This window comes from Anabrus simplex, chromosome 1 (assembly GCF_040414725.1).
Source record: "Anabrus simplex isolate iqAnaSimp1 chromosome 1, ASM4041472v1, whole genome shotgun sequence".
In the NCBI taxonomy this organism is placed as follows: Eukaryota; Metazoa; Arthropoda; class Insecta; order Orthoptera; family Tettigoniidae; genus Anabrus; species Anabrus simplex.
This window is the reverse complement of record NC_090265.1, coordinates 151,937,468-152,081,646: the sequence shown is the minus strand read 5'-3', so window position 1 is coordinate 152,081,646 and position 144,179 is coordinate 151,937,468. Positions and strand designations below refer to the sequence as shown.

Genomic DNA, 144,179 nt, shown 5'->3' with positions numbered 1-144,179 from the left:
TGATTGATTACGAAATATCTTGTACATTTAGACTTACTGATATGAATTTAATTTAGTTTGAGATTATTTAATTTCGCTTTAAACTATTTTCTCGAGGCGGCCAAGATTGCCTGAGAGGTAACTGATCCTTTCAAAAGGATAATAGAAGTACGTTATAATTGTAAGCATTTACGCGTTGCGCTATACTGTAGATATGATACACACGATTCCAGTTGTCACTGGGATTGTCGCCTGTCAGCCTAGGGACTCCGAAGTCTGTGGACTCAACACGTATCTCGGTGATTTTGGACAATTTCTATTTTACGCTTTCTCAACCTTCATGCCGATGGAGGATGAACTCGGACTTGAACGGCATCCAGTGTGCCACAGTTGATCTCAGAGACCCCCAAAAATATGGATTCGACTTTAATATCGGTCGTTTTCAATTATTTTTTGTATGTCACCCCTTTCCCTTGGTACACATTATGTTTTCCACATCATATTTATACCAAGTTTGGTTGAGAGCTATGCTGGAACATACACACATACATCCATATTCTCGGTCGTTTTGGACATTTTATTTTTCACTCCCTTCTTACCCCCTATGCCGCCGGAGGCTGAACTTGGACTTATACGACATCCGGTGTGTCGCCTATGTATTTCAACGACATCGAAAACTATGGATTCTACAATAATATTTTTCGTATATTTATAGGGGCTGCCTGGCCGAGGCGGTAAAGGCGTGCTCGTTTCGCCCGCAAGGACGTGGGTTCGAATCCACTCCAGGAAGCCGTAAAATTTAAGAAACGACATTTCCACTTTTGGAGGGGCATATGGCCCTGAGGTTCACTCAGCCTACACCAAAAATGAGTACCAGGTTAAATCCTGGGGGCAAAGGCGGCCGGGCGAAGAGCTAACCACTCTACCCCATCACGTGCCGAGGTTAACAATGGTGGAAGCCTTTACCTTCCACTCCTCCAAGGGCCTTCATGGCCTGTACGGAGGTGACTTTGCTTTGCTATTATATTTAAGTTACATCCCATTTCCACGCCTGCCCCTAGGGATTCTAGTGGTCTCTTTCACCCAAAGTATCTTTTTTCCGGATAGTAAGTCACATGTGTGCCAAGTATGATTGATAGCTATGCTGGAACATACATCCATAGACTAATCTCGGTCGTTTCGAACATTTCCTTTTATATCTCTTTTCGCCCCTTCTCACCCTCATGCCGATTGGGATGAATTTGGACTTAAACGACATCCGGAATATCAGTATTCATTTCACCGATACAGAAAATTATGGGTTCAACACCAACATCGGCCGTTTTTTAAATACGAGGGTTGGGGCAAAAGTCATAGAAACTATTTTTTCTTGACGATACCAGTCCGGTTGGATAATGTGACATATACAGACGAAAGGACAAGGTGTTAACTACATGTGTGGACAATGAATAACACTGAAATATCGTAACACATTAATTGATTACGGTAGTATACAGGGCAACATGTCCTTCCCTGTGCAAAAGAATGACAACACAGTACACATAAAGTTGACATGACAAACCTCGGCCTAAAGACCCTCAAAGTAGTCCCGTGCTACTGACACCACACGCTGCCAACGATGTGGGAGGCGCTGAATACCATCTGCCTCATCATTTGCCGCACCATGTGTGAATCGGGTCACCTATTGGTGCACAGTATTAGCAATGTCCTCTCTTGTTGCTAACCGCCTACCACGTAGTGGTTCCTTAATCTTTCGAATGAGATCAAAGTCACAGAGCGAAATGTCGGCAGAGTACGGTGGGTGCTCCAGTTCTTCCCATCCCCAACGTCGCAGTAGCTGCCCTACACACTCTGCTTTATGTGGTTTTGCACTGTCGTGCAGGATTATTGCACTGTCCACAAGATCCGGACGTTTCTCCCGAACGCCACGTCGTACCTGTCGCACCAGGAAGTTCCTGTAGTACTGTGCGGTTACTGTTCTACCATGTGGAACAAAGTGGCAAACAATGACACCCCTGACGTCATTCGCGACGATCACCATCAATGACTGGGGAAGGATTCTGACGGACCTTCTGCTTCCTTGGTGATCCAGCATGTCGCCACTCCGTGGACTGACGTTTCAGTTCAGGTTCGTATGTCCTGGCCCAAAATTCATCGATGGCGATTATTCGTGACAAGAATTGATCGCCGTCCTGTTGCCAGCGTGCAAGGTGGTCGGAGCATATTGCATAGCGCACCCACCTTTGAACATCCGTCAGTGCATGCGGTACCCACCGCGGTGCGATTTTGCTCAGTTGCAGCTCATTACGCAATATCCTGTGGACGGTGCGTTTCTCGATGCCACTTGCCCTCTCTAACTCCAGTAGCGTCTATCGTCTGTCTTCATCCAGGAGCTGCTCGATTACGGCACCGGCACCCGTCCGCACAGTGACAGGTCGTCCCGAACGTTGCTCATCACTGGTTGACACGCGTCCTTGCTGAAACTTTCCTACCCACCGTGCTACTGTACGGTATGGTAGGGCATTATTTCCAAGGACTTCCACTAATTCACTGTGACATTCCATCGCATTTCTCCCTCGGGGAACGGCTATTTTGATGTAAGCGCGCTGCTCAACACGGGTTACTTCCATCTTGCACGACACTCACCAACTGACTGACTTCACAGCCCTCGCTGTGCTACTACCAGCTATGTTGTTCTGCATACACAATATGCCTGCAGAACTTCCACACGACACATATACGTTTGTGATCCGTTCACATATCTACAAGAAGAAAAAATAGTTGCCATGACTTTTGCCCCAATCCTCGTATTTCACACATTCTCTTAGGGGTTCTAGGGATGTCTTGCCCCCACAGTATTTTTTTAAGATAGTAAATCTATATTTGTACCAAGTTTGGTTGAATATGCTGGAACATACAAACATGCGTACATAATCTCCGTCATTTTGGACATTTTCAATTTATTCTCCATTTTCACCCCGATGTCGATTGGGGCTGAACTTGGACTTAAACGACACCCGCAGTGTCTCTGTTCATCTCGGCGACACTGTAAACTATGTATTCGAGGCTATTTTCGATTATTTTTATATCTCATCCCTTCTCACCCGCCCCCTAGAGGTGCCTTAGGCTTCGATCACATTGGAGGCACGCCTGTACAAGTAATTTGGTGGCGCGCTCGTGCGCTAGCGTGCACATATAAACAAAATCTGCAGGAAAGTGACAGAAACAGGTGGTGACATGTCCATCGCCGCTCACACTGCCCGCCACAAGCAAGTGCACGCTTGCGCAAGCTTGATCCGACTCCACTTCGAAACAAAAATATTTGTTTTGTAGTTGCAAGCGTGCGTAATCTCAGTTGATTTCTGACCATCGAGGCTTCTCTTCAGGTGATACACACTTTCGGAAATTAGATTGCCTCTTTATTCTAGGTGTGATTTTGTCCAGTATATAGTAGAAAATGTCTGGTATCATTCTGTACTATTCAAAATACTTATCAGGCTGTCTAAGCAAATCGTTGAATATTCGTGCATACTCTCCATCTTCCTTTCTGTCCAAAAATACTCGTTCACCCACTCTTCCCTGATTTCCTGCTCATCCTAAAACAAAAACTTTAAAACACCATTTTCCAAAACAATGTCCTCATCGTCTGACATCTCCATTTCGACTGACCTGTTTATAATAATTAACTTGCACCAAATACTGTATTTGCTTGCACCTGCTTGCATTTAGTGTGAGCACATTGCTGTTCACGCCAGCTTGCGCACGCGGTCGCCACCAAATTACTTGCACAAGCGTGCCTCCAATGTGATCGAAGCCTAATTGGAGGCACGCTTGTGCAAGTAATTTGATGGCGCGCGCGTGCGCAAGCGTGCATATATAGACAAAATCTGCAGGAGAGCGACAGAAACAACTGGTGACTTGCCCATCGCCGCTCACACTGCCCGCCACAAGCAAGTGCACGCTTGCATAAGCTTGATCCGACTCCACTTCGAAACAAAAATATTTGTTTTGTAGTTGCAAGCGTGCGTAATCTCAGTTGATTTCTGACCATCGAGGCTTCTCTTCAGGTGATACACACTTTCGGAAATTAGATTGCCTCTTTATTCTAGGTGTGATTTTGTCCAGTATATAGTAGAAAATGTCTGGTATCATTCTGTACTATTCAAAATACTTATCAGGCTGTCTAAGCAAATCGTTGAATATTCGTGCATACTCTCCATCTTCCTTTCTGTCCAAAAATACTCGTTCACCCACTCTTCCCTGATTTCCTGCTCATCCTAAAACAAAAACTTTAAAACACCATTTTCCAAAACAATGTCCTCATCGTCTGACATCTCCATTTCGACTGACCTGTTTATAATAATTAACTTGCACCAAATACTGTATTTGCTTGCACCTGCTTGCATTTAGTGTGAGCACATTGCTGTTCACGCCAGCTTGCGCACGCGGTCGCCACCAAATTACTTGCACAAGCGTGCCTCCAATGTGATCGAAGCCTAATTGGAGGCACGCTTGTGCAAGTAATTTGATGGCGCGCGCGTGCGCAAGCGTGCATATATAGACAAAATCTGCAGGAGAGCGACAGAAACAACTGGTGACTTGCCCATCGCCGCTCACACTGCCCGCTACAAGCAAGTGCACGCTTGCATAAGCTTGATCCGACTCCACTTCGAAACAAAAATATTTGTTTTGTAGTTGCAAGCGTGCGTGATCTCAGTTGATTTCTGACCATCTGAGGCAGTGGCAGTGTAGTGTTGTGGAGCTCCTGATTTGTATGTTTACGAGTATATGATGGATACGGAAACGCTTATCGATGCCGTGAGAAGAAGACCGATTTGGGACGCATAGTTCAAACTTCACAGCAATAGGGACCATATCAAGAAACTTTAGGACGATATTGCAAATGAACTCAACGTTGGATGTACTGTAAGTGCAATATATCTACTGTAGCTAACTAGTAGTTCTGTGAACAGTAAGACCTCACTCACAATTTTTTTTTACAAGTTGCTTTACGTCGCACCGACACAGACAGGTCTTATGGCGACGATGGAAAAGGAAAGGTCTAGGAGTGAGAAGGATGCAGCCGTGCCCTTAATTAAGGTACAGCCCCAGCATTTGCCTGGTGTGAAAATGGGAAACCACGGAAAACCATCTTCAGGGCTGCCGACAGTGGGGTTCGAACCTACTATCTCCCGAATACTGGATACTGGCTGCACTTAAGCGACTGCAGCTATCGAGCTCGGTGTGAAAAGTTAAAAGAAATATTGCAGTACCATGTTTGGCCTCACAGTACAAATTCTATCAACCGCAAGGAATAAATACCAAACGCATATATTCATTACGTAAAATAGTGTAAACCGACAATTTGTTGCCAACAAGTAAAAGGTGGTGAAAAACTGAAGAGCACATGTACAATCAATGATAAATTTTATTTTCAATACGATTAAGTCTTACCATGCTAACGGCATGAGCAGGTCATTTTTCTTACGTAAATTCGCTAATAAAGCCTAAACCACAAATTGATAAACAATAGAAAAGGAAGTTATAAATAAATTAAAGCTTTATACATTACTATTATGTAATTATCAAATATGTCTCTTCACACCGTTTTCTAAAAAAATCAGTTTGAATATTTTAAAAATAGCACAAAAATTCGTCGACACTTTATTCTTTGTCTATTTTTCACATTGGAAGTAGTGCTTGAATGCGTCTCGGATCTCGATTGCTTTTTGTGGTTGCTCTGTTGTACCTATGTTGATCTACCGGTGATAGATATTTATGTTTCCTACCTCCAGGATGGTCTGTTAGATATTTGTTCACTTCTTCACTACATTCTTTGTCTACGACAATGTTGTGTAGTCGGCGCACACATTTTATAATCATATCCACTTTGTCCGGCGCACACTGTATTTCAGTTTTGAGTACTCGCCATTTAGCTACTGTAATACCGAAGGCGCATTCAATAACTCTATGTACAGGTGAAAATTTGTAGTTCAACAATGTTTGGTGTTCAGTAGCAGTTTGGCGATTGTATGGTTTTAAAAGATAATCTTTCAAAGGGTAACCTTGATCTCCAAGAAGAACATGTGGAATACGGGTTGTTTGTGCATTGTCTAAAAATGGAAGTGGTTTATCTTCCGGAATGATTGTACCTTCTTCTAACTGTTTGTACAAAGGCGTCGATTGGAAGACCCTGCCATCACTTTGACGGCCATAACCACCAACATCATTACAAATGAACCTGCATTTAGCATCAGCAACTCCTTGTAGAATAATTGAGAAAAATGCCTTATAATATTGTAAAACTGTGAACCAGAATGTGCTGGACATTTTAGGCGTACATGTTTGCCATCAATACAGCCCAAGCAGGTAGGAAACTTCCAGATTCTCATAAACTCTGCTGCCACTGATTCTAGAGATTCTTTGGTCGGCTCAGGCATGTGAACTTGATAACAACATTCCCAAATAGCTTCACAAACTTCGTACACAATCCCTCTAATTGTATTGTTAGCCAATTTGAAGGAAAATGCTAGTGATCGAAATGCAACCCCTGTTGATAGGAGCCTGAAAAACACACAAAAATATATACAGTATACATGTGAAATTACCTACCTTCATCACACTTACTTTGAATAGAGAATTACCTTAGTAACGTATTTCATTTCATCTTAATTACTGTTCTGTGCAGGTTGTGACGCCAAGAAGAAATGGAGGGCCTTCCGTGAAAATTACAACCAAACAAAAAAAAAAGCAAACAAACAAACAAAATGACGAAGCGCAACTGGCCAGGTTGCAAAAAGCAAAAATGTGACACGACATTCTGAAAATGAAGATACCACCAACGATGACCTTCAAGATACAACCAGTGCGTATGAAAATAGTGAAACGGAGATGATAGTTATTGAAACTAATTTGGAACCTTGATACCCATAACAACAGCCGAAAATCCTACACATGCAGGTTGTGGAAACACAAATAAAAAACAACCTACGCCAACCAAAAGGACTTCTGAAACCCCACAACGTCCTAAAGATTTCAAACAAATGTTACAAGAAATGGTTATGTTAGAAGAAAAAAAAGGTTGAAGAGTATCTTAAACGAAGGTCATCTCCACAGGCGACTACACAAAGTCAAAAGTTCAAGATGCTGACTACCACTTTTTGATGAGCCTTTTGCCCTCTTTGAGAGCTATACCAGATTACAGGAAACTTGCTCTAAGGCGGAAGATTGGGGACTTGTTTCTACAAGAAGAGGGGTAAAACACTGTGGTTGAGATTAACTATAGTCCTCAACCATCAACTATTACAGGCTCTTATGAAAGCGTGGTGTCACCTGGTGGGCAATCAGATGTAAACAGTATTGGAGGTCATACGAATGCAGGACCATACGAAGATGCAGAGCTCACTCAGTTGGTCGCAGGATACCGGGCAAGTGTTTAAAATAAATTATAAAAATAACTAAATTAAATTAAAATTATTGGTGACTATCAACGCTACTTAATTGTATAACATTAAAATTCAAAACATTACGTTCTTACATTTTCTTACGCCGAGATCGATAGCTGCAGTCGCTTAAGTGCAGCCAGTATCCAGTAATCGGGAGATAGTGGGTTCGAACCCCACTGTCGGCACCCTGAAGATGGTTTTCCGTTGTTTCCCATTTTCACACCAGTCAAATGCTGGGGCTGTACCTAAGGCCACGGGCGCTTCCTGCCCACTCCGAGCCCTTTAGTCTCCCATCGTCGCCATAGGACCTCTCTGGATCAATGCGACGTAAAATCAATTTTTAAAAAATTACACGCATTGACTGAAGTTTAGAGAAGTCAGTAAACAGTAACACTGGCTACTCTGAAGTACGCTCATTCCTGAGTCCAAGTGGAATGTAAAATCCTATCCTATCATTTGCTAGACATAAAATATATTGTACCGGGAACTCTTCCAGCCCTGTACATTGTTTTATTGTTGCCGAAACATATGAAAAAGGGACGGCAATAATATCTGTTCGTGCGTCCGACATCTTGTGCTAGCGCAAGGCGAAGCTCCTTGTAGCGAGCTGGACACGTCACGAGCAACGAGTCTGCAGGTGACGTCAATATCACATGTTACATGCCTCTCCATCGAAGGTGCTAGAAAGAAAAGGCCTAACTTTTCAGCCGCTTAAGTTTCGGACATGAGACATGTATCATCATGTAGCTCATGTTCCAAATGCAAACATATATTAATTTCAGTAAATTCCGTCAAGGCATTCTAAAGATATAAGCCAATTTCATCTCTGTGACGTAGCAAGCAGCCTTGAGCCGTACTGAATATAAGCAGAGAGCCAGGCCACAGCAATTCAGTTCACGTCGAGTTCGCACCAAGTTCGCACGAATTTCACATCGAGTTCGCGTCAAGTCTACATTCTTTCATAGCTGGCTAGTATATCACGCTGCGCGCGTCGAACCAAGTATTCCTGCGACCGGACCTCGCACTACTTAAAAAGTTTCGATGGCTAGTATATACTTAGTCTCTGCAATACCAGTGAGTAACCTGTACATCGTGGGACTTGTAATTCGTCTGATATTCAGACTTAGAAAATGAACGTGTGTAATTTCAAAGTCTTAAAGTATTCAGCAACAGTTGTACTTGACACTTAGTAAATATCTTAGTTGACGTGTGAATAACCGTAACCAACTTGGGGTTACATAAATACTTCGCATGGTAATGATCTTGGACTATTTGAACTTTGAATTTCACGAGTGTAGGTTATAACACTTTGATTGTCTTGGGAGCCTAGAACACTGTCATTAGTGTAGAAGAACTGTTCGCGCGTCATCATAACAGGCTGTGCTATTTAAAATTAATGCATGTGGACTAACTGTGTACCCAGTGCTATCGTGAAGTATAGGACTTATACTTGAATAATTGAGGTATTACAAGAGAGAGTCGCTTATTTATTTTGCTGTGAAGTTGAGCAATTACAAACTGTGTTCCAAATGTAAGTTAATTTAACCCTACGAATAGTGAGCAGTAAGTGGTTAGATGAACTGTGCCGTGAACGATATTTCTCATGATCGTGATAGACGATAATAGACTCGCTCCGACGTATTTCTCAGCGAAGTGAATGGTGATAAATTGTGAAACAGTCACCAGTGATAACCGTGCAAAATCAAATAGTGCACGTTTTCGACGTAGAACGACGGAGATCGTAGAACGGCGGAGATCGACGGAGATTTGGTACTACGCGGGAATGGTTCCAGGGGCATGGTACCATGGAGCAGCTTGGGGCCTGCTGACAGCCGAATCCCAGATTGCTGTTCGCAGAGTGGTTTTCCACTGTTCGAGAAGGCGTATATCAGGTGATGTCAGTGCTTTTCCATTAAATTCTGACTTTAAGCAGGACCTTTATGAACTAAGTCATTACGGACAAAGAACATTAAAGAGTTTACTTAATTAATATTCTACTTGAACAGTATTAACGTTTTCCAAGCCAAGAAAGCCTTTCAACAACAAAGTACTCCCGTATACTTCCATTTATTAGAACTTTGAGATATCAATTAAGTGCACTATTCGTGGTGAAAGTATAACATAAACTCCAAATTTGCCATATTTTTCATAACGTGTGTTCACAACTTTAAAAGACTAGATTTGATTTCAAGTTTAACGTGTTCTCGAGAAGAAATTTGCTTTACTCAATTCATGTAGGAAGTGTAAATATGAAATCGCAAATACCCCTAGAGAGAGAGACTTTAGGATTTCAAACATTTATTTACAACATTCTTGATTTATGACATGAAGAATATGATGAACATATCAAATTGGGAAATATTATTCAGTTAAATTTCATTTGAATTAATTTCGATGTTCTGTTGTTAAAAAAGGGAGAATGAGGATTTATTTTCAATTAAATTTTCATTATTTGGCGACACAATAGGAGGACATTCCAAAGAATGAAATAAAGGAATGAAAGACGTAATATCTCTTATTTCGCCTTGCCATCCTCTCTCTGTACCATCTCCTAAGAACTCAGTACCCCTTAGAAAGAACTCATGCCATTAACAGTCAACTTTTCCTGGTACAATATCTTCATAGTTCTCTTTTTATCACTTAGATCGGGAGTTATCAAAATTATTTCCACATCTTTTCCAACGTTAACAAGCGAACAAATCCGTGGCATACACATCTTATTAAGGACAATCACCTAATGGTATTGAAGTGAAGTGATGACACACTCAGCCGTATAGGTTGGCTATCTTGCCTGAATCCGCTCATATAAGGTAGTTCTTCAGTTGTATCAAGGGTATAAGTAATCGAACCCTTGGCCTCCAGGTAAGATGCATACACACTACGGAGGTGGCTTTACCAAACTTGGCTCCAGTTAATTTCATCTAATTGGCGAGAAGTCATTTTTTTAAATTGTCGTCTTGTTGACGGTGAGGATGTAACAAACATTTCATCTGGAGGAAGACAATGGAAAAATGAAAATTCATGCCATGAAATCTGAAGTTAAGTGTCGTTTGTGATTTCGATGTTTATTGTATTGGATTGCCTGTAATTTTGTTCACATCTTCAGCAAAATTCAGATACACCTGTGAATACAGATGAGACGGTGACAAAGTTTATAGTACAAAATTCATGCTCGTAATAAGGGCATGGATTGAAGATTACGGTGCAGTAAGTTCTTAAAAGACCATTTCCATTATAATCAAGAATGACTTTCTTCGTTACGAAGTTTTCCATTCCATTTTTAATTTTCTGGTTTTCTCTTGTGTCATAGATACTTTAGTTATTTCAAGCTCCATTTTAGGCAGTGGGTACTGCTTTTTGATTGGCATTTGTTATGCTGAAGTGATGGGGAGATGTACCTTATCAACTGTGGTGAAAGAAGTCATCTACAGGAAGGTAACTCCAAAATCAGATAGTTGGGTCCTCCACCAACAAGAACTTATCATGTTGTCAGCCACTGGGTAGAGAAGGAAAGTTTTGCGGGTCTAGCACTCTCCCCCACACCACGTAAAACTAAGACTGTTAAAGAGAGCCTATATTCGAGCCTCGGATGATGCTGATCCATCTACTGATACATCTATATATGAAAATTACGAAAGGATTTGGTTTTTGCGAGTTGGAACATGGAATGGAACAACTCCATATCGACCAAGAACTACCAAAGTTATAGTATGTTAAGAAGGAGATCGTTGTTTTTCAGTGTCAACTCCTTTAATATTTAAGTTTTATAGTCTGTCGAAGCACTATATATAACAATTAAAACACTATAACATACCTGTAAAATACCACATCAATAAATTAAATATGTTCGTTCTTTTACAGGTATATTATAGTGTTCTAATTGCTATTGTAGTCCTTATTCACAGAGGGGGTGACAAGAGCGACTTGAATAACCACAGACTGGTAAGTTTGACGTCAATCGTATGCAAACAAATGGAGCAATTAATAGTTGATTATTTGGGGTTAAAATGGGACTCTTCTGAAATGGTATTTAAGGGGAAGTATGGTTTCAGGGAAGGCTTCTCCTGAGAAAGTCAGCTCTGTTCCGTATGTCAAGATATATCGGAGAAACTCGACAGTGGGTCAAGGATTGACGCAATAGTAATTGATTTTGCTAAGGTATTCGATCTTGTGCCACATGACATCCTCCTTAACAAGTTAGCGCGTACGGGCATTGACATCAGAGTTGTGAATTGGATACGAGAACTCCTCAATGGAAGAACTCGGAGGGTGCGCGTGGGTGAAACGCTATCTTTTCCAATAAGTGTTACGTCTGGTGTGGCTCAGGGTAGCGTTATTGAGCCAATTCTTTTCATAATTGTCATGAATGATATTCCTGATTCGCCTCTTTGCAGATGATTGCGTCATATACCGGGAGATAAAGACAGAGGAGGGTGAACTATTGCTTCAGCAGGATCTACATACGATAGAAGAATGGGCGCGTGAAAATTGAATGAAAATATACAGCGGAAAAATCCAGGAACTGTGTTTCACTAAAACGAAAATGACAGGAAAGAGGGATTACGAAATTGGAGGCGAAAGTGTTGTTGAAGTTGATAGTTGCAAGTACTTAAGTGTTACTATTAGAAAAGACATAAACTGGTCCAGAGCAAGTAGTAAATATTGTTAAGAAATCCTGGAGACGTTAAATTTTATTTTGCGGAATCTCAAGAAAGCTAATTAAGGTGCCAAAATTAAAGCTTATAAATGCTTGGTAAAACCGATTCTCGAATATGGATCTTCGTGCTGGGATCCGTCAGAGTTGGTTTTATAAATTCCCTAGAAAAAGTTCAAAGAAGAGCGATGCGTTTCGTAACCGGGAATAGGAAGAATTCCATTAATTGGGAAAGTCTTGAATCTAGGAGAACTAGAGCTCGCCTGTGTGGTCTTTATAAGAGCTATACGGGAAGGGCTGTCTGCAGTAGTATTAGGAATACGTCGGAAACTCCCTCATACTTATCAAGAAATGATCATAAGCATACAATTAGGAGCAGAAACCAGCATACGGACGTGGGCAAGATTTTCTTCGTAAACAGGATCATACGGGAATAGAATAAATTACTTGGAGCAGTCTTTGATAGATTCCTGGCGTCTGTGTGGGAAATAAGGTGACGTTATATTCATTGAATTACTTCTCTGTGAGATATGTCATTTGAGGATTCACGGAGTTTACGCTGGCATTTCTGATGTGGAAGTTTATGTTCTTACTAGCGCTGCTGACTCGTGGTTGTGTTCATCGTGCGAATTAATAAAACTGTCCTATCTGCGATAAATTCGGTAAAGGTACGAAAGGTCTTCGTATTTTTGTTTCTCTCTTCTTGCCATCTTTAACTCTCTTTAAATATCCCACTATAATACGTTCAATTCATGGTTTGCATTTACAAGACGAAATAATTTGCACATCCCTACTTTCTGATATATTCTACAGTTTCATAGTAATAATGTCTATGGGCCTAATAAATTATCATCATTGACAAATATAATCTGTAACTATATTATCGAGGTTATACATCCTGTACTATGGCTGCAAATGACACCTATAAGAGTACCACTGATAACAAAACTCAATGTCAATTTTGCGGGCAAATGTATAAAGGCCTTAAGATACATATAAGTAAATCACACCCAGAGCAATACAGAGCCTGCTTGTTGAATCCATCTATGACTACACCTAGCCAGTCTAAAATTCCACCTTCAGATCCAATTCCTATTTCTAGTAAAAATGGTCAGTCAACGAAGTTGGAAATAACCTCTGATCAAAGAGAGCAAAAAAATAAACCTTGCCACGACGAACTGAGTAAATGGCTAGATATTTTTCAGCATGAACTGAGTGATGCTGAATTCAATGAACAAGTCACTAATTTTGTAAACTTCCTTGCCACAGCTACAGACCTACTGCCAGGTCCAAAGAGTCCAGTTACTAGATATATTGAAGCTCGTAAACGTGGCACTTACAAAAATAACAACCGACAGTATAAAACCTCCAGTAACCCACGGAGATCCTCTAAGAATGATCGTGAACGTCGGAAGGCTAAATTCAAGTATGAAGTGACTCAATATGAATATCTTTACCAAAGGAGGAAAGCAATTAGAAAAATTTTAAGTGGCAAAAGAACTAAAAATTTGAAACTAGAGAAAGATGTTGTTGAAGGATATTTTAGGAACATATTTGAAACTCCTAATGATTGCATGAGAGACTCCTATATCGATTATACTAATGAAACCTTAGATGATACAATTTTAATATCTCAAGAGTTAGTTTTCTCTATTATCAAGAGCATAGCAATTGACACTAGCCCAGGTCCGGATAAGGTTTTATTGAAATCTGTTTATGATCCACTTGCTGCTAATATTTTAGCCCATATCATCAGAAGAATATTTGAAAGTGGGTTCATTCCTGAGGTTCTTAAGGCAGCGAGAACTGTTCTTATACATAAAGGCGGTGAAGAGAATGATCTGTCCAAATGGAGACCGATTAGTATTTGCTCCATTATTCGGCGCATATTAAGTAAGATCCTTGATAAAATTGTAAGGGAATACATCCCTTTGAACCAGTTCCAAAGAGGTTTTGTCATGATCCCTGGCTCTTTCATTAACGTGAATATTGTTGATGGCATTTTACGAACAGCTGTAATGAAAAAGATTTCAGGCTGCGTAGTATTCCTCGACATCAGCAAAGCGTTCGATAGTATTGGACACAATCACTTAAAGGCGACAATAGAGAACTCTGTACTACCCAGATCAATTAAGAAGTTACTAGTCAACCTTCTCACAGAAAACACAACACAAGTTCAAACTGCTCGTGGTCATACAGATAAGATAAACATCAAATGTGGAGTGATGCAAGGAAATCCCATTTCACCTTTCTTATTTAACTGGGATATAAACCACATCCTTGATGAACTCACAGACATCAAAGTATCAGAAATGTATGGTTTTCAATTGAGTCCTAACACTGTACCTTTAACATCCCTATGCTTTGCCGACGATCTGGTGATCATAGCTAAAGATCAAGCAGCAGCTTCAATCCTAGTCACTTCTGTCATAAATCTGCTTCAAGAAATAGGTTTGCATATAAATGCAGACAAATCAAATGCCATTATTATAGAAAATGGTAAGCTTCATTCTGACGATATCGTGACGGTCTCTGGAAACATTACAAGTATAAATGATAGTGAAGAAATAAAATATTTAGGGGCAACTTTCAGACAGACTTTAGTCTTCAATGAACATCAGGTACTTGAAAAATTGAAAGCTAACTTAGATCAGATTACCAGGACTCACTTACTCCAACCGCATCAAAAATTGACTGTAATAAATCAGTTTATTGGCCCTACACTGATATACCCCTTCCAGACTGTTTCGGTTGAGAAAATTCCCAAATCAAGTCTGTTAAAAGCCGACAACATGATCAGAAGCGCACTTAAAGAAATTCTACAACTTCCGAGTGACACACCGACAAGTATGATATATTCGAGCCACAAATGTAAAGGGTTAGCACTAATGCGCGCTACTTGGGAAGCGTACCTTCAACAGCTGAACATCAATCTTAAGCTAGAAGCTGTGAATGATTCGCACGTAAATGCTGTTCGAAATTTCACAGCAATAAAAACTCGCTGCCTATCTGAACTTCAACTCAATGAAGAGACATCAACGAAATCTGTTAGACAACTGCGCGATATACTTAGAACACGCGAATTTGAAGCTTGATGTGCATATCCACAAAAAGGAAGAGGTGTTGAGTTATTTGCTCAAGTTCCTGCTGCTAATTCTTGGGTTACCAGAAGAGATGGTTTAACTTGTTCGGAATGGAAGGAGATGTTGAAGATGACAGCGATGGTTGCACCAGTACGTACTCTGCCGGGACGTTCTACCAGCACAGGCCACTGCAGACACTGCAGTGAGTATGAAACCTTACCACATGTGCTGGGGAGTTGCCCTCAAGGAGAACTGCTTAGGATCAAACGCCATAACATCATCAGAAACCTGATTGCTAATGCTCTTCGTCTCAAAAATCTAGAAGTGTACGAAGAAGTCCACTGCCTCGCCGAAGGAGGCAGCACTCGCAGGATTGATATTATAGCGATTGATAGACGGAGGAACGAAGCAGAAATTATTGATCCTACGGTACGCTATGAATCTTCAGCCTCTCAGCCGACTGACGTAGACAATGAGAAAAAGGATATCTATAATCCAACCATCCCTTTCTTTCTTGAGTCGTATAACCTTAAAAAAATTACGGTGACTGGACTTTTCTTTGGCGCGAGGGGAACAATTCCCAAATCTTTCGTCACATGGCGACAAAAATATAAACTAGCGAGAAGCCTACAAGATGAGATAGTCGTCTCACTCATCAAGTACTCCGTTTCGATTCTTCGTCACCATTTATATGGAGTTCATGCCATTTAACATGGTTAATTGTAACCTATCATTTTTTTAAACATTAATCTTTTTATCTTCCCTCAAAATTGTTATTGTGTATTATTCTGTGTCTTATGGCAAATCTAGGGTGTCCTGGATCAGTCTAAATAAATAAATAATTTGTAAATTACGGACAATGAATTTGTGATTTTCTGCTTGGTTTAGATTTGGAACTAGTAGTTTTTCTTGTATTCTCTTTCCAGGTAATTGGTTTTTGTACTTATGTTGTTGTAGTAGTAGTTGTTGTTGTTAGATATTGCCCAGCCAGCGAATTGTTGCCGGTGGCGGAAATCGGAACTAATGCGCTACGCCCAGCCACACGCCTGCGATAGAAGTGCAGTTGTCGCCAGCGAAACTTCATCGCATGTCGTGTGAGTGAATGGTTCGTGCTGGGTCGTGCATTGTGCGTTGTAGATTAGTGAACCCGTGTACGTAAGTACGTACGTAAGTGAAAACAGTTAATAGACATAATAATAGTAGACTACATAGTACATAGTACGAATAATAATAATAATAATAATAATAATAATAATAATAATAATAATAATAATAATGGAAACGTCGAAACAGGAAAAGGGAGAAATAGACTCATTCCGCGGAGAAGAAAACGATATGCAATGTCGTGCAGTTTTGTAAGCAAGAGAAAAAAGAGAAAAAAGTAATTATACCTCTTCAAAAAGCAATTTTAAGGGCGGCACATATGGTTGGTAAATCCGAAAAAAACCTTAAGAAAGATTTTGAAAGGCATTGAAAAGGCGGAGCAACCCGGCGAAAAGGTTACAGCACCACGAAAAAAACGGTCTGAAAGAAAAATGATTTCTATTGACGACTTTGATAAATGTCGTATTCGTAGAAAATTCCTAGAGTATTATGAACAAAAGAAATAAATTCCTACACTGCAGAAACTGCTTGTATTTGCGAAACATGAAATACAGTTTAATGGAGGAAAGGAAACTTTCAGGAAAACTGTAAAGGAAATGGGGTTTTATTTCCGGAAGTGTAAAAATAAACGAACTATCCTCGAGGAAAGGTCAGACATTGTTGCTAGACGTGCGGACTACTTACGAGCTATAAGAAATAACGCGAAGGGTACAAATAAACCAGTAGTGTACACGGATGAAACGTGGATTCATACACACTACACTGTAAAAATATGTTGGCAACATGAAGACGTCGCAGGGGTTATGACGAATCACAGTCCAGGACAACGAGCTATTGTCGTCCATGCGGGAGGGAGCAGATTTAATTTATGACTCAAAATCCAAATCACAAGATTACCATAACGAAATGAATAGCTGCAATAATTATCAGAAATGGGTAGAAGATAAACTTATTCCAAATATTCCACCCGAGAGCATAGTTGTTATCGATAACGCGCCCTATCATACTGCGCAAGTCAATAAAGCCCCCACTAATACATCTCGTAAGGCTGAAATGTTAGACTGGCTTACTCAGCATAACATATATTGTGATCCCACTTGGAGACGAGATGAACTTTTGAAACTTATAACACGTAATAAGCCAAAACCGGCATATAGAGTGGATACAATGTTAGAACAAAAGGGGTTTACTGTCTTAAGGCTCCCTCCATACCATTGTGACCTTAATCCGATTGAATTTATTTGGAATTTGTTAAAACAAAAGATTGCTGCTAAAATGTCTCTGCTATTAGCTTTAAAACCCTAAAGGAACTGACCAACACTTCTTTACGTGAGATCACTCAACAGGACTGGGCAAAAGCTTGCGGAAAAGTACGAACAGTTGAGGAAAGTTATTGGTACAGGGATGGGTTAATGGAGGAAACCATAGAAAATATCATCATAAATGTTGGCCTTGACAGTGACGATAGTGATGATGAAAATGCAAGTGAAAATGAGTGTCGTGACAACACTGAACAAAGTGATATGGATACTGATATTTGCAAGTGAACCTGGTACGGACAATAGTGAGAATAGTGAGACCGACACAGCTGATGAAGAACCTGGTATCTATCCTTTGTGTGCAGGACCATCATCGTCTAGTACAATGTAACTTCAACCAGGTTAGTGGTACTGTTCTCATTGTATGACTGTACATGCGTTACCCCTCTTGCCTCTCTCCCGTCTGCGGCAGCCATACCGTGGCGAGCTGACGTAATGTATACACAACAGCAGCGCTCCATGTCTAGCGGTAACAATTCCCTGGTGGAGTAGTAATTACCAATGTTTTTAAGTTTACTTTATTATCACTTGCAATGTTAAGCTGGTAAGTTCAACCTATAGTATTGTAAGCTGTGGTGTTAAGCACTGGGAAATACTTAAGTTTTATGTGAATTTGTATATGATGATGATGGATTTAGAATTTTAAACTTAAACTAATAGTATTTCTTGTAATATTTTCTATACAGGGATTCGCTTGTTGTACTGTTGTTGTTGTTGTTCTTGTAGGGTAATTATGTTTTTAACTTTACTTTTTAGCTAGTAGTAAGCTCAACCTATGGTATTGTAAGCCGTAGTACTAAGCACTGGAAATACTTAAGATGTGTATTAAATTTTATACGATGATGCTGGATTTAGAATCTTAAACTAGTAGTAATTCTTGTAATATTTTTTCCATGGAATTTCCTTTTGTACTCGTGTTGTAGTTGTTGGGTAGCTAAGTTTTTAACTTTACTTTATTATCAATTGTAGTCTTAAGCTAGTAGTAAGTTCAACCTATAGTATTGTAAGTCATAATGTTAAGCACTGGAAATACTTAAGTTGTGTTTGAATTTGTATTTGATGATGCTGAATTTAGAAAAACTAGTAGTATTTATTGTAATATTTTCTTTCTATGGAATTGCTTGTTGTTCTCTTGTTGTCTGTTTGTTGTTGTCATTGTTGGGTAATTATGTTTACATTACTTTATTATTACACAACTGTAAGTGACCATTGCCACCGGGTTATTTCCCATTTGCGGTGTATTTGTTAATTTAAAAAAAATATTTCGTGCCTTAACAGATTGAAAAATCTGGAAGTTATATGAAACCAGATGCTATAATCGCTTTACAAGAAATGACATAGAATGGGGAAGGAATAATATGTGAGAACAAATCTATGATATTTTTGGAGGCTGTGCTGAAAATTACAAGCATGAAAGTGAATGACGACTTATATAATCAATGTTCGGCTAGTAACCCAATTGAAGAACTTCAGTACAGTCATCAAGAAGATATTATGTCTTATCTCATGGATAAGAACAAAATAGGCTCCTTAATTGCTTTAAATGAGATACAATTTATAATATGCTCCATTTGTTGAAACCACGTTCCTCATGTTGTAAACAGATGAAGTGTGCCCACATTGACATCGATTACGTTATTCAACCAATAAAGTAACTTATATGTCTTACTTCAACTAATATAATGATTAAATGACCTATTTTATTCTTAACCGTTTGGCGTTAGCTAATATAGAAAGCGAACATCAGCATTTAGCGTGAACTCTTATCTTAACCCTTCCGCCAACCACTCATTACTTTTAATACCTCCCGTGTATGTCAGTCTAATCAGTTTCAAGAATATTTCTCAGTCTCCCGAACTTTCCCGAGGAACTTATTTCTAGATTTCATGTTGTGAGATAATCGAGAACAAGCGATATATTTGTAATTCTGGAGACAATCAGCAAATTCTTGACACTTTCGGTAGATCTCCATCTCGCTTGGTCAGCTAGAAACTACCAGATCCTCTAAGTTAGGTTTCAGACCAGGGCACAACACTACCACTAATATTATACGGGTTACAGAGGGCATATATAAGGCAATGGACTGAAGACAGACAATTGTTCTTCTAATCCTGGACTTAAGTAAAGCATTTGATAATGCGAACATTGACATTTTATTGTCCAAATTACTATATAAACACTTCAATTTTCAGAGAGTGCCGTATCGTGGATATATTTTTAGCTTCATGACCAATGCCAGTGAATTTTTCTCATGGTCAAAGTACATCGTCATGGCGTACTCTGAAGAGTTGTATACCATAGGGCTGTGTGTTGTGTCCCTTTCTATTCTCTCAGCATGTCAAAGATATATCTCTGGTCGGTAGATGCAGAGTGGGTCTCGGCCCATAAGCGGCCACGGCTGGTCCTTGGTCCAACAGCTCTGCACTCCGACCAGCCAACCGAACAAAGGAGGGGTGGCCACGGCTCTACCGTGGCTCTACGCCTCTGCATTCGGGAGACGGGACAGGGCTGGACCTTGTGGCTGGCCCCAACCGTTGGCTGTCCTGAGAATGGTTTTCCGTGTTTTCCATTCTCCTGCACTAAGGCGAATGCCGGGACAGTTCCTAGTATAGGACACGACCACCAACTCCCTCCTCTTCTCCGAACATCTCCTTCACTGAACAAATCTCCCGGCCTGAGAGACGGCGTCGCCGTCTAAGAGCCCCACCTCCCGCCTCCCCCTTCAGGGGAGGAGTGAAAACATTTTAGTAGCAGCAGTAGATATATCTCACGGTTTGCAGTATTGCAAATATCATCTGTATGCTGATGGCTTACAATTGTATATACATTTGGGCCCGGGTGATCTTCCCTAAGCCGGGCTGAGTGGCTCAGACGGTTAAGGCGCTGGCCTTCTAACCCCCAACTTGGCAGGTTCGATCCTGGCTCAGTCCGGTGGTATTTGAAGGTGCTCAAATACGACTTCCTCGTGTCGGTAGATTTACTCCTGCGGGACTAAATTCCGGCACCTCGGCGTCTCCGAAGACCGTAAAAGTAGTTAGTGGGACGTAAAGCAAATAGCATTAATTAATTAATTAATTAATTAATCTTCCCTAAACCTAGATCTCCTCTTCATACAGTCAGGGTCTTCATCGTTCAAACGTAAAATTAACTCTACCCAATCTCAAGCAATATTTCTTGGGTATCTCAAGGCCCTATCAAAATTGACTAGTGTATATTTCTGCCGTTATCAATTGTGGCTGTAGAACATTTACGTCCACAGTGAAATTTCTTGCATTACCCTGGATGCAAATCTGTCTTGGTCTGCTCATGTTTCAAACACTATGAAGCGAGTATTTTTCTTCTCTTCATTCTCTAATCAGGATAAAATACATGTTACTGGAAAAAATAATTGAACGATGATCAAAGCATTCTTTTGCCTCATTTTGATTACTATTACATTGTGTATCGGGATGATACTATGATAAACCTACAAAACCGGCTGCATCGAGAACAGAACGCATGTGTACGATAGGCTATATATGCAATCTAAGATACTTCAACAATGTATCGACATTTACTTACCTATCTTGGCCACGTCTAAGCGTGCGGTGTACTTATCACACCCTAAGCAAGAATTTTTCATGAAAGACAACATTCGTCACAACCCACCTAAGGAATTAATTTAATTACGGCTCCTCACAACTTGACAGAAATACCCGAGCGTGCAAGACATCCTTTCTTACATTGCCGATCCCCGAAACTACCACGCTCACCAACTCCTTTACAATTTTCAAATCTCGTGAATAGAACAAAATACATTATCAGGACTGTCCAGAGATTTTAAAGTAGCTGTTTGAGAATTCTTGTATAAATAGACTACTAATTACTACTAATTTCTCTTTGATATCCTCCCAGTATAACTCCCTGACTCTTGTTAAATTCATATATAATTATGATTCAAAAATGCTTGTTTATTTTCTTTATACTTTTAGTTTAGTTAATAATAAATAATTTAGTTATTAGTTACTTAATTACTACTTATTTAATTGATTCCAAATTTATGGGCTGCCATTATGATAAGTTTTAAACATAAATTTGTCTATAAAAAGGAGAAAAAATTGATATTTGACATTCACATTAAGATTGGTCCACAGCCAACTTAGATTGATAGGGAATGTATAAATGATTTCGAGAATTTGAAGGGAGCATTTCAGAGCCAATAAGGCAACCTACTAACCCAACTGTTTTTTTTTCAGACCGAAACTTGAGCAAAAGTCGGAGAACAGTTTTGAAATGGTGTTTCTGCATTCCACCAGATGCCCTGTAACCGTAACATTGTTGAGATCGTAGAAGTTCTTAAAACATTTTGGTGTTGGCTCGTAGATATCATTCTTCTCTCGATCTATTGCCGTCGGTTGATTCTCGTCAGATTCAAACCATACTGGGGTTCAATAATAAATCCTGATCTAATTTTCCTATCGATCGCTATATCAATTCTGCGTGTACTTTTGATTTCCTGCAGCGTAGTGGGTATCCAGGACTGATACTATCGTGCTGCTATTTAGGTGATGTCTTATATTCTGTAGGAGTTTACCCTTTTGGTAGGTGCCAAAGACATTTGCTAACATTTCAGACTCATTACAGTGTCTACAACGGGTGCCGTTCTGACTCCTGAGCTCCCTATATAGAGCTCTCACAGGCGCTACATTACACGCAATTTAATGGTATAATGACACTGGAAACTACTCAGGCCTTGACCAGATTCGAGCCGTCTGTTAGCCGATGAACATTCTTTGTATATGATTGTATATTTGCCATTTCTTTCCTGGCACCATTTGTTATATTTCTGTGTTTGCAACATACCTCTCGTAACTTTGGGATTGGTGACCGGATGAAGATAACAGCTGTGATGTTAGAGTCGTTCACTTTTTTAAAATTCCGCGCCCAACACGAGCACGTGGTTAGGACCTGGCAGCATGGCAGCAGTGAGGTTAGCCATGCGCACTTATTCAAAATCCACACCAAACAAGTGCACATGATTAGGACCTCTCAAGATGACAGCAATGTGTTAGGATCGTTCAAAATTCCGCGCCAAAACAAGTGCACGAGGTTAGGACCTGACAAGATGGCAGCAGTGAGGTTAGCCACGTTCACTTGTTCAAACAAAGTAAGGTTAGGATCTGTCTATGACAGCAGTGAGGTTAGACGCGCCCACGTGTTCAAAAAAGTGAGGTTAGGGTCTGTCAAGAGCATGTGGCCGTGACTTCATGGGGTCAATGACCTTAGCAGGGGTCAATGACCTCGTGGGAAAATGCTGATTCAGCTCCCATTGTTTTAGAACCCACCCAACTCTACTACTCGCATATCGATCACTTCTTTTCCTGTATTAGGTGGTTATGAAAGGCTCCATCCTGTTGAAACCAGATAGTTAAAAGTTTTCCAAGTGGTACATCCTCCAGCAGAAGTGGAAGGTCATGGCGTAGAAAGTGCAGGTAGCACGCGCGTGTTAAATGGCCCTCAGTGAAATACGGTCCAATAAGGCGATCACCCAAGATTCCACACCATACGTTCACCATGCATTCATTTGCACTTGTTACGCTGCCTGTCTCACCCATTGGGGTTTGTCAGCACTCCAACAGTGCATATTGTTGCTGTTGATGTTAGTATTATTGCGAAATTGCGATTCGCCTGAGAACAGGATTTTCGACAGAAATGCTGCATCACTTTCCAGATTTCCCAACAGCAACTGATAGAAATTCATTCGAGCTTCGAATATTCCGGTCGTGGTGTTCTTAGTTAGGTGTAGATAGTAGGGATGATATTTATGCGTTTGCAATACTGCTTCTACTACTACTACTACTACTACGTACTAAAGTATTTGTAGTACGGAACTGCGGCCAGTCTTTGTAGTTGGATGTCACCTCTCCGGATACCTTTTCTGAAACAGATGTAGTACCTGAAACAAATTATTTCAACGTATTCGTCCATCGAATGCATGACGAATGACTGAAGCAACTTAATTCCGGCCGGATAGCAATGCAGTATGCACAGCGCACATAGACAGTAAAAATGGCGTGTGGCCTCCGAAGAGGGCTGGTGTAGGTCTTCCGAGTTGACGTCATATAGGCGACCTGCGCGTTTGTAAGGATGGGGCCCTACCTAGGATGAAATCTAATGTTGAAAACGGCACGCAAACCCAGCCCCGGGCCATTGGAATAAACCAATGAAGATTAAAATCCCCGACCCGGTCGGGAATCTAACCCGTGACCCTTTGGTCCATAGGCCAGCAAGATAAGAGTTTAGTCATGGAGTCGGACACAATGACAGTAATAGTGTCCTTTTTACTGCTTGCGTGTGGCACACGCTGGCTTGTGTTTAAGCGATGAAGTTTCATATCGAAAAAACCCTGAAAATTGCTGAGCAGCCGAATCGTCATTGAATCGCTTATTACTCATGTGCTTCTTGAACGGTCCGGAGAGAAGAGAAAATCACTGAGTGCCAAGTCGGGGCATGCTTTCATGACGCGGCTTCAGTGACAGGACACAGATTTCTTCCATGCTTGCATAGATGTCTTGGTGTACCTTTGGAACAAGTGGTTGGACAAGAATAGTGACTACGTTGAATACTAATGCTTATCAGTACCCTATTTCAGTGTATCCTTATATCTACTTGTAGAGTCAAGCTGATCCGTGCGAGTTCTTGTTGCCTTAATTTGTTGAAACAACTTCGTTTTATGAACTGTTCGTAAAGCCTGTAGAAGTTCAAAACACTACTGGATCCTTCTACATAGAGACCTGCTGAAATGAAAGATTGTCATTTACACGGGTGGTGGTTCCTATCCCAGACAATCACGATTTGATTCGCATCAAATCAATCTTCTTCTTCTTCTTCTTCTGCTGCTGCTGCTGCAGGTTTTCCAACATCTGTGGGGTCGCGGGTGCGAACTGTGTCGCACACGTCGATTTGGACCTGTTTTATGGCCGGATGCTCTTCCTGACGCCAACCCTATATGGAGGGATGTAATCACTATTGCGTGTTTCTGTGGTGGTTACTGGTGTAGTATGTTGTCTGAATATGAAGAGGAAAGTTTTGGAACAAACACAAACACCCAGTCCCCAGGTCAGAAGAATTAATCAGACGTGATTAAAATCGCCGACCCATCCGGGAATCGAACCGGGGACCCTCTGAACCGAAGGCCTCGACGCTGACCATTCAGCCAATGAGTGGGACATTTCTCATTAAATCAATGTGGATGGCATTTTCAAAATAAATGGTCACTTGGTTCACATTTCCCTTGAAATTGTAGTACCACGTCTCGTAGTCGTGACAGCGCTTAACTTTTATCAAGTGGCACAATTGCATTGAGTTTATCAGCTTGATAAGTTCTTCCGAGTGGCATTGGTCGTGTAATTGTACAGTAAGTGTTTGTTAAGATTGCGTTCGAGAGGAATCATGCGCTGTAGTGGTGGGCCATCCAATTCGTGTTACTCGTTACAATTCATTCCATTCCATTCCATTCCATTCCATTCCATTCCATTCCATTCCATTCCATTCCATTCACGTTACTGATTCGATACATGATTCGACACACGGTATCCACAGGTTACAGTAACAACAATAACATTCAATGCAGAGCGCTGTCTTCTGGTTTTCATTCAGTTCATAAAAGTGCTTCCTTAACCAAATCGTCTACCTAGCCTACAGATTAGTCTTCTACTCAGCTCTCCATATAAATCCGCTCTCGCCCACAACATTAATAAATCCATTCTGGAGGAAAAAATCAACGAACGTTTGAGCTTTATTGCGGGTTTCTACAAACGCATAACTTTGTGCCTAAGAAACTTAGAGTAACCATTGTAGAGCAATCATATCGGGCTCGGGTTCAGAGATATTTTGAACGATGCCCAACATGAGGAGTCAAAATTGATATTTAGATGATCAAATTACCGTTAATTTAAAAGAAAATTACGACTCAAATTTTGGGCTGTTTCCTTGCCATCTTGTAATTTAGGTATTCGGAATATTTTGTTATACTGATATAAGGCGTCAAATACTCTACCTTTAGACAACTTAGCCACCTTGGTTTGTATTTTGGTTTTGGAGTTATAAATTAGGGAGAATAAGGTCGATTCCATCTTTCCTTAATGAACTTTAGAAGTTAACCTACCCGCATGACAAATCTGCCACATTAGTAAAAAGGGCACAGCCAATTATAACTCCTGTCATTTACGCAAAAATATTGTACAGAACAGCACTATTGGTTAAGGTTTCCTTTGAGTTCCTTAAAAGAATATTATAATCTAACCAATTTTTGCCTATAAATTCACTCCCCAGAAATAGCAAACCAAGTAACGTATCATAACAAAGGCCCACCTAATGTCATATTTCCTTACATGCACTACATTTTTAACCAAACGATACCTCAATCGTTCGGATTGGATCTTTAGTTCTGAAGTTGTAAGCCCGAGTTACGGAGCGTACCAAATGTAATTTAAATTTTCTTTGTACCTCTAACGATTTGCCAAAGAAGTGTGATTTTGACGTGAAAGTCTCAATTTATAAGCTTTCTCGAGTCAAAAGCACACTTTTCTGGCAAATCGTTAGAGTTACGAAGAAAACGTATATGGGCATTTGTATATAAGTTTTGTTCTAAATCCTGTATGTATTCTCAAAAGGTTAAAGCTAAAGACTGATTGGAGAGGAAACCTGAGGGCCACAGTCAAAAGGATAGACATCTACGAATGCATGAGTGGATACAGGTCCAAGTGGGAGAAGATTACCTGGTAACTGAGTTGGTTCACAATGATGGTGGTGATTTTCATGATGACGATAGGAGAGTGGTTTAAAAACAGGAGGATCATGTTACATTAGAGTTGAATTCATGATTTTGTACTCCACTGTGCTTTCTTTGACTAGGAAGAATGTAAATATAGTAAGTTTTTTATTTTTTTCCTTCTTGGCGATTGTCTAGTGCAGATTTGGGCTCATTTTCAAACCAGCTAATCGAGCAGGTTCTGCCTATTGAGGGCTCCAGTGATGGCAACCTTGTGTAATGCCAGCCACTCCAGTCAGGAGAACACAGTTTGGTTCTATTCGTGAACAAATGTGTTAATATGAAGTTAGGCAATGTACAATGGGTAATATATCATTCAACATCTTTCTTATTTGTATAAGTGAAATTTAGATTGATCCATGTAAATTATGTTGATGCACTAAATATGCCCTTCTAATTTCTCTGTTGCAACGGGAATTATGACGAAAAAACAAAAACAGGTCAGTATCGGATTTTAAAAAAACATTCTTTACGTCGCTCCGACACAGATGGATCTTATGGCGACGATTGGATAGCAAAGGGCTGGGAGTGGGAAGAAACCGACCGTGGCCTTAATTTTCAGCCCCAGCATTTGCCTGGTATGAAAATGGAAAACCACGGAAAACCATTTAAGGGCTACCGACTGTGGGGTTCGAACCTACTATTACACGAATCCAAGGTGACAGCTACAGTACTTGACGAAAACTGAGCAGCCACATTCCCGGTCAGGGTCTTAAAAACTCTAGGTTAGTATTCATGGTTGTTTACCTCATTCATCAATAATAACCTCCAGCAGAATTTGCCCATTGTTAATATATGTATGTGCGTCTGGTTTTAAGTATATTGTATAAATGTGATGTTAAAAATGACTAGTTCTGGATTCTGTCAGAAAAAAAAAAAAAAAAAAAAACTTGTCAGATATTGTAACATAGTGACAATATACAAGGGATGTACACCGACTGACAGAGCAAATGCAACACCAAGAAGGAGTGGTCAGAACTTTATGCCAATTGCAGGGTAGACTGACGTCACTGAGGTATGCTCATGATGTGAAATGCGCCGCTGTGCTGCGCACGTAGCGAACGATAAATGGGACACGGCGTTGGCGAGTGGCCCACTTCGTACCGTGATTTCTCAGCCGACAGTCATTGTAGAACGTGTTGTCGTGTGCCACAGGACACGTGTATAGCTAAGAATGCCAGGCCGCCGTCAACGGAGGCATTTCCAGCAGACAGACGACTTTACGAGGGGTATGGTGATCGGGCTGAGAAGGACAGGTTGGTCGCTTCGTCAAATCGCAGCCGATACCCATAGGGATGTGTCCACGGTGCAGCGCCTGTGGCGAAGATGGTTGGCGCAGGGACATGTGGCACGTGCGAGGGGTCCAGGCGCAGCCCGAGTGACGTCAGCACGCGAGGATCGGCGCATCCGCCGCCAAGCGGTGGCAGCCCCGCACGCCACGTCAACCGCCATTCTTCAGCATGTGCAAGACACCCTGGCTGTTCCAATATCGACCAGAACAATTTCCCGTCGATTGGTTGAAGGAGGCCTGCACTCCCGGCGTCCGCTCAGAAGACTACCATTGACTCCACAGCATAGACGTGCCGGGCTAGAGCGACTTGGATGAGGGAATGGCGGAACGTCGTGTTCTCCGATGAGTCACGCTTCTGTTCTGTCAGTGATAGTCACCGCAGACGAGTGTGGCGTCGGCGTGGAGAAAGGTCAAATCCGGCAGTAACTGTGGAGCGCCCTACTGCTAGACAACGCTGCATCATGGTTTGGGGCGCTATTGCGTATGATTCCACGTCACCTCTAGTGCGTATTCAAGGCACGTTAAATGCCCACCGCTACGTGCAGCATGTGCTGCGGCCGGTGGCACTCCCGTACCTTCAGGGGCTGCCCAATGCTCTGTTTCAGCAGGATAATGCCCGCCCACACACTGCTCGCATCTCCCAACAGGCTCTACGAGGTGTACAGATGCTTCCGTGGCCAGCGTACTCTCCGGATCTCTCACCAATCTAACACGTGTGGGATCTCATTGGACGCCGTTTGCAAACTCTGCCCCAGCCTCGTACGGACGACCAACTGTGGCAAATGGTTGACAGAGAATGGAGAACCATCCCTCAGGACACCATCCGCACTCTTATTGACTCTGTACCTCGAAGTGTTTCTGCGTGCATCGCCGCTCGCGGTGGTCCTACATCCTACTGAGTCGATGCCGTGCGCATTGTGTAACCTGCATATCGGTTTGAAATAAACATCAATTATTCGTCCGTGCCGTCTCTGTTTTTTCCCCAACTTTCATCCCTTTCGAACCACTCCTTCTTGGTGTTGCATTTGCTCTGTCAGTCAGTGTATATGGTGGTTGGTGTTCCATCCTACTTTGCGTGCTATATATACTGAGTTTAAAGTTTTGGTGAACTTACCTCTTCATCTCTACTGTGCATATGTTTTCGCGTTTAACCTTCCACTCCCTCCCGCTGATATTCGTCTGGTCGCCATGTCTGATGCTTATCTGTTTCCTGCGCTGACGTTATACGTCACCTGCTCTGCTGTTTGTCACAAGACATTCTCTAGAATGAGCTCTCCGACTATATATTCTCGCCACCCTGCCTATTTCGGCTGGTGGAATCGAAAATTGGAATAGCACAAGACTTCGTCGAGGCATGAGATTTTCTCTGCCCATCACTTCGTTGCTGCTACCCTAAGGTGAGAGATATGGAGACCTTCTTATTCAAATTTTATTGTTAACCTTTCTTTTCTACGGGCATCTTAGCGGTAGTTGGGGGAGTGATCTACGCTTTGTAGACAATCAAGACACTTATGCTAAGAACTTACCTTTATTCGTGTCAAATTGCAACCATACAACTGGATGGCCGTCTACCATAATTTCTATCTGACGTAGCCTACACTTCGCGTTGTGTTCTTTGGTATCCTATTTCTTCCATCCTGACCCTTATTACCATAGGTTGTACTAGCTTTGTATCTCGTATAAGATTTCCCGTCATATTTCACATTTTTATACGTACTTGTATTATTAAAGGAACCTGTGATCCTAAGCATGTAGTATGATCCCTTGGAACTACTTTCCTATTAATGTTTTACATTTTATGGCACACTCATGTTATTATGGAACTTGTCATAACCATCATACATTCTAAGTATGCGCTATGGCCCCTTTGATCAACTTTTTCTCACGTCTTATTTCAACGAATTTTCTTATAACCTATTTCTTCTAAAAATGTACTTGGAGTTGTTGATAATGTTCTTCCTCTATATCACATGTTTATTCATCAGTGCATTTATTTAGCACATGTTTACACTTAGGGTTGCTGTTAGGTTTATTTATTGTACTTGGAAAATCTAGTATTCATCAACAAGTTTTAAATATATTAACTTACTTCAAGTTGGTACCCTTGTTACTTATCAGCCATGTTTTGAGAATTCATGTATATCGTAAATTTACTGATTTCTATTTGTACATTCCATTCTCGTTGTAAAGTTTTTCAATTTGTAGTCTATTCCTCTTAAATTGTTTATGAACTGAGTTAATATATATTTGTACATCCCATTTTCTCAATATTGCCAAACATTAATTAATCTGCATCTCTACTGTATAGATTTTTCTGTTCATAAAAAAATTATAGTCCTGCCGAATTGTTTTTGCTAGAGTATATATTATCTTTTCGCTGGTTCGAAAATAAAATAAAATAAATATACATGTTATTTGAAACCCTATTATCTTGTTTCGGCCTTATGCTTATCGGTCCTGTCGGCCTATTTTTCCGAGCCCCCAGATGTCCCGTTCGAACTACCAACTATGAAAGCCTGTCAGAGATACGCCAAGATATAGTTTTATTATTATGGCACATTTTTCTGTGAGTAGAGTAGAAATAACTCGTAAATGTCGATCTATTGGTTTGGCGAAAAGTTAACTTTCCTCTACATCAACTATTTTGAAAGTGTAATTGCTAGTATTATCTGAATGGTTTATTTAATAAACATATGCAAATATACTGGGCCATACCAACTAACTTCCTGTATTATTAACTAACGCAGTAGACAAATAGAATAATAAAATATGTACAAAGTCGCACATTGTGATGTTAATCGCTAAAGTTTGATAACGTTTGTCAGACCCCCTTGTTGCGTCAATATACGAGTTAGAAGGTCAACTGACAACTTACTATCTTGAAAATCCTATATTTCTAATTTATGCGGTCGAGTCTGGAGTATTGCTGTGATTAATTTCTAAAATTTTAGGTGCCGGAAGGCATACCCATTCATCTTGTCCCCTTTCATTTGTTTTAATTTTTAGTTAGCAAACTGACAAACACAATTTATATTTTGTTTCAAAATACTGTATTTTGTTTCCACTTTCCTATGACAGGCCACCTGCTATACTTTTAATGTGTTTCAGACTTACAGCTCCTTTCTTTCATTTGAGTTAAACTGGGTGTGAAAATGATTTGTGTGTTCAGAAGAAAACTGAAATGGATGTTTCTTTAATATTTGTTTACACACCTCTACTTTTCTTAAAACACCAATTAAAATTGCGTACCCTCACAGGATTGAAAAATACGATCATATACACCAAGTTTGTCTTTCTACTGCTTTATTGATCCTCTAAAGAGCTATGTGGCGATGATAAGCAGAACCATTCCTGTCATTGTAACCGCTAAAATCAACTTCAACACCTTGTTCCTTTTCGGTTGAGTTTTTACTCGGTACGGTTTGATTTATTAAGAATTTGTCCATTTTAGCATTTAACATTACGTCACCATGAGAACTGAACATTTAAACACAACCACAACGATAATCATTACAAGAAAAATAACGAAATTCACCATTTTTAATTTCTAAAAAAAATACATTGTCTGAGGATGAATTCCTGAATATGAAAAATATGTTAATTTAATACAGGAGACAACCATACAGTCAAATACATTTCACTTCATAATTATAGCGATTTCTTGCAAATAAGGGGCTTCTTATTCGAGACAGAACATGATCGGTTCACCCGGAACGACTTGTGTTCTATTCCTTGTCAGAAAGTCCAAAAACATTAAAGATGAGATATCTACTTCTGAAGAGGTACATGGTCCTGAGCTTCACTCAGCCTATGCCAAACTTGAGTAGTAGGTTAATTTCTGGGTGTAAAGGTGGCCGGACTTAGAGATAATCATTCTCGTCTATTAAATGTCAAGATTACGAATGGTGGATGTCTTCATTTTCCACTCCTCCAAGTACAGCACTTTCATGATCTGTACAGAGATGGTTTTGCCTTTGTCTTACTAATGAGTGATGACCAGTGAACAGTAATGTTTGACGCGCAGTCTGCTTAAATGATGTCAAATTAAAATGCCTATAAATGATGGCAGGGAGCATGCGGCTTTTTATTATTACCGCCAATGTTTGACTTCGCAAGATTCAAATTAATTACTGCCACCAAGCTATCACGATACCGCAGAATTACGGTACCTTATTTTGTACAAAGATTCGCTTTTAATATGTTTGAGATAGTTAAAAACCGTATATATTTAAAACACTAGGCTGATTTTTGTAGTTGCTATTTTCACAGAACGGCTGAACCGATTGACATCGTAAAGCATTCTGTTGATTTGCAGAGCGTTTTTAAAAGTATAAAAATGTATTTCCGTATATATTTAAATTATTAAAGAAAATTTAGCATTCTGATTCGCTAAGGTGCTCGCCATCACTTCAAGGGTGCCTGAACCGTAAAGGGCCCCCATAGACGGTCCGTCTTACTGTCCGTCTTGCCTGCGCAGTTCTAAGATGAGAGGTAAGACGGAACACGGAAGAGGACACAGACGCTCCGTTTTGCTGTCATACTTGCTATCAGTTTTCGCTAGTCGTGCACGGATAACATGTTAGAGGAACTTCTAATTTACACCGCTCTAGCATTAGCTTTGAGATCAAAAGCTAAAAAGAAAACGTCTTGATCAAAATGGGCAAAAGCTTGGTTACTTAAACGAGATACACTGTCGCATATAAATTTAATGAAAGATTTAACTCTTGAACCAGGTGACTGGTACAATTACTTGAGGATGGACAGTGAAAAGTATTTACACCTTCTTCACTTGGTAGCGCCCCATATCAGAAAGAGTGACAGTGCAATGAGACGGGCAATAACACCGCATGAAAGACTCAACGTCACACTTCGTTTCCTAGCAACCGGAAGAAGTTACGAAGATCTGAAATTTTCCGCTGCAATTTCAGCCCAGTCTTTGGGAGTAATTATTCCTGAGACCTGCGCTGCAATATATAAGGTGCTCAAGAAACAGTATCTCAAAGTAAGTAAAATTTATTTATAAGTTTCTTGTACAAGGTAAAAGGAAATGTATTTCATGTTAATTTAATATAAAACAAGGTATAATGTATGCTTAGAGTGCAATAAGAAAGAATTATATAACGGAGTGTGAAAATGAACAGTCTTCGCCCAACCAACATTAAAAAAAAAAAAAAATGCATTGGGTTAAATTATATTTTAGTTGCATGATTTAATAATAATAACAATAATAATATTTTTTAAAATTTTGTTTCAGTTTCCAACAAAAGAAGATGAATGTATGTGCATTGGACAGCAGTTTGAAAGAAAATGGAATTTTCCAAATTGTCTGGGTGCGGTTGAAGAAAACGTAAAAATAACCCTATACCGTGTACTCTTTACTTTTGATTTTCCACAAGCACGGATTACAACGGTATAGCTGTATGAATTCCATTAGAAACGCTCGAGGCATGATTCTTAAATCCGACATTATGTCCTACGAGCGAACTGCACTGTAGGAGCAATTGGTTAAAACTGACGCTAAGTCTGAAGACCCCACACACGCTCCAACTTGCTCGCCGACTTACCTGTACACGCACAGAAAAATCAGGCGCTGCCAGATTCACTTCGAGCCAAGCCTAAGACGGTACACGGATGAAAATTCTACCACACACGGTCCGTCTTACCTGTCGTTTTAGAACTGCGCAGGTAAGACGGACCGTCTATGGGGCCCTTAAGAGCGCTGAGGAGGTGGCACGATAGAGGAGGTGGAAGTGGGTAAGCACGCATGAGCAGTCAGACGTCTTTCTTAAACAGTGCACATTTAATTCAAAATTCCCCGAAATTTAAATGAGTGTTCGGTGTCTGGGTTAAAATTAAATTTCAGAAACGCTGACGCTATTCGATTAACACGGCTCAACATGGGATAAAGCCCCAATGGCAAATAGTCATTCATGAATGTGTGTGAATCGTTTTCTAAAATATATCATTGATAAAGAAATTCCATTCCTTCTGGTGAGAAAATTATTGTTCTTGCGGAAGATTTCATAAAGGTTTTGCCTGTTTTGCCACATGCTTATCGCCAAACAATTATTTATTTATAATTGTATTGAATACTTCCCTCTTTGACCCTTCTTCGAAACACGTCCTTACATAAAAATATGCGGGCAAAACCCACAAAAACTGGAATTCGCTGATTGTTTGTAAGAAATCGGTAATGGCGACTACGTTTCTGCACATGGTGACGGCTCAAATATTCTTGAACTACCAGTACAGTACAGTGCAGAAAACAGACATATATTTTTAGTACGTTTATGTTGGTTACCATGGAGGTTAAGTTTGCCCACATGTTTGCGGAAGAAGGTATTTATATTCTTTACCTTGAGTACGTCTATCAAAAACAGCTGATGCGATGTAAACTCTTTATTACGGTATATAATATTTGGTGGATTTACGGGTGTTACTGTCGCAACTTCAATGTATACCGTCCTCTCGCTGTTACTGATAGTCTTTGGGATTGTTTAGAGGTAACCATGGCAAGCAATATTGGCCCTATTTCAGAATTATCAAGCAACAATATGTAATTATACTACATCCGAAGATGTAACACAAGCTCAAAGTGAAATTCTAACCATTCCGCACCCTATTTGCGGTAAACAATTCCGATCAGTTAACATTGACATTAGTAAGGCTCACCCACCTCAGCATAGGGAGAACCGAGCTCGATAGCTGCAGTCGCTTAAGTGCGGCCAGTATCCAGTAATCGGGAGATAGTGGATTCGAGCCCCACTGTCGGCAGCCCTGAAGGTGGTTTTCCGGGGTTTCCCATTTTCACACCAGGCAAATGCCGGGGCTGTACCTTAATTTTTTTTTGCTAGTTGCTTTACGTCGCACCGACACAGATAGGTCTTATGGCGACGATGGGACAGGAAAGGCCTAGGAGTTGGAAGGAAGCGGCCGTGGCCTTAATTAAGGTACAGCCCCAGCATTTGCCTGGTGTGAAAATGGGAAACCACGGAAAACAATCTTCAGGGCTGCCGACAGTGGGGCTCGAACCCACTATCTCCCGATTACTGGATACTGGCCGCACTTAAGCGACTGCAGCTATCGAACTCGGTTCTCCCTGTACCTTAATTTTTTTTTTTTTGCTAGTTGCTTTACGTCGCACCGACACAGATAGGTCTTATGGCGACGATGGGACAGGAAAGGCCTAGGAGTTGGAAGGAAGCGGCCGTGGCCTTAATTAAGGTACAGCCCCAGCATTTGCCTGGTGTGAAAATGGGAAACCACGGAAAACCATCTTCAGGGCTGCCGACAGTGGGGATCGAACCCACGATCTCCCGGATGCAAGCTCACAGCCGCGCGCCTCTACGCGCACGGCCAACTCGCCCGGTGTGTACCTTAATTAAGGCCACGGCCGCTTCCTTCCAATTCCTAGGCCTTCCCCATCCCATCGTCGCCATAAGACCTATCGGTGTCGGTGCGACGTAAAGCAAAAAAAATGTATAGGGAGAAAGTTGCCCTCCGCGTGACAGCTAACGATCCCTCCCTTCCTGCTACATCATTAAAGTATGATAGTGAAGCAGTGAAGCTAACAATGATTTGTCAATTAAGATTCAAGGCGACGTCAACCAAATTGCTACGTTTTTTTTGCTATTTGTTTTACGTCGCACCGACACAGGTAGGTCTTATGGCGACGATGGGATAGGAAAGGCCTAGGAATGGGAAGAAATCGGCCGTGGCCTTAATTAAGGTACAGCCCCATCATTTGCCTGGTGTGAAAATGGGAAACCACGGAAAACCATCTTCAGGGCTGCCGACAGTGGGATTCGAACCCCTATCTAATTGCTACTCTTGAATTGAAATGGCAGAATACATTCATGGAGAATCTTGAAATAGACGTATTTGGTCAGAAGGTAGAAACATTTACTAAATTCCTAGCACAATCTCCCACACTTTTACCATCCAGCTACAAAGTTTTATCAAGCTCGAAAAGCAGGATTAATTTTGGTAAACAACATAAACTGGCAAACATTCCAGCAATCATACTAGATCCTCCAAAAGGCTTCGGGAATAAAGGCGGGAGATGTATGCGTACCAGAAAGCTCAATTTGACTTATGTAACCAGAGATGGATAATTCTAAGTACTGTTTCACAAAATGCGTCCAATACACAGTGTAAAATAGTGAAAGATAAATTACATGACGCATTTTCGGCGAGGTAAGAGAACACCAACGAACATATTAGTAGTAGCAGTGAACAATTGACAAATAGTCACTACGACCCTTCAGTCAGCCAACAGGATGTTATATTAGCCATGAAGTCAATTATGATTGATACAGCTCCAGGTCCAGATCAAGTGCTAATGCGAGCAGTTAAAAATGAAAAGTTTGCGTCAATCTTAGCATTGACTTTTACTCGTTTGTCGTTCCTCCGTGCCTTCATAAGACTAGAACCATATTGACCAGCAAAGGTGGCGATGAAACAGACATTTGATATTAAGAAGAATTTTTGAGAGAATACTGGACAAAAATCAGCGAGGTTTCTCTTCTTGTCCTGGGACATATATGAATGTAAAAATTCTGGACAGTATCTTTCTGCAAAATTAAGAAACGGTGATAGTATTTCTAGACATCACTAAGGCGTCTGATGTGTTAGGCCATATCCATATTGAGAAAACATTACACCGTCTAGAATTACTATCCAAACTAAAGCAAATAATATATATATATATATATATATATATATATATTTTTTTTTTGCTAGTTGCTTTACGTCGCACCGACACAGATAGGTCTTATGGCGACGATGGGACAGGGAAGGGCTAGGAGTGGGAAGGAAGCGTCCGTGGCATTTGCCTGGTGTGAAAATGGGAAACCACGGAAAACCATTTTCAGGGCTGCCGACAGTGGGATTCGAACCTACTATCTCCCGAATACTGGATACTGGCCGCACTTAAGCGACTGCAGCTATCGAGCTCGGTAAAGCAAATAATAGTTCAGTTGCAAACAGGTAATTCGACTCTTATAGAAGCAAATGGGGAACGGTCTGCATCCATCCGACTTAGAGGAGTTATGCAAGCTGCGCCACTTTCATCAGCTCTACACAACTTAGTTACGGACTTCATATTGGATGAACTTTCGGAGGAGTCGGTCTCCTTTGAGTATGGTTATCAGCTTGTTGCGGGACTTCAGAAGCTAACTTGCATGGGATTTGCAGATGACACCGTTATAATAGCCAATAGCCAAGAACACGCTGTTGTACTAACCGACATGGCCAACGAGGCGTTTAGAGAAATTGGGCCTCATCTAAATCCATCTAAATCAGGGGCTATAAATATTGTGAAGAGAAGGTTTTCTTACTGCCCTTTGGTGAATGAAGAGAGTACTTTTACTATTCGACACCTTGAACCGGACGAAAGTATTCCATATTTGGGAGTCAAATTCCACGGCAAAATTATTTTCGATCAGCAAAAAGCTATAAATGACCTAAAATGCAATCTCGACAATTTAGCAATGAGTCCTCTATTAAAAGCAGAGCAAATGAGTTCATATGGCCTACTCTTATACTTATAACGCTAATACCACTAAAATTCCTCAGTATTTCTTAATTCATATCAACAAGCTTGTGAGTAGCACAATCAAAGAAATTCTTCAGTTAGCTGCAGATACGCCAGACAGCTCTCTATACTCTGCAAGGAAAATGAAAGGCTGTGGAAGTCAGAATGGGAGGCACCACTTCAACATCTTACCATCTGTCACTTACTAGAGAAGGCAGGCATTGAGTACATGCCATCATTGCGCAATCTGGCAGAAAAGAGAGAACTGTGAGTTTGGCGACTTGCTAAGAAATGAAAATAACACTCAACTCGAAGAACTTAGCGCAAGGAAGTTAGGAGTAATGCTAAGGAAAAAAGATTGTAGCAAATGGTGTGCATTAAGAACTCATGGCAAAGGAGCCAACCTCTGTCAGGAATACACACCGGCTGACCGGTGAATCGTTCTCCGAATCAGAGTGGAAAGACGCGCTGAAAGTGCAATACAACGTGGTTCCTGTATGGGCCCTCCCTGGACGTAGCCGGGGTGGAGTCGACTGCAGACACTGCAGTGAGCCTGAAACGCTACACTGGGGGTTCTTGCTTAGAAATGTTAGGCACAACAGAATAAGATCTAGAATTGCAGCAGTATTCTCCCAGAAAGGTCACGAGGTACATGAAGAGGTGCCATGTGTTGCTGACGGTGGAAGCAACCGGAGAATATATATATAATCGCAACTGACCGAGAAAAGGACTTACCATAAATATATTCTAGACCTCACCATTAAACGTGAAGTCGACTCCAGTCAGCCAGCAGAGGTAGGCGCGGAGAAGCGAGTCATCTATGAACAAACCGTTAGCTACTTCAAAGAATCATACATCTCCTGTTAAGGGTTGTAGGACTTTTAATCGGAGCAAGAGGAACCATATCAACATTCTTGGCTGAGTTTTTCAAAAGTGTAGGCATTCCCAAGAATCTATTCTATGATTTAGCCATCTGTCCAAATTATTGGAAATTACCTGTATAGTGCTGAATACAAGAAGGATTAACTCCAGAAAACTTTTCATGGTTGAACATACATTGAAGTGTTCTGATACATACTTCGTCAGATTTAGGCAGCCTGTCATTGTAGGATAAATAAATAAATAAATAAATAAATAAATAAATAAATAAATAAATAAATAAAATAATTTTTTTGCTACTTGCTTTACGTCGCACCGACACAGATAAGTCTTATGGCGACGATGGGGCAGGGAAGGTCTAGGAGTGGAAAGGAAGCGACCGTGGCCTTAATTAAGGTATAGCCCCAGCATTTGCTTGGTGTGAAAATGGGAAACCATGGAAAAACATTTTCAGGGCTGCCGACAGTGGGGTTCGTACCTACTATCTCCCGAATACTGGATACTGGCTGCAGTTAAGCGACTGCAGCTATCGAGCTCGGTTATAATAATAATAATAATCATAATCATCATAATACGTGTCACAAACTCAAAACCATCAGAATGCTGTTGTTAGTGGGGTAACCGGCCTGTTCATTAGGCTGCTTTTTATGGGATGAAAGCACGGTACCGTAGACTAAAAGATAAGGGGAGGTCATCATTGCATCACGAGGGAACTTACCAGTCTCGAATGAAGGATGAGATAAACGACGATAAAAGAAGTGGAGCACTGTGTGTGTGTGTGTGTGTGTGTGTGTGTGTGTAAGACACGCAGCCATGATATTGAACAGAAAGTGATCCATCAGACGTCAACTAAGTTGCGACATAAACAAGGTGCTCCTTATGACAGCTCAATCAATCAATCAATCAATCAATCAATCAATCAATCAATCAATCAATCAATCAATCAATCAATCAATCAATCAATCAATCAATCAATCAATCAATCAATCAATCAATCAATCAATCAATCAATCAATCAATCAATCAATCAATCAATCAATCAATCAATCAATCAATCAATCAATCAATCATCACTGATCTGCATGTAGGGCAGTCACCCAAGTGGCATATTCCCTATCAGTTTTTTACTTAGTCGTTCCTTAAATAATTCAAAGAGTTTGGACATTTATCGAACAAATCTGTGTGGATTTGAAATTATCATTTTCGATTATTTATGGCTTTCTTTTGTTCTTTGATTCACTTCCGTCTAGTGCGCATTTTAGTCAATAAGCTTGTATAGTTCAATAATACAGTATTAGGAAATTGACAAGCAGTGTTTAGGGATATTTTGTAGCGAGTATGATCATTTAAACATTATTGACAAAGTATAAATAAAAATTCTTGTACTAACTAGGCAAATCATATTTTATTATAATAGGCTCCTTCCTTTCGGCCGTGTTAATATTCGGGGACTTCTGTCGATCAGGAAGTGGACGTGTATCAGAAAGTTCATTGCCAGAGAACAAAAAAGCCACCCAGGTATTGTTGGTGTCCTTCTTTAGTTCACTGAATGAAACTACTGCAAACAAAGGAAGCATCTCTAATTTAAAAAAAAAAAACAATGTGTGGAGGATGAATTCTATGTTGAATATCTGAATGATCCTTAAAAATACAATAACTTTTCTTGGCTGCCGCATATCATTAATACATACAGTACATTAGTGATGACGTGCTTTTTGTGATACATTTCACCACATTTATTTCAATATGAATGTTTAGAAATAAACTCATAGTTTTTAATACTCGTTTAACACTTGTACTATAGAAACGGTTCGTAAGAGACGAAAGTTGTTTCTTTCAGAGATGCACTGAACCCTCACTTTGACATAAGATATTACTGTATGTTGCTAAATGTTATTGTATACAGTTTTGAATATTGTTATTCGTTATTGTATTGTCTCTACATATCAGAAAATTAAAATAACTTATAATATTTCTTCTGCTACTGATGTTGTGATATCAACACCAAAGCTGCTCCTGGAGGAAGATTTATTTTGGAAGTTGCTACACTCTGCCTGTAATGAGAAAAACTATTATTTTAACAAAGTCCTCATGATTGTTTACAAACGGTACAGAACAAAGGAGTTTCTCACATATTCAGAAGTTAACAATGAATCTTTATTTTAAATATGAAGTGCAGGTTAGCACAGGTTCAAATGATCAAAACATTATGAAGTAGTAAATTATTTAATGTATCGTCAAGTAAGTGTTTAGTAATTTTGAACACGTCCTGAATGTCTCAGAACGAATATCATCAATCCACCCTTTCTTGTGCTCAAACTTCACTAGATCTTTCTCCTCTTGCCATCTAGATTCATTAACACTTAATTTAAGATACGATCTATCTATCTCACCTTCAGTATTATTCTGTGAAACCATATTTCAAGTGCTTCCATTCTCCTCCGTTTTCTTTTAATAATTCCCCATGCTCTCAATTTATATACCGTCTTGCTCCATAAAACGTCTTTGGAAGTAACATTTTAAAATGCACATATTAATAACTAGCTGTAGTACCCGTCAATGACAGGACAATAACTTATCATGTTCATGATTACATTTTTATCCAAGCTTCATGTTGTTCCCCCAGATTCTTGGCACATATGCGTGCATTCCTCTTCCCTATCAGAGGCTTGTAGTGACACACTTGCGCACTAAATATTATGTTAATATCTAAAAAATACTTACAGATGTACAGAGCCAATAAAACGTCTCCCGAACGATCTCGGTAGCAACTCTCTTTACGAAACCTCATCCGAATGGCATTGCAGGGCAGATCTGCGTCCTCCTCGGCTCTGGCACAACAGTGGAGCAGTGTAACACATCGCACACTATTAGGAGGGGAGGCCTAAGATTCACCGCCATCTAGCACCACGTGTGACGTCACGCAAAGCCGAACATAGCCGACTCCGCTCCGCTCTTACTGCAGCACCCGACAGGGGCCAGCGGCTGCGCGCGCCCTGGGACTCGCATTAATATAATAATTTAAGACAATTGTAAAATATACACTTTCACAGTAGTACGCATGATGACATGAGATCATCCCCAGTAGTCATTATTAAAAGTAACTTGAAGTATACTTTACAATTCGAAGTTCTTTTTCTTTTCAGAAATATAAATACAAAGTACACAATAAATTTGTTATTAAATATCACTTTGTCAAAAACATAATGCTGAACTTCAGCGGGACAAGAATATATCATAAAATAATTTTATTCAGAACTGTTCTGTTAGTTTTGTGTCTTCAGTTAGAATCCTTGGAAAACTCTCTGTAAATAAAGAATAGTTGTTCACTGTTTCAAAAAGAATATTTTCATGGCAGCAAACGATACGTTTAAAATTCAGTGTAACTTTATTATTGATGTAAAACGAAGATTCGTTTAGATACCAGATCTCAATAAGTAATAAAATTGTACAATAAAATACACAGTTTTTATTCGTGAATAGCTAGTTATCTCCCTAGAAATGATGTATTTAGTTAATCTCCATGGGCGCCCGCAGGATCTTTTCCAGGGGGGGGGGGCACATTAACAATTTTCTTGAATATAAAAACCAATATAACGTCAGCAACATTAAATTGTTTACAGAAACTTCCAGTTATAACATATGCTAGATGACTGTCAGTAATTTCAGTTTATTAAATAATCTGGTATGATATTAAACAATTGAACATCAACATCTTTAGAATTCCAGGGGGGGGGGGCAAGTGCCCCCCCTTGCCCCCCCCCTTGCGGGCGCCCATGTTAATCTCCATTTAAACCCAAACCTCGTAATTAACTCTATTTCTGTTTATAACTCCACGACAGTGAGAAGGTGGTGGTGATTAGTGTGAAATGAGCAAGAGTTGACTAAGGGAAGTTTGACAGAACTGATGAAAGTGTGGAGCCTGGCACAAATAAGTGGAAGCAATGCCAGGACTCAGCTACGGGCCTCGTGGTCGCCAACCACGCCCCCAAGCTGAAAGCCCCAGATACCCCTTTTAGCCGCCTCTTACAAGGAAGGGATGCCGTGGATATTGTGTTCTACAGACCCTGCAACCTCAGAAGGTACCGGGCGAGTTAGCCGTGCAGTTACGGGCGCGCAGCTGTGAGCTTGCATCCGGGAGATAATGGGTTCGAGCCCCACTGTCGGCACCCCTGAAAATGGTTTTCCGTAGTTTCCCATTTTCATATCAGGCTATACCTTAATTAAGGCCACGGCCGCTCACTTCCCATTCCTAGGTCTTTCCTATCCCATCGTCGCCATAAGACTATCTGTGTCGGTGCGACGTAAAGCAAGTTGTAAAAAACCTCAGAAGGCTTCGTGAAAATGTTATATATTACCAACAATAAGTCTATACAGTACTTCAGTGAAAATTTAATATTAAAGATTTCTACGTTGGATATATAATTCTGAATTTTTAAAAATAATGTGCATAGCTATAACACATAAACATGTTTATTTAACACGTATTATTCTACGCTGTTATTAGCTCCGCAGCTTAATGGTCAGCGTCAAGACCTCTATATCAGAACGTCATAGGTTTGATTCCCGGCCGAGTCGCTTTTTAACAGCGTCTAGTTAATTTAATTCGGGAACTGGGTGGATTATTTTGCTAGTGGTTTAACGTCGTATTGACGCAATTTCAGGGTTGTCGACGGTGGGCTTCAAACCCACCATCCGCCGCATGCAAGCTAACAGCTGCGCGAACCTAACCGCATGGCCAACTAACTCGGTACTCGTAATATTGAATACATCCCTCCACATATATTTGGCGTTAGGAAGGGCATCCGGTCGTAAAGCAGCTCCAGTCCACATGTGTTGCACAGTTGGCACCCGACTTCACAAGATGTGGGTAAATCGGAAGAAGAATAGGAAAATTCTATGGCACTATTGGTTTGCTATTGCATCTGTTACAGCTATGCACATTATTTAAAAAAAAAATCAGAAATGTTTGTTTGTTTCTTTGTTGTTTAAAGGGGCCTAACAGCTAGGTCATCGGTCACATTCAGAATTAGTATCCAATCTAGAAATCATTAATATTAAAGTTTCACTGAAGTACTGTATGGGCTTATTGTTGGTAATATGTAACAGCTTTCATGGAGTCCTCTGAGATTTTGGGGTCTGTAGAATATAATATCCACGGTATCCGCTGCCTGTCGTAAGAGGCGACTAAAAGGGGTCCCTGGAGCTTTCATCTTTGAAGAGTGGGTTGGCGACCACGAGGCCCTTAGCTGAGTCCTGGCATTGCTTCCACTTAGTTGTGCCAGACTCCACACTTTCATCAGTCCTGTCCAACCTCTCTTGATCAACTCTTGTTCATTTCCGACCCCGGCGGTATTACATCTGCGAATGCTACGGAGTATTTAATTTTCACGCCCTTTGTGACCCTTGTCTTCCTTTGACCGATTCCTTCATTTGTTGAAGTGTCGGAGCTCTTCCTGTGATCAGTTTGTTAGGCGTTGATGGTTGCCCAGTTGTATTTTCTCTTAAAGCAATGATCACCACCACCTTCTCACTGTCATGGAGATATAAACAGAAATAGAGATAATTACGAAGTTTGGGTTGAAACCGAGATTAATTAAAGACATAATTTCTAGGGAGATGACTAGCTATTCACGAATAAAAACTGTGTAAATTTTATTTGTACAATTTTATTATTTACTGAGAACTGATATCTAACCGATTATTCGTTTTATTTTAACAATAAAGTTACATAATTTTAAACATATCGTTTGCATATTCTTTATTTACAGAGATTTTTCCAAGGATTCTGACTGAAGACACAAAACTAACAGAACAGTTCTCAATACAATTATTGTATGGCATATTCCTATCCCGCTGAAGTTGAGCATTATGTTTCTGACAAAGTGATATTTACAGTAATATCAAAATATTGTGTAGGCGTACTTTATATTTATAGGTATTTCTGAAGAAAAAACTTCGAATTTTAAAATATACTTCCAGTCATTTTCAACCATTTTCAATAATTATTACTACTGGGGATGATCTCATTTCATCGTTTGTAAAATGCGTACTATAGTGAAAGTGTACATGTCAGTATTTTCGTAAATTATGACATTAATGCGAGTCCCATTTTGCGCGCAACTTCTGGCCTCTATCGGGTGCTGGTGCTGGAGTAAGATATTATTTCTTGTCGGAGCGGAGTCGGCTATGTTCGGCTTTGCGTGACGTCACGCGTGGTGCTAGATGGCGGTGAATCTTAGGCCTCCCCTATTAGGAGTGACAGTCCGTCGCCGTTTATTACGGTCTGGGTTATCGGCGCGTCGTCCACTCCTTCGACTATCCTTAACTTATGTGCATAAAAATGCTAGACTGCAGTGGTGTATGGAACGACGTCACTGGGGACAGGGATGGCAGCATGTAGTGTTTTCGGACTAATCCAGGTTCTATTTGTTTGAAAAATGATGGCCGCGTTTTGGTTATGGGCAGACAGGGGGAGAGGCATCACATTGACTGCATTCGCACAAGACATACAGCGCCAACTCAAGGCTTTATCGTGTAGGGTGCTATTGGGTACAACCACAAATCACAGCTGGTGGGTGTCTAGGGCACTGTGACCAGTTTGACCTACGTGAATGACATCCTGCGACCCGTAGCCAATACCCTTCCTGCACGACACCCCAGACGCCATATTTCAGCAGGACAATGAGCGACCACATGTTGCTGCACTAACACGTACCTTCTTGTTGTCACAGGATGTCACACTGTTGTCTTGGTCCGCCCGATCACCGGACTTGTCACCGATCGGAAATGTGTGGGATATGGTGAAACAAAGGGTGCGGCGCTGTGACCCAATGCCAACTACCAAAGATGAATTGTGGAACCGGGTGAATGAAGCATGGATGGCTATACCCCGGGACGCTATTCGCGCCTTATACACGTCGATGCCCTCACGCATAGAAAAAGTTATCAGTGCCCATGGAGGACTCAGTGCCTACTAGGCAACAGGATGCATGCTGAACCTAGATGCCCGAAATGTTAATCGTTTCTGCAGAACATGCTAATGAACATGTCCTGCGGAAATGAACTTCCTATTTCTATTCTCTCAATGTGTTCTGTTATTTATGAACATGAGTGTGCATACTTACGTACATATAAATAGAAATGACGGAAATTTAATAATTGCGTTTGCATTTAGTGCGGGCACGACCAGCACAGAAATACAGTTCTTTTTAATTTTGAGCCACGTGTGTACTGTATATTGATAGGGAAGATAAAATATGTCTTCTTCGGAAAAGCTTTTCTTGCTAAATATATATGTTGGGAATATTTATATGTATATTCATATGATCTGGCTGGGCCACCGTCAAGTAGCGCCACCTACACACTACGGTTTCTTTTTCCATTCTGACACGTTACGATTATGATCTCCATGTCTGTTGTTTCACTGTATCCATCTGTGATTTACGTATGTAATAAATAGTGTCATTCTAATATAAACCATGCTGACTTTATTACTTTCCAAAACATCGTACCTTCTCAACAATATAATCTTTATTGCAGCCTCTGGCCAAATAAATAAATAAATAAATAAATAAATAAATAAATAAATAAATAAATAAATAAATAAATAAATAAATAAATAAATAAATAAGGAATGATACCTCACTGAGGTAGTTGTATCAAAGTTTTTCGTCTGAGCATATAGGTCATTGCACGATATCTTTTACAGGCTTATTCACATCTTTCGCACATGCAGCCAAGACCCGGATGCTGGAATCCTACCGTTTTACTCACTTTTCGGTGAAGCCCATGTAGAGCGAACCCGGTGAACATATATCTAAAGCCACATCCTCATCGTGTTCAATCTCGATTTATCACCGCATCTGTACCATATTGTAGCTTTCTTTGTGCGAAGCTCCAGTAGTAGTTCCTTATAGGTAACTGGATATGACTAATCTATGTACATGTATTGTCTTATGTTCATTATCACTCTAACATCACCGGTTATTTCACCAACATCAACTTTATGAAAGACATAGTGGTCTGTAATGTAAATGTAATTGTTGCTGGTAAATAATGATTCTGAAAACGCTATAAGAGTGGATCTGGAATCGGTGTAGCTAATACCATCTCATTTCAGCGGCATGAAGCACCAGATCATCAGACTCGAGATTTTAGTACCTTGTAGCGTCTTCGCTATGCTGGGGGTGGGGAGATTTTGTATGATTCAAGTGGTGCTAAGAATGACAAGGAGACGTAAATGAAACCTTACAGTTGCCTATTGTACTCCATAAACGAGGAATTATAGTTTGAATAATTACAGCGTACCGTACTTCGTACAAGAAAAATAATTTAATGATTTATATATGGGGTGTGATTACCACATTAGCTTAGTTATTGAATGTCAAGTTTGATATTGTGTGACCGTTCACAACGTCACCTATAGTATGTCATGATAGCCAGGAGATGAAATATGCCGTTTTCCGCGTCATTCTACCATAAAAACTGCCCAATTTTTCCACCCGCTCCGGGATACGATTGGCAGTATCCTGAGTCACGCGACCCAGCTCTAGTTGCTGGTAATTAGCAGCGAGGCGGTACAAGAGCGCTTGTACGTGAAGTTTTCTCACTCCAACCACGAGCAAGACAGAAAGAGACGCGTTATCACGAGACAGAGAATCTAGGTCACTAGCCGAGCCCATGGAGTATATCCAGCGTGAGAACTAACATTATACCCTATTTCCCTCGTTCATTCACCACTGCCAACTCGTCGAGTTCAATTGTTTTTCCCTTGATAATCTTTATAAATCGCAAGATACTCAACGGATAATCACGTGCAAACATTCATTCAAATCAGGGAATCTTACGCATAATTATGAGACCAAGAAGTGCTCTACTTAATTGAAAGAACGGTAGCTACGCCTAACAGGGGCGCGTCTTAACGGCTAACAGATGTTGAGTCCCAAGCGTGGCAACGAACTGAAGGATTTCCCTAGTGCTCGTCATCATTCACCAACAGAGACAAAAGGACGCTTTTAAGATTGCTGGAGAATCTACGAAGCTATTTTAATAATATTCACTCAGTGGAAATAGGAATACAGGAGCTACAATTTGATATCCTGGTCGTCACTCTACGTTGCGTATTACCGGAGCACGTTTTGAGAAGGGGTTGCGTTTTCCCCCCACTGTTAGTACCAGAGCATCTCGCCTATATAGTAAGGAGCTGAAGAGCAGACACTACCAGTTCATTTCCAGTTCAACGTCAGTTCGTTACTAGTTCGTCGTGATTTGTGTGTGAGTCGTTTATGAAAAAATCATCCTGTAATTTGAGCAGTATAATGCAGTGATTTATTAAAGTTTGTGAATATATGTGGAAATAACCACAATATGAGTAAGTTGTCTGCGCGTACGGTGTGCCGCTAATTAATATAGTAGGAACGGTACGAAATCGTAATGATCGCTGTCCGTGTGTAGAAGAGGTCGTGCATCGAGCCTCATATACGCCTAAACTGAGACGGCTCAATTAACATAAATAGGCACCTATTTAACTAAGTGCGTAGCGTGTGTACTCGATATAAATGAGAAATACCGGGCGAGTTGGCCATGCGCGTAGAGGCGCGCGGCTGTGAGCTTTCATCCGGGAGATAGTAGGTTCGAATCCCACTATCGGCAGCCCTGAAGATGGTTTTCCGTGGTTTCCCATTTTCACACCAGGCAAATGCTGGGGCTGTACCTTAATTAAGGCCACGGCCGCTTCCTTCCAACTCCTAGGCCTTTCCCATCCCATCGTCGCCATAAGACCTGTTTGTGTCGGTGCGACGTAAAGCCCTTAGCAAAAAAAAAGAGAAATATAAAGAAAGTGAATGAACGGTTCATTGTCGACATGATTGAGGGCAGTGCCACGTTAGATCGATCCCTAACGCAGTAGAGAGCTCGACTTACGTATGACTAAGTGCAATAGAGTAGGCCTACGCCTGAATTATTGTCGTGAAACACGAGAGTGCTAACCCAATAGTGGCCTAACCAGTGACGTTTCCAAGTGAACCAGTGGAATTTCAGGGCCCAGAGTAGCTGTCTGCTGTCTATAAAAAGGATAGGTAGATGAGAAGGGAATAATGTCAGGCTTCAGGGACATTACCGACATTGGGTTGGAATGCTCGTGCCATTGAGCAGATCCATCCATATATTTAATTTGTGATGTGGAACATAAACTAACGCATTCACATGAGACAACTTCCCCTCATTTACATAAGGAGTCTACAAGAACGTCGGAGTGAACGAGACGTCTAGCTGTCTGCCGGAATTTCGCCTGTATAGCAGAGAGAACGAGACATCTAGCTGTCTGCCGGAATTTCACCTGGTGTAGCAGAGACCGCCTGGAACGTCACACGAGATCAAGCCACCATGTTCGTGACTTGCCAGTTGGTCATCAAAGGACTTCACATCGCTGATGACGTCATGAGATCAGAGTAAATTCATGGTGTGCCCTCCTGTAATGCTGTGAACGTGGTATCCTGAAGGCTGAGTACATTTCCAAGTATTTGTAGATTTGAAGGTCGTTACCTATTGTAAATATAGAGTAAATTTGCATGTAGACGTAACGTAGACCGCCAATATGCCATTTCAGAGGGATAATAATAATAATAATTTCATTGTTATTTTGGGTCCTTTATGAAATAACTTCATCATGGTTGGGAACGACCATATTTTACTTCCATTTTTTACAAGGGTTCGGTAATGCATGACGTAATTCTAAGGACCTTAGATTAATTAAGTGTGAAGTGCTGTCAAATAAAGAGGGCTTAATATTTTGTAAAAATGACTCCAGTTATCATCTTTTCTATAGCAAATATGAGTCATCAAAGATATCTCAGTAATTGATTTCTTTTGCACTTCACAAGCTCTTAGGGAGTCCTCCTAACTAGTAATTAAGTCTGCTGTGAAACAACGGATGGAGATATGAGATTGGGGTATATATTGTTAAATTATTTAGCTCGTGAATGCGTGAGGTGATTTGGACCCGTGTGGCAGGGGTTCATCATTAAATGGCATTGTATTCGAGGTACCGAGAGGAAGTACGAGGTAACTAAGCAGGCTGTAGCCCTAATGTATATTGTGAAGTAGAAATGCAAAGTTTCCCCTGGAATCTGTTATTAATATGCGAGAAGTGGATACCGCGCTACGAAGATGATGGTTATGGCCGTATTTAGAGCCAATGTCTAATGTGATGCCATTGCGGCCAGAAAGAAAAGAAGCGAGATTATTTGCCGTGAAGCAATTGTATGAGAGGACCCGGTGACCGCTATAGGAAGTGGGTCGTGGGCGGCCCAAAGCTGGAGATTTACGAGCCCGTCAAAAGAAACGGAGGAAAGTGTTTGTTCCATTGAAAGGGGAAAAGAATACAAGTAGCTGGTTCATTCCTAATGGCACAACGATTACGTGCATCAATTTAAACATTGTCAACGTCGCATAAATTCCGATGTGTATTAAAAGAAGGATCCCTCCAATTTATTTCTTAATTATTTACGCCGTGTAGGGAGTTCCAGGTTAGATATACCCCGTCTCAGAAGATCCTGGGTTCATTCCAGGAGGCAGTGAAAGCTTCTATTTGCTTTTGTTTCTGTCCATCTCTTACAGGTAGTGCTATGATTCTCTGTCTATGATGTCTGGTATTCGAATTGCTCTATGCTTGTCCATGGGTAGGGACGTTGTGTAAATAATGTCCTGATATGTGTATTGAAATCCTAATGAAATGATCGTGTTTATTACATTGTCTATTCAGCAATGATTAACTTAAGGAAATGTTGTGGTACGACTTTCAAAGGCTTGGGAGTGTACACATAAGTAACCTTCGTATATTTCAGTTCATCGATGTTAGCAGGCCTATATCATAACTTGATATAGTTTGAATATATTAATTCTCGGCAAGTAAACAGGATTATAGCAGGGTATGTCCATACTGATTAAATTTGTGCGTAAAGTGATCAGTATAAGTGTAGAGTGAAATAATTCGAGAGGAAACGCCTCTCTAAGTCTGAGATAGTGTAAATAGTTCAAGAGGGAACGCCTCTTAAGTTTGAATAATTGAACGTATAATGAAGTGTAGAGAAAGACTACCGAAGATTTAAACGTCAAGATCACCTTCAGTACCATATGTAAAGTGTTTGTATGGCATATCCATGTGAATAATATGTGTTTCACTAGTATAGTAAAATTGTTACAAAAGATATTGTTTCTCTTCTCATTAGTAAAGAAATAGTGTTCCTCTCATAATTAATATTCCCCTACCATGGAGATTATTAGAAAATTATAGCCCCATCGAACGCACCAGTCAGACCCGAAAATGCGATACCGACTCAGCTAGCGAATCATTCTAGTAGGGGAGGGTGAGACTTCGACAACCGGGCCGAGTTCGAAGCTCATCGGAGGTGTTCCATTTTAATATCATACTTATGAACCACGGTAACTTGTTTATGTACTGAAGCTTTGGACAGGTACAATTGCAAGTGAGGCTTCGAAATAAGAGAGATATATTGAAGTTTCTTTTCACATTCAAAAATTTTAAATTTTCTCTAGTTTCATACCAAATATTGAACAATGATTATTTTAATACGTTTTTAATTTCGTGTGGCTATTTCTAGCCGAGTGTAGCCCTTGTAAGGCAGACCCTCCGATAAGGGTGGGTGGCATCTGCCATTTGTAGGTAATTGCGTGTTATTGTGGTGGAGGATAGTGTTTTGTGTGGCGTGTGCGTTGTAGGGATGTTGGGGACAGCACAAACACCCAGTCCCAGGGCCACTGGAATTAACCAATTAAGGTTAAAATCCCCGACCCGGCCGGGAATCGAACCCGGGACCCTCTGACCATTCAGCCAACGAGTGGGACAATTTTAATATGAACGTTTGTATTTCGAGAATGCATTTACTAGAGTGAAGATGATAATTGAAGAAAGTTAAATTAGTGAATTTCACTTACCCTTGATGGAAGCCTGAGTTTGAGCTGGGAATATGCACAGTAAGGCTCTGATAAAGGGAATCAAAAACAGTTAAGTCTGCGATTTTCCGTTCTTTTCCCAGGTTCATGACTACGACGTACGTATCACTGCCCTCTAGCTCTCTGTAAAATAAATAATATGGATAAATATGGTAATTAAATACTGCCTTAAGTGCACTACATAATGAGAACATGAAGGAAATGGTCGAAGAATAAAAACTAAGTGACAGTCACATGTTAATTATTTGAATTTCTCTTCAGCAGTTCATGCACACCCGTATAGAATTTGTAAGTGAGAAAAAACAACAATGTACTGCCTTCCTCATTTTACAATTATTACCTTGGAGCTGAAGAGGTAACATGCAAAATTACTGATACCTGCTTCCTTCTCAATAATATTGTTTGTTGAGTCCTCAGCCCTAAGGCTGGTTGGATCCTCAACAGCTCTGCCATCAGCTGTCATAGATGGCCTAGGCGTCACTGAAGGGGCGTAGTAGGGAAGTGAGGACTGAGGTAGTTTACCGTTGCTTTCATCTCAATAATAATAATAATAATAATAATAATAATAATAATAATAATAATAATAATAATTGAACTGCTGAAAGAAATTGCGGGAAATGTTACCTTTAGATATCTTTTGAATGGACAGAATACATGATCTGGAACAAACAAACACTAAAATTCATAGAGACAAAATATAACAAAATTAAACGAGTGTCACAATGTTAGTACCTGGATGAAACAATTCAGGAAAATGGACTCGAAACAAAAGCCAATGAAATTAGATGGAAAAAGATGGAGCCTGCGTAACGACTAATCCAAAATATATATAACAAAAAACAATCTTCAAGCATACAAAACTAAAGAGTCTTTATAGATCAGAGACGCTAATTTTGAACAGGAAAGCAGACATTGAAAACAATTAGAGAAACGAACTCAAAATCATAAGAAAACTTCTAGGCCCAAAACTCACCGAGGGACAATAACAAACATGAAATTCTAGGCGCAAGGCTCATGTCTAAAGATAATAGGAACTTGATGTCTTTGGAGTGTACATACCGGGAATGGTTAGCGCTGACACTGGTTCATAATTATTTGATAAGATAATCAGCTATGTGGGAAACGGTATGGAAGAAAGGAATGTAATTGTAGCGGGTGATCTCAATTTACAAAATGTAGTCGGGAAGGTAATGTGGACGACAGAAAGCATGACCAACAAATGGCAAATAACCTAATATGGGAAGGACAGCTGATTCAAAAAGTGATGGAACCAACTAGAGGGAAGAATATTCTGGACGTGGTGCTCGTAAAACCAGATGAGCTCTATAGAGAAACCGAAGTAGCCTAATAGATGGTATTAGTGATCACGAAGCTGTTTTGTCGTAGTTGAAAATAAATGTGATATAAAGGAAGGTCTTAAATGTAGGACTATTAGGCAGTACCATATGGCTGATAAAACAGGCATGAGGGAGTTTTTAAAAAGTAACTATGATCGCTGGAAAACGGTAAATTAAGAAAAACAGACTCTGGAATGGATTTAAAGCAATTATGGAGGAGTGTGAAAACAAGTTACTACCTTTAAAAGTGGTAACGAATGGTAAAGGCACACTATATTATAACAGAGAAGTAAATAAAATAAGAAGAAGGTGCCGGTTGAAAAAAATAAAGTTAGAAATGGCTGTAGAAGTAATGAGAAATTGAATGAACTTAACTAGAAAATTGAATCTAGCAAATAAGTCAGCTAAGGGTATGTATAGGTACTTCAAGGTAGAAACAAGTTCCAAGAAGGACATTTCAGGAATCATTAATAGACAACGGGAGTGTGTATGTGAGGATTTTTAAAAGTCTGTCAGCAGTATGTAAATATTGTTGGCTATAAGGATAATATCCAGTTAGAGGAGGTGACTAATGCTAAAGGAGTATTAAAATTTGCCGATGATAACAGTGTCATTTACAATAAGATACGAAATTTGAAAACTAGAAAAGCGGCTGGAATTGATAAGATTTCTAGGGATATACTAAAGGAAATGGGTTGGGATATAGTACCATATCTGAAGCACTTATTTGATTATTGCTTGCATGAAGGAGCTATACCAAATGAATGGAAAGTTGCTAGAATAGCCCCTGTGTATGAAGGAAAGGGTGATAGACATAAAGCTGAAAATTACAGGCTAGTCAGTTCGACATGCATTGCATGTAAGGTTTGGGAAAGCATTTTTTCTGATTTTATTAGACATGTTTGCGATTATAATAACTGGTTCGATAGAAGGCAGTTTGGGTTTAGGAAAGGTTATTCTATTGAAGCTCAACTTGTAGGATTCCATCAAGATATCCTGGATTCAGGAGGCCACTTGGACTGTATCGTGATATACCTATCTAAGGCATTTGGTAGGGTAGATCATGGGAGACTACTGGCAAAAGTGAGTGGAATTGGACTAGACAAAAGAGTGACTGAATGGGTGATATATTTTTAGGAAATAGAACTCATAGAGTAAGAGTAGGCGAAGCTTTATCTGACCCTCTAATAATTAGGAGGGGACTTCCTCAAAGCAGTATTATTGGACCTTTATATTTTCTTATATATAAATGATATGAGTAAAGAAGTAGATTCAGAGATAAGGATTTTTGTGGATGATGTTATTCAGTATAGAGTAATAAATAAGTTACAAGATTGTGAGCAACTGCAAAGTGACCTCGATAATGTTTTGAGATGGACAGCAGGCAATGGTATGATGATAAATGGGGTTAAAAGCCAGGTTGTGAGTTTCACAAATAGGAAAAGTCCCCTCAGTTTTAATTACTGCCTTGATGGGGTGAATGTCTCTTATGGGAATGATTGTAAGTACCTAGGTGTTATTATAAGGGAATATCTTCATAGGGGTAATCACATAAATGGGATTGTAAATAAAGGGTACAGGTCTCTGCACATGGTTATGAGTGTGTTTAGGGGTTGTAGTAAGGATGTAAAGGAGAGGGCATGTAAGTCTATGGTAAGACCCCATCTAGAGTATGGTTCCTGTGTACGGGACGCTCACCAGGATTACTTGATTCAAGAACTGGAAAGAATCCAAAGAATAACAGTTCGAATGTTTCTGGGTGATTTCCTACAAGAGAGTAGCGTTACAAAATTTTTGCAAAGTTCGGGCTGGGAAGAACTGGGAGAAATGAGACGAGATGCTCGACTAAGTGGTATGTTCCTAGCTGTCAGTGGAGAGATGGCGTGGAATGACATTAGCAGACGAGTAAGGTTGAGTGGTGTCCTTAAAATTAAGTAAGTAAACATTATGAAGATAAAGTTGGAATTCAAGAGGAAAAGTTGAGGAAGATATTCTTTTATAGGAAGGGGAGTTGGGGAGTGGGATAACTTGCCAAGGGAGATGTTCAATAAATTTCCAATTTTTTTGCAATAATTTAAGGAAAGGCTAAGAAAACTACAGAAAGGGAATCTGCCACCTGGGCGACTGCCCTAAATGCAGATCAGTAGTGATTGATTGATTGATTGATTGATTGATTGATTGATTGATTGATTGATTGATTGATTGATTGATTGACAGTCAGACAACAAATAAAAGAATACACAAATATTAACGTGACATTAGAAAACACAGCCTAAGACTCTATGGACATGTTAAAACAATGCAACCGGACAGACTACCAAACAGATAGTCGAATTCTATGAAGACGGGAGTAAAGCAAAAGTAGACACAATGAAATGAACTGTCGAAATCAAAACCGATTTGAAATAGGCAGAGTTACACCAGCAGATGTCCAAAACAGAGTAGCCTTTGTTCCAAAGTTCACAAATGGCAAGTTGACCAAGAGGAAATACAAAGAGTAGGACTGCAACAACCTGGTCTGAAGACAGGAAGAAAGCCCACAGTAAAAGAAAGAAAGAAAGAAAGAAAGAAAGAAAGAAAGAAAGAAAGAAAGAAAGAAAGAAAGAAAAATGGACACAAAGGAAGGCAAGTGCACGCTTCTAAGTACTTTGCGTATTCCTAATGGGCTTATTTGCATATAATAATAATAATAATAATAATAATAATAATAATAATAATAATAATAATACCCATGATCCAATCAATGAGGATAACAAAAGGAATCCTGCAGTCGAAGAAGTCTCTGGTCAGACCCAAACTAGAGTATGGTTCCAGTGTTTGGGACCCTAACCAGGATTACTTGATTCAAGAACTGGAAAAAATCCAAAGAATCTCGATTTTTCTGCGTGATTTCCGACAAGAGAGTAGCGTTACAAAAATGTTGCGAAGTTTGGGCTGGGAAGACTTGAGAGGAAGGAGACGAAATGCTCGACTAAGTGGTATGTTCCGAGGTGTCAGTCGAGAGATGGCGTGGAATGACATTAGTAGACGAATGAGTTTGAGTGGTGTATTTAAAAGTAGGAAAGATTACAATATGATCTGATGCAAATACATGGCCGTTAATTAAAATTCTAATGAGTCATTTCAACACACAGATTGGGATAGAAATAGAGGAAAGTTGGAGTATGTCTGTTTGACTTTTAGGTCTTCAGCCCAGAGGCTTGTTGTATCCTCAGACATCATCACCAAAGGCTATTCAGTTATAGGGAAACTGTAAAAACCGATAGCAGCGCCAAAATGAGGCAAGATGAGGAGGGATGTAGTTTGTCATTGTTTTTCTCACTGGGCCAGAAAGCGCTGTTGAAGGACGACTGGCCTCATGGGCGACACCTGTCATAACACTCAGACACACTGGTCACAGCCATGGATAAGACTGGGACTTCGGTAGAAGCTACATTTTGCTCCGGCCTGTGGCAAGAGAGAGATCCATCAAGAAATGGCAGTAGGCGGTCAAGCTGGAGTTTATCAGGGCCGTAAATAAGAATGGACGTCTGAGCAAGCTAAACCGCGCATCATCTCCGTGGAAGGGTGACAGGAGAGAAACTTGAGATTGAAAAACCTACGGCTACAACGTAAAGAAAAATATGTGAGTCTCCGAAAGAAAAAGATAGGTAGTTCGTGCAGCCGTAGCTCATAGCTGCCTATATCGATGTAATAATAATCTATACATTTAATTCCATTACTTACAGAAAATTACGAAAATAAAGTCACGTACAACATCTATGAAGAGGATGAGTGGTAAATTTTGAACATCTATGCCTCATGCCTTGTTATCTCAGTAGGAAGGTTAGCAGCCCTGATGCTCGAATATAGACTTTCTTCTCTACGAAAGCGGGCCCATAAGTGAACGAGTGCATGACATGCCATCTTTCTTACCATTTCTCCGACATTGCTCAACATCGTTTAGACGCAGGATGCCTGAATTGACAGTGTTTTCCAAGACACTCGCAAAATCAATGGTGCTCTAATTACATGGATTTTTGAACGATCTATTTTGGGTACAAAATCTCAACCGGTCGTAGACTTAAATGGAAAAATCATGGCGCGGAATTACGGGTGAAGAAAGAAAATACATGTCAATTAACTCGGTCGCGAACAACGACGATGCTATTCGTTACCCATTTGAGTTTCTTATTTCAATTTCTGCACCCGGATTGCCAGCACGTGAAACTATGTTAATATAAGGAGAGCTGATAATGTTCATGAGGATCCTTAATGCATCATTTTGCACAACGATACTTGCTTAGGTGTAAAGACATTACACGGGAATATCACTGAAGCTGATATTTGAATAGGTACTGGAAGGGGTGAAACTGTATTTATACCATAGACCTCCACTGTTGGCAGCCTTGAAGATGGTTTTCCGTGGTTTCCCATATCACACCAGGATAATGTTACGACTATATCTTAATTAAGGCCACGTTCCCTTCCTTTCTAGACCTACCAGTTCATCGCCATAATATCTCTCTGGGTCGGTGCGACGTAAAATTATAGCAAAACAAAATGTATTTATATCTCATATTCTGTCCTAATCCCTAGCAGTTATATCTGCCGATGTAGTGACTTTAGTTCCACATAAGTGTCTACTGTACCACGTGCATAAATAAGTCGAAAGTCCAAACGCTTACTACCGCTGTGATAGAGCTTGGAATATCAGAGTGTGTCTTGCACGGTCAATTGCTTTCTCTCGAGTCAGCCACGAGTCATTCTCTTTATTTATACATGCACCAGACGGTGAGACCCAAAATGCAATTTATAATAAGGCTCTCGAATAGAAATATACCCGTCCACTATCAAAACGAATAAGAGTTGCTCAGTCGTACACGTAACGCATTACATATCTTCTTAGCGTCTCTCACTTATAGGTTAATGGTTTACTGAGTAAGGATCCTGCCCTTTTATGGATAGACTACAATATTCATACTTTCGCTCGAAACGCGAATCAGATTGCCCTTCGCAATTTACCTTAACCAAATACATAGCCGACATGTTGAAGACAAGTACATTAGCTAGTGTTGAATATTTTAATGTTATTTTCGTTGGAGAGCCAGTCTCATGGTATAGTGGTAGTGTGCTTGCTTCTTATTTGGAGATCCTGTATTCGGTTCGGTCCCAGTACAAGGATATTAATTGTGGACTATGGGCTGGAACGAGGTACACTCAGGCTTGTGAGTTCAACTGAGGGGAACTCGGATATGACAGTAACGGTCCCGGCGAAGCAATTCAGACAACACGGATGGGATGTACTCATGCTGACCGCATTACCTACAGATTAGTTTTCTGTGCAGCAGTTGTCTTCTTTACTGGTTGTCAAAGTTATTAATAGTTTGCATGGACTGCTTGTTTATTCGGACGCTACTTTTCAGGCTCAATAATATTAGGTTCCTTTAAATTCTTATTGTGTATAGAAATTTTCATTGATCGTAAGACATCCCATATAAGGATACTGAATAAACTAATGAATACGTTTATAAACAGAAACATTTCCAGCGGGTTCAGATCAGGTGAAAGTGGAGGCCAAGGAAGTGAGCATTTCCGGACCCAAGTTTATATACCCTTTTTTTCTTCTCTATATACTGTATAAGAAATCCTTCCCTGAAATCATGCTGTGTATTTTTGAAAATCCTGTATATACTGTACTATTTTATTTAGAAAACTGACCCTCAACGGGTTTGCAATGAATTATGGTATTATCTTATAAGCGTCTAACAGTGTCCTGTAGCAACTATTCCTACCTGACGAAGGCCAGAACAGCGTCTGACAGAGCCTTTACGAAGAGTCCTCCCTTCTGTATGGTATCAGCTGAACGTGTCGCTACCAAATGCTTGTAAACCTGGTAGTGACTCCATGGTTCCAATAGCTGAGCTTCCAAATTCAGAGTTTTGTAGTTGGGATTGACAGGCAACCAAGTCTGAGGGTTGGTTGAAAACCCTAAAACAACAAGAAATGCATTTGTATGATTCATTATAAGAAAAAGAATAACAGAAATGCAGTTTAAAAATACCAGTCACAGAGAATGCGTACAAATATATCCTACAGGAGAGTCCTATTTGTGCTATGATGTTTGGTCGCAATGTTAAAAATGACCGGAAATCACCCCATAGAAATAAATTATATTGTCAATACAATTGTAGTAACAAAGACAAAGTCACCTCCATACAGGCCATGAAGGCCCTTGGAGGAGTGGAAGGTAAAGGCTTCCACCATTGTTAACCGCGGCAGGTGATGGGGTAGAGTGGTTAGCTCTACGCCCGGCCGCCTTTGCCCCCAGGAATTAACCTGGTACTCATTTTTGGTGTAGGCTGTGTGAACCACAGGGCCATATGCACCTCCGGAAGTGGAAATCTCGTTTTTAAATTTTACGACTTCCTGACGGGGATTCGAACCCACGTCATTCCGGGCGAACCGAGCACGCCTTTACCGCTTCGGCCAGGCAGCCCCTAATACAATTGTAATAGGTCTACATAAAAGACTATTACTTACCTATTGTACACTCAAGTATTTTTATGGACGAGGCATGCTTCCATGCATCTGCAATCAATATCGAAATGAAGATAGTGGATTTTCAATAAGGCATTCGACGTACAAAGCACGTAACAATGAGCGTATTCGACAATAGCCGCTTCATTGCAAGTATCAACTTCAACATCATAGCATAATGTTACCAACAACAGCTACATGAAATCTGATCAAGTGAGTAATTTTAATACAGAAAAGAACCATTCAGCTGTTTTCAGCGACCGTATTTGAGCTTTCCTGCCAAGTTTCAAGCAATGCGGAGCTTTCTAACACAAATACTTTCCTCGTCAGTCCTGTTTCTATTCAAAATATTTGATCACGCAAACAGACCCATAGAAATAAGTCTATAGGGGTGAAATCGGGTAATCTTGGCGGCATAACCTGGTAAACCAAAACATCCTTTAAAGGTAAATTTACGACAATTAAGTTACAGCGTAATCCATTCTCAAGCATACGTCACTGACTTGTTGTGTGCTGTTTGAATGGGTGCTAGTGCAGATTTTCATAATTCTATGCATTCAACATGATGTATCTTCTGTGACTGTGCAACAACACTAGTTCTGTGGCAACAGCTTCTCCCACCATATTCACATCCTCTGGATCTCTTTATGGTGCCCTAAATGCGTAAGTAACCACATGAAGCGTATCATGTAGCGTAGTTTCATCCCTACATTCCAGAACATATTGCGATCTGGCTTTCGTCTGTCTGGATATTGCTGTGCATACAGCGCAGCCCTTGTCACACATTGTGATGACACTCTACAAATCTATATATATAAAATAACTTGTCCTGACTGACTGACTGACTGATTCATCATCGCCGAGCCAAAACTACTGGACATAAAGAAATGAAATTTTGGGGATATATTCATATTAAGATGTAGGTGCTCGCTAAGAGAGGATTTTTTTGATATTCCTTCGCTAAGGGGGTGAAAAGGGGGGTGAAATTTTAAAAAGAGTGTATCTATATCTCAAAACTTTAAAAGTTTACAGATGTAAAAATTGGTATTTAGAATCTTCTTTTAAAATAAGGATACACGTATTTTTTTGTTTTCTGAAAACCCCAATAGGAGGGGTGAAAAAGGGTGAAAATGGGGAAAAATGGGTTGAATGCCTTCAATCAGGATACCGGTACTGAAGATATTACAGACCTGAAAATTGGTACTATTGATCTCTTTTAAAAATAAAGAAACACGTATTTTTTTGTTTTTGGAAAATCCAATTAATGGGAGGGTGAAAAGGGGGTGAATTTTTAAAATGAGTGAATCTATATCTCCAAACTTGTAAAGTTTGCAGATGTAAAAATTGGTATTTAGAATCTTCATTAAAAATAAAGAAACACGAATTTTTTTGTTTTCGGAAAATCGCAATAGGAGGAGTGAAAAGGGGTGGAAAAAGGGTGGAATGCCTTTAATGAGGCTACTTATATCTCAGAAACTGAAGATATTACAGACCTGAAAATCGGTGTTTGGGATCTCCTTTAAAAATAAAGAAACACGTATTTTTTGTTTCTGGAAAATCCAATTAAGGGAGGGGTGAAAAGGGGGTAATATTTTAAAATGAGTGTATCTATATCTCAAAACGTTTAAAGGTTATAGATGTGAAAATTGGTATTTAGAATCTCCTTTAAAAATAAAGAAACACGTATATTTTTTTTTTTCGGAAAATCCTAATAAGAAGGGAAAAAAAGGTTGAAGAAGGGGTCGAATGCTTTTCATGAGTCTACTTATATTTCAGAACCTGAAGATATTGCAGACTTGAAAATTGCTATTTGGGATCTACTTTAAAAGTAAGGAAACACGTATTTTTTCGTTTTTGGAAAATCCAAATACTGGGGGTGAAAGGGGGGGGGGGTGAATTTTTTAAAATGAGTGTGTCTACATCTTAAAACTTTAAAATTTACAGATGTAAAAATTGGTAGTTAGAATCTCCTCTAAAAATAAAGGAACACATATTTTTTTTGTTTCCTGTAAATCCCAATAGGAGGGGTGTAAAAGGGGGAAAAATGGGTTGAATGCCTTTAATGAGGATACATATATCTCAGAAACGAAAGATATTACAGAACTGAAAATTTGTATATGGGATCTCCTTTAAAAATAAAGAAACACGTATTTTTTAGTTTTGGAAAATCCAATTAATGGCGGTTAAACAGGAGTGACAAATTGGGGTGAATTTTTTGAAAGACTATATCTACAGAATATCTTGGAATCGTAAAATGTTACAGACGTAAAATGTGGGTGTTTGGAATCTCCTGTAAATGTAAAGAAACATAGGTGATTTGTTTTTGGAAACTCCACTTAAGGGGAACTCAAAAGGGGTGAAATTTTGAAATGAGAATTTTTACAGTATATCTAAAAAACTTAACATGTTATACAGAAGTGAAAAATGGTAATTTTTTTATCTCTATTAAACATAAAGAAACGTGTATTTTTAGTTTTCGGAAATATCACCTGGGTGGAGGGGGGGGGGGTAAAAGTGACTGAAAATGGTGTTGAATTCTTTTAATTAGGCTACTGATATATAAAAAAATGCAGATTTTACAGACGTGAAATTTGATATTTTCAATCTGCTTTAAAAGTAAAAATACACGTATTCTCTAAAAATCCAATGAAGCGGGTGGGGGGTTGTGAAAGAATTGAAAAATTAATTGGCTTAATTGTATGAGAATACATACATCTAATAAAAACTAAACTTATTACAGATGTGAAAATTCGTATTTGGATCTCCTTTAAAAACAAAGAAAAACGCGTTTTGGGCGGGAAACCATCTTGGAGGGCGGGAGTGTAAGGGAGTTGAATTTCTTTCATGAGGACACATAAATCAAAAACTGAATAAGTTAGAGTCGTGATAATTGGTATTTATAAGATCCTTTACTATTAAAAAAACAAGTATTTTTTTCGGGAAAGTTCACTTAGGGGGGGGGGGGGTAGTGTGAAATGAAGTGAAAAAAGTAAATTACTTTTATGGGGATACTTATATCTCAAAACTAAAGGTAATAGACGTGAACATTGGTGTTTGGAATCTCCCTTAAACATAAAGAAACAAGCCTTCTTTCATTTTTGGGGGGGGGGGTGGGTGGGTGGCGGTAAATAAACTTAACGGCGGTGGGGTGTAGAAGGAGGTGAGACCAATTGATTTTACTGTTATTAATGTACTTATAAGGATCCTCCGTTGCTCAGGCGGCACCGCTCCGGCCTCTCAAAGCTGGGTTCCGTGGTTCAAATCCCGGTCACTCCATGTGACATTCGTGCTGGACAAAACGGAGGCGGGATAGGTTTTTCTCCGGATTCTCCGGTTTTCCCTGTCATCAGCCATTCCAGCAACACATAATAATAATAATAATAATAATAATAATAATAATAATAATAATAATAATGTTCCGGACCGTCGTCAAATGTGCGGACCGCGTTGGCAACGGCTCCTGGACGGGTAATGACTAAGAATGCAATCCGGCCGCGGGTTCAGTGCCGCCAAATCACCCAATATGACACCACGCCGGATCTCCTGAAGGATTTTATCCATATTAAAAATGATTAACGGAAAAGATGGCAAAGATTTACGGACCCAACTGACCGGGAGGAATACCTGAGCCTAGCCCGGGAAGTACGAAATCGATTGTTGGAAAGGAATATTGAAAAATGGGAGGAAACGTGCTGTAAAATAATAGAAAACGAGTCAGATCGGGAATTTTGGAGGATTCTCGCAGAAAACGAGTCAGATCGCGAATTTCGGCGGATTATATATCTAAAACAATAAGCATTCATTTATAAATTTCAGTATAATACCGTAGCGAAGCACGGGTATCTTGCTAGTAGGCCTATAAGTAGCATATTCACGAATTCTTCATGTGTATAGCGTGTCCGTTCCATTGCTATGCATTATGACTACAATGAATGTTTCTGTTCTCCGACTTTACCCTGTTGCGAATAGCCGTTTCGTGTATCACAAGAAATCTCCTACAGTGGACTAGGTAGACCACCCATTATACTGCGGAGTACTGTATGTATCTGAAGCTCCAGGTACACAGTTACATACATCGCGAGGATCTAATAGACACGAGGAGATCACGGGGACCTAATTCAGTCTATTCCCAGTCATTAACAATCACTGACAAGTTTACGCAACGCAAACATTAAACTGAATTGTTCTACTTACTTTTTCAAGCTCCTATCCTTCATATGTTCTGTCTAACCTCTCTTTGTCCACTCTGGACTCTTGCTCCAGCTCTTTTCTTTCTTTAGACTGTAGTTGTTGTTAGTTAAGTACGGAAAACTTTCTCAAATCTATTAAAGTGTCAGTAACGAACTTATTCACACTTCATTGTTTGAATGTCTAACGTTCCGAAGCTCAGCTCATTAAATACACTACCTGGCTTAAAGTTTCCGGACACCCCTTGTTGTTCGACCCAAAGACGCCAACTATGTACTCAGTACCGAGTGGGACCCACTTTTGCTACTATTATAGCGTTTAATCTCACGGAAGGTTTACACTACATTCTGATACGCGGAAGGTGGAATATGCTTCCATTCTCGCTGAAGCACGGTGAATAGTTGTTGCCGGATTGTTGGGCAAGTTGATCTGACCGTTGCCTACGAGATATACAAGGCTGGGAGATAGCTACTAATTTGCCGCTGAAAAGACGGCCCTAAGTAGGATACGGCAATGAAATCAGAAAAATGATTTAAGTATCTGAACTTCACCAAAATGTAAACCAAATTGAAAATAACGGTACAAATGATCATTTAGGAGCTTTATTCCTGTTAGAACAAACCGAATCTTACGGGAAGAAAGAGTGAAATACTGAGAAGCGACGCTAAAAATTTGCATCCTCTGCCTTAAAAAAGCACCTACCGGCTACAGATTTGAGGTCCTTGCACTGTCTAACTGTACCACATCAGAAGGTGCTGGAAAATTTTGCAGGATTTTCTAATGGCGAAACGGGCATAACATCGCTCTCCAAACAGCGGCTTCAATACGAATGTCGAAACATCGGATGTGTGGAGGAAAAGGTAGGTACCGGTAATTTATAAGATGGTGATTAAACCAAAAGTTATTTATGACCTCAATCTCTATCAGTTTATCGGATACACTGAGGCAGAATTAGAGAAAACGGGAAGAAGTGAAAAACTTTCTAATAGACTTCTCTGCTTATTTCGTTTAAGTAAAGTGTAAGAAATACGTTGTAGAAAGTAAGTCATACAACTGCTCTTGGTCTATTTTTTTATCTCACATCTGTTTGGTGTGTTGTGAAATTGCTAGTTTTAATGAATTTTTATAGGTTTTCGTACTGGAACATGTTGCAATGAGCGAGCGAGACAGCTCAGTAAAGAGAACTCTAGCGGCGCTTGTCGGAAGTATCTCGAGGACGAGTCTAGTGTGCTGTATTTCCCGGCCTTATGTATCTCGTAGGCAACGATCTGACACGCAGATGACACTCTGGTTCATCTCAAACATCTTTGATGGGATTCAGGTCGGGACTTCGAGCAGGCTAGTCCAACGCATCCACCTCACTTTCTTCGAACCATGATGCAATGGTCCTTGCTTTCTGGACAGGAGCATTATTATGCTGATACAGAAAAGGTCCGATTCCCAACTGTTATCACAGTGTGGAAAACATGCTATAGTATAAAATGCCTTCATAAACACCTGCATTCATTGTTTCATCGACAGTATACTGTATACAGTGACTCATCACTACATAATTGCTACATAGATAAATGACGGCATTGCTTGCACCACTTTAAGCGACGTCGCGCATTTGTTCGTGCAGTCAGTGGCTTTCGGACAACAGTGTGACCCTGAAAACCGAGTCCTATTGCCTCTGGATGTATTGTTCTGTCACTGACATCTATCTCTGACCTACAACCGAAGTCCTTTGCAATAGCTGACAAGGATGCCGGACGATTGGTTCGTACCGTACACTTCAGAGTTCGGCTCTCCCTGTCAGCCAATTTCTTAAGCTTACCAGAGTGAATACTGGGTTCAGTGCTTCCCTGACATTTCCTCTTCACAATGACATACACCTGGTCCCAAGTAACTTTCGTAAAATATCTCTCTGATGGAATGCCCGAACTTGTGCAGCCTGAAACCATGTCCCGTTTGAACCCACTCAATTCTTTACCTTGACTAATATCTGACAGAGAACAGTTTTTAATGTTAATGCATTGTTCCTGTATTTATATTTCCTTGGATGCATAGTCGGACGACACACAGAGTACGGTCACTGGGGTATCCGAATACGCTTGCCTCCACTACGAAGATCAGTGGATGATTCGAGACAAAGCATCTCACAGCTTCCGCTTCCAGATCGTTCCAGGAGCCTCTATATTATTATCATTTTCCAGCATCTTCGAAGGGGCTCAGCGAACTTCTCCTTCATGTGTCTCAAGAATCCAATCCAGTTCCTTGAATATATACATGTCCTAATGGACCATCTTCCGAATCGAATTGCCGAAAACGAAATACCCAAAGAATTCTCCACGAAAAAACAACCCCGAGGGTAGGAGGCACCGAATAATACAAAGAATTGATTCAGTTGCTGCTCACCCATACGTTTGAGCATGAATGCTCAAATTATTAGTTTAGACACCAGAGGAGTAAAACTCCTAATGTCACACTGATAGATCTGAAAGGAGGTTCAGGCTGATATAGAGTATTTGGTTACAGAACTTAAGTTAGGGAGGAAAGTATAACACATCGATATCGCTATCTAATTTAAAACTGGGACGTTTAGAAAATTATCAGTTTATTCGTATGACTATTTATTACTCTATAATAAAGCACTAAAGACATGATTTTTTTCATATTCCATAATATTTTAGAAAACTTTCGGGGTCGTTAGTTTTCCAGAATTTGTCGTTAGGGGGAAAAATTTCGGTGAAAGGTAATTCGAGAAATCGGATTCGGGGAAACGTCCATTCGAGCGAATGGCTTCGGGCGTTTGCCCGGGAATCGTGTCAACAGTTTGTCGGGGCTATTGTTCTGCCTGGCCCACTGACATTGTCGCAACCCTGCTTCCCACCGGCCCATATATTCTCGGCCTTCATTGTCACTTTATTGTTGCATAAAAGACCCTTCATGCATATCCTTATCACTAGCTACACGCATCATTCACATGTCAATCTTCCTTTGATTTCCTTTCACATATTCCTCAGAAAATATTTTTTCTCTGATTCTTGGCATCTCCTTGCTGCCCTTTAGGAGGTGTGCCAACTTCTATATCTTTATTGCACAAGATGCATCTTTTCCTTTCTTTCTTGTCGTACGGTCTTTTTCTACTTCTTCCACGGCTTGTCATTTACGTGGAGTCGACGGCACAACAGCGACGTTTCCAGAGCACCCTGTCTTAGGCATCCTCAGCGGTGAGCTGGAGTCCTGCGACATGTATTTTGATCCTCAGGTGCCAGGTCAGCGTCGAACTTCTGTAGTCTCTTCTTCCTTCGATCTTCCACTCCATTACTCCTTTAAGCAAGTGCTCTTCTTGCCTTCTATGCACGTGGCTGTACCATAAGAGTCTTCCCTCTCTTACCTTGTTAATAATTATTGCGGATTTAATTTCTGTCCAAATATCTTCATCATAACTTTTGCTCTCAGCAAGGGTGGCACGTGTAATCTTCCTTTACCGGCCGAGTTAGCTGTGCGGTTAGGGGCGCGCAGCTGTAAGCTTGCATCCGGGAGATAGTGGGCTCGAACCCCACTGTCGGCAGCCCTGAAGATGATTTTCTGTGGTTCCCCATTTTCACACCTGGCAAATGCTGGGGCTGTACCTTAATTAAGGCCACGGCCGCCTCCTTCCCACTCCTGGGCCTTTCCTGTCCCATCGTCGCCATAAGACCTATCTGTGTCGGTGCGACGTAAAAGCGAATTGTAAAAAAGAAAGAAGGGCATTCTCACTTCCTCACTCCGAACCGTACATCATGCTTGGTCTTACAGCTTGTTTATATCCCTAGCTCTGACGTTTCTTCGTCATTCTTCTGGCTTATCTTAGTCTTATTCTTACATACTCCTATTTACCATCATTTCTTTTTTTTTTTTTACATTTCGTTCAATATTGTCATATTATTACTTACTTTACAGAATTGTATAAGCGTTCCCTTGTTACATACTGTCCTTACTGTTTGTTTTTCTACGTCTATTATTCTCTGGACCACCTTCTTACACAACCCTCTCTCATCCCTTGATAATCCGGCTCCGTGGCTCACTAGTTAACATGATGGCCTTTGGTTTAAGACTCTAGTCCTGGGGCCATGTTGGGGATTTAAAATTTAATTTGTGTCCGGCTCGGAAATGGATTGTGTGTGTCGTTTGCATAATTAGATTTCATCCTAGTTAGGGCTCCATCGTTACAGACACACAAGTCACCCATGGGAGTCTACTCGAAAGATAACCACCAGGCTTCCCCGGAAGCCAAACGTCATTATTATTATTATTATTATTATTATTATTATTATTATTATTATTATTATTATTATTATTATTATTATTATTATTATTATTATTATTATTATTGTTATAACTGCCTCTGTGGATTAGTGGTAGAGTGTCGGCCTTCGGATCCCAGAATAGCGGGTTCAAACTTGGCAGATGTAGACGGATTTTTGAAGGATGAATAAGTCTATGCTATACTCCATATCGTACGATGTCGGTATGTTTGGTGTTTACCCGACAAAACTCATTAAAATCTCAACCACAGACGCCCAAGAGAGATTCAGTTTACTCTGCCCTCTAGCAGGCTTAGAGTAAAATGGAACGTCGAAACTGACGAGCAGACAGCCAGATGGCGTCAAATAAAATTGTCTGCACACGGTAGCTGAGACCATACAATTATTAATAATAACAAGAATAATTTAAAATATTATTTAAGAGTCAAGATACCTACCTGCACTTGTGGAATCATTCCACTGGAAAGGTGTTCGCTCTGGATCTCGAGTGAAAAGCTCGTACCTCTCTTCACCCGCATTGAGAGCTTGAGGGTCTTTGGTCTGTTCCCAGCTGATGAAGGTGTCTTCCATACCAATCTCTTCTCCATTATATGTAACAGCTGTCCCAGGAAGCATCATCACTAACATGTTCACAGCATCCACAAGATCCTTTCCGAATCTGGAGGCTACACGTTTGTTGTCATGGTTGCCGACCTGGAAGAATACATTATCTTTATTTAATTTTCAGACAAAAGCCCTAAATAGAGATGAAAAAATATTAGTAAATAAGCCTTATACACGAGTTGGTTGGTGGGTGGGTGGGTGGGTGGGTGGGTTGGTTGGTTGGTTGGTTGGTTGGTTGGTTGGTTGGTTGGTTGGTTGGTTGGTTGGTTGGTTGGTTGGTTGGTTGGAAGTGCAACTAGGCAAATCATCCTCTGTATAACACTATCAAAGAGAAAAGATTGAAGGGATCCGACACTTCGAAAAATGAAGGTATCGGCCAAAGATAGCTAATGGCCACAAAGGGCGTGAAAACGAAAGACTCCCTAGCCCTCGGAAACCTAATAGCGTCGGGGTTGGAAAAAACAAGAGTTGGCCAAGGAAGGTCGGATAGGATACCTAGATGAAAGTGAGGAGCCTGGCACGCTCCAAAGTTCAGAGCCCCTGGGGCCCCTTTTAGTAGCCTCTTACGACAGGTAGAGGATACTGTGTGTTTTATTCTACCGCCCCCACCCACAGGGGAATTATACACGAGACAGCCCAGGTACAGTGTCTACATAATGAAGAACTGTTTTGTCCACTGAGAATATCTAGCCCAAATGCCTAGATTCGAAATAAAGCTGCTGTGGGTCTAAAAAGTAAAGTGAACTTCTGATTGTGAGTTGAGTTTTCTCTTAATTCACAATGTGTCGTAATTTTTTTTTGGTGGGTGGAAGGTGTACATGAAATAATTTATTTTTAAAATCTCATTGCGAGAAAATGCTTTTCAATTTCAGCGTTTCCTTGATCTCAAGCTTGCCTTGCGACTCAAACTTACCAAAAATATGCATTTGGAGATACTTAAAGACAGATTAAAAAGAAGGTGATAAGGAACACTCTAGCATTTATACTACGTTCTAAGGGGGAAAATGTGGTTCTGGAAAATGATCCGATGATCCTTTAAGGACAGCCATGCAATTGTTTCCTGTTATGCTGTAGGGGATTCCGAAATCACACAGATGTTTGTGAAACTTAATATTATGGTACCAACTCCGATTACCTCTACCTCTTCCAGTTCGCACTTCTATTTACAATAAGAGTGGTATGAAGCTGGTTTCAGACTGCGTTGTCGGATTAAATATCTACCGGGCGGTACACCTCTACGCCGCACATTTAAATCTTGCGCCAATTTGAACTCCTCTACAGGAGAAACACAGAACTTGGAATTAGATCTACTTAAACTTTTACTCACAAGATGCCACTACCTTAATTTGGTGATTGTGAATTGTCCAGTACTGTATAAAATTCTACGCGTTTTGTTTACCATTTATCAAGAAGTTTGGACTTTCTGCAACAGATGTCACTACAAAAACTATGATCATGCACCCTGGTGCGAAGTGAAGGAACTTTATTTGAAGAAACTTTGTATTCATAAGTTCGTTCTTTACTAAATTATGTTCATTCATTTTTGGGTTGGCAATATTGATCTCTTCTTTCCGCCAGTTTTGAATTCAGCCAATCCCTAATTTCTGTAATTAATTTCTAACCAATCACGGATTTCTTCTTCGATTTTGTGTGTAACCTTGTATCATCCAATAAAACGCCGTGGGTGTGTCTTGATTATTCAGAAAAGGTTTCGAACCTTCCCCGAGGGTTTATAAACTGCGGATTTTCACGTCTCTTGGCCACTTGATCAACATGTAACTGTGTGTATGTGAAGCAGGAGGGGTGAGGTGCCTCTTTCATCAGGCAGCAGTACTTCGACAAGGTATGGCCACTTAACATCTTCACCTTTTGCTAGCTCCGAAGTTTAACCCGAGGGATAGGTCCGAAACTTTTCCATGTAACCTACCTTTCTAAATATGTAATTTTTGCCGGCTTATGTGAAACTTCATAAAATCTTTAACTGTAAATCGGGGATAGAGAGAGCTGTACCCTCTCGAGCTCCCCTTCATATTGGTTTGAGGTGACTACGTTTCGTAACTGGTTTTCTTCCTTTCTGTAATGTCTTAAATTATTCTTATACGAGTCACCTCCATAGTTTGGGAATAGCCCCTGTTTCATCGGCCTAGTGCCTTTTAGGTTTTAGAATGAGTATTTAGGAGTGCAAGCACACGCCGCCATTCATTTTGGTATTTCGGGCCATTTACTTAACCTGTTCTTTTTCCGCTAAGGCCCAGTAGGTTGGGTACAAGATACCCCCGTGTCATTTTTGTAAGTTGTGCCTTGATGGCAGTTAACGTAAAGTCTGGTATTGCCTTTAAAAGGCTTAAAAAACTGAGAGCGTGTCAGCTCTTTTTAAGTGTTGTAAAGGTGCCTCTGGGAGGCTTGACATTGACATTTTGGGAGCATGTGCTCCAGGCATTAGGGGATTTCTGCCCTTGCATTAAAATTTGCGCTTTGATAAAATTGAGCTAAGAGCTCAAAATTGTAAAACTAGGGGCGCGTAGCCCAAGAGTGTAAAAATCACTAAAATTGGGATCTTTCTTGTCTTGTTTCTAGTTTGTCATTGTACCTGATATATTATTGTGTTCACTTAGTGAAAGATTGTTAAGTTTGAAATTCTAAAAAAGGAAAGAAAATATAACCTTGTTACAGTTTTAAAATTAACTTTACCGGGCGAGTTGGCCGTGCGCGTAGAGGCGTGCGGCTGTGAGCTTGCATCCGGGAGATAGTAGGTTCGAATCCCACTATCGGCAGCCCTGAAGATGGTTTTCCGTGGTTTCCCATTTTCACACCAGGCAAATGCTGGGGCTGTACCTTAATTAAGGCCACGGCCGCTTCCTTCCAACTCCTAGGCCTTTCCCATCCCATCGTCGCCATAAGACCTGTCTGTGTCGGTGCGACGTAAAGCCCCTAGCAAAAAAAAAAAATTAACTTTGATTTGGTAGTTAGATCCATTCACCCCGGCACCTTCTTTCACCTCTGCTGATCCACCAATCACGGTAACAAATATACAGCCCATCTTCTAGCCAGAACGATAGGCGATGATGTCTATTCATCTCGTTCCTTGTACGGCTATTCCCGTTTATCACTATACGATACTTCCTATTCTTACTTCCTATCTAATTCTCAGACTCTAAAGGCAGCCGAAATCACTATGCGAAAAGTAATTGGAAATTTCAAAGGAACATGTCTGTGAAGAAAACTTACGCAGGGTATCCAGTCATAATGACTACAGTATATGTTGTTAATGTCGCTACTTGCACCAAAATATAGTAAGTCTCACTTCACTGGAGGAGAGAGATTTTATTGAGAAAGAACCAAACATACGGAATTCTACCTAACCCTAATCATATCACTTCCATGGAAATACCTACAACGAAACATCCACGATCAAAATTTATTAAAATCTCACTCCACAATCTCACTGGCAAGAGTTCTGGCTCATAGCTATATGTGGAGGTAATGTTACATACGCCAGACTTAATGCGTCTCTTTTATTTAGCTCAGTGTAGATCTAGTTGACTGTGCTCAAAGATTCTTAGTTCAAACGCACGCTGATAGAAAGAGTTGTGCAGAATTGTGCGTATCAGCATGGCGAAGATACAATCTAGCCCCTGCATTTGGTTGGTGTGAAAATGGGAAACCACGGAAAACCGTCTCCAGAAAAGGTTCAAAATCGTGAGAGGTTCATTGTGTTTTCCTTGTAAATGGGAGACAATAAGCTTTATCTGGTGGCAATTTCAACAGTACCGAGCAATTGGCTGTGCGGTTTGGGTCACGTAGCTGTGAGCTTGCATTCGGGAGATAGTGGGTTCAAACACCACTGTCGGTAACCCTGAAGATGTTTTCCGTGGTTTCCCATTTTCACACCAGGAAAATGTTGGGGCTGTATTTTAATCAATATCGTTGTTTATGTAAATATGTATGATATATGACTGTACAGTTTTTGTGTATATTTGTGTCCTTTGTAAATATTTATATATTTTTAATTTTAGATTCATATCTGTTGTACATAGCTCGGATCTTTGTAATTCGGCGTTATGCTGTTGCTGATCCTGAATAAATAAATACATAAGTAAAAAATCGAAAGCCACTCTACCATTTCCAATATGAGTAGGTATCACGTGGTTGTGATGGTGATAACGGTTTGGAAAGGCAGGGTACGTGGGCAACCATCACTTCTACGAGTATAACACTAACCATAAGAGCAAATGAAAGAGATCCGGTCCTTCAGCCAGAATGAACATGAAAATGAAAGACTGCCCGGGCCTGGCAGTCAGAAGAGAAAAAAAGAGTTGACCATGAGAGGCCGGATAGGAATGTGAAAGTAAGGACGCATTCTCAGGTAATTTTGGAAATTCCTGTACTCAGCTAGGAACCCATGGTCGACAACTCTTTTATCCCCCTTACGACAGAAAGGAGATACCGAGGACGTAATATACGTCCCTCCCCCTCACACATGCATAGAAGTAACAGTATATCCATACTTACCACCCAGTTAGGCCAGCCTCCTGGTGGCATATTATCCATCCACTGGTTTATGACGTCCTCAACGTTCTGCGCCGTAAAACCTTTCCGAAGTTCCGTTATCAGGAGGAAGTTGAAAGGAAAATGGCCTCCTGGTTCGCTTGAATTACCGTAGTACTTCATGGTGTTCTCAATGGGTGCGTAGGCCTCTATCATCATTGCTCTGAAGGACAAGAATGTCACAACAATCACAACTAACTCTGCCAAAATAACATTTTGAATAACATTCAGTCTAATTATCTGGTCAAATGCAATTAATTTGCCCCTGCACTTTGTTAATACATGCAAATACCTTCTTGGGAAATAATAATAATAATAATAATAATAATTTCGTGTGGCTATCTCTAGCCGAGGGCAGCCCTTGTAAGGCAGACCCTCCGATGAGGGTGGGCGGCATCTGCCATGTGTAGGTAACTGCGTGTTATTGTGGTGGAGGATAGTGTTGTGTGTGGTGTGTGAGTTGCAGGGATGTTGGGGACAGCACAAACACCCAGCCCCCGAGCCACTGGAATTAACCAATGAAGGTTAAAATTCCAGACCCGGCCAGGAATCGAACCCGGGACCCTCTGAACCGAAGGCCAGTACACTGACCATTCAGCCAGCGAGTCGGACAATGCTTAACAAAGAGTGCAATGTTACCGTGTCCACTTATACTTATATCTAACGTTTCCACCGAATCTTCAAACATATTTAAATACCACTAAGTAGTACCATCCGTAAGTCCTGAGAGAACGTTAAAATTTCTCAGGACCGAGTGAACTGGCCATGCGGTTAGGGGTGCGCAGCTGTTGAGCTTCCATAAGGGAAATAGTGGGTTCGAATCCCACCGTCAGCAGCTCTGAAGATGGTTTTCCGTGGTTTCCCATTTTCACACCAGGCAAATGCCGGGGCTGTACCTTAATTAAGGCCACGGCCGCTTCCTTCCCACTACTAGCCCTTCCCCATCCTTGCATCGCGGAAAACCTTCGATGTGTTAGTTCGACGTTAAACCAAAGGGGGTGAGGTGGGGGAAGAGGGAAGAGGAAGTGGTCCGACCCGTCGAAGAATTTAGGTATCGGCAATAGAAAGGGACGGGCCACAAAGGGCGTAGAAATTGTTCCGTAAATCTCACAAAGCTAGAAAAAGTACCGGGCGAGTTGGCCGTGCAGTCAGGGGCGCGCAGCTGTGAGCTTGCATCCGGGAAACAGTGGGTTCCAACCCCAGTGTTGGCAGCGTTGAAAATGGTTTTCCGTGGTTTCCCATTTTCAAACCAGACAAATACTGGGGCTGTACCTTAATTAAGGCCACGGCCGCTTCCTTCCCGCTCCTAGACCTTTCCCACTCCATCGCCGCCATAAGACCTATCTGTGTCGGTGCGACGTAAAGAAAAAGAAAAAGAAGAAGGACAAGCAAAAGACGTAACTAAGGCAGGTCGTATAAAAAACTGGAAGTGAGGAACCTTACACAGGAACGTAAAAGAATACCGGACTCAGCCAGAGGTCAAGAGACCCTGGGGTATTTCCCTTTTTAGTCGCCTCATATCGCACCCAGGGATACCGTGAATGTATTCCATCATTTGCACCCAAAGCGGTTATCAACGCACTACTTTCCACCATTCACCAATGTACTTCCTAAAGATTGTTTTTAAAAATTTGTCTTTTTACTTTTTTTCCTAGCATTTACTCACACAAAAGAGAGGTTTGAAGTCCCACACGACGCTTGCACTATGTAGGTTTTAAATAATATGTAAAGCAAACTATCCGTTGTTTAACAGGTATTTCAGAAGAAGAAGAATGTTACTGACTTTTCCGCCCCGCAAAAGACTTATACGTTTATCGTAGTCGCTGAGATACCGGATTTTTATTTCCTTAAGAGTTCGTGTCGGTAAATGTACCGACATGAGTCTGGCATATTTGAGAGCCTTCAAATAGCACAGGATCGAGCTAGGATCAAATCCCTCAGTGCAAGCTCAAAAGACCAGGCCTCTTCCGTCCGAGCTACTCTACCAGGCGATTGCAGAAGATACTGCCACTTTCATTGATTTCTCTTTCGCAGTTATCAGCTAGGTTTACAATTAGATGAATGTGTGGTAAAATTATTTTCTGAAATTCTGCAGTATAAGTTTAAACTTCTTCAGAACTTTTAACTACATTGATTTTCGCTTTTAGCTTTAAATACTTGAAGAATGACATTACGGTAAGACAATATTTTCTATTATCTCAAACCACGATCTGCTACAGGTAAAGGTAACAAAAATAGGAGGCAACCGGTTTTCACACCACCCAACGGTACGGTAAACATTCCAACGTCTCCTTTGCACAATTTTCTACAAGCAGTTCATATTGCACATGGTTATACGATACTTTCAACAATTTCAGAAAAATTTTGCCTTTCTGACCTCGACGTTGGATAGAATCCTTGTGAGATTCTGTACATTCTTGATGAAAAAACTTTTCTAGGGAAAAACCACAGAGGCCCAAAAAATTATACTCATCATGTTGATTAATGACATTAGATGCAAGGAGTACGAAAAATGAAGAATGTAGTCGAAGGAAGAGGACGAATATTTGCACCGAGAAGACGGTCTTTCCAGCGTAATAATAATAATAATAATAATAATAATAATAATAATAATAATAATAATAATAATAATAATAATAATAATAATAATAATAATCGTACGGCTTCACCTATTGTGTGCAGGCAGCCACTTGCGCATCAACTTCGACGTTCCGTTTTACTCTTCCAGATGACAGGGTAAAACGGATATCACTTACGTGATCTACCGATGTGTTTTAATTAACTTTGTTGGGTAAGTACCGAATGTCGTCCGCCTCTGTGGTGTAGTGGTTAGTGTGATTAGCTGCCACCCCCGGAGGCCCGGGTTCGATTCCCATCTCGGCCATCCTGGAAGTGGTTTTCTGTGGTTTCCCACTTCTCCTCCAGGCAAATGCCGGGATGGTACCTAACTTTAGGTCACGGCCCTTCCTTCGCTCTTCCTTGTCTATCCCTTCCAATCTTCCCATCCCCCTGCAAGGCCCCTGTTCAACATAGCAGGTGAGGCTCCCTGGGCGAGGTACTGGTCATCCTCCCCAGTTGTATCCCCGACCCAGAGTCTGAAGCTCTAGGACATTGTCCTTGAGGCGGTAGAGATGGGATCCCTCGTTGAGTCCGAGAGAAAAACCGATCCTGGAAGGTAAGCAGATTAAGAAAGAAAGAAAAGTACCGAATGTCGACCGCCTCTGTGGTGTAGTGGTTAGTGTGATTAGCTGCCACCCCCGGAGGCCCGGGTTCGATTCTCGACTCTGCCACGAAATTTGAAAAGTAGTACGAGGGCTGGAACGTGGTCCACTCAGCCTCGGGAGGTCAAGTGAGTAGAGGTGGGTTCAAGTCCCACTTCAGCCATCCTCGAAGTCTGTTTTCCGTGTTTTCCCACTTCTCCTTCAGGCAAATGCCGGGATGGTACCTAACTTAAGACCAAGGCCGCTTCCTTCCCTCCTCCTTGTCTGTCTCTTGCAATCTCCCCACACCCCCATCCCACAAGTCCCCTGTTCAGCATAGCAGGTGAGGCCGCCTGGGCGAGGTACTGGTCATTCTCCCCAGTTGTATCTCCGACCCAATGTCTCACGCTCCAGGACACTGCCCTTGAGGCGGTAGATGTGAGATCCCTCCCTGTGTCCGAGTGAAAAACCAAACCTGGATGGTAAACAGATTAAGAAAGAAAGTACCAAATGTCACCAAAGTTCTTTTACATGCCGACATTGTCTGACATGGAGTGTCGAATGGACTTTTTCTCCACCCTTCAAGATCCAAGTACCTCTGCCGGGTTTGAACCAGCAATCTTGAGATCCGGAGTTCGACAGTCTACCACTGTTCCAGAGGAGGAGCTGTGATGCGCTTAACATTATGTAATAAACCTTTTTGCTGAATTAGACATTTATATGCATTCCAATATGCCACTATGGAACAAGTCCTTTTTCGATTTCGAGTAACGAGGAAGCAATTAAAGCCGTCAAATTACGCTATCCTTTGAACTATCACTGCTTAATCTCTGTTCTAGCTCCATAGCATGATACTTCTTGCGTGCTCCGTATCTCATTAATTGAAATAATTCACCGTGATTTCTGATCTGGAGTGGAACCGCTATGCTCCAAATCTAGGCGAAATATTGTATTCATGGTCATGAACATTTGGCTCCTTTGCAAATTTCTTTCAGAGAACAACATAGAGAGAAATAGAACTCAGTTTTTGGCTCAAATAGACGTAAATTATATAGAAAAAAAGAAAAAGAAATGGGAATAAGCGCTGGAAAATTACATTGAATCTAGCAAACTACCTTCTGGATTATTAATTCGATGTGAGTATTATTGTTAGACTACATCTAGCCTACTGATTGACTACGTAAGGCTACTGTTTTCAAAATAATTCAGCTGTATGTATAATAATAATAATAATAATAATAATAATAATAATAATAATAATAATAATAATAATAATAATAATAATGACTTTACATCCCAGTAACCACTTTTACGGTTTTTCGAAGACGCCGAGATGCCAGAATTTGGTCCCGCAGGAGTTCTTTTATGTGGCAGTAAATCTACTGACACGAGGCGGACGTATTTGAGCCCCTTCAAATACCAACGGACTGAGCCAGGATCGAGCCTGCCAGGTTGAGCCACTTAGCTCGGCTGTATGTGCAGTACACTACTGGACAGTGAAACATTAAATGGGGCAAGGAAATGATGTAAAATAATTTTTTCAGGCCAAACATTTTGCAAGTAAGTACTGGTTCGCAACCATGCACCAGCTCTTGGTAGAAGGGGAACTACTCAACAGGATCACAGCGGTTCTCTCAGGGTTCAATAGGTTATGGGGCCCCTTATAGAATTCATACAGACGCTCACTTAAGGGTACAGAGTCATACCGGTGCCTTATGGCGTCCGTAGGTAGATTTCTCCATTCCTCCTCCAGCTGCTCACGGAGTTCGAGACTGCGGGCGCCAGAGTAGATGCTGTCCTAGTTGGTCCCTCACTGCTGTACTCGCGATTCCTCTGTAGATATGGGTGGTAAAATACAGTACATCCACAGTATCTTGCCTATCGTAAGAGGTGAATGGAAGGGGACCATAGGAAGTGTGGATTGGCAATCAAGGGGTCCCTAGGCCAAGTCTGGCATTGCTTTCACTTATGCCAGACTTTCCACTTTCTTCCTTCCTATCTGACCTCTCTTGGTCAACACTTGTTCTCTTCCGACTCCGACGGTGTTAGGTTTGTGAGGCCTACAGACTCTTTCGTTTCACGCCCTTCGTGGTGATTCCCTTTCTTTCGCCGGTACCTTCCTTCTTTGAAGTGTAGGAATTCTTCCATTTTTCCTTTGTTATTAGTATACTTTGGATTTTAGGCAAAAACCTATTTTGTTCCTGACGAGATAACTTAAAATGAAGATGTATTAACATATTTCATGTATTTATAAGGTTAAAACGGTGGTCCTATAGTGCCCAATCTTATTTTAACGGCCAGATGCCCTTCGATGCACAGTTTACAACGGTGTTGTAGTGACATTTGGACTCTGTTCAGGATGTGTGGTGCGTCGCGTATTGCCTCAGCCTCCCACTTCTCCTCTCTCCCCTTCCTTTACCTTCCCTCTCCTGACGCACGGCAGCAGCTGGCTCTCTGGCATAGTAAATTCGGCAGGTTCTTCAATTTGAATCGCTCCCCCGGAAGTAAGAAAGTAAACTCATTTTCTTGTAGAGAAAAATTTTCTTCGCCAATCCTATTGCACCATCGTCCGTAACATAACACGAAGAGCTTCCCTTATTGTTTTGCCAGTATAGTTCTGATGCACTCTGTATCTTACCTTGTGATACCGTCCTTTGCACTTTCTTGGTCCACCAGTTGCCGCCATTGTTTCACTAAATCATAGGTCTCCTCCAGGTTCTGTGTGAGGTCGTGTTGCAGGTAGCTGTGGTCTGTTGGGAGAGCCGTTTCGACATCGGAGCGCTGCTCGTCCTGCAACTGATCATCCTCGAACAAGAATGGCACAGCGTCAATCCGGAACCCATCCACACCAAGTTCCAGCCAGAACCTCAGTACGTCCTAGAATACATAGAGATGATTATAATTGACGTACTGCAAACTTTCAGGCATTTCTCTTAAGTTTCTAAATCATAAATTTATCTTATCGTCGGAGGAACCTTGAGAGAATTAGGAAACTACACACCTCAGCAATTCTATGAAGTTAGATTCTGAGACTTAGCATATACCAAGCCTCGATACATTGAACTATCCGATCTCACATATTAGCATGGTTTAAGTTCATATATCTTCTACTGTTACTTCTACTTTCTTCCTCTGCTGCATAAACATACTCAGTATCAGTGGCGGTTTCTGGTATAGCGCAATGGAGCAATGCACCTCCAGTTTATATCAAATTGTACTCAGCTACTTAATTTTCACGATTCCCTTGTCATTCTCAAAGCTCGTGCTAAGCCCATCTGTCCGTAATATACTCGTACTGGCTCTTAATTCATGTGAGCTGCGCATAGTCTGTGGCTGGAGACTCGTCTGGAATGAACCCCCATACAAGGCTGCATCTCCGTCCGTACTTAGGCGAAGGGACCAGTGAGGTGCGGGGGGAAGTCTGTCAGCATTAAAGCAAGACCTGGATATCGCAGAAAAGAATATCCGTGGTGTAGGCATGCGCAGTATGCCACTCTCTCTCAAGTCTGTCGCAAGTCGTGTTGTTGGGGTAAGAAAACTGTAATAGTATGTGCCTGCCATCTGTTGCCCTTACAGGAATTTAACCAGGCAGCAGAGAATAGTGCACATAATTAGCGCTAGTGTTGAACAGCATCATTACTACCAAAAGTCATATTAAATTGCCAAATTCCAATTGATACCTTGTCCCAAATATATCAATACTTACTAAACATCTATTCATTTGCCTTCTTTGGAATAATTACTTTTTTGGAGAGAAACATAGCTTAAAAATCATTGAGGCAAAGAGTAGCGGGAAGGTAATACCAATGAAAACGCTAATTGACCAGCTCACACTAGTTCTTAAAATTAAGTTACCAACATTGTGAAAAGTGCGAACATTCATTCCTATAGTTTCCTCGTGTTTTTCAAGTGTGAAACTAGTGTTTGTAAACGTTTGTACTTAGCAATTATCATAATTCATAACATTATTGTACGCTGTGCAAGCGTGTGAGTGTTTTTTTGCACCGTTGTGCCGTTCTGAAACTTAATTTTTAGGATATAAAGAAGTTACAATCTTTTGTCCGTGTGCGTGTGTGTGTTTTTGTGCGTTGTAGTTACGTCCACAATCTTTGTGCCCCGGAAAGGTAAGGAGCTACATAATGAGTTTGAACAGTGTCCAGATACTTAAGAAGACAAACTTTTCTTGTCTCTCTCTTGAGCGAAAACTTGAGATTAAGAATGCCGGGCGCCCAATGCCTGATCTTGTTATAACGAAGCAGACTAAAAGTAAAAGTAAAGAAATCGTGCGTAAATTCAGAATGGATATATACAAAAGAACCGAGTGGATCTGTGGGTGCGAAGTTACTAACAGGTTGTTTTGTTTTCCGTGTTTATGCTTCGTGAGTGATGAAAGCGAAGGGACTTGGACCAAAGTCGGAGTAGTAGATTTAGGACATTTGTCCCAAAAAATAAAGAAACACGAAAGTTCTAAATCTCATATGCTTGCCCAGTTAGAATTCGATCTTCTGGGAAAACACGATATCCGGCAGCAACTTGATTGTGCTTACAGGCAGTCTGTCGAAAGACACAACGATCAAGTACGGAAAAATCGTTATGTGCTGTCAAAAATTATCGACTGTGTAAAGTTCTGTGGCGCGTTTGAGTTGGCATTGCGCGGGCATGACGAAACAAGTGAATCGTCGAATCCTGGCATATTCCGAGGCCTCGTTAATTTTAGTTCTGAAATTGACGTTGCATTAAAGGACCATCTGTCCAAAGCTACTGTTTTCAAAGGCACCTCGAAAGACATTCAGAATGAACTGCTTTCGTGCATGTTTGAAATCTGTCGCGAGAAAATAAAGAAAGAAATCACAACTGCGCCCTTCATTTCGGTAATCGCAGACGAGACCACCGATATATCAACTACAGCACAATTAGTTATTGTACTGCGCTACGTTCTTCCCAACGGTAAGCCAGTTGAAAGATTTTGGGGTTTCCTCTCACCCGCTAGTCATGATGCTAAGACAATAGCAGAGTGTTTAAAATCTTCTTTGAGCGATGTTGTTGATAGCCCAGATAAGTTAATTTCACAAAGTTACGATGGGGCGAATGTAATGAGTGGTCGCCATTCAGGAGTGCAAGCTCTCATCAGGGAAGATTTTAAGCATGCACATTATGTTCACTGTTACGCCCATTCTTTGAACTTAGTCATGGCACAAGCGACAAGCCAGAATACGGATGTCCGTATATTTTTTGCAGATTTAAGTGAAATCCCCAGCTTCTTTAATAACTCCCCGCAGCGATCAGGTGTATTGACCGAAATAGTTGGTAGAAGAGTACCTCATGCTTCAAACACAAGGTGGAATTTTAAATCAAGGACCGTTGAAGTAGTTTACGAGAACAGAGATGCCCTCATCGAATGCCTGGATCAACTGGAAACTACCTCTCGACAGCCTAACACCATATCGCAAGCAAGAGGTTTGCGTTTAAAATTGGAGCACCCGTTATTTCAGTTCTGGTTGGCTGTTTTCCATCAGATAATGCCTCATGTGGACATTTTATACAGTCAGCTACAAAAGCGAAATTCAGATCCGTTGGAAGTCAAAGGCGCACTTTCAGGTTTCGAGGCTGCTATAAAAATGGTTCGGGAAAATAAAATTGACCACATCGCTGACGAACATGATATACTGCCCCCGCCAGTGAAGGTATCACGAGGGCCGCTGCGTACCTCGAAACGAGTTGCGGCAAAAGAAGTTTGTGACACAGTCATTCTTCAAGCAAAGGAACGGTTTCAATTCACAAACCACCTTCTTGCAGCAAACTTGTTTCAAGCTGAAAATTTCGGCAGCTTTGAGAAGCAGTTTCCCCACTCACTTCTGTACAAAGCGTGTGAGGCCTACCCATTTCTCGACAAACCGAAACTGAGAACCGAACTTGAAATATTATACATGTGAAATGATTTTCGAACTGTTTCTGGGGCTACGACTTTGTTGCAGTTTCTTTTAGAAAATAAGTTGCAGAGTGTCTTTGGTGAAAGCATAAAACTTTTAAATATAGTTATTACTATTCCCATGACGACATCTGAAGCAGAAAGGTGCTTCTCAACCCTGAAAAGAATAAAGACTTTCTTGCGCAGCACAATGACCGAGGATAGACTTAATGCTCTTGCTATGCTGTCAATTGAAAAGGACTTGGTTCGAGACTCTGTGGACTTCAACGAAGCAGTTATAGATAAATTTGCATCCCTCAAGGAGCGCAGGATGGATTTTTTGTATAAGCTGTCTACATAGGGTAAGTCGATTGTGAAACATTTCTAATTTTGCATGTGGTAAATATCGGCATGTATTGTCTGCTTCTCTCGTATTCGATCACATTTTCAAAACTTCTATCATCTTATTTTGGGAGGTTACGGCCCACGACGGGAGAGGTGGAGGGGGGGGGGTGTGCAATTTTTTTCTTCTGTTGAACCCCCAGTGACGAAAGTCACGCGCCGCCACTGCTCAGTATGTAGTTGAATTCAAGAGTTCTGTAAAGTTCGGATTGTGGATTTTTTCTATTAGTACATCACTGACACATGGAAGGTTCTCAACGCAAGGATGGGAGAAGGAAGCGGCCGTCGACTTAATTAAGGCACGGCCTCAGCATTTGCCTGCTGTGAAAATTGGAAACCACGGAAAACCACCTTCGGAGAAGCCGACATTGGGATTCGAGCACACCTCCTCCCAAATGCAAGCTGACAGACACGTGATCTAAACCGCGCAGCCAACTCACAGGTTGGATTATGGCTTTGAATTAGGCCATACACTGAAAGACGCTACAAATGCAGCTAAATGTCACCGAAGAAGGCATCTCCAAGTTTAGAAATTAGTCTCGACAGATGAGCCATTTGGCCGATTAGTTAGCTACCATCCTTTTCTTACCACACAATGCCAGTATCAGAATCTCGAAATTGCGTCTTCCAAGCGACCAAATTCCTCTCAAGCTGCAGTACAAAATCCAGATCCAGCTGTACGATCAAGAATACTGAATAAAGTCTTATAGAAGATCTGTACTGCGCCACAAAGAACTTGGTCATTATTCTACAACATTGAATCATTTCTGAATGATATTCAAAGATAACCAGAAATGGTTTAAGACCTCAAAGCACATGGACGAGATTTCTCCTATGAAAATGGTGACATACATTTAAGGATGTTCTTTCTGACAGAGTCATTAATGTGGGTACTAGAAATTCTAGTCCAGCTTCATCATCGGTGTGGTTGGAGGGTAGTGCTCCTCACTTGTTCTTTTCCCGCGTATCTGGGAACTTTGTGTACGGACTCCATAATGTGGTGAGTTAAGGAGACTTTATAATTGGTACCTCACCCACGGAACTCAAGTGATAAAGAATCTTCATTGACGTTACTTGTGAATAAACTACAAAACTACAACGAGCATTGGACTCTAGTCTTCAAGTAACTTTTAACTTGAGTTGCGATGCTCACATAACATAACATACATAACTCTTCCCTCGCTGCGCTGAAACCTGACAGGCGACGGAAGTTTCATATACGATTATGTCGATATATCGAACTCTAAATGAAAATCTCCCAAATACATTTCTTCAAAACGTAATTTCTTGTCCTTTCCATATTTTTAACACTAGATTTGGCACTTTTCCCACTATTCCCGTCAACGATTCTTTTATTTACAAAATATCCTTCGTTGTGACTGGATCCTGACTTTCGAATTCACTTCCAGCTGCTGCCAGGACCTCTAAGACAATTTCAAAATTTAAGACTGCTTGCAGAGATTTACTATTGAATTTATCTCTTCCGTGTGACTGGTGACGTATGGTAAGTTGTGTGATAGTGGTATTTCGCCTAGTGTTATCGCCATTTACTGTACAACTAAAACATCCCCTTTATTCTTATAAGAAATATGTTATTTTTCTTTACACGTGAATAATAACTAGGTTTTATCTCATGTACGCAGAGTTTAAGTAATATCACTGTTTATTGCCATACTTGTTTTCAGGATTAGAAAATACCTTAGTACGACATAAAGTATTTCTTTTCTTTTAGCTATTATGTTTTCTATTCTGTTCACGCACTGGCTAACGTTTTCAGCTTCTACCTTTCTTGTTTTTCATTATGAACTATTGTTTTCCCTCTTTCTTTTAACTTTTAAGCTCCATATTTATTTTCCTTTCTTTGTTGAGCTTTGGTTTCTTTCTCCATCATGTGTTATTCTCCAACGATTGGCTGGAACTTCCTGGGGAGCGGATGGAAACACATTAAGGACAACATCTCTGGCCTTAGTCTATTCTGCAGCAGAATACTGCTCTGGTGTTTGGCTTAACAGTGCTCACACACAGCTAGTAGATTCACAACTTCGTCAAACCATGCGAATCATAACTAGTACACTTCGTGCTACACCGACCCAATGGTTACCGGTTCTCAGCAATATACTACCTCCACATATCAGGAGACAGAAGGCCCTTTTTCAGCTATGGACCAGAATGCTAAAGAATGAGTTCATGAGGATATCAGACAGAAATGCACACGCCTGAAGTCTCGCCAGCCTGCTTGGAAGACAGCCGTGAAGATAACATCTAGTGAATTCAATCCCACCTCTAAATGGTTAACAGAGTGGTCTTTATCCCCAGCTCGGGCAATAGTGGATATTAATAATCCATCCACAAAGCTGGCAGGCTTTGATCTGCCACGTTGCACCTGGAGTAGACTAAACCGCATGAGATGTGGAGTAGGTAGAACAGCATCCACTTTACACACCTGGGGCTGGTCAGTTTCTCCATACTGTGATTGTGGGGAGGTTCGACAAACAATGAAACATGTAGTGCAGGAATGTCCACTCCGTGCTTTCACTGGCACCATGGAAGACCTCAACACAGCAACACCCGAAGCAGTGAAGTGGGTGGCGGGTTTGGACATTCACATTTAGTGACATGTACATCACTCGCACTCAGTGTGTATATATGAACTGTCAGAGTTGATAGGTGGATAGCGATGTAAATATATTGTGTTTTCTTCTTGTACTTTCAAACTTTGTAAATTGCTTTCTTTGACTGTATAGATATGATAATTTGTATTTACTTTGTACTCATCTTTCACTGGTTGTGTAAATAGTTTATGGGTTGTCATTATTCATCATACGCCAAATAAATAAATAATTTCTTTTTTATCAAAAATAAAATGATGTACGGCTTTTAGTGCCGGGAATATTCGAGGACAAGTTCGGCTTGCCGGGTGCTGGTCTTTTGAATTGACGCCCATAGGCGTCCTGCACGTCCTGATGAGGATGAAATGATGACGAAGGTGACACATACATCCAGTCCCCGTCCAGCGGAACTAACCAATTATGGTTAAAATTCTCGATGGTGCCGGGAATCAAACCCGGGACCCCTTTGATCAAAGGCTAGTACGCTAACCATTTATATATGGAGCCGGACTTTATCCTGTAATTTACATGGTTAAGTGTAATAGAGAACCACGAGCTCTAACTTCGCCATTGCTAAAACACAAATCTATATAAATAAAATTGTTTCTGTTTGTCTGTTTGTCTGTCTGTTTGTCTGTTCCACCATCACGTCGAAACGGCTGGATAGATCTCAACCAAACTTCATATTTAGAGTATACTGACCCCGGGGAAGGTTTCGATATGCATATCATTTTAAAATCTTTGAAAAGACGGGGGTTTTATAGGAAAAACGGTTTTCCTCCATTTTCTCTTATACTATTATAGGCAAAATATCGAATTTGTCGTATAAGGACGAGACAAAGCTCAATTTAATCCTCTTGACGCAAAGAACAAAACTCGGTAAGCCCTACGGGCCCGAAAACCATGTTTTAAGGCCCTAAAACCAACCGTTACGGAGATATTGGCACCACACTACCCCTGCTCTAGGAATCGGATAAAGAAATGAACTGCCGTAACCATGGCAACGTCAGCTCCAGGATTCTAGAGCAGTGAGATTATGCATGTACGTTTGGGCATAGCTGTCAACCAAAATAGGTACAAATAAGACTTAATATCTGGGAAAAAAATATACTGTTGTGTAAGGGACTCATAGGACTCCTTTGGGCGGGGATGGAAAGGGGGTGAAGAACGAGTGTAAAAATCTATATAAATAAAATTGTTTCTGTTTGTCTGTCTGTTTGTCTGTTCCACCATCACGTCGAAACGGCTGGATAGATCTCAACCAAACTTCATATTTAGGGTATACTTATCCCGGAGAAGGTTTTGATATGCATATCATTTTAAAATCCTTGAATAGACAGGGGGTTTATAGGAAAACCAGAATGGTTTTTCCACCATCACGTCGAAACGGCTGGATAGATCTCAACCAAACTTCATATTTAGAGGATACTCATCGCGGGGAAGTTTTCCATATGCATATCATTTTAAAATATTTGAATATATGGGGGGTTTATAGGAAAATCAGAATGGTTTTTCCACCATCACGTCGAAACGGCTGGATGGATCTCAACCAAACATTGTATTTAGAGTATACTAATCCCGGGGAAGGTTTAGATATGCATATCATTTTAAAATCCTTGAATAGACGGGGGGTTTATAGGAAAACCAGAGTGGTTTTCCCACCATCACGTCGAAACGGCTGGATAGATCTCAGCCAAACTTCATATTTAGAGTATACTCATCCCAGGAAAGGTTCCGATATGCATATAATTTTAAAATCTTTGAATAGACGGGGTGTTTATAGGAAAACCACAGTGGTTTTCCTCTATTTTCTCTTATACTATTGATTTTCTGTAAACTTCGTTTACCGTACGTGAAACGTCTCTTCATTATAAACAACTTTCGTTATGTTCATAATTTACCTTACTCTTCACATGACGGAGAAATTTACAATTTTCTGCTGGTATCATGCTCTGCATTTAGTGACCGACAGACCGACAACGAACCTACAGGTTACCATGGCAACGTCTCTGACTGCATGCCAGTAGGGAAGTAACGTATTGCCATTTTCCTCATCATGCTTTTAAATTCGTGGTTGTTCCTTGGGTAGATGGCAAGAGAGGCATCAATAGGCTCATCTGCGGGATATTGGCGGAATATCGTTGGAGGTTATAACCGCCCTCGAATAGATTAAGTAATAACACCATTAGTCATCTTCATATTTGTTTACCTAAGAATCACTGAACCTAAATTTCTCCTCTGTTAGCGCTTTATTATATCCATAACTCACGGCATTTATTTATTTGTCGTTATCCGGCTGTCCTCAGTTATAATCCATTTTCTATTAGTTTCAACATTCTTAACTGTATTATTTTCTTCCTTAATTACGCCGTATGTACGTGAATGCTAGAAACTACTGGATGCATTTCCACCAAGATTCGTATTTAGAATACACCTGTCCTTGATAGGTTTCAGGGCAAATATTGTTTCTAAATCCCTGAACTAACTGGGGGTTTATACGAAACCGAAACAGTGATTTTGCACTTCCAAAAAATATACACAACAAAAGTTTATGGAAGTCTACCTACCTTGTTAGAAATTAATGTCTAAACCTTTTTTTCTCATGTGCATCATTTCGATACGAGGATCAATAAGGGAGATATCATTAAAGGACCGTTTTTCTGTACAAGTCCCATCGGACTTAACTCACGAGCGGGTGCGTGTAAAGCGTATTCCTTACAACTTGAAAACTACTGAAGACATTCGAAACAAAATTTATATTTAGCATCCACCTGTCCAAAGGTAGGTTTTAAACGTAAATAACATTTCATGTTCCGGAATGGACTGGCGGTTTATAAGGAACCGAAATGGTGATTTTACTCTTCCACAATATATACAGAACAAGACCAACCTGACTGGAAATCGACCAAACCTGATGGAATTCCACCTCTAAACCTTTTTTTTCATGTGCATTTTTTCGTCAGGAGGATTAATAAGGGAGATATCATGAATGGTCACTTTTGCAGGTTAAGTCCAGCGGACATAGCCCAAAAGGTGTTTTACATGGAGCAGATTCCTTATCTATATAAATCAAATCGTAACGACTGTGTACCTCTACACTGACTATTTTGGCGAAATTTTCGTACAGCCTTCCGTTTAAGGGGTAATAATAACAATCTCCATAATTTTTGATTTCCTGAAAGTCCTAATTTTTACCCGCCTCGCCCAAAATCCACATTGTGGCATAATCTGCCAGAAGAATAAGAAGATAATTGAAATTTGACAAAATTATACGTTTTAGCCTGTAACGAATGAAAAATCCTATATCATTAAATTTTTCATTTTTTATCCCCGAAGAATATCGAAATATGCAGGCAATTTTAATGATGGTGCAGACCTTCGGAAATTCCTATCACGTAACGGATTGCACAATCTCCGTTCAATTTGGAATGATCTACAACCTTGGTCTTATGACTTTATGCCGTATCTGTATCCCTTTTACGTTTGATTTTTCTCTATTAATCGATGTTAAGTCAATTTGGAATTTTCACATGCATTATTCATACTTTCAATTACTTATATGAAATACAGAATCATCAAACTCTTCACGAAAATTGGCCCACTCAGTAGCCATATGTGAGCCAAATGCTACGTATGTAGCTGTCACATTATTATCCGAAAAGTAATGTAATGTGAGATGATCTTACAAAACCTTTACCCTGTTCCACGTTTCTAAATCTGACCCAAGAATAGATGACATATCATTGGACCAGCCATTTAGGCCACTAAATCCGGCGTGTCTTATGGTATAATCCTTTGTCGATATGACGTACGTTTAGTAGCAGTTAATCTGTAAATGAAGGTCTTCAATATTGTAAACACGCATATACTTTCGTATGTCGATCTATATATATTCACTGATGTCGATTTAGCGATCGAGAAAGGGTCGGTCTGCTATTGTAATCAGTACTCCCCACACCGACTTTGACTGGCAGTAGGAAAGGGTTCCTTCTCCAACTCCTGTGTAACTGTCATTAGTAAGGAAGGCCTACAATTGTAATGAATAGTTCCCTTCTCGATTTGACTTGCAGAAGGTAAGTGAGCATGCAGTTTTGTTTAAAACTCCCCTACCCGATTGTGTTTGGCAGTAGGCAAGGGTGCCCGCCATTATAAAGAAATGTACTCATCTAAAATGTGACTGGCATTAGGCATAGTGGCCTGCTATTTTGATGGAAACTCACCAACTTGGTGTGACTGGCAGTACGCTGGCTGGCAGTAGGAAAAGGGGCCTGTCATTATAATGATAACTGCACAACTCAATTTCGAGTGATAGTAGGGTAATTGCCTGCCATTATAATAAAAACTGTAATCTGTCTGGAGGTAGGAAAGGGGGGCTGCCATTTTAACGAAAACTCCCCAAATCGATTCTGTCCGCATAGTAGGCAATGGGGCCTGCAATTATAATGTAAACTTCCCAACCTGATTGTGAATGCCAGTAGGCAAGTGAGCCTGCCGTTATATCACAAATCCGTAACAAACACTTTACATTGGAAACGTACGGGGACCTCCCCATGCTCTTTCTCGGATAACGCTAAGAGACATGCAATTTTAAAACTATCTTATTTACTGCATGTACACTATTTACTTCGATATTCGAATACAATGTAGAATACCGTAGCGAAGCACGGGTACATTCGCTAGTAAATCTATATAAATAAAATTGTTTCTGTTTGTCTGTTTGTCTGTCTGTTTGTCTGTTCCACCATCACGTCGAAACGGCTGGATAGATCTCAACCAAACTTCATATTTAGAGTATACTGACCCCGGGGAAGGTTTCGATATGCATATCATTTTAAAATCTTTGAAAAGACGGGGGTTTTATAGGAAAAACGGTTTTCCTCCATTTTCTCTTATACTATTATAGGCAAAATATCGAATTTGTCGTATAAGGACGAGACAAAGCTCAATTTAATCCTCTTGACGCAAAGAACAAAACTCGGTAAGCCCTACGGGCCCGAAAACCATGTTTTAAGGCCCTAAAACCAACCGTTACGGAGATATTGGCACCACACTACCCCTGCTCTAGGAATCGGATAAAGAAATGAACTGCCGTAACCATGGCAACGTCAGCTCCAGGATTCTAGAGCAGTGAGATTATGCATGTACGTTTGGGCATAGCTGTCAACCAAAATAGGTACAAATAAGACTTAATATCTAGGAAAAAAATATACTGTTGTGTAAGGCACTCATAGGACTCCTTTGGGCGGGGATAAATAAAATTGTTTCTGTTTGTCTGTCTGTTTGTCTGTTCCACCATCACGTCGAAACGGCTGGATAGATCTCAACCAAACTTCATATTTAGGGTATACTCATCCCGGAGAAGGTTTTGATATGCATATCATTTTAAAATCCTTGAATAGACAGGGGGTTTATAGGAAAACCAGAATGGTTTTTCCACCATCACGTCGAAACGGCTGGATAGATCTCAACCAAACTTCATAATTAGAGGATACTCATCGCGGGGAAGTTTTCCATATGCATATCATTTTAAAATATTTGAATATATGGGGGGTTTATAGGAAAATCAGAATGGTTTTTCCACCATCACGTCGAAACGGCTGGATGGATCTCAACCAAACATTGTATTTAGAGTATACTAATCCCGGGGAAGGTTTAGATATGCATATCATTTTAAAATCCTTGAATAGACGGGGGGTTTATAGGAAAACCAGAGTGGTTTTCCCACCATCACGTCGAAACGGCTGGATAGATCTCAGCCAAACTTCATATTTAGAGTATACTCATCCCAGGAAAGGTTCCGATATGCATATAATTTTAAAATCTTTGAATAGACGGGGTGTTTATAGGAAAACCACAGTGGTTTTCCTCTATTTTCTCTTATACTATTGATTTTCTGTAAACTTCGTTTACCGTACGTGAAACGTCTCTTCATTATAAACAACTTTCGTTATGTTCATAATTTACCTTACTCTTCACATGACGGAGAAATTTACAATTTTCTGCTGGTATCATGCTCTGCATTTAGTGACCGACAGACCGACAACGAACCTACAGGTTACCATGGCAACGTCTCTGACTGCATGCCAGTAGGGAAGTAACGTATTGCCATTTTCCTCATCATGCTTTTAAATTCGTGGTTGTTCCTTGGGTAGATGGCAAGAGAGGCATCAATAGGCTCATCTGCGGGATATTGGCGGAATATCGTTGGAGGTTATAACCGCCCTCGAATAGATTAAGTAATAACACCATTAGTCATCTTCATATTTGTTTACCTAAGAATCACTGAACCTAAATTTCTCCTCTGTTAGCGCTTTATTATATCCATAACTCACGGCATTTATTTATTTGTCGTTATCCGGCTGTCCTCAGTTATAATCCATTTTCTATTAGTTTCAACATTCTTAACTGTATTATTTTCTTCCTTAATTACGCCGTATGTACGTGAATGCTAGAAACTACTGGATGCATTTCCACCAAGATTCGTATTTAGAATACACCTGTCCTTGATAGGTTTCAGGGCAAATATTGTTTCTAAATCCCTGAACTAACTGGGGGTTTATACGAAACCGAAACAGTGATTTTGCACTTCCAAAAAATATACACAACAAAAGTTTATGGAAGTCTACCTACCTTGTTAGAAATTAATGTCTAAACCTTTTTTTCTCATGTGCATCATTTCGATACGAGGATCAATAAGGGAGATATCATTAAAGGACCGTTTTTCTGTACAAGTCCCATCGGACTTAACTCACGAGCGGGTGCGTGTAAAGCGTATTCCTTACAACTTGAAAACTACTGAAGACATTCGAAACAAAATTTATATTTAGCATCCACCTGTCCAAAGGTAGGTTTTAAACGTAAATAACATTTCATGTTCCGGAATGGACTGGCGGTTTATAAGGAACCGAAATGGTGATTTTACTCTTCCACAATATATACAGAACAAGACCAACCTGACTGGAAATCGACCAAACCTGATGGAATTCCACCTCTAAACCTTTTTTTTCATGTGCATTTTTTCGTCAGGAGGATTAATAAGGGAGATATCATGAATGGTCACTTTTGCAGGTTAAGTCCAGCGGACATAGCCCAAAAGGTGTTTTACATGGCTATTTTTTTTTTTTTTTGCTAATTGCTTTACGTCGCACCGACACAGATAGGTCTTATGGCGACGATGGAACAGGAGAGGGCTAGGAGCGGGAAGGAAGCGGCCGTGGCCTTAATTAAGGTACAGCCCCAGCATTTGCCTGATGTGAAAATGGGAAACCACGGAAAACCATCTTCAGGGCTGCCGACAGTGGGGTTCGAACCTACTATCTCCCGAATACTGGATACTGGCCGCACTTAAGCGACTGCAGCTATCGAGCTCGGTGTGTTTTACATGGAGCAGATTCCTTATCTATATAAATCAAATCGTAACGACTGTGTACCTCTACACTGACTATTTTGGCGAAATTTTCGTACAGCTTTCCGTTTAAGGGGTAATAATAACAATCTCCATAATTTTTGATTTCCTGAAAGTCCTAATTTTTACCCGCCTCGCCCAAAATCCACATTGTGGCATAATCTGCCAGAAGAATAAGAAAATAATTGAAATTTGACAAAATTATACGTTTTAGCCCGTAACGAATGAAAAATCCTATATCATTAAATTTTTCATTTTTTATCCCCGAAGAATATCGAAATATGCAGGCAATTTTAATGATGGTGCAGACCTTCGGAAATTCCTATCACGTAACGGATTGCACAATCTCCGTTCAATTTGGAATGATCTACAACCTTGGTCTTATGACTTTATGCCGTATCTGTATCCCTTTTACGTTTGATTTTTCTCTATTAATCGATGTTAAGTCAATTTGGAATTTTCACATGCATTATTCATACTTTCAATTACTTATATGAAATACAGAATCATCAAACTCTTCACGAAAATTGGCCCACTCAGTAGCCATATGTGAGCCAAATGCTACGTATGTAGCTGTCACATTATTATCCGAAAAGTAATGTAATGTGAGATGATCTTACAAAACCTTTACCCTGTTCCACGTTTCTAAATCTGACCCAAGAATAGATGACATATCATTGGACCAGCCATTTAGGCCACTAAATCCGGCGTGTCTTATGGTATAATCCTTTGTCGATATGACGTACGTTTAGTAGCAGTTAATCTGTAAATGAAGGTCTTCAATATTGTAAACACGCATATACTTTCGTATGTCGATCTATATATATTCACTGATGTCGATTTAGCGATCGAGAAAGGGTCGGTCTGCTATTGTAATCAGTACTCCCCACACCGACTTTGACTGGCAGTAGGAAAGGGTTCCTTCTCCAACTCCTGTGTAACTGTCATTAGTAAGGAAGGCCTACAATTGTAATGAATAGTTCCCTTCTCGATTTGACTTGCAGAAGGTAAGTGAGCATGCAGTTTTGTTTAAAACTCCCCTACCCGATTGTGTTTGGCAGTAGGCAAGGGTGCCCGCCATTATAAAGAAATGTACTCATCTAAAATGTGACTGGCATTAGGCATAGTGGCCTGCTATTTTGATGGAAACTCACCAACTTGGTGTGACTGGCAGTACGCTGGCTGGCAGTAGGAAAAGGGGCCTGTCATTATAATGATAACTGCACAACTCAATTTCGAGTGATAGTAGGGTAATTGCCTGCCATTATAATAAAAACTGTAATCTGTCTGGAGGTAGGAAAGGGGGGCTGCCATTTTAACGAAAACTCCCCAAATCGATTCTGTCCGCATAGTAGGCAATGGGGCCTGCAATTATAATGTAAACTTCCCAACCTGATTGTGAATGCCAGTAGGCAAGTGAGCCTGCCGTTATATCACAAATCCGTAACAAACACTTTACATTGGAAACGTACGGGGACCTCCCCATGCTCTTTCTCGGATAACGCTAAGAGACATGCAATTTTAAAACTATCTTATTTACTGCATGTACACTATTTACTTCGATATTCGAATACAATGTAGAATACCGTAGCGAAGCACGGGTACATTCGCTAGTGTAAGATACATTCAGATGTAAAATCCACCTGGAGTGCAGCGTTGCAGAGCTGCATATGACCTTCTCCACTCTCATTGCTTGCTCTCAATGACGAATATACCACTAGGTTTCGTAATTACATTCTTAGTTCATTTTAACGTAAAGTATGTAAGTCATAATCATCAATTTAAATCTAGAATCCGTAATAATAATAATAATAACAATAATAATAATAATAATAATAATAATAATAATAATAATAATAATAATAATAATAATAATAATAATAATAATAATCGTATGGCCCCAGCTACCATGTGCAGACATTTTAATTGCACTCCACATGGCTGCTTGCTCGTCAATTTCGACGTTCCGTTTTACTCTAGGCCTCCTAGATGGCAGACCGAGTAAACCGAATCTCTCTTGGGCGATTGTGGCTGAGATATAATGAATTTTGTCGGGTAAGCACCAAATGTGTCACCAGAGATATTTTATATGCCGACATCGTACGACATGGTGCATCGAATAGACTTTCTTCCGCCCTTCAAGAATCCTATTTCCTCTGTCGGGTTTGAACCCGCTATCTTGGGATCCGGAGGCTGACACTCGACCACTGATCCACAGAGGAAGAAGAATCCGTGGAAAGGATATAGAGTAAGGAAAAAAGTTGCAGTTATGAGGAGCGTACATTACAAAAACATGACCATTTTGCCAGTTTCGTTCTTTACCTTCTTCTCGGTTCCTTGGCTGAAAGGTCAGCGTAATGAGCTTCTGTTCATAGGGGCCCCGGGTCTGAGTTCCGTCTGGGTGGGGGATTTTAACCACTTTTGATTAATTCGTCTATCTTGTGGGCAGGGTTTTTGTTATCGTCGTAATACACATAATTTATTTTTCAATATTTATATTTTTAAATTTCTTTATGGTATCAATTTCGACTCAGCTCATTTATAACTGTAGGATTCTTCAGTCTACCGAAACTCATTTTGAATAAAAGAATACATATGGTAACAGAATTATACTTGAAAAAGAAACTAACGGGTATAAATTATCTTCATTTATACACGACCTATCACACGACTAACCACCACAGAAACATGCAATAGCGAATACATCCCCCCTACAGGTTTAAAGCTATGAAGAGTATTTAGCCGTGAAACTAGGCTTCCTATTCTTAGAGTAGGATATTTCTGGTCGGAATGAGAAGAAAAAGATTGTTCGTACGAACAGGTATGAACTGCAGCAGATGATATCCATTGATGGATGCAGTAATTTTGCCATCTGTCGATAGGCGTAGCATTTACTGAAGCCTCAGTTCCATTTATAAATGTGATAGCATGGGGAGTTTGTGGGTGCAGAGTAATGTCATTCAGAGCACGACCAATACGCGTGGGTGCTATGAAGTGTGTTACCAACAGTGTAGGTGGAGTAACGATAGCAAGGAAATTGTACGCTCTCGTCACATTATCAAATATACCTCGTGATGACAGGCCGCCGATGGGTTTTTAGTAGTTTTTTACAGGGTTTCTTGTAACCTCAAACTTATGGTGGAGTTTTTTCTTTCTTTAGCCAGCGTATGGAGGGATAACATGTTAATGTAAATATAGTAGGGCTTAAGGGAGACGCTAAACCTCCTAAAATAGCATAATAATAATAATAATAATAATAATAATAATAATAATAATGTTAATTGCTTTACATCCCACTAACTACATTTTTACAGTTTTCAGACATGCCAAAGTGTCGGAATTTAGTCCCTCAGGAGTTCTTTTACGTGCCAGTAAATATACCGACACGAGGCTGACGTATTTGAGCACCTTCAAATACCACCGGACTGAGCCAGGATCGAAACTGCCAAGTTGGGGTCAGAAGGCGAGCGCCTCAACCGCCTGAGCCACTCAGCCCAGCAAGAAAGAAAGAAAGAAAGAAAGAAAGAAAGAAAGAAAGAAAAGAAGAAATATAATAAAAATATTAATAGTAATATCCGCCTCTGTGGTGTAGTGGTTAATGTGATCAGCTGCCATCGCCTGAGACCTGGGGTAGATTCTCGGCTCTGCCACAAAATTTGAAAAGTAGTACGGGGACTCGTACGGGGACGACTCATCCTCGGGAGGCCAACTGAGTAGAGGGGATTCGATTCCCACCTCAGCCATCGTCGAAGTGGTTTTTTGTGGTTTCCCACTTCTTCTCCAGACAAATGCAGGGATGGTACCTAAATTAAAGCCACGGCCGATTCCTTCTCTCTTTCTTGCCTATCCCTTCCAATCTTCTTATACTCCACAAGCCCCTGTTCAGTATAGCAGGTGAGGCCGCCTGGGCAAGGTACTGGTCCTCCCCCCCAGCTGTATCCCCTATCGAATTTCTCACTCTCCAGGACACAGCCCTTGAGGCGGTAGAGGTGGGGTCCCTCGTTGGGAAAACCCAACCCTGAAGGGTAAATAAATAAATAAATAAATAAATAAATAAATAAATAAATAAATAAATAAATAAATAATACCAATGTACGCCTCTGTGGTGTAGTGGTTAGTGCAATCAGCTGTCGAACCCGGAGGCCCGGGTTCGATTCCCAGCTCTGCCACGAAATTTGGAAAGTGGTACGAGGGCTGGGACTGGGTCCACTCAGCCTCGGGAGGTCAAATGAATAGAGGTGGGTTCGATTCCTACCTCAGCCATCCTATATTACATCAGATAAGTATAAGTTTGGTACCATCCCGGCATTTGCTTGGAGAAGAAGTGGGAAACCACGGAAAACAACTTCGAGGTTGGAAGGTTGGAATCGAACCCCTTTCTGCTCAGTTGACCTACCGAGCCTGAGTGGACCCCGTTCGAGTCCTGATACTACTTTCCAAATTTCGTAGCAGTACCGGGAATGGTACCGGAGCCTCCGGGGGGTGGCAGTTAATCACTCTAACCACTACATCACAGAGGCAGACATTATTATTATTATTATTATTATTATTATTATTATTATTATTATTATTATTATTATTATTATTATTATTATTATTATTATTAGTCAAATGGAAATACAACGCAAATTAATATAGTAAGTGTATGCTGCTTCATAGATCATGATTAAGGTAGGCGGTGGTTGTGTTTCATTATTCTCCTCTAATAGCCATCAGTACATTTCGACACTTATTAACCATCCATCAACTTCAGTTATGCAATTGATGCTGATCAGACAGCTTGATATTAAAGCACCTTTGTATGTACAGTGGGTATCACATTTATAACAAACTCAAATATTGGGGTCTGTATTACATCCGATACTTGAAGTAGGCCTAATTACTTCTCGGTCAATAGATGTGCACGTGTGAAACGGCACACAACAGGTAGAATTATGGAGCATATTTATATTTGTCATGCTAATAAACAGAGTCAGAATGAATGCCGCGATCATACAGTAACATTGATTATGGTTGTCATCCACGTGTCTCTTTCTTTGCAAGCAAACAGTGTATTTTACTGCCATTAGTTTACTCGGTGGACCTGTGCTATGGACTCCGACTCATGATCCCAAGTTTTTTTTTTTTTGCTAGCGGCTTTACGTCGCACCGACACAGATAGGTCTTATGGCGACGATGGGATAGGAAAGGCCTAGGAGTTGGAAGGAATCGGCCGTGGCCTTAATTAAGGTACAGCCCCAGCATTTGCCTGGTGTGAAAATGGGAAACCACGGAAAACCATCTTCAGGGCTGCCGATAGTGGGATTCGAACCTACTATCTCCCGGATGCAAGCTCACAGCCGCGCGCCTCTACGCGCACGGCCAACTCGCCCGGTGATCCCAAGTTTGCCGGTACAGGTAGTCGATTTTTGAAGGGTAGTCACTTCATGTCATTGTTACTGGCATGTTACTCAGCTACAGGAAACATCTAGTTTAATTCTGTTTTAACCGCTAGACGTTGAAATTGATACACAAGCGTAACAATAAAATACTTGCACACGGCAGAAGAGGCCATACGATTATTATTATTATTATTATTATTATTATTATTATTATTATTATTATTATTATTATTATTATTATTATTATTGTCCGGCTTCGTGGCTAAATGGTTAGCGTGCTGGCCTTTGGTCACAGAGGTCACGGGTTCGATGTCCGGCGGGGTCGGGAATTTTAACCATTATTGGTTAATTCCCCTGGCACCGGGACTGGGTGTATGTGTCGTCTTCATCATCATTTCATCCTCATCACGACGCGCAGGTCGCCAGCGGGAGTCAAATCAAAAGACCTGCACCTGGCGAGCCGAAGTCCTCGAACACATCCCGGCACTAAATGCCATACGCATTTCATTATTATTATTATTATTATTTTTTTTTTCTTTTTTTTTTTACAAGCGAATGGACCACTAAGGATCACGCTACAACTTCATTTCTTTCTCTTCGTGTGGAGTTTTCTCTGTGTCCAATACTCCTTCATGCATTCGCTGGCCTGCTTCCGTTATTATTATTCATACACTTCTGCACAGGAAATATGGGTAGTAACGGGGCACGGGATGCACCAAGTACCTTACAATAATTGAAGTAATAACACAAATATTGATGTACAGGTATATACAAAACTGTAGATCACGGGATCTTCATTCTTGCGAGAGGAACGATCGCACAATGTTGCATGTTGACAGAAGGACTGAATGGTGCATAATTTTGTAGATGTTCGGTGGAAGACCCAGTTCCCGCAGACTCTTGTGAAGTGTGTGTGGAATGACTGATAGAATCACAGGAACTATCCGTACCAGTTTCAACTTCCAGATCCTCTTGATCTCTTCTGCAAGTTCTTTGTACTTGTAGATTTTTTCATGGTACTACCTGTCAATGTTGGTGTCATTGGGGATAGCGATGTCAATAGTGAAAGTCGTCCCAGTTTTCTTGTTTACCAGTATGATGTCTGGTCTGTTATGGTTGACTGTTTTGTCTGTTACTACAGCATTGTCCCAATAAAGCTTAATCGACTCGTTCTCCAGGAGTGGTGTTGGATGGTACCTGTAATAAGGGACACGCTCCTGAATTAATTGGTTTTCCTGGGCAAGTACCTGGTGCATAATTCCTGAGACATGATTGTGTCGTCTCGTGTATTCTAAGGGGGCAAGTACTGGGCAGTCCGCAGTGATATGGTTGATGGTCTCGATATGAACGGAGCATCGTCTGCATTTGTCGGAGAGTACGCAAGTGTCTTTGATGATGTACTTTTTGTAATTGTTTGTAGCTATTACTTGGTCTTGTATAGCAACTGCAAATCCCTCTGTCTCCCCAAGTAAGCGCCCACTTTGTAACCACATGCACGACGCATTGTTTATGCTCTGTTGGTTTAGATTGCTGTTTTTCCGTGGAGGGTCTTCTCTCGACAGGTCCTTTCTTTTTCCTGCAGGGATACTTGCTAGTAAATAAATAAATCTATATAAATAAAATTGTTTCTGTTTGTCTGTTTGTCTGTCTGTTTGTCTGTTCCACCATCACGTCGAAACGGCTGGATAGATCTCAACCAAACTTCATATTTAGAGTATACTGACCCCGGGGAAGGTTTCGATATGCATATCATTTTAAAATCTTTGAAAAGACGGGGGTTTTATAGGAAAAACGGTTTTCCTCCATTTTCTCTTATACTATTATAGGCAAAATATCGAATTTGTCGTATAAGGACGAGACAAAGCTCAATTTAATCCTCTTGACGCAAAGAACAAAACTCGGTAAGCCCTACGGGCCCGAAAACCATGTTTTAAGGCCCTAAAACCAACCGTTACGGAGATATTGGCACCACACTACCCCTGCTCTAGGAATCGGATAAAGAAATGAACTGCCGTAACCATGGCAACGTCAGCTCCAGGATTCTAGAGCAGTGAGATTATGCATGTACGTTTGGGCATAGCTGTCAACCAAAATAGGTACAAATAAGACTTAATATCTGGGAAAAAAATATACTGTTGTGTAAGGCACTCATAGGACTCCTTTGGGCGGGGATAAATAAAATTGTTTCTGTTTGTCTGTCTGTTTGTCTGTTCCACCATCACGTCGAAACGGCTGGATAGATCTCAACCAAACTTCATATTTAGGGTATACTCATCCCGGAGAAGGTTTTGATATGCATATCATTTTAAAATCCTTGAATAGACAGGGGGTTTATAGGAAAACCAGAATGGTTTTTCCACCATCACGTCGAAACGGCTGGATAGATCTCAACCAAACTTCATATTTAGAGGATACTCATCGCGGGGAAGTTTTCCATATGCATATCATTTTAAAATATTTGAATATATGGGGGGTTTATAGGAAAATCAGAATGGTTTTCCCACCATCACGTCGAAACGGCTGGATAGATCTCAGCCAAACTTCATATTTAGAGTATACTCATCCCAGGAAAGGTTCCGATATGCATATAATTTTAAAATCTTTGAATAGACGGGGTGTTTATAGGAAAACCACAGTGGTTTTCCTCTATTTTCTCTTATACTATTGATTTTCTGTAAACTTCGTTTACCGTACGTGAAACGTCTCTTCATTATAAACAACTTTCGTTATGTTCATAATTTACCTTACTCTTCACATGACGGAGAAATTTACAATTTTCTGCTGGTATCATGCTCTGCATTTAGTGACCGACAGACCGACAACGAACCTACAGGTTACCATGGCAACGTCTCTGACTGCATGCCAGTAGGGAAGTAACGTATTGCCATTTTCCTCATCATGCTTTTAAATTCGTGGTTGTTCCTTGGGTAGATGGCAAGAGAGGCATCAATCGGCTCATCTGCGGGATATTGGCGGAATATCGTTGGAGGTTATAACCGCCCTCGAATAGATTAAGTAATAACACCATTAGTCATCTTCATATTTGTTTACCTAAGAATCACTGAACCTAAATTTCTCCTCTGTTAGCGCTTTATTATATCCATAACTCACGGCATTTATTTATTTGTCGTTATCCGGCTGTCCTCAGTTATAATCCATTTTCTATTAGTTTCAACATTCTTAACTGTATTATTTTCTTCCTTAATTACGCCGTATGTACGTGAATGCTAGAAACTACTGGATGCATTTCCACCAAGATTCGTATTTAGAATACACCTGTCCTTGATAGGTTTCAGGGCAAATATTGTTTCTAAATCCCTGAACTAACTGGGGGTTTATACGAAACCGAAACAGTGATTTTGCACTTCCAAAAAATATACACAACAAAAGTTTATGGAAGTCTACCTACCTTGGTAGAAATTAATGTCTAAACCTTTTTTTCTCATGTGCATCATTTCGATACGAGGATCAATAAGGGAGATATCATTAAAGGACCGTTTTTCTGTACAAGTCCCATCGGACTTAACTCACGAGCGGGTGCGTGTAAAGCGTATTCCTTACAACTTGAAAACTACTGAAGACATTCGAAACAAAATTTATATTTAGCATCCACCTGTCCAAAGGTAGGTTTTAAACGTAAATAACATTTCATGTTCCGGAATGGACTGGCGGTTTATAAGGAACCGAAATGGTGATTTTACTCTTCCACAATATATACAGAACAAGACCAACCTGACTGGAAATCGACCAAACCTGATGGAATTCCACCTCTAAACCTTTTTTTTCATGTGCATTTTTTCGTCAGGAGGATTAATAAGGGAGATATCATGAATGGTCACTTTTGCAGGTTAAGTCCAGCGGACATAGCCCAAAAGGTGTTTTACATGGAGCAGATTCCTTATCTATATAAATCAAATCGTAACGACTGTGTACCTCTACACTGACTATTTTGGCGAAATTTTCATACAGCTTTCCGTTTAAGGGGTAATAATAACAATCTCCATAATTTTTGATTTCCTGAAAGTCCTAATTTTTACCCGCCTCGCCCAAAATCCACATTGTGGCATAATCTGCCAGAAGAATAAGAAGATAATTGAAATTTGACAAAATTATACGTTTTAGCCTGTAACGAATGAAAAATCCTATATCATTAAATTTTTCATTTTTTATCCCCGAAGAATATCGAAATATGCAGGCAATTTTAATGATGGTGCAGACCTTCGGAAATTCCTATCACGTAACGGATTGCACAATCTCCGTTCAATTTGGAATGATCTACAACCTTGGTCTTATGACTTTATGCCGTATCTGTATCCCTTTTACGTTTGATTTTTCTCTATTAATCGATGTTAAGTCAATTTGGAATTTTCACATGCATTATTCATACTTTCAATTACTTATATGAAATACAGAATCATCAAACTCTTCACGAAAATTGGCCCACTCAGTAGCCATATGTGAGCCAAATGCTACGTATGTAGCTGTCACATTATTATCCGAAAAGTAATGTAATGTGAGATGATCTTACAAAACCTTTACCCTGTTGCACGTTTCTAAATCTGACCCAAGAATAGATGACATATCATTGGACCAGCCATTTAGGCCACTAAATCCGGCGTGTCTTATGGTATAATCCTTTGTCGATATGACGTACGTTTAGTAGCAGTTAATCTGTAAATGAAGGTCTTCAATATTGTAAACACGCATATACTTTCGTATGTCGATCTATATATATTCACTGATGTCGATTTAGCGATCGAGAAAGGGTCGGTCTGCTATTGTAATCAGTACTCCCCACACCGACTTTGACTGGCAGTAGGAAAGGGTTCCTTCTCCAACTCCTGTGTAACTGTCATTAGTAAGGAAGGCCTACAATTGTAATGAATAGTTCCCTTCTCGATTTGACTTGCAGAAGGTAAGTGAGCATGCAGTTTTGTTTAAAACTCCCCTACCCGATTGTGTTTGGCAGTAGGCAAGGGTGCCCGCCATTATAAAGAAATGTACTCATCTAAAATGTGACTGGCATTAGGCATAGTGGCCTGCTATTTTGATGGAAACTCACCAACTTGGTGTGACTGGCAGTACGCTGGCTGGCAGTAGGAAAAGGGGCCTGTCATTATAATGATAACTGCACAACTCAATTTCGAGTGATAGTAGGGTAATTGCCTGCCATTATAATAAAAACTGTAATCTGTCTGGAGGTAGGAAAGGGGGGCTGCCATTTTAACGAAAACTCCCCAAATCGATTCTGTCCGCATAGTAGGCAATGGGGCCTGCAATTATAATGTAAACTTCCCAACCTGATTGTGAATGCCAGTAGGCAAGTGAGCCTGCCGTTATATCACAAATCCGTAACAAACACTTTACATTGGAAACGTACGGGGACCTCCCCATGCTCTTTCTCGGATAACGCTAAGAGACATGCAATTTTAAAACTATCTTATTTACTGCATGTACACTATTTACTTCGATATTCGAATACAATGTAGAATACCGTAGCGAAGCACGGGTACATTCGCTAGTAAATAAATAAATAAATAAATAAATAAATAAAATAAATAAATAAATAAATAAATAAATAAATAAATAAATAAATAAATAAATAAATAAATAATCAGTAAAACATCTTACATTCATCTCCTTTACCACAGCGGGATTACGGTAGTTGAGGTCTGGCTGGGCGACCGCAAACTGGTGCAAGTAATATTGTCCTCGTTCTTCATTCCACTTCCACGCTGATCCGCCGAATACACTGATCTGAAATACAGTCCAGTATACGGTGATTAGTAATCTTAATTTTAAAATTCCCTTAAGACGTCCTTTCAAAATAACCATCTAATTCCCTTTTCTTGCCTCTATTTATCACAATTACATCAGTAAAAATGCACTAGACGTACTTCATACTCACACTAAACACAAGTATGTTGACCACGATGTCACAAGACTCACAGAAAGAAGCAATAGTAATATTACGTTCTGGATGGACTAAGTTCAGCTGCCTGGGAAAAGTGACTACCCCGGATCGAAAAAGGGATTCGTTAATCACCTTGATAAAGTATACTGAAACGTATTAGAAATTACGGCAACATGTACACAAGATGCATAGAATAGCGACATGATCCAACCTGGACACACCGGACGAGTTGGCCGTGCGGTTAGGGACGCGCAGCTGTGAGCTTGCATGCTGGAGATAGTGGGTTCGAATCCCACTGTCGGCAGCCCTGAATATGGTTTTCCGTTGTTTCCCATTTTCACACCAGGCAAATGCTGGGGCTGAATCTTAATTAAGGCCATGGTCGCTACCTTCCCACTCCTAGCCCTTTCCTATCCCATCGTCGCTATAAGACCTGTCTGTGTCGGTGCGACGTAAAGCCACAAACAAACAAAAAAAACTGGACAAAGAACGTGATAGTTTAACAAACCGTGCAAGTTCTAAATCTAAGGAACAATAGTAGTATATTATCTTTATTTGCCGCTTTTCCGACGCCCTGGTGTGTTTATGGGCCCCGGCTCGTATCATAGAAACATACACCGCTCGGTGTGCATGGCTTCTACACTCTCGATGATTTCGACGGACGAATCCAAGTATCCCAATGTCTTTGCACCTAGTTTCCCGTACGTGTACATTCCACTTTAAGTTGGTGGAAATGTGTATTTCCAGCATTCGCAGTGAATTGTACACAGGAAGAATTTTGCCGCATAGTGAAAGGCCATGTGTAGAAGGGTGTCTAGCCCTACTTAATCTTATATACGAATATTTATATTTGTTCGCATCCAAAGTAATTTTATGTACATCACACCATACTTCCACACTGGACAGATCTGCTTGAAGTGATTTAATATCTATGGCATTTCTTATGGCTTTGTAAATTTGGAGTCGTCTGCATACTGTGCCATAGTTGGCGTCACACAGACTGGATGGAGGATAAAAGCAATGTACAACAAAGACCCAATCTCCGACCACCGAGTTTACAACTGTACTCGGTGACCTGGCCCCGACGAACACAATACACTACGTTCGATCCACCAGGACTGACTTCAATCATGTCGTCAGTGTGCCTTCGATGCAAGAATATTCGATGAGGAACTTGGCAAAAAAGCCTTGTTCAAGTCCAGAACAACGCAATCTATTCTGGCGGAAAATGATATCTCAACACCAAGAAGACACTAGTTTAGAAAAATACAATTTAGGTTAAGCAATTGTCTAGGTAACATATTTAATTTGATTAAAGTTTCCAGGTCACAGGTTCGAGTATGCGCGCGAAGATATGCGACATGGTGGTACATTAACAACCGCTGAAGTCGTCACGATTTTGAACGCAAAAATCAAACGTGCATGAATTATGTCGTACAGGTGTTGTAAGTCATTTGGTAGAATGGAGTTCTACGTCTGTTGCACTTGATCAGTCAAATCAGCAACGGTTAATGCTACTGTTGGATGACGCTGAATTTGTCGTCCCGTAATGTCCCATACGTGCCCAATGGACGAAATGTCTGATCTTGCAGGCCAAGGTAACTGGTCGACACTCTGTAAAGCACGTTAGGTGATAGCAGCGGTATTAGGTCGAGCGTTATCCTGTTGACTATAACACTGCGAATGAATGGCAGCACAACCGGTTCAATCAACAGTCTGACGTCAAGCTTCTGGGATAACGACGAGAGTGCTCCTGCTCTCAAAGGAAATCACTCCCAAGACCATAACTGGTGGTCTAGGTCCAGTGTGTCGTCACCGCAGACAGCTTGGTTCCAACGGATCAACTGAGCTCCTCCTCATCGATCTACGGTAATCTCTGGTACCGGTACCAAAACGGAAACGGTTCTCATCTGACATCGAAAAAGATCCCACTCCGCCCTCCAATGAGCTTTAGCTTGACACCACTGAAGTAGCGGATGGCAGTGATTCGGAGTTAGTGGTAGGAAGGCTATAGAAGACCTGGCTTGGAGCTGTCCCTCAAGCAATCAATTTGTTATAGTTCGCTGTGTCTCTCTGGTGCCAACTGAAACTCTAATGGCTTCTGCAGATGCAGTACGATCCACCATAGCCATGCGGCGAATACGGCGGTCTTCCCTCTCCGTAATGGCCCATGTGTGACAAGACCCCGGTCTTCTCCAGATATTGTCTTTTTGTGTCCGTTGTTGCCAACATCGACGCACTGCGAATAAATCCCTGCCAAATCTTTCTGCAACATCACGGAAAGAGCATCCACCTTCTCGTTGGTCTATTACACGGCCTCGTCCAAACTCAGTAAGCTGCTGATACTACCTTGTTTTACTCAAACCCACCTCACAATGTCAACACCGGACGATGACTAACGCTCACGACGCGTACAACGTGTGTTTAAAGCAAACTTCCTTTCCAAGGTAGCAGTGGCGCTACTAGCACCACTTTTCGCGCAAATTTACATAGGCTCTAGCTTTCAGATGTGCAAATACGCCTTCCAATTTTCGTTTATCTAGCACAACTCCTTCTTGGTGTTGGGATTTCGTTTCCGGCCGGTGTTCTGCCAATCATCAACTACCTTTATTAAGAGTTGTACAGGATTTCCCCGGAATGAAGCCATGTTGGCTTTGATTTAACATGTTTCATTCGCTCAGGAATTCCAGTAAGTTCTTAGCAACCAGGCGCTCCATGTATTTACAGTTGCCACACTAGTGAAATAGGGTGGTAGTTGTCCATGTCTTCCTTAAACTCATATTTGAACACAGGAACAACATTCGCATGTTTCAATTCCTGTGGCAGAGTCCCGGCGTTAATGGGCAGGGGCATACATAAATGAGACACAAAAGGTGCAGTTAACACACAGTGTGATATCAAACATATGAATTAGCTTACACGATTGAGTAAGTTATGATATTAACTTTGTGGAACTGTGTTTCTCCATTTTGTTCCGACAAGCTACAATGAGCTTTATGATTTCTTGTTTATGAGGCAACAAGCTCTTTATATCAGTATCGAGCTCTGTCAAGTGCTTAGGCTCAAACCCATAAGGTTAGTGTTAAATGGCGTGGGTGGATTATGTGGTGGATGACGTTGTTGATAGAATGTGAGTTACGCTGGCTTCTGCCAGCAATCGTGGTTCGAATCCTGGCCAATGCATTTGGGATATCAGTTATTAAAAATTATCTTCCTGCGGTCTGGATTCCACGTTCCGTGGGTAAAGTTATGGTATCAACAGTCAAGTAAAACTGCAAGATATCGTCATTTTGTTGTTCAAGTGTTCACTTGTTATTTTGCACATCGTTTTCACATTCGATTGTTACCGAACTTTAACGCTGGTACTCCACAAGCGGTATTTAAGTAGTTTATAGTAAGTTATTAGTCTATTCTCTACAACAGTGTGGTTGAAGAGGCGACTGTCTTTGCAGTTTAACCATTCCTCGAAGAAATTTAGACAGTTACCAAAGTATTAACTTATTTCATTTCAATATGGGCTCCTGAGCCAAGGCTCTTCTGGGCGCCATACAGATGAATCACAATGACGCCTATATTCACAATGTAATTACAAACTAAAAAGATTAAATATATAATGTAACATGATGTAATAGATAAGATAGGACAACGCTTCATAAACATAATAACCATATTACCTTTAAGTATTTAGTTACATTACTCCATAAAACATATAAAGTTGGTGAATTTTAAGAAGCGAGTTATACATAATTGTAGAAAAATACCAAAGAGAATTTTGACCCAAACTAGTAGAATGAATCTAACTGTAGTGAATGTTATAAATACGAGTAATTATTGTTTCATAATTGTGAATCTGTGAACCGGTTAATATTGATGTGTTTAAGCGGACTAATTTGTTTTGAATTTTATAGATCATAATTATAGAAGCCTTTATGCGGAGATTTGGAAGTGATAATATATTATAATATATATTACAATTATATTTTTAGTGCTCTCTTCCTAAGGACTTCTACCTTTCCAAATAATTCTTTACTGTAACATCCCCAGACATATATCATATCAGCGATGTGGCTTTCAACAAGCCACCAGATAATTTATATCTCTATCTACTAAGGATACCAATCACAGGGATAATTTTATTACAGAGAGTCTCCACTTGGTTATTCCACGATAGATTTTCATCTGTAACCAGTCCTAAGAATTTGGTATTCTGCACTCTCATTACTCTATGGTTGAAGAAAAACAGATTTGTATCCAAATTTAATGCATATAAAGGTTTGTGAAAACTTATGTAGTTTATTTTTGTTAGCTTAATAGTTAATCGTTTGGAATTAAGCCATGTTTCATGTAATAAAATATCCTGCTGCATATTATGTTCAAGTTCGTGATTCATGATTGCTAGAGCCTGTATACAGCATATTAGTACCATCAGCAAAAGTGGATAGTCTTCTTCTTTCTTGAACTTTCTCCCAATTAGCTCCGCTAGACAATAATGCGTATTAAGCCCATTTTTACGACCTAATGCCCTTCCTAACAGCAACCCTGTGTAGTGTAGAAGGATGTATTCACTACTGCGTGCTCCTTGGTGATCAGAAGTGTGGTATGTTGCATGAAAATGAATATGTGCATTACGATGAACACAAATGCCCAGTTTCTCGAGCTAGAGGAATAAATTTTTCGCTGTTTACAGTCCCGATCCGGTCGGGAATCGAAGTAGGGTCCCCGTAAATCAAAAGCCACTACACTGACCATTCAGCCAAGAAGCCGGATACGTTCAGTAGTACCCCTGTGGGGGCGGGTCGCAGACGAAGACCAAGGGATGATACAATTAGAACCATGATACTACTTGGAATTAGTACCACCACGCGGGGAACACCATGGGTCGCTTATACTTGCGCGTAGTACCACTATGTTAGGTACACAATAGGTTTGTGATTAATAGCAATAGAGTGCGTTGGCGGCTTTTACAGTACCTGTTATTCGTACCCCTATATGAGCAACACCATGGGTTTAGCGACACCATGTTTCTGCCTTGCCTATGCTTAGTTCTGTGAGGAACACCGCGGGATAGTGCGGGTCCCTGTGTTTAGTCCACTGAATGTGAGGAACGCCATAGGTTTGCGTTGCCTGTAAGTAGCGCCGCAGTGTGCGAAACACCACAGGCCTGTGTTACATGTGCGAATTTCATTACCTGTGAGTAGTACCACAATGTGTGGAATACCGCGAGTCTACGCTACTTTTGATTAGTACCGCAACATGACACATAGCATGGTTCTATTTTCCTAGCTATAAGTACCATTACGAGGAGCCGATGACCTGGATTTTGGACCCGTTTCGACTACAAGCATCATCGAGTCAGTATTGTGCTTTAGAAGCAGTCCCTTGGTCAGTAATACTATAGTTTAACGTTAAATTTCTGGGAATGTGGAGCATTGCGGGTCGGATCCACCGATTGTTTTAACTTCCTATCCATCCATTTATTCTTCGTCCTCGCGTTTTCGAATTCTGGTCAGTGGAGGATTATGGATTTTTAAATTGTCATACCATTTCGTACCACTAGGGGGCCGATGACCTAGATGTTTGGCCCCTTTAAACAACAAGCATCATCATCATCACGTTCAGTAGTACAATGATTTTGTGATTATCAGTGACGTACAGCGGCATTTTATTATTATTGAAAACGTACACATGCCGTGCAATAAGAAATCATTACATTACATTACTTTTCTTTGCCATAAGCTACGATGGATTTCTGTCTATTCCTGCATTTTATAATATGGTATCACAGAGTTCCAGGCATAACTCACACACACATGCGTCCTTTGGTTCGTGATTATAATTTACTGCGACACACCTTGTGGTGAAAACCATGGATCGCCAGTCTCGTCGTCACATGTCGCATATCATGATTAGTTTCCATCCAGGTCCTGTCTTGCATAGCAGATGTTGCATAGAAGTCATTTGGTATGTTGTTTTTCTTCTCATTCAGATCTTGTATAAGCTGTTTAAAGCTGGTACTAGCTGGAAGTATGAGCTCGCATCTCAGATCCTCTATTAAGGTCTCCCTGGTAAGCTCATACACTAACCTCGATCTTGCATTCTGCGGGACTCCTAGAATTCTCTTCAGGTATCTGGCCTTTACTCGCTCCAGTTCTTCCAGCTGTTTGTATGTGAGGTATTCTCCCACTAATTCTAGGCCATGTGTCAAAACCGGTAGTATCTTCAGCCAAAACAGGTCCATAGGTGTGTTGATCGATAGTTGCGTGATGTTTCTGATTTCATTCATAGCTCTAGTGGCCGCCACTGCTCTAGATCTTATATGTAATCTGAAACTCTTTCCCGTCGTTTGGATTGTGATACCTACAGTATGTACCTATTCTATTCGTACGGGCTGATTGTCTTAGTACCTCAATGCACTGCCAGAAAATAATAAACTGAAATGGACTTTATTCACCGAAAATATATTAAACAAAGCCTTCAGAAAACATGTATCTACTATATCTGTTTACAATTACGTTTACAAAACATACAGCTTCTAATAAAGAAAAGTGTAACAATAATCTTGTATCTTTCCTATTCGTACAAGCAAACTGAACACTTGAAATAAACAAAAAATAAAGGATTCATGGAACATGTTAGTATCTAGTTGAATGTCCCCTAGCCTTTATAACTGCCCGACATCGTCACCGCGCAGAATACACTAATTTCTTGAACATGTCCGGGCTGATTTTCTCTCATTCCTGAAGAATCACACTTTCAAGTTCCTCTTTCGTACGCACACATTGCCTACGGATATTCCTCTTCAACGTAGCCCAAAGATGTTCGATGGGATTTAAATCCGGAGACTGGGGAGATGTTCTAAGCTGATTAGGAATGTTCCAGATCAACCATGTCTTATTAATGTCAGCAGTGTGTTTTGGGTCATTATCATGCTGGAAGATATAAACAGGTGGCATACCAATTTTTTCGGCACTCTGCTTCACGTTTGCCCTCAGGATTGCATTATGGTCTTCCTTGTTGATTATTCCATCAATGAAATGTATGTTATCCACACCTCTGGCTGACATAAAGCCCATAAGCATTAGAGACCCACCACCGTATTTTACAGTTGTGAGTGTATATGCCACATCATTGTCTGTACCAACTTTTCTCCATATTCTGTGGATACCATCTGATCCAAAAATGTTTATTTTTGTCTCATCAGACCAGATAACATCATTCCCGAATTCGTTCCCCTTATTCATATGCTCCTTAGCGAATGTCAGTCTAAGCCATCTGTTTTTTCTACTTACGTATAGCTTTTTCCGAGGGATTCTTCCATAGTACCCATGCTGATACAGGATCCGACGGATGGTCGAGTTGCTGATCTCCATTCCAGTTCGTTCCTCCGTGAGTTGCCTCAATACTGGTGCACTTAATTTGGAATCGAACTGAAAGGGAAGAACGGCTTGTTGTTCGGCTGATAAAATCAAACACTTTCTCCTGGGCATCAATGGCGTGTTCTTAATAGTGCCTTTGTATTTACATTAATCAACCACATATTGCACCGTGGAATGTGTTCTATTGATCAGCTGTCCAATCTTTCGTAATGAAAATCCTTTTAAGTGGCAGTTTAAATATAGTGTTCTTATGCTCCGTATTTAACTCTTCACCCCTACCCATGTCCACCACTGATATACTAGGAAGGAGACTAATGCACTTGACCAGTCGTATGCCGTCACTGAGACTTTTCCGTGCATCGCAAACAAACGGTGCGCATCTTTCTGTCCATGTGTACGAATACAAGTGGTACACCCGTTTGTCGATGCCGGCACATCCATATCTAATCTTCCTGCCTGTATGTAAGTAAGTATTGTTTTGACTAACGAATTATCGTTGACAAACCGTGTTTTTACCCGTAATATACGTTTTATTTCTGTTTTTCAGTCGTTACTGTGAATATACGAGACTTGATAACAAATTGAAGCCTGTATGAATAACAGGGCCACATACTGTAGGTATTTAAAATTGTTAGCCCTCTTGAGTAGTTTGCCATTGCATTTGACGTTCTCTTCTTCAGTGAGTCTTCCTCCCTTCCTAAACACTACCTATTCCGTTTTCTCTTCGTTTATCTGGATGTCGTTTCTCTCCGCCCATTCACAGTATGTTTATCGATATTTGCAGTTTATCTATATCTGTCGCTGCGATGGCGTATATGTATGTGCTTGTTCCTGCCATTCCTTTGGTGACATCGTACGTAAGGACATTAAACAGGATAGGGCTGAGTGGGTAGCCTTGGAGGACACCGTTCGTCTGCAGCAGCCAGTCTGATATGCCTATTCCATCACTTATCTGTATGTGATTTTCTGCCAGTATATTTGATATCAGGGTCGTTGTGCTCGTTCTCCCAATTAGTTCCTCCAGTTTATCTATTAGTACCTTTTTGTTGACCATATCGAAGGCTTTTGAGTAGTCAACAAAAACCACATATAGTTTTCCTTTTGGCCTTTCTATCGTCTGCTTTATTTGCTCCAACAGGTTTTCTACTGCCAGAGTCGTGGACCTTCCCTTTCTAAAACCAAACTGTCCCTCTGGTAGAATGGGTTCTAGCTTCTCTGCCAGCCTATTGGCAAGGATTCCTATTAAGAGTTTCAGTGATGTAGATTCCAACGCTATTCCTCTATACGCGTTTGAGTTTTCTGTGTCTCCTTTACCCTTGTATAATAATTTGATTGCTGACTTTCTCCATTCGTCTGGTATGCTTCCTAGCTCTAAACATTTATTTAGAAGGGAGGTCCATATTGGTAGGTATTCTTGTGCTGTTTGCTTTAAGTGTTCACTTCTTATTCTATCTATTCCTGGAGCTCTGTTATTCTTCATTTTCTGTATCGCTCTTGCAATTTCATCGGTGGTGAAGATCTCATCATCTTGTGGAGTCCTAGGTGTCTTAATCATGGGTCTTGTTTCTTTTGAACAGATTACTATTCTTATATGATCTATCCATGTTTCCATGTGTATGTTGGGCTGTATTTTCTGCCTTTTCGGTCTCAAAGATCGGTAAGGGTCTTCTTCTGCCTCCTGTACCATTTTCTTATGCTCTTCTTCCAGGTGTTGCTTTTTCTTCTTATTAGGTTCTTGTATTTCTTTCGTTCTCGTTGGTATTCTTCGGTGGTTGCGCTTGCCATTTGTTCTCTAGTTTTATGTAGTGTTTTCAGTGTCAATTTTCTTTGTTCATAACATTCTCTGTCGAACCATGGCCTCGCCTTCCTATTTGTATCTTGTGTAGTGGCCCCATTTATTCTAGTTGATTTCAGCCATGTAGCGGCCTCATCAATATTTCCTGCTCTTATAACCTTGTAAATTTGAAATGTTGAAACGTAAAAACTGCACATTACTATGGATGTGTGAAAAGTGCAAGCATGACATAATTAACAACAAGCAAGTGAGAGGGGACAAAATAGAGAGCCTGGCCCAGAGAATGGACATGATCCCAAATAAATCGGAAATAAAATGTGAAATAGCACATGTTAAATCTTCTATTGATGCACTAAGTGAGACCCTACTAACGAAACTAGCACTAATACTTGAGGTACAAGTGAAACAAGCCGAAATACTAACAGACCACCTCAAAACCACAAAGTGCGAGTTGGCTCTTACTGCCAAACAAGAGAAAACATAAAGACGTACGAAATCCTGCAACTTCTAAAATAGATGAAAATTATGCACACAATCGGGACCTACTACAGCGGCATTTTATTGAACGACGTTCTGTGGGCAAGTTTTAGAGATGTACAGTCTCTTCTTTTTAGCCTCTCTGATTTATCGTTTCGTCATATATTGGCGCACAAGAGTATGTTATTCTCCATGGAGATGTATGAACTTTCAGGACATACTGTAGTTGGCTTTATGGATGGCTACCAACACGCTTGTTTAGTTATATATTTCTTTCTTTCTTTCTTTCTTTCTTTCTTTCTTTCTTTCTTTCTTTCTTTTCTTAATCCATTTACCCTCCAGGGTTAGTTTTTCTCTCGGACTCAGCGAGGGATCCCACCTCTACCGCCTCAAGGCCAGTGTCCTGGAGCGTGAGACTTTGGGTCGGGCGATATAACTGGAGAGGAGCACCAGTACCTCGCCCAGCCGGCATCACCTGTTATGCTGAACAGGGGCCTAGTTGGGGAATGGGAATATGTGAAGGGATAGACAAGGAAGAGGGAAGGAAGCGACTGTGGCCTTCAGTAGGTACCCATCCCGGCATTTGCTTGGAGGAGAAGTGGGCAACCACGGAAAACTACTTCGAGGATGACTGAGGTGGCAATCGAACGCCCTCTATTCAGTTGACCTCCCTAGGCTGAGTGGACCCGGTTCAAGTCCTCGTACCTCGTTTGAAAGGTTATGTATTTTTTTTAAACGTGTTTATTTTTTGCTTTACGTTGCACCGACAGATAGGCCTTATGGCAAAGATGGGAAAGAAAATGGCTAGGAGTGCGAAGGAAGTGACCGTGGCCTTAATTTAAGATAAAGCGTGGTGTGAAAATGTGAAACCACGGAAAACCATCTTTAGGGCTGGCGACAGTGAGGTTCGAACCCACTTTGCGAGCTGACAGATACGTGACCCAAACTACGCAGCCACTCAGTCGGTGAAACATTTTCTATCACCATATTTCATCAATTTCCGGTCCGACTCGTTGGCTGAACGGTCACCGTACTGGCCTTCGGTTCAGAGGGTCCCGGGTTCGATTCCCAGCCCGGTCGGGGATTTTAACCTTAATTGGTTAATTCCAATGGCACGGGTCTGGGTGTATGTGTTGTATTCATCATCATTTCATCCTCATAACGATGCGCAGGTCGCCTACGGGTGTCAAATAGAAAGACCTGTCCTGGCGAGCCGAACCGTCCCGGGATATCCCGGCACTAAAAGCCATACGACATTTCATTTCATCAATTTCCGAAAGCCTTCGGGAGACATTACTTAAATCTCAATATTAGCATTAGCAGAGATAAGAATAGTGATAGTTGTTAAGCAGTGGTCAAATTTGAAATTTTTTTATTAACACAGAGCAAAACACATGGCACTTATAGGATTAATACACGAATGCTGGAAAAGGGAGCTGACCCACGGGTAGCGAGCTTGTCTTGTAGCTGGAAGCTCCGGGATCGATTCTCGGCTAGGTCGCGGATTTTTACCGGGATATGAGGGCTGATTCGAGGTCCGCACAGCCTGCTTGAGAACGGCTGAGATGGTACCTGACGGTGAGATAGCTGCCTCGTTCATAACGGCGGAGAGTCTCTTGTTCATTTCTGGCCCTGTTGGTATTATGTTTGCGAGACCTAGGGAGTCTTTCATTTTCACGCACTTCCGTTTCTTTCACTGATACCTTCATTTTTAGAACGACTGGACTTTGTTCCTCTTTCCTATCTGACCATTGTTGATAGTGTTGCTCAGTTGTACTTCCACTTAAAACAATAATCACCACTACAGTACCTCATTCTTTGGGTCTCTTTCTTTTTCTTTTATTATTAATGTAGAGGGAGATTCTGAGACATACCTTGCTTTGCCCCTTAAAATAACATTCACCACGATCACAAAATTCACACCCGTTTATGTCATCCTATTTTAATAACAAATTACCTGTATGGTTGATATTCACTCAATTGCTCCTTTTATATGGTCAAATTTTTAATGCTTTGTTTCAAATATAACATCAAACTCAATAATAATGCACAGTAATAAGAACCACTTTCTGAAACATACCTCATAATATTTACTTCGTCTATATAAGTAAATTATACTTTGATAACAAAGATGTACGGAGCAGGTGATCTGCACACGACTGTAGATCTTGAAGGTAGCTAAGAATACACTATGTGGAGGAAATGCTAGGTAGCCTATATACATGGCAGTGGACATGGCTGGCTGCCAAGGCTCTTGACTTTGAGCTCAGTGAAGCTAATTTGTTCAACTTCAATGTGATGTGTGTGTGTCTGGATGAGTGTCTGCCAAACAAAGTACGAGCGAGAGATTGCAAGTCATCACGAATGGAGAAGAAATATTCCAGTGTAGCAAAAACTTTAGCTGTGAGTTTTCACCGCAAGGGCTGAGGTTCAAATCCAGATTATTGTGCAGTGTAAATGTCACCTGTAAACTTACATGTTAACAGGAAACCTCCAAACAAACAAAAACAACAAAAAAGTCAGTCAGGGTGCCCACAACAACTCTAGAAATAACACATAGTGATCTAACTATTGTACTCGTTTCGCAACGCTATTGTCACGAATTTGAATTCCAAAGAGAGGATCTGCACGTTGTAATAGGAAAACATCTGACCTTGAATCCTCTGTCAAGTCGCAAATAGAGCCTGGATGATCTGTCGATTCCCATAGTCAATGGAGTTGAATAAGGAACGAAAGACTATTCAAATATTTCTAGAACTATCCATGGTGGCCATCAGATGATTCATTTACTGAATAACATGTAAGCTATTAGCACGTCACTTGTTGGAGGAATCAATCTATCGAGTTGTTGTCATTGTTACAGCTATAGCAAACTGGCAGTCTTGAAGCAGGGCCTACCTGCCTACCTGCACATTGTTCGGTGAATTAATTTCATGTTTATAGTTTCTGCAGGTGTTTCCGTAAACAGCTATTTTAACATCACAGCCGAATTGTCATTCTCTTGTAGACTAGCTATGCCATAGCTGGGGGTCTGAGTTCTAATCCCGAGAACGATCATATTTTCAGCTTGGGCCTAGATAACTCATTACATTGTTAGTTTTCATTTGCGAACTAATCAACACAGACATCTTTTAAAATTTGATGTTACAGAAAAATAGCTACGGTATATATGGTACACAACTGCATTCGACTTAGTGACTTTCGATATGACAATCAATCAATCAATCAATCAATCAATCAATCAATCAATCAATCAATCAATCAATCAATCAATCAATCAATCAATCAATCAATCAATCAATCAATCAATCAATCAATCAATCAATCAATCAATCAATCAATCAATCAATCAATCAATCAATCAATCAATCAATCAATCAATCAATCAATCAATCAATCAATCAATCAATCAATCAATCAATCAATCAATCAATCAATCAATCAATCAATCAATCAATCAGTGAAATGAAATGGCGTATGGCTTTTAGTGCCGGCAGGTCTTTTGACGACGTAGGCAGCCTGCGTGTCGTGATGAGGATGAAATGATGATGAAGACGACACATACACCCAGTCCCCATGCCAGCGAAATTAACCAACGATGGTTAAAATTTTAGACCCTGCCGGGAATCAAACCCGGGACCCCTGTGACCAAAGGCCAGCATGCTAATAATTTAGCCTTGGAGCCGGGCAATCAATCAAGTGAAGTGAAAGACAGGTGAGATAGTCGATTTAGAACAATTTTATTTACAAGTGACCAATGATAACTACAGTAAGAGACGCATGGCATCGTAGTGGGCAATTGTCACGTCTATAAGTAGACAAAATGAATAAATAAATGCTGATTAACTGATTTTACCTTTACGGCTGTTATGTTATTGATGTTTTTTATCTTGAACTATCTTATCTGACTGGTCATCTGGCGATGGCCCGAGCTTACTCTGGTCGTCTGACGAGATGTAGCGTGGATGCGGTGTAAGGGGTGCTGCGCATGCGCCAGACTCAAGTCTCAAGGCCTGACAATAAACATCTGTTCCGTCCGCGGTGACTCTTGTAAAGTGAGGTGCTGCTGTGAAGTTTCAAAGTGGTAGTGCAATTGTGCTTTATTTACACATTTACTGAAAGCGCTGCATAATGAACAGTTGAATAATGAACTTGCATCTATTTCACTGTCACGACTAATGTCCTGAAAGGAGACATGAAAGGGATATTTGATTTGAGTAAATAGTCTTGTATCACTTCGAATTGTATTACCTTTGCTCCATTTTTTAAAGTGATAATATGTATTCCACCATTACGAGCCTCAGCTCAGGTGACTCTACGCATCTACTGTGTAGAAGCCCAACGAAGATTGAAGTCCCGGAAAGCATTTTTAACATCTTCAGAACACCTGGAAGGATCATCGGACAAGGCCACGATTACCAAATGGAAACAAAAGACCCCTGGCCTTTTGAAATCGATGGAACCACGGGAAGTGTTACCTCCCGGTCACACCGAGGACTGGTTGACATGGAGGTCCTTAAACAGACTTAGATCTGGAGTGGGTAGAACCAGAGCGATTCTACAGAAATGGATCTTCCCCATCGATACGGTCTTTTGTGACTGTGGTGAACGTCAGACAACTGAACACCTGCTATGTTGTCCCTTGTGTCCATCAAACTGCACAATGGAAGACTTGGTGCTGGCTAATCCAAATGCCCTTGAAGTGACCAAATTTTGGGCCGAATCTGTATGACATATATTGTTGTAGACCTTTTACTTGTATATATTTGTGTATATAGTTTGTTTCTTTTAAATGTAGTATTATTCTATTGTACTTCTGATTCGAATAAAGAAAGAAAGAACTGTGTAGAAAAAACATACTTGGAAACGGATTGAAAATTTGACTTTATTCCAGCTTCCTGACCTATATGATGAGTTCAACGACATGCACCAAGACAGATGTTATAGTAGATATATTTGCAAAGACTGAACGACCAAACAGCTAGCATGTGCGAGTGATATTGCTTCACAACACTGTGAAGTAGTTCAAGATTTGGCCGCGTAAACGTCAGAACACAACTGTGTCTTGCACTGTAAATTCCAAATAATTTTGGACTATATGAAGGTTTTTACTTTATTATAGCTGATGTAAAAATGTACTTCATCAAATTTTCCGTAACAACTCATAAAAAAGCTGACATCCATTGATTGATATATTTAGAATTCATATCTTGGGAACAGATCATTACTCACCCAGTTATTTGGCGGCTGCCTCTCTCCAGTCTTTGGATCAATCTTGCCGTCGACCCAGACGTAGTAATCCGTGTATGGTTCTACTTTCTTCACCGACATCTTGAACCACTCATGTTGGTCACTAGAATGGTTTGGAACGAAGTCCATCACAAGCTTGATTCCTGGAAATATGTGAAGTATATTACTAATTTGTCGACTTCAAACGTTATGAACGTAAGACAAATGTAGAAACAGACGTGACATGGGCTTTTGGGCTTATGCCGTGTAAAAAAGGTGAAACTCTTTACGTTTAGCAGAGAACTTTGCTTCGCATATTCAGAAGAAAATCTCGACTATTCACGAGGAAGGCTTCTACAATAATGAGGGTTTGAATTTAAGAATGCTTTACCGTTGAAGCTGTAGTGGTATTACTGACACGGTATAAGCCCCAAAACCCATATCATGTCTGCAAGTACGGGCCGTGAAAGCATCAGTGTTAACATTAAAAATATAAAAATGTAGCTCGTCTGGAGTACTGTCTCAGAATGACTGTAAAGTTTTTTAATGCTATTTATTCGGGGCGTCGACTCATGTGGATCTTTTGACCCTAGACTTTAAAGTTACTCTCATTTGACTTTATTGCCGTGGGGAGTGGTGATAAGGAGAAAGGACTTTGTGGTCCCTATAGGGATCGTACTTTGGCTTGCTATTAGGGGCCTACCTCGAATACCAGGAATATTCTCCAAATTCAGTACATAAATCACACTGTGTTTCCTGATTGATCTATTGCAAGAATGCAAGTGGACAATCTTTTAACATATATAGTTCAGTATACCTCTTTACGGAATGAGCCTTCACATGACAGCAAACAGTAAATATAGTCAAGGTAAGCTAATCCATTTATACTTTACAAAATCCTTGTGCGGCTAATTTTCCCAATAGGGTTTGTTTTGAAACGTGGTAGTTTCGAAATACGAAGTTGTTGCATTGATTGTTTCATTAAATATATTTTTTAAAGTCATCTCCGTACAGGCCATGAAGACCCTGGGAGATAAAGGCTTCCATTATCCGTAACCTCAGCACTTGATGGGGTAGAGTGGTTAGCTCTATGCCCGGCCGCCTTTACCCCAAAGAATAAATCTGGCACTCATTTTTGATGTAGGTTGAGTGAACCTCAGGGCCATGTGCACCTCCAGAACTGGAAAGCTCGTTTTTTAAATTTTTGGATTTCCTGACGGGGAGTCGAACCCACATCCCTACGGCTGAACCGAGCACTCCTTTACTGCCCCGCCCAGGCAGCCCCTCAATTAAAATTACTTGTGAGTACAAACACTCGCCGATCATTTCATTAATCAGCAGCACTGCAAGTGGTTACATTGTGGAATTAACTTACTGAGAAATATTTTGACCAAGGTCACATGTTATTTCGATCTCCCTCTTATTTCTGTGATGTGAATCGATCATTAGACTTCTTTTTCCGTTTGTACTGTATATAATAATCTGCTTGAAAGCGAAGCACAATTACTCATTATTTAGGAAAAATAATGTGTAGTTATAGATTAATTGAATATACCTGTGTTTTTGCGTAATTTAAGCAATGTGACCAACGTAACGTCCGCGTTACTGAAATTACGGTGTTTTGTTAGTTGAAGTACTGAGCGATAATAGATAATTTGTGTTAATAATCCTAATTACAATGCATGTTTCCAATAATTTTGTTAACAATCACATTGTAAAGGAAACTCGTGTCCTCATACTGAGGTAGTGCAGCTCTTTTCAGGCACACCCCCATTGGAGGTGAGCTGCATGTACCCATTTCAACCACGTACCAGCCCCCTGCCAATCTTAAATTCCTGGCAGTACCGGGAATCGAACCCGGGCCCCCGAGGGCGGCAGCTAATAATACTAACCGTTACGTACGGAGGCGGACAATCACATTGTGATAACAAGTCGCGAGATAGTATTTATGAGTTTGTATTGTGATGGAACGACTCTTCAAAATGTCTCATTAAGCAAATGCAGTATTAATTTAGTCCACCTCTGTGGTGTAGTGGTTAGTGTGATTAGCTGCCACCCCTGGAGACCCGGGTGCGATTCCCAGCTCTGCAACGGAATTTGAAATGTGGTACGAAGTGTGGAACGGGGTCCTCTCAGCTTCGGGAGGTCAACTGAGTAGAGGGGAGTTCGATTCCCACCTCAGCCATCCTCGAAGCTGTTTTGCGAGGTTTCCTACTTCTTCTCTAGGCAAATACGGGGATGGTACCTAACTTAAGACCACCCCTCTTCCTCCCCTCTTCCTTGATTATCCCTCGCAAACTTTCTAACCCCCCACAAGGCCCCTGTTCAACATAGCAGGTGAGGCCATCTAGATGAGATACTGGTCCTCCTTCCCATTTTTATCCCCGACCAAAAATCTCATGCTCCAAGACATTGCCCTTGGGGCGGTAGAGGTGAGATCCCTCGCTGAATTCGAGGGACAAACCAACCCTGGAGGTTAAACTGATTAAGAAAGAAAGTAACAAATTTAGAAATACCGATGAGTTCCTAAATCAGTGGCAGGGTGCTCTACTCTTCTTCTTATTATTCTCCTTTGTGCCGTTTGTTGTTGGGTGTTGGGTCGCCCTCGTCTATGTGAATAAAGTAATGTGTACTGATAAGAGAAGAGCTAGAAGCAGCTAAAATCACAGATCCGGCTAGGAATTGAATCCAAGATCCTCTGATCCGAAGTTTGCGACGCTGACCATTCAGCCAAGGAACCAGCCCACGTAATCTGCCCAAGGAGCCTATTACTCATTTTTTTTTCGCTAGTGGTTTAACATCGCACTAACATATCGAAAGTATTCGTCGACGCAAGGATTGGACAGGGCTACGATTTGGAAGGTGGCATCCGTGGCTTTAATTAAGGTACATTTGCCTGGTGTGAAAACGGGAAACCACGGAAAACCATCTTCAAGGAAGCCGACGGTGGGATTTGAACCCTCCATGTCCCGAATGCAAGTTCACAGCTACGCGACCCCATTCGCACAAAGCGCTCGATCCTATTATTCTTCATTATCGAGTCTCTTTCCCTGAAGCATTCCCGCCTGACCACTTCAATGTGCTAGTTTAAGTTCTAGTAACCTTGTTGTTTCCTTAGAAATTTAGAACTTCCTTTCAGTATTGCTAGCGAAACGGCTTAATGTTGCAGAACTGTCTTCACATACCGCGAAGAAATTCAATAAAATGAATCCCATTAGTTGCGCTGGTTTTGTTTCTGTCCAAAATCTCTGTCATACTAGGTCGTGCAGTGGAGCAGCAGAGCAGGGAATGACATCCTTTTTGTTTTCAAGGACTATTTACCCCTTATTGACGTTGGAGATGGTGCTGGTGATTATTGCTTTAAGGGGAAGCACAACGAAGCATCCATTCCCTCTACTTATTTCTATTTGTCTTATATGACCAGTTTAACTGATGTTAACCCTATTACTGCTATGATGAGGATATTCTTCTTCTTCTTCTTCTCCTTCTTCTTATTCCTCCTCTTCTTCTTCTTCTTCTTATTATTATTATTCCCCCCATACCATACCCTGCGGGGGACGAGTGCGAACCGTATCGCATACGTGGATTTTGCCATCTTTAACATCTGAATGCCTTTCCTGACGCCCAAATATATGTGGGCACGTGGTAGGATGTAATCAGTATCGCGTATTTCTGAGGTGATTGGTAGTATGATGTGTTGGGTATATATGAAGATTTATGTATTGAGACAAACACAAGCACCCTGTCCCCAAGTCAGAAGAATTAATTATATGTGGCTAACATCCCCGACCCGGCAGGGATCCGAAACCAGGAACCTTTGAATCGAAGGCCACGATGTTGACAATCCACACAAGGATTCTGACACTGTTATATAATTATTATTATAATCATTATACAGTTTTATTTTTTATTCAGTCAGTTTTCCGCCGTCCGGCTCCATGGCTAAATGGTTAGGGCGCTGGCCTTTGGTTTAAGGGGCCCCTGGTTCGATTCCCTAGCTTGTCGGGGATTTTAACTTTCATCAGTTAATTCCTATGGCTAGGCATTAGATTTCATTTTAGGTAGGGCCCCGTTCTCACAGATGCGCAGGTCACCTATACAGCGTCAAATCGAAAGACCTTCACCAGGCCTCTTCGGAGGTCACACGCCATTAGGTTTACCGGCCAGGTTTCGTTTCTCCCCCGGACTCAGCGAGCGATCTCAACTCTTACCGCCTCAAGGGCAGTGTCCTGGAGCGCGAGTCATTTGGTTGGGATACAACCGAGGAGGAGGACCAGTAAACTTACCTCTCCCACGTGGCCTCACCTAGTATGATGAACAGGGGCCTTGTGGATGATGGGAAGATTGGAAGGGATAGGGAGGGAAGCGATCGTGGCCTTATATTAGATACCATCCTGGCATTTGCCTGGAGAAGAAGTGGGAAACGACGGAAAACGACTTCGAGGATGGTTGACGTAGGAATCGAACCCTCTTTACTCAGTTGACAACCCGAGGCTGAGGAAGCCCCGTTCCAGTCCTCATACCACTTTTCAAATTTCGGGTTCGGGAATCGAACCCGGACCTCCGTGGGTGGCAGTAATCACACCAACCACTACAACACAGAGTCGGACACAGTTTTATTCATCAACGTTAATTACAAATTAATTCCACAGAAACACGCAAAACTGAACACATCTCTGCAAATAGGATTGGTGACAGGAAAGGCCTCCGGCCGTAAAACCGTGCTAAATCCATGTTAATGCCCACCCCAATAAAGTGTAAAGACGGCCACGAATAATAATATCAATATAGTGCCGTTTCAGCTACCATGTATAACATTTTGATTTCACGCTCAGGCAGCCTTTGTGTGAAATTCAACATTCCATTTTACTCTACCAGGTTACGGAGAAACCAAGATTCTATTGGGCGATCTATTGCTGAATTCTAATTAATAGGGGCCGATGGGAGTTGAAGTTGCTCACGTCCGTAGGTTTAACCTCACAGTGCCCTACACGTGACCCCCGGGTGGTGCTAAGCGAGCAACAGAGACTAGATGCCTCCGTACTGTCCTCATCGACCTCACGGCAATGACAATCAAAGAGTTATCCCTTTTCAGGGCGCAGCATCCTACACATGGACACTAGGCCCTCAATTAACCATCTGTCAACTGAACATTGAGGGTATAAATACAGCCAAAAGTAATCCAACATACTTCTGGATCATTCTGTTGATATTCTGGTGTTACAGGAAACTCATTGTGAAGATGAACATCAACTAATTACCAGGGGAAAATACCTAGGTACAAACTAACTACCGGACTTCACCACCCTAAATATGGCACCGCCATCTATATGAAGAACGATATTGACAACTATGAAGTTCTGCCATCAGACTCCATGCATATCTTCACCACATCTGTCAAGGTTCAAAATATTACTATCACGAACGTTTACAAACCACCAATGGTTAATTGGCCAGACCCTATCACACTAAAACCCACCGAAAATAGTGTTATCCTAGGTGACTTTAACAGCCATCATACATTATGGGGTTATAAGATTAGCGATGAGAATGGCGATAGACTATTCCAATGGATAGATATTAGTAACCGGACACTGATGTATGGCGCCAAGGACAAAGGTACATTCCATTCAGCACGATGGGATCATGATTATTCTCCTGAATTGTGTTTTATGTCACATGGACTAACGACCCAATCTTCACAAACCCAAGGGCAAGTACTGAACGATTTCCCACGAAGCCAACACGGGCCCATAATCTATAAAATCGGTCTGCAAATCCCAATAATTAGATCAAAACCTAAAGCTCGGTGGAATTTTCAGAAAGCTGACTGTAAATTGTACTCCTCGTACACTGATGCTAACATAAGATGGGTAAAACCATCTCCTGAGAACTACGTTCGTTTCGTGGGACTAATAAAAGCTGCTGCTAAGCGAGGTCCGAGAGGATTCCGTAAAGATTACATATCTGGGTGGAGTGAGGAAACTAGCCGTATATACAAAGAGTACGAACAAGACAACAGTCATGAGAAAGCTACTGAACTGCTGGCATCCTTGGACAGCGGCAGGAAAGAAAAGTGAAACAAATCGGTTGAAAGGCTCAGCTTTACTCACTCAAGCCGGAAAGCTTGGTCACTTATCCGAAAATTGGACTCATCAAACAAGCCAGCAAGAAAATGATCATCTATAAATTTAGAGAACATTGCCAACTACATTGTCTCCTCATACAGGCCCATGAAAGATAAGAAATACAGCAGAAAAATTTGATCTGAGCTCAAGCGGTTAAGACAAGAAACTGAACCTCATACCATCTACTCTCGACCATTTTCTCCAGAGGAAGTACAGCATGGCCTGAAGTCCCTCCAGAATGGTAAAGCAGCTGGATTTGACAATGTATATCCAGAGCTACTAAAGAATTGTGACCCCGCAACTGTACGCTGGCTGGCGTCCTTCTTTAGCAGTATACTGCGTTCTGGACGTGTACCCCCAGTATTTAAGAGAACCAAAATCATCTTGATACTGAAGCCAGGAAAGGACCCTTCTCTACCCCAGACCTACAGGCCAATTTCGCTACTGTGTGTTACATATAAACTAATGGAAAGGCTAATTCTGAACAGGATAGCTCCTGCAATTGAACACTGATCCCAATAGAGTAAGCTGGGTTCCGCCCAAAGCGAGACTGTAGCGACCAAGTCCTTGCTTTAACATTATATCTGGAGATTGGCTTTGAGAAGAAATTTAAAAATGTTTCTGTCTTCCTTGATCTGTCAGCGGCCTATGATACTGTCTGGAGAGAGGGTCTCCTCCTGAAGCTCATCAAGATTGTACCTTGTCTTAAGGTGATTACTCTAATTGATAATGCATTGTGTAATCGATTATTCCAGGTATTCTCTGAAAATTCCAGGAGTAGTTTTCACAAATTGAATAATGGCTTATCGCAGGGTTCAGTCTTAGCCCCTATACTGTTCAATTTGTACATCCATGATATATCAGAAACGACATCTCGGAAATTCATTTATGTCGATGATATAAACGTAACGGTACAGAGATCTACTTTCAAGGAGGCTGAGGATATACTGTCTGAAGATCTACGGGTGATGGATGAATACTTTAGGAAGTGGAGACTTGCCAAGTCCTTCGAAGATGGAAGTAGCCGCATTCCATCTCAACAACTTAGAGACTACTTATCAACCTAAAATATGGTTCAGGAATCAACTTTTGAAATACAATAGTACACCAAAATACCTAGGTGTAACATTAGACAGATCACTGACATATCGAAGTCACATAGAAAAAACAGCCGCCAAACTTAAGACCCGCCAATACTTTGCGAACTACCGCCTTAGCCATATTGTATTCTACAGCTGAGTATTGCGCCAGAATATAGTTAAATAGCTCTCACTGCAATCTAATTAATATCCAACTTCGCCTGGCTATGTGTATTGTATCCGGCACGCTGTACTCAACTCCATTGCAATGGTTACCTGTCCTTTGCAGTATCTCTCCCCCTCATATAAGACAACAAGCACTTACTAGCTTATGGTGCAGAATAGCGAAGAACGAGGCCCTTCCTATACATCAGGATATAAAGCAGCACACTACAACTAGGCTGAAATCAAGAAAACCAGCGTGGAAGACAGCTTTGGACCTCTCATGTCCTATGGAGTCGGTACATAACAGAGATAATAGGTTTACAAAAACCACCCTTCAAATTCCCCTTCATCGTACCACTAAATTTAACAAATCCTTTGTTTGCACTGCATCACGTATCTTTAACGTTTTTAATCTTCACCGTTTCGCAAGTAACACTAACTGTACCCAACTAAAGCAGTTCTTAACATCTATCTTTCTGGAGGAGTACGCAAGAGGCTAAGATCAGGCATTCTTGTGTCGAACAATCAGGAATATGTATATTTCGAAGAAAATTGTTTCTCTGTTTTAGCTTTATATTCTTTAAACCCATGTAGTCTAAAATAACAGAAGGGCTTAATGATTTACTTTCTTACTTATTATATAATGTATGTCTTAACCTTACTGGTTTTGGTATCTGTATTTTCATTCTTTTTAAGTTTCTTGTTTAGTTTAATACTTTAATATTATAAAAATGTAGTTACTGTTTTCATAAATCTGCATTGTATTATAAGAAGACGCTGCATAAAGGGACTTTTCAGTCTCAGTGGCATGTAAATCATGATCAATAAATTCAATTCAATTCAAATGTCTTCGGTTCAATCCCAGGAATGCCTGGAGAGAAGAGTGGAGGACGTCGTCTCCCAGTGGCTTATGTGATATCTCCGACCCCAGCATGAAACTGGCTGGCTTCAGTTTGCCCCGTGCTGTTTGGTCAACGCTGAACGGGATCCGATGTTGTGTTGGTAGGACTGGCGCAGCCTTACATCTGTGGGGATGGGCAGATCCTCCCTGCTGTGACTGTGGTGCTCAAGTGCAGTCTATCAAGCACATACAGTAGTTCAAGAGTGCATTTCCTGGTTCTGTGGAGGAATTTTTTGAAGTAACACCAGAAGTGATTACATGGATAAAACATTTGGATATTAAAATATAAAAGTGAGGTCCTGATGCTGTTACCATCTTGTATATTTGTATATTTTGTATTATGTTTGTATATTTTGATTGTCATGTACACACCATACGATAATAATAATAATAATAATAATAATAATAATAATAATAATAATAATAATAATAATAATAGGGACCGATGGCTTACATGTTAGGCCCTTAAAACAACAACAGTCATCATCATCACCATTCTAATTGATTTTGTCAGGTAAAATGTCAACAGAGATATTTTACATGCTAACTTCGTACGACGTGTAGCTTGAAGGAATTTTCTTAAAAATTCCATCTGGCTCTGTCGGGTTTGAACTTTCGATATTGAGATCTGGAGGCCGACTCTCTGCCACTGATCCACAGAGCGAGTGCTAAGTAAAATTTGCATTATCTGAATCAGTCTCGACTTGAGAGAGAATTGTGTTTAAATGTTTCTGTACAAATTTGCAGTAAGATGTTCCCTGTTCATTGATCCGAACTGAACGTAGGCATCTCTCTGTGCTTTGTGGTAGCGTTGGTGATAATTATTGTTGCTAGGGTAAATAAACGAAATAATAATCAAGGATGAAGAGTTACGACCAATAAAGGATGAAGACATCGGAGAAAAGGAGGTAATGATGGTGAATGTGCGGTGAAGAGATTCCCTACAAACCCTCAAATTTCATTCCATACGGGTCAAAAGATTACAGAGTTGATAAAGAGAGGTTTTGTATGAAAGTGAGGATATTGGCACAAGTAAGTAGAAACAATGTCAGGCGGTCGCCTCTCTAGCGTCCCGAATTGAGAACCACCGAAAGCCACCACCACACGTGAACTCTCTAAAGTAGGGCCCACGAGAGTTGAAGTCTGACAGGTGAGCGGCGAAAGCTGTAACTACGAAGTACGCTGCGTTGTCATAGTTCAATCCATTTGCGGCCTACCACCCTTTCAGACAGGCTGAGTGTTTAATAAAACATGTAGGCCTAGGCCTAATGCAATTCATTTAGCCTTGACCGGTTCCTAAGCTCGTGTTAATAATTCTAGCATTTAAGACAGAACCCGACATTATCGATATATATAAAATATTTCATAATCACTAACAAAATCATCAGTTTCTGATAATAACCTCAACAAATGCACATGGTGATCACAGAACAGAACAACACTACCTACATTAACAGTTTTTAAATTATTTAACGCCGATTGTTAACGGTACCTGTACAATTCAGGAACAAACTACGGTATAATAAACACAATAGGAAGACGATACTTCATCGAGAAAAGAAATCAGTCAGAATATGAATGACAAAAGCGACTGAGAGCAAGCCAACCCACATGGTGATAGCGTCTTAAAATGTTGCAACTCTGTTATCGTTGCCATAGCAACAGACCATTTTCGAGCAGCATTAGTCAACTTTTTCTCGCCGGTGGCGCTAAACGTCAGACTTCAACTCTCGTGGGCCCTACTGTAGCTAGTAGCCAGGTAGGAACAGCCGACCTGGATAACACGAACGGACATTACAGCACTGACAGAAGTAAAACGGTAAACGTAATGAATTAGAGAAAAGTTAAAATTTGCACATAGCCATTCGATTTCCGTGGGCGGAGCTTGTAAGTCGTGCGTTTGTGTGGAGGATCCATGTTTCAAGAAAGGAAATGGTGCCATTAATTAATTGAACGTTGAAATACTGTGCAAGACAAAGTGAACGATCATTATCCATCAAGATATTTTAAAGTTATATGATATAATGAATATTAGATATATATATATATATATATATGAAAGAAAACATTTCAGAATGAAAATATTTAAGGATGTATTTCTTATGGGAGAATGACAGAATTCATTTTCTCCAAGGACTCTCAGTTTTGGACTGGATTGACAACTAGGGGAATCCAAGCTATTTGCGGCATTTCTTCCAATTACTTGTGCAGGCTCCTCATTCTTATCCCTCTTATCCGACCACCCTTCATAATTCATGTTCTGTTCTAAACCTGATGGCAGTAGGTTTGCGAGTTCTAAAGAACCTTTCATTTTTACGTGTATCAGTACCCTTTCCTTTGCCTGCATCAGGGATGGCGAGCCTATGACACGCGTGCCACTCGGTGACAAACGAACACGACTTCTGCGACACGCCACATAACAAACTAACAAGTTTTAATGTTTTTAATAAGTAATACATAGGTCGAAAACCTACTATTAAAATTACGCTTTAACAAAGGAGTATGTCACAATCAATTCCGTGGCCATATTTTTTCAAATTTTATTAGGTTAAAGCAAAAATAGATCTTATTCTTAAAATTTTCCTCTTTTTAAAATTTAATTTTCTGTGATGTTTACAATATAAAATTATGAAACATTTAGTCGAATAGATTTTGTTTTTTACTATTTGCTTTACGTCGCACAGACACAGATAGGTCTTATGGCGACGATGGGACAGGAAAGGCCTAGGAATGGAAAGGAATCGGCCGTGGCCTTATTTAAGGTACAGCCCCAGAATTTGCCTGGTGTGAAAATGGGAAGCCGCGGAAAACCATCTTCAGAGCTGCCGTCAGTGGGATTCGAACCCACTATCTCCCGGATGCGAGCTCACAGCTGCGCGCCCCTAACCGGGAATAGATTTACGTATATGTAATGCAATGTAATACCTAAATGAAGTCATATGACAGGGTTTCATGATGATTTTAAAGGAAAATAACTGGTGGCACACTAAGCAACAAAATGTAATAAACAAGATGTTATTTGACACGCTGGTCGGTAAAGTTTTACCATCCCTGGCCCACTTCTTTCACTACTGATTAGAGTTTAACGCTTATTTCGTTGTATTTTCCCACAAGACAACAACCATCATAATCGACATCGTCCATCCCCTTGGCTGAATGGCAGCATAGTGCTCTTCGGATCTGAGGTCCCCGCGTTCGATTCCCGGCCGGGTCAGAAATTTTAACCATGAATGGTTAATTCCCTTGGCTCGAGGAGTGGGTGTTTTACTGTCCCCAACATCCCTGCAACTCACACACCCAACAAAACACTATCTTTCATTACAATAACACGCAGTTTCCTATACACGGCAGATGCCACCCACCCTCATCGGAGGGTCTGTCTTACAAGGGCTGCACAAGACTAGAAATAGCAACACGAAATTATTATTATTATTATTATTATTATTATTATTATTATTATTATTATTATTATTATTATCATCATCATCACCACCACCACAGTTTCAGGTGTGTTAAACATTGAAAGTATCAAATATACTACATAAAAATTACTTTGCTTACCCAATTCTTTCATCTTGTCCTTGAGTGATATGAAGTCTTCCATAGTCCCATACACAGGATCTATGTCCCTGAAATCCGAGATGTCGTATCCGAAGTCTACCATCGGTGACTTGTAGATTGGAGAAATCCATACTGCGCCTATACCAGTCTCCTTGATGTAGTCTAGTTTCTCCTTTATACCTGTGAGGACAAAGTTGAGATAGAATTAAAATGCTTGTAGAAATCTCAAGTTTTTACAGACATGCAACAAACAATAAATGAACGGAGGAATACGTCATTCATACACGAACATCAATAGTTTGTTAGTTTTACACTCGGTAATCTCATTCATTTTCACTGAGGATAAACGACTGCTAGTAAGTGAACCATATGAGTCCATAGTCATCATCCACTTATAAAACTGGTGTGAAATGGTGTGGGAACGTTGATATTATTATTTAATTTTTGTATCTAACTGCGAGCTTTAGCAAATACGGTATTGATACTATGAATAAAACAGTAGCTTGGAACAGTTCATCAATTTCTTTTTACTATTTGCTTTACGTCGCACCGACACAGATAGGTCTTATGGCGACGATGGGGCAGGAAAGGTCTAGGAATGGGAAGGAAGCGGCCGTGGCCTTAATTAAGGTACAACAATCTTCAGGGCTGCCGACAGTGTGGTTTGAGCCCACTATCTCCCGAATGCAAGCTCACAGCTGCGCGGCCCTAACCACACGACCAACTCGGCCGGCCATCAATTTCTAGGAAGTGTATTATCCACTCAGGCTTTTGTCCAATTGCCTGCGTCGGATGACCAGGGGGAAAAACTGAATGAAGCAATGTTCCCCAATGGTCACTTCTTAGAAATACTTCATTTGTATTTTTATTGGTATCTTTGGAAACCCCTCTTTACGGCAAGTTTTTGGCGACGTTGGGGCAAGAAAGGAGTAAGTCTGAGAAGGTAGAGGGCCATGGTCTAAATTAAGGTACAATCTTGGTATTTGCCACGTGTGAAGATGGGAAACCATGGATACCGACGCGACGGTATAACTTGAACTTACCGTCACGCAAATTCAGTATTAGTTATGCAATCCGTAGCGTGTAGCTTCATACCTCTTTCTTTAAATTATGAGAAACTGAGTCTAACCTCTACTTCGCTTACTCTCCATGGTCGAGTTCATTATCCTCGTAGGTAAACTATCCTCCAACATTTGCCTCTCACGACCCCACCACAGAAGCCGGTTTATGGGTACGACTTCATTCCTAACTTGGCCTCTATCTCCTCATTTCGAGTACCCTTGTCATTGTTTCTACCTGTTTGTATCAACAATCATTCTCGCTACTTTCATGTCTGTTACTTCTGACTTATTAATGAGACATCCACTCAGCTTTCACTCCCATACAGCAAAGTCGATCTAAAAATTGACCGCTATAAAGATAGTTTCGTCCGGCAGCTGACTTCTTTCTTACAGAATACCGTTGAGCAACTGCGAACGGATTGCACCGCGATTCAGTTTCACTTGCTACACAACCATGGTGGGAGGACACATGTACGAAATACTTGAAATGATCTCCCAGTTCCAGTTTTGTATTCCTGACCTGACATTCAATCCTCTTAGATTTAGTCCGTACTTACATCAGTTTAGCCTCTAAAATGCTAATTTTCATATCACATTCACTGCACCAGTTTTCAAGTTCCTAAACACTAGATTGCAGGTCTTCAGGACAGTCTGCCTGGAAGACCAAGTCATCGGTGTTGGCTGAAGCGTTTACTTCATTTTCACTTAACCGAATCCCTCCCTGCCACTCTGTACTTTATAGCAAATGATCATGTAAACGATGAACAATAAAGGTGAAAGATGGCAGTCTGATACAAATCCTGTACTGTGTAGAGAGAAGAAGAATGTAAGAATGAGGAATGTGGCCTGCAAGCACGAACTTCCTGTTTTGCCCAGACAGATCGGCTTTTATCTGCTCTTATCTGCTACACGAAAACATGGACTCACACTTTGCAGTTTGCTGGATTACAACTGACGAGAGCGAAGAGCTGCCTGTAGAAAATAATATAAAGTCGCCTGGGTAGTAGCGGAGTTGCTGTGGTAACCATTGCGTCACTGGTTCTGCTGGTCAAAACCCCTTCGCCCCGTGCCTCACCGGGCATGTGCATTCTTCTGATTTCCCAACAATAAGTGCCTTGAACCAAGAACTTATTCTACCATCAGTTCACCCTGCAGCCCAATTGTCAACATTGGTTCATATTAGTTACAGCAGAGGTTAGGCTAGGGCGTAATCTATCACCTTTGTTGTTCGTAGTTTATATGGATCATAGAGAATAATGGACTCGGCCGTGGAGGGTAAGGGAAGTAGAGGGAGACCAAAAGGACAGTGGTTAGACTCGGATCTTAATAATTTAAGATAGGAGGTATAGAGCTAAACAAAGCCACAGAACTAGTTACAAATAGAGGATTGTGGAGGCATTTACTTAATTCACAGAGGCTTGCAGACTGAACGCTGAAAGGCATAAAAGTTATAATGAAGATGGATGGATGTATGTGTTCTATGGATGTTCTCATTAACGTAAATATCTGCCAAATAGGAGTCCCTTGCGACAAACTAGTCAGCTACTTAATCACTGCTTCTTGCTTCAGTGTTGATTATTGTTTAAAGAGAAAGTACAATAGGCAACCATCCTCTATATAACACTAATCAGAGAGAAAAAAGTGGAAGGGGTCCGAAACTTCCAAAAATGAAGGTATCGGCCAAAGAAAGACAAGGGCCACGAACGGCGTGAAAATGAAAGACTGCCTAGACCTCGTAACCTAATAGCGTCGGGTTCGGAAAAGAACAAGAGTTGACCAAGGGAGGTCGGATAGGATAGGCGAAAGTGAGCAGCCTGGCACAAGTAAGTGGAAGCAATGCTAGGACTCAGCTAAAGGTCCCGTGGTCTCCTACCCACGCTTCCAAGTTGAGAGCCCGTGGGTTTCCTTTTAGTCGCATCTTACGGCAGGCAGGGGGTATCGTGGGCGATGAAACCATGCTATGCGGTTAAGATCTCATCTTCTTGAATATGAGATGGATCAACCAGTAGCACGTGAAATGAGTTATTATTAGGCTAAGCCAAGGCATATCTGTGGTGATATACTGCTCTAAATCTTTTGGTACAGGCTAGAACAGCTGGGAAGGTGTAGAACCCCTTATGCAGAAAGTCCCTGTGTTGAATGGTATGGGACTCAGTTGTAGACTCAAATGGTGAATGCATTCCAATGGGCTTGATAGACTGCTATGCAACTGTATGCCTACCTTTTGGCTCGGTGTAAAAAAGCAACACTAAGCAATTTCACTAGTAAATCTCTTCATTAGCACCTTCGCTTTCTGACAGCTGATGGTGGACAGTCACGAATAGACCAACATCCAGGTAACCGATTATTATTATTATTATTATTATTATTATTATTATTATTATTATTATTATTATTATTATTATTATTATTATTGTTATTATTAGCAGTTTCGCAGACGACTTCGTATTCATGGCAACTATATTGAAAGCCGTCTAGCTTGAAGAGAGGTTCAGCGAGTAAGATGTGCAAATTAACATTTACGAGACTAAGTGATGTTAGTAGCGAAGAAACATAAGAGGACTGAATGTCTGGTAGGAAATACTAAATTGGTGGATCTTTTCAAGTATTCTTAATGTGTATTCTCCTAGGGACTCGCAGTTGTAATTAAAGGTATTTTGTAAGAAAGAAGTCGGGTGTCTGTCGGTCAGTTTTCAGACATATTTTACTGTACGGGAGTATAAGTTGGGTGGACTCAGGTTATCATACTCCTAAGTTGGAAGTGACGGACATAAAAGTAGCGAGGATGGTTGCAGGTGGGAACAACGGCAGCAGGGTACTTGGAATGAGGAGATAAAGACTAAATCAATGAATGAAACTACCCTTAGACTACCCGTCCTGGCCGAAGCTAATTTTCTGCGATGTAATCTATCCTCGTCCGTTCGCCTCAAATGACCCCGCCACCGAAGTTGACCAATACGACGATGGTCAAACTCAGTTTTTAATGATGTGGAACTAACCGACACAATATACATATACATGATGATGTTGTTATTAGATGTTTCTAATACGGGATTGGAGATGATGTAAGATGAAATTATATGACATGTTTTTATAGCCGGATGCTTTTCCTGACGCCAAACTTCAGTCGAGGAGCTAATGAAGATGAAATGAATGATGGTGAATGAAACTGGGCAAGGAGGTGGAAGGAATCGACTGTGGCCTATGAATAGGAACTGTCCCGGCCTTTACCTGGAAGTGAAAATGAGAAAACCACTGAAAATATTCTCAGGACAGCCGACGGTGGAGTTCGAACCCACTCGTTTTCCGAATGCAAGGCTTGGCTTCATATCCGTAGTGAGTTAACACGTGCGGTCATTCTGCTTGGTATTATTATTATTATTATTATTATTATTATTATTATTATTATTATTATTATTATTATTATTATTAATGTCGTCCATTCCCATTGTGCATATATACCATATCTGTCTCTTAGACACGAGTTCATGTAGTCCAAGAATGGTAATGCTGGACTAAGCACTGGACCAGGGGTCACTCAGCTTCGTGAGACCAATTGAGGAGTTGCCTGGTATGAGAGGCAATGGACTTGATGGCAGAGAATATCGCCTCGCTGACCACACGGAGCTCCTATATCTGCAGCCTGGCTAGTAGTCTTCTTGTCAGATCAACGCCTTAAGTGGGCTGTATGTGCCGTGGATGACTTAATAATAATAATAATAATAATAATAATAATAATAATAATAATAATAATAATAATAATAATAATAATAATAATAGGCTCCTGAAACCGCAGCCTTCGGTTCAGAGGGTTATGGGTTTAGATTCCCGTCCGGGTCACGGATTTCGGCCGGTCTGTTTGTCTCTGCATACAGACACAAAACACTACATTACCAACCACTACAGTTACACTTTTCACATAGGATGGACATCAGGAAGACTGCACGCACAAGAGGAATAAAAATAGGAATAATAAATATATTATTATTATTATTATTATTATTATTATTATTATTATTATTATTATTATTATTATTATTATTATTATTATTATTATTATTATTATTATTATTATCATATGCCTTTGCTGGCGAGATGTAGTGTTTACAGTGCACTATATCTTCTGGTATGGGCTATATCAAATTTGTTACTTTCATTGATCTGTCTCAGTCTCATCCTTGGCTTTGACAATATGAAAGTGAATGAGGTATGAGTGATGCTAGTAATACCATTGTTTATGCAGCCAGTCCCTGTTATGAATGGTGTAAAGATATCGCTCATAGGGTTGCTTGGAGACTGATATGTAATAGCAACGGCTGGCTCGGTGAGGAAAGCAACGGGAAACTACCTCACTCCTCATTTCCCTAGTACGCCTCTTCAGTGACGCCTATGCTATTTATGACAGCTGTTGGCGGAGCTGCAGAGGATCAAACCAGCCTTCGGGCTGAATACCCAACATATATTATTATTATTATTATTATTATTATTATTATTATTATTATTATTATTATTATTATTACATTAATATTATTACATTAATATTGTAGATTGTAAGAGGAATTGTATCACGCAGCTTAACTGTCAGGGAACTGAGGCAAAGATGCGGTACTGTGGCTAACAGGCCTTTACCAACTCATTATGGTTTCTCTTTTCCGCCTGCACAGCTAATTAGCACACGACCCACCCAACACGATACCATAACGAGTATGACGATACTCTGAATGAAAGCTAAGTTCAAAGTGGAAACAACCATAGAACTCACCATTTAGATCTCCAATGCCATCTCCGTTGCTGTCCTTAAACGATCTCGGATATATCTGATACAAAACAGTCGTTTGCCACCAGTCCAGAGTCTCCTGCTGTCTTGTTGGAGCTCCGGCTAACATCACGAGGAGCAGTGATACAGTCAGCCGTTCCATGCCTGAGATTTCTTTGGGAACAGCTGCTCTCGAGTGTAGCCTGACGAAAACTGGCAAGCCGAAGGGGGCGCTGCCAAGGCCTGGTGGCATGGAGTGGAAAAGCGTGACATTTCACTACACAGTCAGACGTCGCGCTGGGTCATAAACGAAATCTGTAGGTAGGATCTTACACTAGATTCAAAATATCAACGTAAATGAGGAAGAAAACCGGTTTCAAATCTCATAGGCTAACTGCACATGCACTAAAGGTATAGATAAGGTCGACCAGAGTAGTTACGTGGCTTGACATACGAATGTCAGTGAGGTTCAAACCTCAAGGTTAATAATAATAATAATAATAATAATAATAATAATAATAATAATAATAATAATAATAATAATAATAATAATCGTAAGAAGAAGAAGTTGGCCGTGTGGTTAGGAGCACGCGGCTGTGAGGTTGCATTCGGGAGATAGTGGGTTCGAACTCCACTGTCGGCAGCCCTGAAGATGGTTTTCCGTGGTTCCCAATTTTCACACCAGGCAAATGCTGGGGCTGTACCTTAATTAAGGCCACGGCCGTTTTTTTCCCACTCCTTGGCCTTTCCATCCCTTCGTCGCCATAATACCTCTCTGTGTCGGTGCGACGTAAAGCCAATAATAATAATAATAATAATAATAATAATAATAATAATAATAATAATAATGAAATGAAATGGCGTATGGCTTTTAGTGCCGGGAGTGCCCGAGGACATGTTCGGCTCGCCAAGTGCAGATCTTCCGATTTGACACCCTTAGGCAACCTGCGCGTCATTATAAGTATGAAATGATGATGAAGACGACACATACACCCAACCCTCGTGCCAGAGAAATTAACCAATGATGGTTGAAACTCCCGACCCTGCCGGAAATCGAACCTGGGACCCCTGTGACCAAAGTCCAGCACGCTAACCATTAATAATAATAATAATAATAATAATAATAATAATAATAATAATAATAATAATAATAATAATAATAATAATAAAGCCCGTCGTGCTGAAGCAAACTGACTTTCATTGGCGCAATAAAATCGGCCTGAACGGTCAAGCAGCACAACCAATATGGCCCACACTTACTGTACGTGGCTCTTGACGCCGATGAGAAAGGAAAGGTCTAAGACTGGGAAGGAAGCGGCCATTGTTTTAATTAAGGTACATTTTCGATATTTACCTAGTGTAAAAAAAAAAAAAAGATATCATGGAAATCCTTCTTCAGGGCTGGCGACGGTTAAATTCGAACCCATCATGTTCCAAATGCAAGTTTGTACCCACAAGAATCGTACACGTACAATCAGTCAAGGTTTATTATTTCCATATATTTGCCCATAGCGCTGTTAAAAAATATTAAACAAAATGAAAGTCTGCGTGTGTTGTAGCAGAGTGAGGTTCATAAATAAGAATACCGATGCCATTGCTCCCATAGTAACGGTGTCCATGACACTTAGACCTCAACGGCGTGGTGGATTAGTCCTCGTCCTTCTATTCCCAAGACCAAGCTCGATAGCTGCAGTCGCTTGAGTGCGGCCAGTATCCAGATTCGGGAGATAGTGGGTTCGAACCCCATTAACCCTAAGAATGGTTTTCCATAGTTTCTCATTTTCACACCAGAAAAATACTGGGGCTGAACTTTAATTAAGGTCAAGGTCGCTTCCTTCCCAGTCCTAGCCCTTTCCTATCCCATCGTTGCCATAAGATCTGCTGGTGTCGGTGTGACGTATAATCAATAGCAACACATTGTTGTTATTATTATCATTATTTTCTACATTTCAGTATTGTATTCTCCTTCTTCCTAATCTGTTTACCCTCTCGGGTCGGTTTCTCCCTCGGACTCAGCGAGGGATCCCACCTCTACCACCTCAAGGGCAGTGTCCTAGAGCGTGAGACTTTTGTTCGGAGGATACAACTGGGAAAGAGGACCAGTACCTTGCCCAGGCGGCCTCACCTGATATGCTGAACATGGACTTTATGGAGGATGGGAAGATTAGACAGGACAGGCAAGGAAGAAGAATGAAGCGGCCGTGGCCTTAAAATAGGTTACATCCCGGCAATTGTCGGAAAGAGACGTGGGGAACCATGGAAAACCACTTCGGGGATGGCTGATGTTGGAATCAAACTCACCTCTACTCAGTTGAACTCCCGCGTCTGAGTGGACGCCGTTCCAGCCCTCGTAACACTTTTCAAATTTCCTGGCTGAGCCGGGAATCGAACCCCGGCCTCTGGGAGTGACTGCTAATCACGCTAACCACCACACCACAGAGGCGGACTTGGAATCAAAACGTCAACTTATTTTGTATAGTGTGTAGTTTATTTGATAGTACAGAAGTGTGGGTGTTAGATTCAGATTTTAGATTTGTATTTATTGGTTAACTTTGCCTCGTAAAATAAATCATATACATGTCTATTTACATAATCCGCATAGAAAAACGACACGGTCGAACGCAACAATAATCCAACAGACGGTGGAAGCTTCAACTCTTAAGAGAAAGAACAATATAAAAAGTCACGAAAGGTATTCCTTTTAATATATTCAAACCGTATCAGCTTATTCATTTATCTGTTATCATCTACTTATTTTCCGCCTCCATGACTAAGTGGGACATAGCTATTAATTTGCCGCTGAAAAGCCAGCCCGACCGTGTTCACGGTTTCTGTTCTGTTCTTGGCGGACTTTAACATTATGATATACGGAGTAATATTGTGATGTTGTGTTGATTTTATGCAACTTATTGTGTGTATTGTTTCTGTCGGTGAGTGTCCGTGAGGTTGAAAAGCATTGTGCTCTATTGTGTATCTCTATGTACTTCGGATACTTATAAAAAGCAAGAAAATGTGACGTTCCATAATTTTCCTTCGGAGTGCGCTTTAAGAGAGAAACGCAGGCAAGCTATTTCGAGGCTCGAGTATGTAGCTTAAATTATAATACATCCGATTTCAGTGTAAGCATATCAATCAAGTGAATTATTCCCAACGAAGTTCCTTCATTTTCTAGTGTATCAGTATGTCCTGTTCAAAAACAGAAAAGTGTCACACACAGGAAGGATCCAGCTCCCAGAAATGATGTATTGCCGTCAAAATTTAGTAAAATTTCTGATTCAGATAACGAGGAACATACCATATCTTCAGTATATAACTGATCTACCTCATCCACAAACAAAAAAGAAGTACCTACAAGTCAGGTTTCTATGTCAAGGAAAGGCTACGAGTATCTATGTTAAATCTAAATATATAATATACTAGCAAGGTACCCGTGCTTCGCTACGGTATTATACTGACATTTATAATTGAATGCTTATTGTTTTAGATATATAATCCGCCGAAATTCGCGATCTGACTCGTTTTCAGCGAGAATCCACCAAAATTCCCGATCTGACTCGTTTTCTATTAGATTACGGCACGTTTCCTCCCATTTTTCAATCTTCCTTTCCAGCAATCGATTTCGTACTTCCCGGGCTAGGCTCAGATATTCTTCCCGGTCAGTTGGGTCCGTAAATCTTTGCCATACCGTATTTTCCTATAATCATTTTTAATCTAGATAAAATCCTTCAGGAGATCCGGCGTGGTGTCATATTGGGTGCCTTGGCGGCACTGAACCCGCGACCGGACTACATTCTTAGTCATTACCCGTCCAGGAGCAGTTTCCAGCGCGGTCCGCACATTTGACGACGGTCCGGAATATTATTATTATTATTATTATTATTATTATTATTATTATTATTATTACCATTATGTGTTGCTGGGATGAATGATGACAGGGAAAACCGGAGTATCCGGAGAAAAATCTGTCCCGCCTCCGTTTTGTCCAGTACGAATGTCACATGGAGTGACCGGGATTTGAACCACGGAACCCAGCTGTGAGAGGCCGGCGTGCTGCCGCCTGAGCAACGGAGGATCCTTATAAGTACATTAAGAACACTAAAATAAATTGGTCTCACCTCCTTTTACACACCACCGCCGTTAGTTTTTACTGCCAACCCCACCCCACCCCAAAAAAATTAAAGAAGGCGTGTTTCTTTATGTTTAAGGGAGATTCCAAACACCAATGTTCACGTCTATTACCTTCAGTTTTGAGATATAAGTATCCCCATAAATATAATTTACTTTGGTCACTTCATTTCAAACTACTCCCCCCCCCGTAAGTGAAATTTCCCGCTAAAATACTTGTTTCTTTAATAGTAAAGAATCTTCTAAATACCAATTATCACGACTCTAACTTCTTCACTCTTTTATTTATGTGTCCTCATGAAAGGAATTCAACTCCTTTACACTCCCCCCCCCCCAAGATGGTTTCCCCCCCAAAACGCGTTTTTCTTTGTTTTTAAAGGAGATCCAAATACGAATTTTCACGTCTGTAACAACTTTAGTTTCTATTAGATGTATATATTCTCATACAATTAAAGTCAATTAATTTTTCAATTCTTTCACCCCCTCCCTCCCCCTTCATTGGATTTTCCGAGAATACGTATTTCTTTACTTTTAAAGCAGGTTGCAAATATCAAATTTCACGTCTGTAACATCTTCATTTTTAAGATATCAGTAGCCTAATTAAAAGAATTCAACATTTTCAGTCTCTTTCACCCCCCCTCCACCCAAGTGGTATTTCCGAAAATTAAAAATACACGTTTCTTTATGTTTAATAGAGATAAAAATACCATTTTTCACTTCTGTAACATGTTAAGTTTTTTTAGTTATACTGTAAAAATTCTCATTTTAAAATTTCACCCCTTTTGGGTTCAACTTAAGTGGAGTTTCCAAAAACAAATCACCTATGTTTCTTTACATTTACATGAGATTCCAAACACCCACTTTTTACGTCTGTAATATTTTACGTTTCCAAGATATTCTTTCAAAAAATTCACCCCAATTTGTCACTTCTGTTTAACCGCCATTAATAGGATTTTCCAAAACCTAAAAAAATACGTGTTTCTTTATTTTTAAAGGAGATCCCATATACAAATTTTCAGTTCTGTAATATCTTCCGTTTCTGAGATATATGTATCCTCATTAAAGGCATTCAACCCATTTTTCACCCTTTTACACCCCTCCTATTGGGAATTACAGGAAACCAAAAAATACGTGTTCCTTTATTTTTTGAGGAGATTCCAACTACCAATTTTTACATCTGTAAATTTTAAAGTTTTAAGATGTAGACACATTCATTTTAAAAAATTCACCCCCCCTTTTCACCCCCCCCCCCAGTATTTGGATTTTCCAAAAACGAAAAAATACGTGTTTCTTTACATTTAAAGTAGATCCCAAATACCAATTTTCAGGTCTGTAATATTTTCAGGTTCTGAAATATAAGTAGCCTCATTAAAGGCATTCAACCCATTATTCACCCTTTTACACCCTTCCTATTGGGATTTTCCAAAAACAAAAGAATACGTGTTTCTTTACTTTTAAAGGAGATTCTAAATACCAATTTTTACATCTATAAACTTTAACAGTTTTGAGATATAGATACACTCATTTTAAAAAATCACCCACTTTTCACCCCCCCATTAATTGGATTTTCCAAAAACAAAAAAATACGTGTTTCTTTATTTTTAAGGGAGATCCCAAACACCAATTTTTAGGTCTGTAATATCTTCAGGTTCTGAAACATAAGTAGACTCATTAAAATCATTCGACACCATTTTTAACCTTTTTCCACCCTTCCTATTGGGATTTTCCGAAAACAAAATATGCGTGTTTCTTTATTTTTAACGGAGATTCTAAATACCAATTTTCACATCTATAAGCTTTAAAAGTTTTGAGATATAGATACACTCATTTTTAAATATTACCCCCTTTTCACCCCCCTTAATTGGATTTTCCAGAAACAAAAAGCACGTGTTTCTTTATTTTTAAAGGAGATCCCAAACACCAATTTTCAGGTCTATAATATCTTCAGTTTCTGAAATATAAGTAGCCTCATTAAAGGCATTCAACCCCGTTTTCACCCCTTCTCACCCCTCCTATTTTGATTTTCCGAAAACAAAAAAATACGTGTTTCTTTATGTTCAATGAAGATTCTAAATACCATTTTTTACATCTGCAAACTTTAAAAGTTTGGAGATATAGATTCACTCATTTTTAAAATTCACCCCCTTTTCACCCTCCCATTAATTGGATTTTCCAAAAACAAAAAAATACGTGTTTCTTTATTTTTAAAAGAGATCAAACGTACCAATTTTCAGGTCTGTAATATCTTCAGTTTCTGAGATATAAGTACTGGTATCCTGATTAAGGGCATTCAACCCATTTTCCCCATTTTCACCCCTTTTCACCCCTCCTATTGGGATTTTCTGAAAACAAAAAAATACGTGTTTCCTTATTTTTAAAGAAGATTCTAAATACCAATTTTTACATCTGTAAACTTTTAAAGTTTCGAGATATAGACACACTCATTTTAAAATTTCACCCCTCTTTTCACCCCCTTAGCGAAGGAATATACAAAAATCCTCTCTTAGCGAGCACCTACATCTTAATATGAATATATCCCCAAAATTTCATTTCTTTACGTCCAGTAGTTTTGGCTCTGCGATGATGAATCAGTCAGTCAGTTAGTCAGTCAGTCAGGACAAGTTATTTTATATATATAGATTGATGAGATTTCAAATGCCAGATTACGGAAAACAGTCTTTATATTGAGAAGTAGGATACGGTAATGAAATCAGAAAAAAAAAAGACTTAAGGTATCTGAACTTTACTAAAGTGTAAACCAAATTGAAAATAATGATCATTTAGGAGCTTTATTCCTGTTAGAACAAATTGAATCTTACGGGAAGAAAGAATGAGATACGGAGAAACGACGCTAAAAATTTGACTCCTCTGGCTTAGGAAAGCACCTAACGGCTACAGATTTGAGATCCTTGCACTGCCTAACTGTACCACATCAGAAGATGCTGAAAAATTACATATTTTCTAATGGCGAAACGGGCATAGCATCGCTCTCCAAACAGCGGCTTCAATACGAATGTCGCAACATCAGATGTGTGGAGGAAAAGGTAGGATAGCTGATAATTTATAAGGTGGTGATTAAACCCAAAGTTATTTATAACTGAAATCTCGATGTTTATCGGATACACTGGGGCAGAATTAGAGAAAACGGGAAGAAGTGACAAACTCCCTAATAAGACTTCTATGCTTATTTCGTGAATTACTTATTTCGTTTAAACAAAGTGTAAGAAATACGTTGTAGAAAGTAAGTCATACAACTGCTCTCGATCTATTTTTTTAATCTCTCATTTGTTTGGTGTCTTGTGAAACTGCTAGTTTTTATGAATTTGTATAGGTTTTCGTACTGGAACGTGTTGCAATGAGCGAGCGAGACAGCTCAGTAAAGATAACTCTAGTGGCGCTTGTCGGAAGTATCTCGAGGGCGAGTCTAGTGTGCTGTATTTCCCGGCCTTGTGTGTATCGTAGGCAACGGCTGAGTGACCCAGGCGGTTGAGGCGCTGGCCTTCTGACCTTGGCAGGTTCAATTCTGGCTCAGTCCGGTGGTATGTGAAGGTGCTCAAATACGTCAGCCTCGTGTCGGTAGATTTACTGGCACGTAAAATAACTCTTGCGGGACTAAATTCGGGCACCTCAGCGTCTCCGAAAACCGAAGTGCTGGCTGGCATGAATACATTAGATTTTGTGTCGTTACACTTTCGGAGGTTGTCGAGATCGAAATAAGCTATACATTAATGGTAAAATCTCAAAAATGCATTTTTATGAGTTGGAACCCTTTCGTTCTCGACAATCGATATGTATAGTCGCTCTTTAAAGGAATGAGCGCATACTGTTGTATGTTCCCCGCTAGTAATATTTTGAAATTCCACAGCCTGTTCCCAGTCATTCAACTGGGTCAGGAATGGAATGAATTAAGCCCCCAACTAGCAGCGAGGATAGGAATTGTGCCGGCTGCTGAATCCTGTCGCAGATCTCTGGGGCAATGATGAAATTCATTCCATTCCATTTTCTAGGGAGTTCTTATTACTCACTGAATATTGGGGTAAGAGTTTTAAGGAAGGAGTGAGAAGGGGATCTATCTTCCTGCCTTATCTGTGACAAGCACAATTCTAATATTTTATTTAATTACCTCTCATTATAACAGTTCTCG

At 40.6% G+C, this 144,179-nt stretch overlaps 1 protein-coding gene across 1 annotated transcript; it reads right to left on the bottom strand.

Annotated features, from left to right (window-relative positions):
- Window positions 1-39,854: 39,854 nt before the first annotated feature.
- Window positions 39,855-136,153, bottom strand: LOC136885191 (maltase A1). Its single transcript, XM_067157613.2, has 10 exons — window positions 135,917-136,153; window positions 130,094-130,273; window positions 118,263-118,423; window positions 103,100-103,225; window positions 78,402-78,640; window positions 72,528-72,726; window positions 67,850-68,105; window positions 58,188-58,383; window positions 51,059-51,199; window positions 39,855-40,155 (listed from the first exon to the last, which is right to left on the bottom strand). Exons 1-10 carry the CDS (start codon window positions 136,071-136,073, stop codon window positions 40,083-40,085), a joined length of 1,728 nt encoding a protein of 575 aa, XP_067013714.2. The 5' UTR covers window positions 136,074-136,153; the 3' UTR covers window positions 39,855-40,082.
- Window positions 136,154-144,179: the final 8,026 nt, after the last annotated feature.

Bases quoted from the DNA above. Each gene is read 5' to 3' on its own strand.
- LOC136885191 (XM_067157613.2), bottom strand. From the start codon at position 136,073: ATGGAACGGCTGACTGTATCACTGCTCCTCGTGATGTTAGCCGGAGCT. The intron at 118,424-130,093 runs GTAAGCAAAGTA...ACATATTTCCAG, and splicing joins GGACAAGATGAAAGAATTGG to GAATCAAGCTTGTGATGGAC. The intron at 103,226-118,262 runs GTGAGTAATGAT...ACTGTATTTCAG, and splicing joins GGCAGCCGCCAAATAACTGG to ATCAGTGTATTCGGCGGATC.